Consider the following 124,088-nt stretch of genomic DNA (forward strand, 5'->3'; position numbering starts at 1 on the left):
AAAATCCTCTGTAAATTTACCTGCTGTACTCACCATACCTCAAGTCTGCTAAAAATCATGCAAACATTAAATAAACCCAATAGAACTGTTTTGCCACTAGTGAAGAGTGAATTTTTTTGCCAGGTGTGGATTCACTGAGAAATTCGTCATTGGCAATTCTTTTTGTGAAAATGACCCAAAAATTTGCTGAGTGAGGAAAAGTCGTGGTCACAACAAAACAGTTGCAGTCACGTCAAATAAGTAGCACGAAATAGGATGTGCCGCTTCAAAAACGTCATGGTCACATCAAAAAGGTTGCATATTTTTTTTAACTACCTCCTTTTTCTCTGAAATAATAAAAAAAGTTCCTTGCACTTGATCCCAACTAAGCTTCATAATCCATATTGGTGGCAAAACAATCCTATTGGATTTATATAATGTTTATAATTTTTTTTAGCAGACCAAGGGGGTTATGTAATAAAAGGCACTAAGTTTGCCCAGAAGCAGTAACCCATAGCAACCAATCAGCAGGCAGCATTTACTAGTCACCTGTTTAAAAGCAAACATCTTATTGGTTGTTATGGGTTACTCGTGGGCAAATTTAGTTCCTTTTATTACATATGGGGGTGAAGGTATGGAGATCCCAAATACAAAAAGACCCCTTATCTGGAAAACCCCGGGTCCAAATCTCCCAATAATAGATCCCATACCTGTACATGGTATTGTTTTAATTTTACAAAGAGGATAACTATTTTTAAAAATTACAATTATTTTCTAAAAGAGACAGTATACACCTAAAAACCCCTTTGCTGAAAACTAGCGCAATAGGACTTTTCATTCCAAAGTACTAATTTAAAAGTTGGGCTATTTTCACTGACCTTACCCTTCCCCCCTTTCATTAAAAACAGGGCCATCTGTTCAAAGCTATCTATTTAATATCCAGCCTTTGAGTAGCTTATTATCAGGGGCTTCTCATTGGACTGGTAATTAGTTTTATGAGCTCCTTAAGGCTCTGTAGGACAAAAAGTGACAGGATGTACTAAAGTGAAACTGGCTTTATATTCTTGTTTAGTGCCAGAAATAAAAGAATCTATAGATATGTCTTAATTAAAACAATAGCCAAAAGTATGTGCAACACATGCCTTATTCATTCAGCTCATGTTGAAAAGGGTTTTATACTGTCCCTCAAAAATGCACTTTATGGGAGATGGCTTCCACAATTCAGAGTTTTCTAGATAATTGCTTTCTGGATAAGAATAAGGATTACCATATCTGTATTCCCATTCATTTTACTATTCCTCATTCCTCAGGTAATACTTGGTATTTTCTGGATCACGGCTTATTCCTTCCTCCAAGGATCTATTACCATTTTTTTGTTTGTTTGTTTGTTTTATTTATTTTCTGGTATTTGTATAGCACCAACACATTTCTGCAGTTCTTCACAGAAATTATACATCAATCACATCAGTCCCTGCCCCAGTGGAGCTTACAGTCTAAAAACCATATTACATTAACACACAGTAGGCTAATTTAACAAACAACCCGTCTGTATTTTATTACTCTTTTACAAATAGAACTTATATTTTAATGTTAGAGCAGACCCTCTGGCGCTTTTTTATAATCTTCTTGCTATTAAAAACTGGCACCCAGTGCTTACCTAATGCAGAGAATGGCTATAACCCTCCAGTGAGAATGTTTTTAACCTCTCTTTTGTATGTTTCTATAACAGTGTGCTTAGGCAGTGACTGATAAAATTAAGTATTTTTTGTGACTAATAAAGCTATGGTTAATAACCCCATGTGACGTTAGACGTAAGTGCTTTTTGTGCATAATTAGTATTACGGAAACCCATGATCTGTACCCAGAAACCCCATGGTGCATTTATAAGTCTTGCCATTGTGTGCTTCAGGCAGAAGAGGCAGTACAGGAGTATTAACTGTATACAGTCACAATGAGCCAATGTAAACTCAAATTATTCATGATTATTCTTATTTATGCAGGTAGGCAAAGCTGTCTGTTACCTTTTAACTAAACTGAAATTTAATCAAGTCTAAGTTTGTGTTGTTCTCTCCTAGATCCCATACAAAGCGATTCAGTTGAACAACCTGCCTCACAAAAGAGAAAAGAAGGTCAAGAAATTATCCTTATGTGTACCTACAGTTCCAGCAGCTCCTACCCTTGTCTCTTCTGGTACAGACAGTACCCTAATAGTCCTCTGCAGTTTATTCTTCGGAGACCTGGCAAATCTGGAGCTTGTGGTGCATACCAAGCCCAGGGCTTTAACACATTTAAAGCGGTGGCTGACTCCTCCAGTACAAGGATGACCATAACAAGTCTGGAGCTGAGTGACACGGCTATGTATTATTGTGCTGTTGCTGATTCCCACATTGGTTAAATATGTTGTGCAGCTGTAAATAAACTTTCCTATCAGAGCAGGATGTGGGGTTTGATTTAGTCTTCTACAAAAACACAGCTGGTGAATAAATTATTGAGAGAGGTTTGCAATAGGAATACTCTAAAAGGTGTACAATAAAGTTTCAAGTGGAGGAAGGGTCAAACAGCTATGCACTTGGTTGTAAAACTGTTCATAGAGTAGGGGCTGTTTGACTGTAACTGCTTTTATAAATATATATTCCCACTTCATTTTCTTAATTGATATGGGACCTCACGAGCAACATGACTTAAAATTAACTCATTTTCCATTTACAGTATAGTGGAAGAGCTGAGTAGGACTGGCACAATTTCTAAAGAAAATAATATTTTCCTCCCTATTCCAGCTTTTACTCTTTCCTATTTCTAACAATGACACAAAGCATAATTATTACTGGCTGCTAAAATATGACGTGCTCAGCACACAAATCTAAGCAAATACAAAACCTTTGCCTAGAATGTGACTGTGCCTTATACTGTTCATAATGGTGTTTGCATCCAGCAGCACTAAATATAGATGTGGAAGATGGGAAGCCCTAGAACACCCTTAAGGTGCAGGAGCAGTTGGGGAGGCAAGTAGCTGGGGGGGTGGGCAGAATTTACAGGGAGAAGAGTGCAAAAGCAGCATCAGAATAACCAGGTGCAAGCCTTTACTGCTTAAAGCAAATCTATAGCCCTGAATGTTGAATGTTTGGTGTTGAGCGCCCAAGGCATAGGCACATATTGTCATATTTATTGGACCTTTATTGTAATTGGCTGCACTTAAATTAGAATGTACTGCTTTTCTTTTTCATATGTATAATGCATTATGTTGTATATTACTTATTGCAGTTGTGTAGCTTTTGGCCAGTCATGCAAATCTGTGCTATTCATAAAATGTACTTGTATCTACAGCTGCTTTCCTCACATGCACATTTTGTAACAAAGCACCAATGCACCCTGTCAGTTAATTTAGATAAATCATGCGCAGTGCTTCTATTGAAAGTGGTGTAACTCCAGAATTCCCACAGCAGCCTGTTTAAATAGATGCAGCAAATGTGTAGCTAAACGATAGAGTGCAGACGTCATTCATTTCAAATTGAAGCAGACACATATCACCTTGTTTTTTTTCCCAAAATTCCAGTGTCATTGTGCACCACAAGCTGCTAGCAGTGCATTTGCTACAAAATACAAATATTGTGCATGCACATTTTCACAAATTGTTTGCAAGTTGTGGCTAACATTTTTTAGACTGGAAATGGCATAATTTATGGCGTGCCAATCCACACAGCATCAATAATGACATTTATGGGGGAATGTAGGTTGCTAACAGAAGCAATGCCTGTAATAAATAGTATTCATTGTACATGTAATGAATGGCATTGATACAAGCACATATTTGCATTGTAAATAAGCCTTTAGTGTGCTACGCTTTTTATTAAAGGTTATGAACAAAAGGGGAGTTTTGTAGACAGCTGCCAAAGTTAAGAATTGTCATTTGATCACTAGATGGGGATGCTAGGTTAAAAAAACATGCAGAAAAATACTTGTGGGGAAAGATATTATGCCCTGCTGTACAGAAATTATTTAGAGCAATGCAAGCACTGGGGTTTTGGGATCATTTCCACTTAGTGCTTTCTACTCTGCTCTTAGTTCTTACTTCAACTGGACAGTAAAAACCTTGCAGCCCTATAAAAGAGAGCTACCAATGCTCTAATGGGCCTATTGATAATCCTGCAATGTTCATCTCACACCAGAAAATCACATTAACAAATATGGATAAAACTCAAATTTCTGCAAATGAACCCCAAGTTTCCCTTGTATTTTTTCAAGGCCTTGACTCCAGCAGGATCAAAAAGTAGGTTTTAGGGAGGAAGCTGGCACTGAGGAACAGGCAGAACAGAAAAGAAGTGTGTTTATTTTAAAGGTCCATCACATGAAAGGGTTTGTATGGAAATCAGTTGTGCTGCCTATTTCATGCTATTCCCACAGGCAATAAAATAAAATAAAGCCCCAATGTAAGGGGTGAAATGCGCGTTGGTGCTTTTTAGTTTCAAATCAGGCAGGGTCTCTCTCTTTTTTATTATTTACCTGATGGGGAGCTTTTCTTTGAAGGTACTAGGCACTGGGGAGTTGTTCATATGTGCATGAGGGGCAGGTTTGACTCATTTCTTGCCACTGAGACCCATTCCTGGTGAGCATGGTATTGGGTCACTGTATGGAATGTGTGTGGGTTTGATTTGGTGTGATTTCACACATTGATGGCAGGATCTTTTAGCCACTTTTTTAGATAGTGATATTTGAGTTATAGTGGTTCAGTAATCTACTATATAATCCAGCATTCCACGTGTGTTACAACCCAGTAGCGCAATTGTTTACTGAGTTTTTTTCTCTCTTGGGAGTTGTATCCCCCTTACCAGGCAACCCTGCGCTGGTTTGATAATTTTAACATATTTTATTTTTTAAATTTTTCTGTCCACATGTTGTGGATTTTATCTACACTGAATATATTTTAATGAGGAACTTTGTCTTAGACATCCAAGATGGGGAGGTGCATCTTTATGGTCATACTTTTTCTTTTCTTTTGTAAAATAATAGGTTCTTTTGCATAAGGCAGATTCCTCACCATCCAATTATCACTGTTGTTTCAACATGTCTTTGTCTCATTGTCCTTTTTAAGAAATAAAAATAACTGTCAGTTCAGTGTCTGTATCACTAAGACACAGCAAAAGTTATTTTATATTGTCAGCACATAACATAGCAACCACAATACTAGCAAAACTAGCAAACAGACATCTATCTGCAAGTGCAATATCACTTTTCTAAATGTCTTATATGTTACTGTATTTATAATACTGGCTAATGTATGGTTAAATATACCGATGTTCCTTGAGGATAAATAATTTATGAATACATACAGATATAAAACACTAATATCCATATGTTGACTTTTTTTAAAATGAAAAAAATTGTAAAAGACAAACAAAATATAGGATAGGCACATTTTGGCTTTGGTACAGGTACACCCACAACAGATAGTCCAGGTGAAAAAAAAAAGATTGATTGTTGTCATGATGATAATTATTAAAATGTGAGAGTGCTTGCTTATTGCAGTTGATGAATGTCTTTCTCCATTGAGCATACTACCACTTTCCTGTGCCCTTAGATCATTCTGTTTAAGCAATGAATATTTCTAGTGACTAATAATGTTATGTTTACTAACTGCTGTGTTATTAGGTGTGAGTGCTTTTTGTGCATAATCCCTGCGATGGAACCACGTGATCTGTACCCACAAACCAACAGTGCATTTATAAGTGTGAACACTGTATGCTTCAGTTGGAAAAGACAGACAGGTGTATTCACTGTATATTGTAGTAATGTGTCAGTATACAGTTGTGATGTTGTGCAAAATCACAATATTCATTGTTATCTGTATAAGGGCAGGTAGGTAAAGCTGTCTGTGATCTCTGTACTAGACTAAATTCTAAACAAATCTAAGTTTGTGTTGCTTTCTCTTAGAGCCAGTGAGGGGAGATTCAGTTGAACAACCTAATTCGCAAAGGGGAAAAGAAGGTCAAGAAAATATCCTTGTGTGTACCTACAGTTCCAGCAGCTCCTACCCTTGTCTCTACTGGTATAGACAGTACCCCAATAGTCCTCTGCAGTTTATTCTCCGGAGACCAGGCACATCTGCAGCCTGTACCCGCAAACAAGCCGAGGGCTTTGACAGATTTGATGCAGTAGTTGACACCTCCAGTACAAGGATGACCATAACAAGCTTGGAGCTGAGTGACATGGCTATGTATTATTGTGCTGTTACTGATTTCCACACTGGTTAAATATGTTGCACAGCTGTAAAGAAACATTCCTAGTAGAGCAGGATGTGGGGTTTCCTAATGTTTCGATTAGTCCTCTATGAACACAAAGCTGATGAACACAATATCACAAGATGTTTGTAAGAGGACTATACAAGATGGTGGTCAATAAAGTTGTAACTGCAAAAAGGGTCAAAATGCTATGCTGTAAATCTGTGGAGAAATCAGGTTGTGCAACTGTAACTGCTTTTGAAATTATACTTTCCATGCTAAATCTCTTCAATGATAAGGGACTTAACATGCCCATGACTTTTTTTTAGGCTACTGCCACACGGGGCAGTGCCACAGCCTGCATATAAGCACAGGCCCAAAAAACACCTTTCTGCACTGCAGAATGGTGTGTAGCAATGGATAGCATTGGCATATTTTCTAGAGAAAAGGTGCTATTCACTCAACCAATAGCTTGTTTATTCTATTGGCCCCAAACATTATTATTGCTGACTGGAAAATACTGGCCAACATAGTGACGTTGTGACATGGCGCAAACTTCATGACATCGGTGGGTTGCACTGAATGGCAAGTTTGGTATGGCCTAACACATGTCAATTCTGTATAAATTCATATGGCAGTGTGTAACATGGTGTTCCTTAACCTCTTGGCCTATTAGCACTCCAACCACCATCACACTCCAGGGAACTTGTAACACTTTAGTACTAAATAAACAGGAGTTTCACAAATTAACACTTTATTTACACTCTCCAGTATAACTTCTCAAGTAACCGTCACCACACAAATTCCCCAATAAACATTACAACCAGCATAAGGTGTCCCTGGCCACTGGGCCCCAGCCTGATGCCAACTCTCCTGCTCCTTTCTTCTCTTCAGGGGCCCTGTACCTTCTTACAGGCGTTCAGCACAGGAGTCAGCCTTGTGTTCAAGGCACACTAAGCACTACTTTGCCTAGTCCCTCTTCCACTGGGTCGCTAGCTGGGCGAGGTACCGCCAGGATGCTGGTCCCATCCGACCATCCAGCGAACTCCACAAATCTGACCTGTCACTCAATAACCTACTACTTCTTATTGGTACCTGGCTGATGTATCGGGCCTCAGGCTCCTTGGCTTCATTCACTTGTTCTCCTCCTCAGTTAAAGAGGAAGTGACTCACTGTACCAATGTTATATATATATCATATCCTGGGGTATCCCCCTTACCACAAGCGCCTCCTGGTGACTGAACCAAAAACTACAATAATTTGCACCAGAAAAAATCCAGAATTTCTTTATGTTTTTTTTTTTTAAATAGGAAGAACATGGGGAAAAGCCCATTGGCATTTACCACAATATAAATGCATATAAAAAAAGACTCACATGGACTCCAATGCATTTGACAAGAGAAAAAAACACAGACAAAAGCCCTTTGACTCCACTGCATTTTTCTAAAGTTTTGTAAATTTTTATGCAAAACAGGGCAGTTTCACTCATCACTGAAGCAATTTTCTGTTGCATTCATGTCCAAGCAGAATGACTACAGTGGCATTGGCCTCAAACTTCATTATCGCATTACATAAATTTGACTAAGGAACATTAAGAACCTATAGCCTTTAGATTGACTATGCTTTCCAACAATCTCCTGTCTCCCCTTCTTAGATAGTTCTTTGCTTTTCTTTCTTTTCTCCATGTTCAGTGTGGTGCACACAGATAATTCAGACAAATTCAGGTGAGTAACAAAGATTTCTAACAATTTCTAAAAGGTGATAGAAGGTGAAACAAGTTTACCACATGAATAAATAAGTGAGCATTTGCTATGTGAGTTTATTCAATATAGAGAAACAAACTCGAATTCACAAACTCAAAAATTGATAAATAAGCCCAGAAATTTGTCCAGTCCTGCTTGAAATAAGATTGGATTTATTATTTTTAACCAGCTTTTTTGTGTGTAATCGCAAACAAAAGAAATACATATATGAATACAATAAGTGAATATAATTGCATTGTTCTAGTAGAATAAGTACATTATTCAAAAAAAGAAAAGGTACCAAAATTTCTTCCCGTGCCTGCAAAAAAAATCTGATTTTGGGTGGAGTTGCCCTTTAATAACCATAGCAAACTAGTATAAAAGATATATTGGCTGCCTTGAAATTAGAATTTACTCATCTTCCTTTTCATATGTATCATTTATTATATTGCTCACCCAGTTTTTGTTGTTGTATGCTGACCCATGTTAAAGTAAATAAAAATCTTCCATACAGCACTATTTAGGAAAGATATAAAGAACTGTGGAAAATTATCTGTTAGTTATTGCCAGTTTTGTAGGCAGCTGCCAAAGTTAAAAGTTGAGTTGTCATTTGATCACTAGATGGGGATGTTAGGTTAAAAAACCTGCAGAGAAACGCTTGCGTGAAAATATAAGGCTTGCTGTACAGAAGTTATTCAGAGTAATATAAGAACAGGTCTTTTAGAATTATTCCCACTTGAAGCTATTGGTCCTTTGATCTAGTTTCAACCTCACCACTATAAACCTTTGCAGCCTTGGGGCTACCAATGCACTAAGAGGACTATTTTATACCAGAGGTCATTTTATACCAGAAAAAACTCATTCATCTGCATAAAATTAATTATATTTCTATAAAGATTAAGTCCAGTAGCATGGTAACAAATGGGAGTCTATGCTCATAATACATGGACAGGTCATGGCAGGTGTCGATCAAAATAAAAAGGAACCAGTAAACTGGAATATGGTAAGAACCAAAATCAGGCATTAAATAGCATCAGAAGTGCTTGCTTGCAACATAGTGACTTTGTGATATGGTGCAAGCCCGAAGACTAGTGGGTTGCCCTGAAAGGCAAGATTGGTATGACCTCCCACACAGGTCTGGATTTGTGGGAAGGCTATAAAGGCCCAGCCTAGGGTGGCAGAAAATTAGGGGTGGCATGCCTCCTAGCCACATTTGCTAGATGACTTGGAGCTGGAGAATTAGACAGCTCATTGATTCCCCACGCATCCTCAGTGGCAGATAGAAAAAAAAACTAAGGAGCAGATGGGCACATATGAGCGGTAGCGGAGGTACAATTGCTGGTCAGGTGGTGTCATTTGCTGCTGGCCTAGGGTGGCTGAGTTTAATCACATGCCAGTGCTTTATGTATTGGGTTGCTGGTCAGGTGGTGTCAGTTGTGGCTGGCATAGGGGGTCCGAATTTAAAAATCCAGCCCTGCATACACATATAGATTGAGGAACCAATAAATGTTTTATTGTTGTTGTAATGTAACAGAAATACAAATTAAAACCTTTAAATAAATATACTATTAGTAGAACCTACAGCTCTCTGTTGGTTAGTAGAAACGATATAAAGCTGTCTGTTACCTTTGTATTGGACTCCTGACTAGTTTTGTGGGAATAGTTCCACGCCTCTCTAAAAAACCACCATAACATGCATAAAACTGGTAGAAGGAGGATGTATCAAGTTACAGGTATCTCTATAGGATGCCAGGATTCCTACCTGTTTAAATTTCTCATCACTCTTAATATTTTTCCTGGCTGGAAACCAGAGAGCACTATTGAGTGTTTATTGTATTTGAGCAATGGCTTTTCCCAACAGAATGTACTCTATCTGCACCCTATTTTAGGCATCATAGTACAGTGTACTATTATTTACCATTTTTATAATTGTTTCTTTAAATGTACTGTGGCACATCTACTTCTATTTCAACTGAAGTTTGACAGCACTGTTATAGTTAACTCGAGCTGTGGAGGGTGTGCCCCTATGTTCTTCATATTACTGGCCAATAATGGAAGTGTTATCACATGATTCCTGTAACAATATTCAGCTCTTCTGATAGGATGAGCAATATAAATCTATTTTCAATCTGCAGTATATTATCTTCAGCAAAAGTAAGTGAAAATATTTGCACGCCTGTGTGGGGATTGGGGAAGATCACAATGAAAGTCATATCAGTTATCATGATTTGTTTATGGGAAGGTAGGTATTCTGATCACTCGGTCCATGTAAATGTGCAGACAAATTTGCAAACATTTTAATGTTTTTTTTTTTTTTATATAGGTTCAGTATGGGGGGATTCTCTTGAACAGCCTCAATCAGAGACAGGAAAACAAAATGAAGCCCAAACCATCACTTGTACCTACACAACCAGCATGTCTTATCCCTGTCTCTACTGGTACAGGCAATACCCTAATAGTAATTTGCAGTATATTCTTCGAAAATCATCATATTGTGATAACAGAGCTAAAGGCTTTGAGAGATTTAATGTAGTTACAGATTCCTCAAGTACCAGATTAACAATCAACAGCCTGAGGCCGACAGACACAGCTGTGTATTATTGTGCTATTGTTGATTTACACACTGATAACATTTATTGCAGACTTTAACATAAACTTAAGGATGTACGTTCTAAACCTGCTACTATTTCTCCAAGATCAAGAAGTAACATATAGGAAACCTTTTGTCAGCTATAACTATATATCAGTTGACTTCTATATAACCGAATTCAAGTTTTGAAATTAAGCAATTTCTAGGGGGGCAATTAAGAAAAGTTACAGGGACCAAAAGGACCAAAGCTGTCCCCCTCCTTGGGGTGACTGCAGCTTATGTATTTTATATATGTCCAGTGATGGCTCTCTGCAAGCCAAAAATAAGCACTATAGGTTCTGATGTAAATCTGTGAGAATATCTCTAAAGTAGTAGAGATCTTCCATTCAATGAATGAATGTTACAGTCACACAGCTGCTCTGTACATTGCTGAGTGAGTAGTTGGGGTCAGGCCATTTCGGGCCAAGCAGTGGCGGTATGTAGTTGGCAAGCTTGAGAGGGAGTGAGCGAGCGGGGGGAGCAGGCAGGGCACAAATACTACTTGGCCAAGCTCTACATTGCTGCATGGTCCGTTATTGAGTAAAGCAGTTAAAGTAAGGCACAAATGCTGCATTAGACCTCTAATATTTTGAGTTTCAATATTCACTGTTGAATGGCTGCACTTTCACCTTGTAAATGTCTAAGATTAGTTATACATCATCTATTCTTATTATCATCACATATTTATAAAGCGCCAAAATAATCTGCAGCTCTGTACAATTAATTATCTCTGCTATTGCATGTGTTTGTATTGTTACATACTCATTCCAAATGAGTATTGTTTAACACTTGGAATGGAGTCATCCACTATGTGGTATGCATTAAGGCTGATGCCACATGGGGCTGATACTAGGCCTGCTGAAAAACACCAAGAATCAGCCCCAACGCTGGCACCTGTAACCATTGTGTCGGCCCAGGTGCAAGTATAGGTGGCATATATTGTTTCTGAAAAGCAAACTATTGCATTTATTTGCAGATATCCGCCACATGTGCCTGCTCCAGGGTGGACACAATGGTTCCAGGTGTAGGCAAAGTAGAAGGTTGATGCCAGCGCAAGGGCTGATTCTCAGCATGCATTTTTCCGCAGGCCAAGAATCAGTCCTATGTGTTATCAACCTAAACACACCGTAAATTCTAGGGATCTATGGAATACCTTTGCCAACATCTGTGTACTAGAATTGAAAAAATATAGAGGGTTGATCCTTTGTTAATGTTGTACTACTGTCTGTCTTTAGGCTTGTCCCTTCTGGATTGTAGTAAGGGTCATATGGGAGAAGGTAAAGCAGGTAGAGGTCAGGGAGAACAATTGAGTCTTACAGTATGTGAAGCTGAAAAGAGTCAGTAACACTGTAATGGAAAATAGAGGAGTATATTAATTATTCATTCCACTTAAAAGAACAGTTCAGTGTAAAAATAAACCTGGGTTAATAGATAGGCTGTGCATAAAAATGTTTCTAATGTAGTTAGTTAGCCAAAAATGTAATCTATAAAGGCTGGGGTGAGCAGATGTCTAACATAATAGCCAAAACACTATATCCTGTTTTCAGCCCTCTAAGCTCTTAGTCAGCCAGCGAAGGGGGGCCACATGGGACATAACTGTTCAGTTAGTTTGATTTTCTTCTTGACTTGTTATTTTGCATACTAACTAATCCCTTCCTTGTATTTTTTATGTTTTAGTTCACAACAAATGTAAAGCTTTATTATTAATATTTTAAAAATAGTTGTTAACAATAAGAAAAAGAAGAATATAATAAGCAGAAGAATAAGAAGAAGAATAAAGCATTACATTTGTTATGAACTTAAATATAAAAACATAAAAAGCATTGATTAGTTTGTATGCTAACAGATCTGGATTAAAAGCAAACTAACTGAATAACTATTATTGTTAAAAGCACCATCATTCCTTGCAACGCTTTGCAGAGTAAAGGAATACAAAAACAAGACCTAACTGTTTACATTTCACTGTCTGAAGGCTATCTCTCCTTTCATTACTTTCCTAATGTTATTATACTAAGCATCCCTTCTTGTTACTCTTTTCCATAACTCTAACTATGCATTACAAATTATATGCCTTGTCACACCAGCAACAAGTGATGGATGCGAAAATACAAAGCCATAAGGTACTGTTAGTTGCAGCAATTCCTATTTACTTTGATCAGCAGGGAGTTCTAGCATTTTGTCCCCATCTCACAAACTGAGAAAATGCTGGAGGTTGTCAAAACACTAGAAATCTCCTTTTGTGCCATTACCCCTAGCCTCCCCAAACATTAAAATCACTACCACCTAAGAACTAAGGTGCTGCATTAGGCCTCTAGAGGGTTAAATGACTAATGCAAGCATCATCTCCATACACTTGTCTGCACAGTTCTCTTGTCAGCTTTAAAATTGAAAAAAGTTGATGAGGAGGCAGAGAACTAAGTAGAGTAGTATTTGAAGACATCGCCTGCATTTGTCAATTGAATGGAGCAGTAATTCAGGAACGCTTTTTTCTAAAGATAAGTCACCAGGCATGGATTTGCGGCGAATTTCCACATCTCACCATTGGCGAACTGTTTTGCGAAAATTAGTGTGCAGCAAAAAAAAATGGGAGCAGTCGTGACAAAAAAGTCCCGTGACACCCGTGCTTTGCAAAGTTTTCACCCTTTCGCTAATTTTAATGGTACAGATTCGCTCATCACTACTGCTAATATCTGGAGAACTAGAAAAAAATAGCAAAAAACATTTTTTTTTTATTCACTTTTGGGGTGTTTAATTCCATTTTAATATTCCCATTAAAAATAAAAAGGGGAAATGACAACAATAGTATACAAATATAATTTACAGACAATTTTCTAGCATTAGAAATTACTTTAAATATGTTTCCAGTTTAAATTTCTCCCTTCACAGCTGTAGGAAACTGGTGAATTTTTAGTTCTGGGTGCTCCTCCGTAATGAAATGAACCTTTCCAAATATCCTTTTCTGTCCTGCCCCTAACCTACCCTCTTTCAAAGACATCAGAGTCTGCCATACCTTGTCCTCAGCTCTGTCCAGGATGTACCCAAAAATTGAGTTGTAAAGACTTAATTTGAAGTATTTTTCAGTCTGGACCCCATAATTATTACACAGAAAAGGGGACAACAACATTGCCCCAGCACTGGTAATCAAACAGCATTTTTCTATAATCCAAAAAGGAAAATACCACTTAAATGGTGTAACTATAGGTAGGTGCAGATCCTGCAACTGTTGGGAAGAACAGGGAACCCGATAAGGAGAGGTGGAGAAAACTGTGCATGACATTTACATTATATTGCTGTATGGGTTTTAGTTTCTCCTTTTATTATGTTGCTCTAAGGTTGTTCCCTAAGTAGAATTTACATTTATGCCATGTGGAATAGGATCTCTAGTTCTATATTGAAGAGTAATAAATGTTCCATTATAGTTGGGAAAATCACATCATTCCAATTGAATAAATCAAGCCCTAGACTTAAATGTAGGGGCAGATTTATTATGCAGTGTAAAAAACAGCAACAAAATTGGCCAAACATCACCGGACTTTACAGAGTAAAAAAAATGGCAGTATTTCTTAGAGCGACTTTCACCAGAAATAAAATCTAATGTTTGGACAGCGTAAAATAGTACACTTTGATGCATTTGCCTTCTATTTTACCCAGCTTTTCACATAGTTATTTTTTGTGAATTTTGTTTTACATACTGAAACCTACAACTGAACCTAACAAAAACTGAACTAATGATCTTTCCGCCTAAGCCTGGTCCTAACCCCCCCCTTTTCTATCTCTATTGATGGCACCCTCATCAACCCTGTCGATTCAGCGCGTTGTTTGGGGGTGATCTTTGACTCTAGTCTCTCCTTTTCTAACCACATTAACTCCACTGTCAAAACCTGTCACTTTTTCTTACGCAATATTGCTAAAATCCGTCCCTGTCTCTCTACTGCAACAGCCAGGCTGCTCATGCATGCTCTCATCCTATCCCGACTTGACTACTGCAACCTGCTATTAACCGGCCTCCCTAACTCCCATCTTTCCCCCCTACAGTCTATATTAAATACTGCTGCCAGAATTCTCCTCCTCTCATCCAGGAGAGTTCAGGCCTTTCCCCTGCTAAAGTCCCTATCGTGGCTTCCTATTAAACAAAGAATATCCTACAAAGTTCTTCTCTTAACCTTCAAAGCCCTCCATTCCTCTGCTCCCCACTACATCTCTTCCCTTGTGTCTCCGTACGTTCCTGGCCGACTCCTTCGTTCCTCGCAGAGCAACCGTTTGGTTGCGCCCCCCACTACTACTGCGGTTTCCCGCCTTAAACCCTTCTGCCTTGCTGCCCCTTACATTGGGAATGCCCTCCCTGATTTCCTCCAGAGAGAATCCTCCCCCAGTCTTTTTAAAACCAAACTAAAAGACTACCTTTTGGAGCACTCGCCCAGCACCTGATCTGGGAACTAGCACTTATATTGTAGTGTCACCCACTGTGACCTACAGCACTTATATTTGCCTATTTGTGTCTGTAAGTTACCCTCCCATATAGATTGTAAGCTCTACGGGGCAGGGACCTCCATCCTCTTATGTCTTTGACTCTTAACTTATTGCAACTGTAACTGTATCTTGTATTTATTGTTATACTTTGTATTTATCTTTTATCTTATTAAACCCCTGTTTGTATTAATGTATTCTACTGTACAGCGCTGCGTACATAAGTAGCGCTTTATAAATAAAATTATACATACATACATACATACATAGTAAATAGGCCCCTGATTCTTTTAATCAAATGTTATTACATTGAGAGCTAGGGCCAATGACATATAGTAAGCCCTGCTATGATTAATACAGGTATCGGACCCCTTATCCGGAAACCCATTATCCAGAAAGTTCTAAATTACGGAGAGGCCATCTCCCATAGGTTTCCTTTTTCTCTGTAATAATAAAACTGTACCTTGTACTTGATCCCAACTAAGATATAATTAACCCTTATTGGAGGAAAACAATCCTATTAGGTTAATTACTGTTTAAATACTTTTTTTAGTAGACTTAGGGGCACATTTACTAATCCACGAACGTCCAAAAAGCGTCCGAATGCGTTTTTTTCATAATGATCGGTACTTTGCGACTTTTTCGCAAATTGTTGCGACTTTTTCGAGCTCTCAATACGAAAGTTGCGACAATTCGCGAAAGTCGTAATAGCAATGAAAAAGTCGCGACAATTCTCCAAAGGCATAATGGCAATGAAAAAGTCGCGACAATTCTCCAAAGGCATAATGGCAATGAAAAAGTCGCAACAATTCTCCAAAGGCATAATGGCAATGAAAAAGTTGCGACAATTCCCGAAATTTGTTATGGTTATGAAAAAGTTGCGACAATTCGCGCAAGTCCTACCAGTTACGAAAAAGTCGCGACAATTTACGGGAAAGTCGTAACGGCGACGAAAAAAATCACAAAAAATACGAAAAAGTCGCAAAATGTTCGTTTTCCAATCCGAATTTTTCTCATTCGGATTCGTGGATTAGTAAATCAGCCCCTTAGGGTAGGAGGTCTGAATTATGGAAAGACCCCTTATCTGGAAAACCCCAGGTCTGAAGCATTCTGGATAACAGGTCCCATACCTGTATACCCAAGTATAAAAAGTCTAAAAATCATTCCATTAGATGTAGTTCAAAATACAGAATCACACACTATATGAATAAAGACCATCTCTTTGATGTTCTCTTAGAAAGCTGGCAGGATGTGGCTATATGACTGCAACAGTCAAACTGTTTTTGAGATATTGTATATCACTGTGGTGGGTACCACAGTGTGAGACTCCTACAGACATCCTGTAAAATACTAAAGAGCTGCATACTGTATTATTTTAATTTTTGGCAATACAAGTGTTTGTTTATAAAGTCTGGTATTGCTGAACCTGGCATTGGAAAAAAAATGAAAAACAGGGCCCTTGATTGGAATTTAAAGGTCCCGCCCACCTCTTATACCTGCAATTGTATAATAATTACCTTCCCATCAATTTCTGCCTACCAACTTTTAACAATAATTTTCCTCCCACCAATCCTAGTCATTTTAGCCATAAGGCAAGTCAACAAACTCCCCGCAGGCAGAACTTTACCAGGGATGGCAAAACATCTCCCTTAATCATGTTAAGGTTTGCTCACACTTAACTCACCCCAATTAAAATCCCCAGTCCAGATCCTTTCAAAGCATTTACTATCAACTGTAAAGCCTTTAGTTCATTTGGAAATACCTATGTCCTTCCACTCAGCCCTAATTCACTATAGCGTACTAGCTACCTTCATGGCTCTATTTCACTTGCCTGTAATCCCTGCCAATAATAGTTTACGGCAGTGCTGATGACTTTCTACCCACCCTTGGTTCTGTGCAGTATAATTCCTCTGTTGATTCCTAATTATGTGCAGGGTTTTTCCCCCTACACTCTGCTTACAACAATACATTAATCTGCATTTCTATTTTTTGCCTTCCCCCATTTGATTCACTGTAGCAGTGGTGAACCAAATGATCGAGTGACGAGTGGGGGGGTTGACACAGACAGGGGGCTGATCAGAGTGGGTCGGTATTGAAGAGTAGTAATGCAATGTGCACCAGCGATGAGCGGGAGTTTTCTTGGTCATTCCCATCATGCATTGCCTAGGAGTGGGAACTATAGAAAGCCCCCATTGTTGATTCCTAAGTACTTGCCTCTTCTGGCTACCCCCCTGGCCTTGATCTGAAGTGTATTTGCCCTCTCACCTACTCAAGTCACTTTAGCCAACTCAGATTCTTTAGGGCTCTGGCACACAGGGAGATTAGTCGCTCCCGCGGCAAAACTCCCTGTTCGCGGGCGACTAATCTCCCCGAGTTGCCTACCCCTGCCATCCCACCGGCGAACATGTAAGTCGCCGGCGGGATGGCAGACACGGCGGCGCGATTTCAGGAAATCGCCGAAAAAGATTTCGGGAAATCGCGCCGCCGCGTGTGCCATCCCGTTGGCGACTTACATGTTCGCCGGTGGGATGGCGGGTCATGGCAACTCGGGGAGATTAGTCGCCTGCGAACAGGGAGTTTTGTCGCGGGCGACTAATCTCCCCCGTGTGCCAGAGCCCTAAGTTCATAGGTTCTTCAGACTATGTGTATTTAGGCCTCCTTATCTGGTTCAACATTTGATTAGGACTTCCTTATCTCATAAGGTGGTTATAAATATATAAAAACTGTGTAATATTAGCCATTAGTCATTATATGACTATAAGTTTAGTCCAAGTCTCACCATGGTTAGTGAACAGCCTGGACATCCGGGAACATGTGGTATGGCAAATCATTATTATTACTAAATTAATTTATAAAGCACCAGCATTTTCCACAGAGCTGTCCATATTGGTACATGCATTCTAAACAAATTAATACATTAGCTAACGAGGTCCTGCCTGCCAGGAATTACAATCTAAAGGCTTTTAATGTTTTTTCATTAAAAACTTCACTAGAAAAGATTAACATAACTGAAACCGACATGCCGGCCAATAATTTCAACTTACAACCAAAATTCCACCCCCCCCAGTCCACTGGCCAAATGTCCTGATGAAGAACCTAACAGTTGAACAAAAGCAGTCTCAGTTCCATTACAATCTATAGGGGTGGGGATAGTTGGTACACAAGGTTTAAAAGTATAAAATTATGTGGCTGTGGCGGAAGTGTATGTTAGAAGAATGTGACATGCAGAAGCTGATGTGCTATGGGACATCCCATACCTGTTTGGTTAGCAGATAAGTGTAAAACAGAAATGGTGATTGTTAAGGGAACATTTCAATCTCTGTAGGTATGAGAGTGTATGATGCTGTGGGGTAATGAATGCAACAGGTAGGGAGCTGCTCTGTTGAAGCCACGTAGGCGTGCATGTGATGAGGTCACTAAGGCAGAAGAAAGCTTAAGATTATTAGACGAGCCAAGTGGTTGATTTGGAGTGTACCTGGAGATGCATCTCGAAATACAAGGTTGAGCATTGTTACTGAGAGCTTAGTAGGTGAGTGTGGGGAGTTGAATTTGATGTATGTATTGGTAGCCAGTGCTGGGAGCTGCAGAACAGCAGAAATGGTTTTGCAGGTGAGGTATGAGTCTTGCAGCTGTATTCTGGATGGACTTTAGAGAGGATAAGTGAGTAAGTGGTAGGCCAATATGGAGGAGGTTGCAATAGTCTAAGCAAGAGCTGATTAATAAGTGGACTAGTATTTTTGTTGTTTTCTGACTAAGAAAAGGACTTATTCTCAGAATATTTTAAGATGTAATCAGCAACATTTTGCAAGGGATTGAACAAGTGAAACAATGCAAGTACAGAATAACGTATTACTCTGAACAGTAAACCTGTATACTAGAATGGATAATAGCTTGTTTACTATAAAAGACAATATTGGGGTAGGGCATGTATGTGTGTGTGTGTGTGTGGGAATATAGATGGTATTGAAAGAAAAAAGTGCTAATGAGCTAACCAAGAGACGCAGTGTATAGGGAAATGAGTAGCGGTCTAAGGACAGAGCCTTGAAGGACAGTGACAACTCAGTGACAACTAAATAGCCCTAGGGGCATATTTATTATGCTGTGTAAAAAACAGTGGCAAAATTTGCCACACATTGCCAGGCTTCAGCGTGTAAACAATGGCATAAAATCAGACTAATGTTTTATGCATTCCACCGGGATTTACATAAGATATGCCCCTTGGTCTCCCCCTAAAGGGCCTTCACAGTGGAACCCCACATCTACTGCTTTTGGCACAGTTTGTGGGCTAGTCCCACAGTTATGGCAAAATTAGGCTTTCCTGCATTACGCATCAGTAAAATGCTATTCTGGATAATAATATCTGCACCTGAATTATAAGATTCATTTGCTTTTGCAGAAGTAAACTTTTTTTTTTAATCTGAGTAATAATGAGAACAGATCAAGTAATTCTTATTTCAACATCATCTGCATCCTGTGTTATCCAACCCATGTGCTCATCCACTTCCTTTCTCCATCAGACAAGTTTTTGCACTAGTATATTTTACCGTGTTTATTTGGGACGCACCATGGTACAAATGCAACTGGGACCTGTACAAAAATATTCAAGGCTATTTATAATGAGAGCCTCTTCTGGCTAATGGAGCACTGTTGCAGTGAATGAAGCTCAACTGAGACTTACATATACAGTATGTCCTACAAATTATATATATATAAAATGCATATATACTAAGAATTTTTTACAAGTTGGTGGAGATGGTAGTTGCTTATTTAAGACATGTTCCTTTGGAAAATGTACTAACTAATTCCTAATGGATTGTTTATTAGTTATATTATGCACTATTATGCAGTCTTATGATTAAGGAGAAAGAGCTGAACATAACTGCCAGTAAGTATCATATCACTTTTATTTTATTTATTTCTTTATTTTCTTGTGTCTTTTGTTTGCCTATTTCATACTAAAGACACTCTCAGTCTACTGAATGTATAGAAAACTATTTATGCCTTCATCTATACATCTTTTCTAAACAACTTGCCCACACATCTATTTGCTTGATGTGTATAAGCGATGGGGTATAATTAATTAAAGGGAAAATATATTACTGCATTTAGCACCAGATTTCCTCACAAGTGCTTTTAGGCAGAGCACTAAGGGACACTCTTTACTGTTCTAGCACGTGTCCAGGGTTGTAGTAAATGACCTCTTGAGAATTTATTAATTTAATACTGTCAACTTTTTCTATCTGCAAAAGATTACAATCTGAAACAATTCAGCACAATGCAGGGAACACATATCTGCACCTTGTTTGCCGCAAATTCAATTTATTTACAGTCCACTGATGCTAATGCCATTTTCCACAGGGCTTCTTCATACCCTGCTCCTTTTTGTTCACACTAATGGTTTCTTATTGGCCTTACCTGTGTCTAAACTTTGACCAAGAACTTTACGTAACAATTTGTTACCCAGTCTTGCAGTTTCAGGATCAGCAGCATTTGTCAAGCACAAGTCTGAAGTCAGTGCCAATACTGACTGCCTTGCCTGTCTGTCACCTGATTACATCATTTTGAAAGCCAAGCAGTAGCTGAATTTAGTAAGTACCAAGCCCTTTTCTATTACAGTGCAAACTTTCCATTTTGTTCCAGTGCCAGCTTCCCAGCTTTTGCACAGTGAGTTATTACTTTACTGCATTTGTTGTGAAATCAATGTACAGGTACAGGATGCATTATCGGAAATGCTTGGGATCTGGGGATCACCATACCAAGTCTACTGAAGATAATCTAAATATTAAAGCAGAACTAAAGGGTTAATCATTGGGGGCCCCAAAATGTTAGGAACCCCCCAGTGATTATACCCTGGGCCAGTGCTCCTGTTAGCAGAAAACTGCACTACCCAGGGATACTTCTGAAAAAGTTAATTTGTCCTGATATTATTCTCTCCTCATTTCTATTGGCCATGGCAAGTGCATAAAGTGAAAAAGCATTATTTTTTTGGCCAAGAAGTCCAAGAATCATATAAAAGGAAAGGAAATACCAAAAATAAATAATGTTCACATAAAAGTGTACATTGAAAATAATGGTTAGGTTTTCACAAATTGTGTGTTCTGTTCACACATTCAATAGCAGCTCAATAAGAAGCCAGTTCCAAGAGCTTCAGGCACAATGTGTCTATGTAACTCCAGTTCCAGAGCTTCAGACCAAGACCAACACATGCGCAGAAGTGATTTCTCAAGTTCAACGAAGTCCATCAGCATTGCCAAATAGAACTGTGATGTATGCATTACATGGGCAGCATTCGCATCATAAGAGACTGGGAGAAGGATGCGCATGAGCAAAACTAGATCAGTGACAATAGCAATGACATATACAGAAACAAAATGGCGGCCAGAAGCTTCTCTTTTCAAATGCCTAATTTATAAGAGGGGTATGATGCCAATGATTTTGCAAAGTAATCTTTAAGGGAGGTTTCCTTGTTCTATAAAAAGGAGATCTCTATCACTTCTTTTTGGAAATGCAGATTTCTAGGAACTCACCCTTAACTCTCTGAATACTGTAAAGCTCTGTAAAGCTATTCAATTCTGTCTCCAATTTTCTTTTCATCATTTCATCAGGCCTACATGATGGGCAAAAGTGAACACATGTAGCAAACAAAAAAAATTCTGACAAAATCCTGATGAAGGGAGCAATGCCCCTCCCCCCCGAAACATTGAGTTTTTTTGTGGTACATAATAAATGGGGTAAGCTCCCCAGCTGAAATTTTGCTTGAGTGCAGTCTCTATTTCTGATTTGTTCTATACAAAAATGAACACTCATTTTGCACATTTATGACATTCATTACTACATTCATTACAAGTTAAATTAAAACACACTCATTGAAAATGCTCATTGTTGTTGTCAGCACCAATGCATCTGTCCTGCCTCCTGTTGATATGAGAGTCTGCCTACTGATTCAGGATTCTTCAAGCTGCAGGTTGTATTAATATGAGTTACAAACAGATATCCAAAACTGTACAGGTATGGGAACTATTATGCAGAAAGCTCAGGGTCTGGAGTTTACCGGATAAGGGATCTTTCCATAATTTGGATCTCCATTACTTAAGTCTACTTTAAATAATTTAAATATTGGCTAAACCCAATAGGGTTGTTTAGCCTCCAATTAAGCTTAATTATATATTAGTTGGGATCAAGTACAAGGTACTCTTTTATAATTACAGAGAAAAAGGAAATCATTTTATAAAATTGAAATTATTTGCTTATAATGGAGTCTATGGGAGACGGCCTAATTCGGAACTTTCTGGATAATGGATTTCCGGATAAGGGATCCCATACATGTACCATGTTTCTGAATGTTTAGGGTTCACTGTTGCCATGTAGAAAACAAATTTCTAATAGTTTTTGTTTATATAGACCTGTTAAACATTCCATTTGCCTGCATAAACCTGTTATACAGGTTACAAAGTGAAACGAGACAGATTCGCTCATCACTAGATGTAAGGTATGGAGATTATCAAAAGACCCTTATCTGGCAAACCCCAGGTCCTGAGCATTCTGGATAACAGGTCCCATAATGGTATATATTTATATATATATATACATATGACTGTAATTATGGCATCTTATTACCCATTACATGAGATATTATAAAATGAAATCAAGTTTAAAGGGATTCTGTCATAGGAGAACATGTTCTTTCAAAACACAGTTAATAGAGCTCCTCCAAAGAATCCAAATTTTTCCCATTTGGGATTCGAACTTGTGTTTTAATGAATCGGCCGCTAAGAGTATTTCGTCCTCAGAATAAAAGAATTCTTGAAATCCCAAATCTAATTTATTGATGGACTGATCGTAAATATGTCTCCACTAAAACATTTCTTTTTATCAGCTGGCATCTACAGTGGCATAACAAGAAGTTACTGGGCACCACAGGAACATCATTTTAATCCCCCTTTAAACTATTTAAATACTTTATATGTATACTGTATATTAGTCATTGCCCCACTGGGCCATATACAGCTCCTGCAGGCCACATCATCAGAGGGTCAGCTTCCCCCCACCCCCACCCCTTTTCTCCACCCCTGGCCATTTACAATGAGTTGCTAATGAGTGTTAATTTTTTTTTTTAAAGCCCGTTAATGAGCATATGTTTAGAAAAAATAATGATTTAGAAATATCTCAATAATCCCTTTTTTCCAGCTCTGAGCAGTGAGAGAGTTAATATTCTTTCTGTGACGGGCATAAAGCTTCTCTTTGCAAAAACATTGGCTTTCAACTTGCTTCTAAGCATCATGTCAGGTCAGAGTCATCATCATTTTTATAGTACAGATATGGGATCTCTTATCCAAACTGCTCGGGACCTGGGGTTTTCTGGATAAGGAGTCTTTATGTCATTTAGATCTCCATACCTTAAGGGGCACATTTACTAAGCCACGAACGGGCCGAATGCGTCCGAATGCTTTTTTTTTGTAATGATCGGTATTTTGCGATTTTTTCGGAAAAATGTCGCGACTTTTTCGTTACTAATACGATTTGTGCGAAAAAACGCGAGTTTTTCGTAGCCATTCCGAAAGTTGCGCAAAATCTGGCGATTTTTCGTAGCGTTAAAACTTGCGCAAAAAGTTGCGCTTTTTTCGTAGCATTAAAACTTGCGCGAAACGTCGCACCTTTTAAGTTTTAACGCTACGAAAAAGGCGCAACTTTTCGCGCAAGTTTTAACGCTACGAAAAAATCGGCAGATTTTGCGCAACTTTCGGAATGGCTACGAAAAACTCGCGCTTTTTCGCGCAAATCGTATTGGTAACGAAAAAGTCATAAAGACGCCGAAAAAAACGCAAAAAATACGAAAAAGTCGCAAAATGTTCTTTTTCAAATCGGAATTTTTCCAATTCGGTTCAGATTCGTGTCTTAGTAAATGTGCCCCTAAGTCTACTAAAAATCATTTAAACATTAAATAAACCCAAGAAGATTGTTCTGCCTGCAATAAGGATTAATTATGCCTTAGTTAGGATCAGGTACAAGGTGCTGTTTTATTGTTACAGAGAAAATAAATTAATTATTAAAAATGTGAATTATTTGGTTATAAGTCAATGGAAGATGAGCTTCCCATTATTTAGAACTTTCTGGATAATGGGATATAAGACATAATACTTGTGGACAAGTAGGAAAATTGACTTGTGAACCAGATGGCAAGGTTCTAATGACCATATAAAATAAACATTACCAGTACATGTATGTTTACAGCTGCTGCAGAATTATATGAAGGACCATGCAAGATAGTTACATAGTTACATACGGTTGAAAAAATACCAGAGTCCATCAAGTTCAACCCCTCCAAGTAAACTCAGCACACACAACCTATACTTACCTATCTATACACTCACATACATAAACTATATACACAACCACTAGTACTAAATGTAGATATTAGTATCACAATAGCCTTGGATACTATGCTTGTTCAAGAACTCATGCAGGCCCCTCTTAAAGGCATATTTACGATATATCATAAATATTAAGTTATATTTAATATAAATATTGGGCCCCAGCATAACCAAGGCTTAAACAAAAGTAAAGGAGATATTCCCTAACCGCATCAGTGGGAGGCCCCCCGGAAAGGCCCCCTGCCCATAACAATCTTGAAAAGCGCAGTGTTGCCCAGCATGGTTAGCAGCCACCATGACAGTCCTCATGTCTTCCATTCCTTTGTTCTCTAATGGCTTAAAGAAAGCAAGTTGGATTTGAAGCATGTTGTGTGATAAATAAAGCTAATTATGCCATTTGATCTGCTTTAAGAGTGCTCCTTTTAACTTGTATATCTACACTACAAACTACACAGTAGGTAGAATATGGAACTTGTACTGTTACAGTAGGAGCTGCAAACACCTGAGGGGTATATTTATCATGCTGTGTAAAAAGTGGAGTGAAGCATTACCGGTGATGTTACCCAGGGCAACCAATCAGCAATTAGATTTAAACAGTTAGAAAACCAAAGCAAATCATCTGATTGGCTGCTATGAGCAATATCACTGTATTGGATAACGTTTTTATGCTGTGGATTACTTTGCATGTATGATTTGACAAGCCTTTTGTTATTTCATGTCAATTACTTCTTCTTAGGCACTGTATGTCAAATATATAAATATTATTAACAAGAAAAATCTTTCATACATGTTCTTGGATATATTTTAAACATGCAGAGGCAGATTTATCAAAATGTGAGGTTGGAGGTCACCACAGAAAAATTCACTCACTTTCTATTCATTCCTACGGGATTTTCGAACCATATTTATCAAATGGTGAACTCTTTCACCCATAGATAAATACACTTCTAAAAATCCCATAGGAATGAATATATAGTAAGTGAATTTTTCTGTGGTGACCTCCAACCTCACATTTTGATAAATCTGTCCCATAAATTCCTTTATTGTAAAATGTTTTGACCCTGTGAGCCAATAATTATGGCAGCATGAATTACAGACCCATGGAACAGCCATTTTTGTTCCCCTCTTCCAGGTTTTAATTTATATGCCTCCAAAGTGAATAAATATGCCCAATCACAAAACTGCAAGCCCCTTCTACTTTCAGTCGGTGTGTGACAAGCTCAGCTCCGTTGTCTATGTGTAATGAGGAGGGGGGAGGGAGAGCCCTTAGAAGCAGGCAGGCACAGGAAAGCTTAAGCTGGCTTGCTCCATATGGGAGTTTTAACCTTATACGCAAGCATGTTGCAGGTAAAATTTAGTCCCTTTGCTCAGTACTAATCTTAAATTACTTATATAGGTCAGTTAGGGTAGGACTGGCCAGAAGGGATGACTTTGACGTAGTTGGCCAGCTTGAAGTATATTGCAATGTACGGACAAACAATCCCTCTTTTTGAGGTGGGGAGGGAAGGCATTTCTTAGTAGCGAAATGCCCTAGTGTCCAATTTCTACATATTGATAATGGGTGAGTGCAGAGGATTTTTTGCGGTTGTTTATATGTATTTTATGGTCACAGCCTCATTGCACCCCCGCTTAATGGTTTACAATTTAGTGGTTGAGCACAACTTTCCCTTTTTGTGTTATTGCTATTTAATGCTCCGTGGGAAGAGCAGAGAGGGAGGGCAGCCCTTTGAAGTAGGCAGGCAATGGAAAGATCAAGCCTGCCTGCTATTTAGTTCACAACACCATGCGATGCTATGCGAGGAAGGGAGGGGGAACACCTTGAAGCAAACGGCAAGCTGAATCCTCCCAGTTTATGACGTAGTCCTTTTGACAGATTGAGAAGCTACAATCGGGTTGCCAGACAGTCGGGTTCAGGATCTTCAGTAGGATTTATGTAGAGAAACAGGACTTTTAGAAAAAAAAACAGTCAACATGACTAGGTAGGTTTAGAAGTAGGTTTAGAAGTAGGTTCATATTTTTATAAGTTTTTTTTTGGTGTCAGTATCACTTTAATGATAAGAAATAAGATTCTCGGCACCTCTAGCAGAGCAAAGATTAAAAAGATTAGAGCCATATGTTACATATCTAGCTATCTACTAAAAACTTTAGCAGTACTAGCAAGTAGAAGATGGTATATGTGGTCGGAAAACTGGGAATTACTGTAAAAAGGCAACTGAATTAATAGGTCTTATCATCGGAAGTTTCTGTTGACTGTAGGTTTAATCTGATTTTGTGGTTGTGATGTGCGGCTTGTGCCTGAGAAACTGCTTTTATATTGGTGCATCTTGATATGGTGTTTGTATTAGCATAGGGTAAAAACAGTGAAAAGGAAATTTCCACAAATTATCTAAAAAAAATATTCCAGAACCTTATAGAAGTCTAAAGTGTAGGTAGGAAACACATACACAATCACCACATTCCAACTAAAAAAGAGTTTCAGGAGTCACACACACTTCTCACATTATTCTTCCCTGAAGCCTCAGGGACCCCTGCCTCCTACAGTGTCCAAGCTTTATCCAGTGCACCTCTCTGGGTTTGTGGCCAAACTGATTTTACTCAGGGTTGTCTGGTTGTCTGCAGATCTTATCAGACCAAAAAGAGGAAATGCACACTAATCAACTGCCGTATGCAGGCTTCCAGGTGGACTTTATTATTATTAATTACACTTAATAATTTATTTTCACCCCTTTACACTCCAATCTGCTGAAAACCACTTGTGTACTTGTGTCTGCCAATTACCACCACTCATAAATCACACTCTCCAGCAGCAGCACATTCACTTAGTTATTAATTCTGCATTATTTTTCTCTATTCTCTATAACTGTTCATGTATCATCACTGCACTTTTCCTTTATTATCAAATTAGCAAAACATTCTAGTCTAACACAACACAATAGTTCACTAAATCAATGCCAGTCTCCCCTTAGACCTGCCATGGTACAATGGCTGCTCCAAAGAAATATCAGGTTAACACATCCTAACACTTTAGGGGGCAGATTTATCAAAATGTGAGTTTAGAGCTTAATACATAAAAATCCCATAGTAATGAATAGAATGTGGGTGAGTTTTTATGTGTTAAGCTCTAAACTCGCATTTTGAAAAATCTGCCCCTAACCTTTATCTACTTATAACCAAAACATTTTGCATTTCTTTACAACTGTTTCATATTACTTTTCACTCTCTCCACCATTAACTCAACAAACATCCCCTGCACACAGGGTGCACATTACCATAAACTTTGCAAACATTCAATAACACGTAAAACACATTTTACTTTGAACATATTTTTCTGAGTGGCCAGCCGGCCCACTCTGGTACAATGACTTACTGTGGAAGAAAACAACACCATTAGCCTTTAATCATCATCACATCATATAAACTTTAATCTTTAGTCTCCCACAGTACAATTGCAGTCATTGTCCCATGGGCACCCTCACTCTATCTGGTGGAAATAGTAGTCACTATAAGTTGCACTTACATGATGGTCCTGAACACCTGCTGATATGCTTCTCCATACAGAACCCAGAAGTCCTCCTAATCAGGCAGATAATTAAGTAGAGTAGTTTTTAAATGCATAGACATTTCATTTTCACAGGGTTTTTTCTATTTTTAAGAATTGTGGCAATATATGCAACTATAAATGGAATAAATGTACCCTTTAGTAATTTTGCTATTCCTATATATGGTTGCCACCTGGCTGGTATTTTTCCTGGACTGGCAAGTAAAAATGATGCTTGATGTCAATGTTATTAATAGGAAGGAAAGATTAAAATATAGAAAGGCCATTATTTTTTCCAGAAAAGGTGGCAACCTTATTTCTGTAGTTCAACTAAACCAGACTTATGACTTACAATAAAGAAGCGTAGACAAAACCATTGATTTGTGCTGCCCTCCAGTGTAAGTGACAAACAAGCAATTGTCTGAAAAGTTTCTTTGTGTTTCAGTTATACATTATAGGGTGTATTTAAATAGTTACCAGAACTATCTTTTCCAACTTCACAACCGGTTATATTATGATGATTTTATGTGTTTAAGAACCATGGGCCAACCCAGAGGTGAATACAGGACAACGAGATGAAAATATGAATGGGAAGTTACAAATTGTGCTAATGTAAACAAGAAACAATCACTTGTAAATCTGTTATTACTGAAATTATTTAATACAAATTATTATAGTTAATAAAAACAATGAGCTAATGGGCTTAATGTAAATAATAAAGCAAATATTGTATAGCCTCTATTTCCACCTATAGGGGAATCATTAATGACAAAATACATTCACATATGAACCAAGTCACATGTCAAATACAGGTTTCTCTAATGAGGTTTAGGTTATAAGGTGCAAATAAGGGCAATAAAAGAATATTATAAATAGAGAGTTTTTGAATTTCATTTAGTTATTTAACATCAGAAACAGCAGGTGTAACACTGAAAGGCAAGTCCTTCAGCTACATCAGGGTAGTGTCACTTCCACTCCAAATTGCTATTGGGTATCATATTAATGTTTAATCTGCTGTTAACTGTTTATGTTTAATGTGAGGGAAGGGGCACCATTTATCAGCTGTAGTGCTTAAAGTGATACTTAAACCTATTCAGGTTTCAGAATTCCGAACTGGGCTGCACCGTGGAAAATGAAAGGCAGATTTACAAAACAACTGAGTTATTCTCTTATAGTCAGGTTCTTACATCCTTACAGAGTATATGCATCAACCACCAATTACTATAGCCACATTCCACACATACAACAAGTCAAAGAATTAGCAGGGGGAGCACAGTAGAAGCAATTTTCTTGCAAAAAAAAGGGTGTGTAAGGGCCCAAACATGTTGTGTAAGGCACTATAATAAACAGTTTTTTGCTTCTTTTGTGTTCTCCCTGCTTACTAACTGACACACTTAACAAAGATGAATTTTCATTGTGTTTTTGATTCAGAGCAGCTTAACACTATACTGTTCAGTGGGGTGTTAGAGTTCAGCGGCAGCTCTAACACCCCTGTGAATCATTAAAGGAACAGTAACACCAAAAAATGAAAGAGCTTTAAAGTAATAAAAATATAATGCACTGTTGCCCTGCACTGGTAAAACTGGTGTGTTTGCTACAGTAACACTACTATAATCTATATAATAAGCTGCTGTGTAGCCACAGGGGCAGCCATTCAAGCTGGAAAAAAGGAGAAAAGGCACAGGTTAAATAGCAGATAACGGATAAGTTCTGTAGAATACAATAGTGTTTTATCTGTTTTCTGCTATGTGCCTGTGCCTTTTCTCCTTTGAATGGCTACCTCCATGGCTACATAGCAGCTTATTTATAAAAATTATAGTAGACTTTCTGAAGTAAACACACAAATTTTACCAGTGCAGGGCAGCAGCACATTATATTTTAGTTACTTTTATACACTTTTATTTTTTGTTGTTACTGTTCCTTTAATGTAAAATGCAAACTGTAGGGGGGGGTTAAATATTTCAAGCCTGGAAAAGAGATTGCAAAACCTGGAAAGATCTGTATTTTCCCCAAGTAATAAAAATTTTAATCCTGCATAAATCAGTCCCCTGCTGTCAAGTTCAGAACTGGAGAGGTATTAATCCTACCCAGTAGGAGCAGGCCATACATGCCCCTGCAGAAACACCACAAAAGGGGATAAAACAGGAGACAGGTTTTGTAAAGGTAGTTTATAGGAGGTGCTTTAGAGAGAAGTGGGCGGTCTTAGCATAAGTAAAAAGGAAGTGGTTTGTGGGCCAATAGCATTAAGGTTTTTATACTAAGTAGATGTTCTCTAGTAGAGCCAAAATCTAATAGCTGATAAATTAGGCTCTTAATTGTTTCTACTCTAGCAAAGTAAAAAGTGCACTAGGACCATAATTCTGCTGATGGGATCTCTTTTGTTCTTCTTGTTGGGCTTAAATATCAAGAAAGCCGTTATCTGTCTTTATTTTCTTTGGTTTGCAGAGGCAGCTAAAGAGCAGCTGATTCAGCCAAGCTCTCAGGCTTTAATTTTTGGAGAAAACGTCCAGCTGTCATGTAATGCCTCAGGATTTGTGCTCACTGACTATTGGCTTGCATGGCTTAAGCAAGTTCCTGGAGAGGGCCCTCTGTACCTAGGCAGGATACGTGTGGGTTCTGGCAACACTTGGTACTCTCCTGCATTCAGAAGAGAAAAAATGAAGCTAAAAGAAGAATCAGACACATTGGTGTATTTGATCATAGATAATGTTGATTTTGAAGACTCTGCTGTGTATTACTGTGCTAGGCACGCACAATGTGAGAATCAATCATTTGCTCATACACATATTTTGTTGTAGTCTGTCCTCATGTCAGCAAGTGGCAGTAGCTTAATTATCTGCCTCACAGGAAATACCAGTACCAGATAGCAACACAGATGTGCAGGGAGTATATGTCTTTCTCTCCCACATGATTCATTAGGGCTGATTCACTAAAGTGAACATCAGTTTGAAGAGAAATGGCACGCACTCCTTGGTCCACTAAAAACTTGTCTTTATTGTAAATATCTTTTATTGTAGAGATCTTTAAAACTTTTTTGTGTTAAAAAAGATGCGAAAATTAACACGTGATTCACTACAGTATTACTGCGTGCGTTAAGTCGCACATCACATGCGTTAATTTGCACGCCAAAATAACACTATCGCATGATTCACAAACACTTAGACGCGCTAAATATCGCATTTGTCTGTGCGAAAATTAACACCTACTTGGGGCAGGCGGTAATTATAGAAAAGTACAGTTAATGAGCTTTTGGCAACACAATATGGACTTTGCAGTGTGATTTATTCAAGTCTATGTTGGCCCTAGAGTGATGCAGCCTTCAGTTTGCAGGGAAATGGTCATTTTCAGTACAGTAATTTTCCGCATGTATGGCTAACATGGCGTGCGTTTATTCGCACAACTATTTATATGCGGCGACTATTTATATGCGGCTACTATTTATATGCAGCTACTGTTTATATGCGGCAACTATTTATACGCGGGGTGTTGATTAGCGCATGTACCATCAAATACCGCACGAAAATAGTCTTCGCGACTAAAATAGCGCATGCAGTATCGCGCGGAAATTAACGCAAGTATGCTTTTAGTGAATCGTGCGTTAAGTCGCGAAAAATTAGACGGGCTAAAAATTTTACAGCATGCTATAAATAGCGCACGTTTTAAGGCACTTTAGTGAATCGGCCCTATTGTGTGCAGGTGGGTGCACATTGTAAGAGAAAAGTCATTACTGTTGCTAATTGAATCCCATATATGCTTTTCCTGCCATCTCAAATTATGGTGCATTGACTTCAGAACAGGGTTTTGCATTAGGCAAACTTTACCTGTCATTTTTCTGTTGGTATAAGCATCTTCACTGAGCATTTCCATTTTAAATATTTGGATTATGACCTCATGATGACTCTTAATAAGCAATCAGAACCTTGCAGAGATTCAAATATTTGCACTTGGTGATCAACTCCATAGATTCTGTTTTTTAATCTTTTATTCTCCTGTTTATTGGAAGTCTTGTAAAGGATCCCAGTTCAATTTGATTAAATTGTCTTTTATGAAGTCATGCGTGTGTATGTTTATTTATTGCAAAGAGGGCTCCTGCCATAAATGAATGCCTTCACTACTAAAGGCTCATATAATACCATACAAACATGACATACCCTTGTTATCATTTGCAATAAAATAGTAAAGAACTGAAACACTATAAGGTAATAACAATCAAGACACCCCTTCTAATTATTTATATTATTGTTAATATTATTTAAGACAAAGTCATCACTGCTGACAGAGAAAGCACTGCCTTGTTGCTAAGTTAACTGGAACCCTAATAACCTGAAAGCAGATTATATCCCAAACTGAAGAGCTGCGAAACAAAATGTTGAAATATTTAGTTTGTCTTAGAATGCCGCTGTTTACATCATTAAAAAAAATTCATTCATTTAATAAATGATATAGGTCATTTTAGAATATGACACCTTAACATGCAAAATATACCCATCTAAACAGTCATATCGTTAGTTATAAACTATGCTTAGTACCTGTACCATCACTGCAATCACATGACTTGTTGAAACTTGTATATTATAACAAACGGGTTCAATGTGCATAACTGCATGACTGCAGCATATTTTATTCTTGTATCTTTATAGGAGTTAATGCAACTGCATTTTGTGCAATTATATGGTGTACTAAATGCATGATGCATTTAAAAATATCTAGAAGCTTAGTGAGACAAGCAGAAAAGGGTCTGTTAGAGAATACTTATTCTAAAGGTTGAATGGCTGCTGAATCATCCTCCGGCCTTGTGGCCACGGAAGTTCTATGTGTCATTTTATTTGTTGTAGTTGGGGGGTACAGTATATGTTTTATTCATTTTCACAAATCAAATACATTACTCTTTACATAAACATCAAAACTTAGCCCAGTACAGAAGTTTCCACACTCCAACAATAACAGGGTAATCATGGGCGTTTTTAAGACAATAAAAATAGATAATATAGATAATTCTTAACTACAATGTGAGTACTGGGCAGCTTGACAATTCTAATGTATGTATGTATGTAAAACTTTATTTATAAAGTGCTACAAGGATACGCAACGCTGTACAGTCTTACAATAGTGTTATAATAAATACAATAAATAAGTATAAATATACAGAGATTCCTACTGGTGTTATGAGACACAGTAGGAAGGAGCTTACACTCTAAATGGTCAGGTAACATACAGGCACAAACCGATGGGTAAGAGTGCACAAGGTATGAACATTTGCCAATACCTGAAAAAAGATTGTGTAAGAGTCAGTTAACTGTGTTGATTTGCACACAATTTATCTGCACACAATAGGTTTTAGGATGACAACTTTAGTTGAAAGTATGTGATCACGCCACATGGTGAGAGCCAGGTCTGAACCTGTGTGAATACAGCAAGTTCCTGTTAATAATAGAGAGGAAGTGGTCTGTGGGCAGAATAGAAATTGGGGTTTGGTGCTGGTTGACATAATTCCAGTTAGTAACAAATAGCTTAACAAATAATACCTGGAGTTCTGGCTTATTTACAGCACAGTAAATATTGTAGTGGGACTGTAATTACCATGATTGTGCTCATAGGATCCCTTCTGTTCTTCAGTTTGGGTAAGGATACAGACAGACTGGCCTCACATATCAGGACTGATTCAGCCAAATAACTCTATTTCTCTTCTTTGCTTTACAGAAGTCATGTCTGATGTAGAAATGGTTCAGCAAAAATCTAAAACTGCAAAATATGGAGAATATGTCAAACTATGGTGTGCAGCCTCTGGATACAAATTCACTGATTATAATCTTGCTTGGCTGAAACATGTTCCTGGAAAAGAGATTCTTTACATTGGATATATTAACCCACATTCCGGTGGCACTTGGTACCCTGTATCATTAAGGGGTGGGAAATTCACTATAACAGCAAATAATGCAGAGAGCACTTGGTACCTGTACATAGACAATGCTGATTTTGAAGACTCCGCTGTGTATTACTGCGCTAGAGAAGCACATTGTGAATATCAATCATCTGCTCATACACATATTTTTTCTGCACTATTCTCTCAGTGCAGTGGCAGTAGCTTACTTGCTCTTCAATATTTTTAATAGGAAAGAACAATACTTAAGCTGGTGCAAATGTATGTATGTATGTATGTATATCTTTATTTATAAAGTGCTACTTATGTACGCAGCGCTGTCCAGTAGAATACATTAATACAAACAGGGGATTATTAAGATAATAATAGATAAATACAAAGTATAACAATGAATACAAGATACAGTTGCAATAAGTTAAGAGTGAAAGACACAAGAGGATGGAGGCCCCTGCCCCGTAGAGCTTACAATCTATATGGGAGGGTAACTTACAGACACAAATAGGCAAATATAAGTGCTGTAGGTTACAGTGGGTGACACTACAATATAAGTGCTATGTGCTAAATGTGTAGAGAACAGCAAGTATTTTAGTTACACCATAATACAAAATGTCCCAAAAAAATAACTGTTTTGAGTACGTGTGGGATGATGTCATGTCATGTTATCTGCACTGGATTACAAAATAATAATTTTTATGGGACTAATATTAATGAAGCAGGTCCATAGAACATTACAGATATACAGCATATTACATTATGAGACTCTCCTGGCAGTGTCATGGAACATTCATGACAGAAAGCCCTTAGCGTTCCAGTTCTGTCCCTACCTCTCTCACAAAACATGAAAGTCAATTTACATCAATTATTTTTTTTTTTATAACAGCGTCTTCTTTCTATTTTGTCAGCTACTCTCAATTAGATTAGACCGAGATTCCTTAAACAATATTGATAATGCTATATACAATTAGCAATATAAGCAATGAACAGCATGACATTTTTAAAGTAGAGAAAAGGCAAGCAGCCCAAAATCAATTTCTCACACCAACATGATGCTTAATAAAGAGGTGCAATGCCTAAAAATGGTTAAGACTATTAAACTCTCAAATGAAGCAGCCTAAATCTCACTCATCAAAATGAAAATTAGGAATCTTGTGCCCAGTGAAATAACTGGAGAACCTCAGCCGCCCTGCTGCAGGCACTGGCATATCCTGCTGAAACATGGGACCCACTCTTACCTATCCTTCAACAGGGTCTGATCTCCCTATAGATAAACAACTGCTTGTGCCTTAATATGGTCACATAACTCCTCGATATTTTTTAATGTGCTTATATTTTATAATTCAGGGTGTCTTATAACATTTTGACAGTACTGATATTTCTAGCAGGGAGAAGGTGCGCAGCCTAAAAACTATTGCTTAAAGTATTTCACATCAATATGGCTGTCACCAAGTGGGACCAAGTATTTACAGGGCACTGCAACTGTGTAACTGTGTCGGTTTGCACACAACTTACCTGCAGCTATTAGGGTTAAGGGTAAACAATTTAAGGGGAAAAGGGGTAACACATACACTACAAAGCATGTCCATTTATAAAATGAGCTTCAAAGCTTGTAAATGTAGTTAATTCTCTGTTAATAAAGAGAAAATAGTCTGTAGGCAGAATATCCCTCTGATTTTGGTAATGAATGAGATCGTTTTAGGTAGGGACGGATCCTAGCAGTTGGTAGGTGGAGCTTCAGCTTATTTATAGCACAGCAAATATTGTAGTTGGACTGTAATCACCATGATTGTGCTCATAGGGTCCCTTCTGTTCTTCAGTTTGGGTAAGGATACAGACAGACTGGCCTCACATACCAGGACTGGTTTAGACAAATAACTCTCTTTTTCTCCTATGCTTTACAGAAGTCAAGTGTGATGTGCAACTGGTTCAGCAAAAATCTGAAACTGCAAAGTATGGGGGAAATATCAAGCTATGGTGTGTGACCTCTGGATACACATTCACTGATTATTATCTTGTTTGGTTAAAACATGTTCCTGGAAATAACATTCTGTATATCGGCAGGATTTACCCACGTTCCGATAGCACTTGGTTCACTCCTTCATTTAGGGGTGGAAAATTTACTATAACAACAGATAATGCAAAGAACATGGGGCACCTCCAAATAGATAATGTTGATTTTAAAGACTCTGCTGTGTATTACTGTGCTAGAGACGCACACTGTGAATATTTATCATCTGCTCATACACATATTTTATCTGCACTATCCCTTTATATCACTGAGTGGCAGTAGCTTACTGTTATGCAATTATATTATTAATATGAAAGAACAATACTGTACAATGAGCTGGAGCAGATGTGCAGAGAACAGGAAGTTATTTTTGTCTTTCCACCAAAAACTTAAATTATGGGGACCATTTACTAAACGTTGGATTTTTTTATTCAAAATTGTTAGCACTAAAAGTCACAAGGAAAAAAAGGTAACACTTTTTTGTGATTTTTGCTTCCAAACAACAAAAAATCTGAATCCGCCAATTTGCCAGCTAAAACTTGGCAAGATCATTTAGAAGTCAACGGTAGATGTCCCTTCCCTTCCTGAAAGATCCTTCTTTTACCTTGAAACCTTAGAGGTTTTGGATTTTTTTATGCTGGTTTTTGTGCGACAATTCAAAAAAGTCGCAGTTTCTGCGACTTTGTATGGCACAGATTTTTTTTCAGTTCGCAATTATTAGTAAATGTCAGACATTCGTGAAAAAGAGTTTTAGTAGATCTGCCCCTTTGTGTGTATTATGTGAATGTGAAGCTATTCTATTAATTCCTGCAGCCTTCAGTCATGTTCAAAGTCTCTAATTAGCATTCTCTGTGTAGTTCTACAATCATATGGTAAAAACACTGGGCAATGGAGTATTATACTGTTGATATGGTAACAAAACTGAACCGTGGTAAACAAAGCTAAATCATTTAATAATTAATTTCAGCATATACTGCCAGCAGGCTTGGACAGCAAGAGTGCTTATATATCCAAATAAAGATAGCCCAAAATATAGGCTAGATAGAGTACAGGCATGGCATGATGCATCTATTAAAAGACTAAATGAAGTGCTCCACCCTAATAGAGACACACAGCATTCCTTGTCTGCACAATATTACAAAACATAATCTCCACTGGACTTACATGAATGAAGCATATACAAACTTCTCCAAGCCATGACATTATTAAGAATTTCCAACCTTTAACTCCCTTTGCTAAAAATTATTCACAATAAATTTCCACTAAGCATTACTGAACTGTCAAATGTGCCCATTTTTCCTTTTCCAAAGTCCTCTAGATTTCCAGTTCTGCCTCCATATTCCACATGTGATGAGAGAAACATTTTCAATTTATATAATTTTTTTTATATAACTTAGTCAGAAGCTTCTTTCTTTGTCAGCTACTCTCGATTAGATTACATAACAGAATGGTCAATTACAGTTCCCATCAACACACAGTGAGAACAAGGGCTTTGTCATACTCCATCTTAGCAGGAAAGTCCATCTGCTTTCTCTAATCAAGAGGGCAACCTAAAAACAATGGTGCTTTCCCTGTTCCTCAAATGTTGGGAGGTCAGCCCCACATATTATTCTGTATATTGCACAGGGAAATCAATATATAAACAAGGTTCTTTGTCCTACAAATAATACAATTAATTCTCTGACGTTATATGTTACTATGTTCTGAATCCAAACTTCATCAGGAATTAATATCTGAAGGCGTATATTGCAAACTCCCCAAGGGAATATACTTTCAGACTTGTAAATGTATCTTTGAAGGATTAAAATGGCTATAAGTAATTATTGAGATACCTGGCTCTATAGGGTTTGCCCATGACTATAATATTAGCTACTTTAATTCACAGCATCCATGTTACTTAGCAGATGTTTATGATTAAATGCTCAGTGGCAATTTAGCATCTCAGCCCCTAGGATACTGCTCTATAAAAGGAATAATATAATAATACTATTTTGAATTATAACTTATAATTAAAGAACTTATTCTGCTGCCTCATGCCTTTTTCCTTTTTATAAAACTTCTATGTGACCACTAATATCTCTATAATTTACTGTAGCAGATTATCCTTTATTTAATGTGTATCCGGCTTAATACATAAATGATGTGAGCTGTAACACTCACCTTGAAGCCTTGTGTCTAATGGTGTAACTCAAGATCCACAGCGCTAACCACCACCCACATTCAGGTGCCCTCCTAACACCCACATCCATGGGTCCTGCTCCCTCCTGCAGGACTAGAAGTAGTCCTAGCACTTGGGGTGCCAAAATGTTAGGCACCCCCAGTGACTTTAATCACTTACCTTTTACCCCTGGCTGGTGGTTCTGTAAGGAGAAAACAGCACCAGCCTGGGGTACCTGCGAGCGAGCGTCTCCTCTTCCAAACTTCACTCTACTGCACATGCGCCGGCCCAGGGATTTTGACGACAGAAGAAATAAGAAAGAGGAAACACTCGCTGCAGCTACCCCGGGCTGGTGCTGTTCTCTCCTAACAGGGGCACTAGCCCGGGGTAAAAGGTAACTGATTAGGGTCACTGGGGGTGCCTAACATTTTGGCACCCTCAAGTGACTTAGCCTTGCCTTCTCCTTTAATGGCACTGCTTGCTTGAATATGTTCAACACATAGTGAGTTTACTGTATTAATAAAAATAATAATTGTAAAGTGCTATATAAGCAATAGACAAGATGACATTTCTACAATAGAAAGAATGTGTGTAGCCCAAAAAAAACCAAAATCCTAAAATATTTCACATAAATATGACATCTAATATCAAAGTGCAATGCTTCAAACAGGTTAAAACATTTATGGAGAAATGTAATAAATGGTGCAAAGTTTGCTACTGGTCTAATTGCATATGCCAATCAATCACCTTTTTCTATCTTATTGGTTACTATAGGTTTCGGCACCTAGACAAACGTAGAGCTTTTTATTACATATGGGGGCAAATCTCTGATCTGAAGCAGCATAAATCTCACTCACAATAGTGTAGTTAAGGAGCCACTAACTGGAACCAAGTATTTATAGGGCACTGTAACTGTGTAGTCGTGTTGGTTTGCATGCAACTTACCCGCACCTATTGAGTTCAAAGTGTAACGCACGTACTCTATAAAATATGTGTTCCACAGCTTTTAAATGCAGTTAGTTCCCTTTTAATAAAGAGGAGGTGGTCTGTTGGCAGAACAGAGCTTTGGTTTTGGTGCTGGATGAGAACATGTTTGGTATGGACAGATCTTAGCAGTTGATAGGTGGAGCATAAGCGTATTTATAGCACAGTAAATATGGTAGCAGGGCTGTAATCACCATGCTTGTGCTTATAATGTCCCTTCTGTTCTTCAGCTTGAGGAAGGATTAGGCAGACTGGGATCACATATCAGGATTGGTTCAGTCCAATAATTCTCTTTTTCTTCTTTTGCTTTACAAAGGTCATGTCTGATTTGTAATTGGTTCAGCAAAGATCGGGAACTGCAAAGTATGGGGGAAATGTCAAACCATGGTATAAATCCTCTCGATACACATTCACTGATTATAATCTTGCTTGGTTAAAACATGTTCCTGGAAAAGAGATTCTGTACATCAACAAGATTAACCCAGACTTTCAAAACACTTGGTTCTCTCTCTCATCCAAGGGTGGGAAATTCACTATAACAACAGATACTGCAAAGAGCACAGGATACATACAAATATACAACTTCTAAATACTTGGATGAAAGTCAAAACAAAGACAAACCCTTTACTTTTATTGAATAAACTAACCTCTCATGGGCTCATACACACAAGCTTTTGTTCCTGCGCTCCCCTGCGGGGATGTTGTTCTGCGTTCCACCACAGGAAGAAACATGTGTCATTCTTTCTAATGGGGCTGTACTAACACAGGCGCATGTAAGAGCTGACTACAGGTGGAACACAGCATCTGGGTCAAGAATTGATTGAAAACACATTATTATAGCCAAATGGCGACAGCAAAGTCCAAGTCTGCACAAAAAAAATAAAATAAGCCCAGGGCTTGTAAATACAGCAAATTCCATGTTAACAATATAGAGGAAGTGGTTTGTGGGAAGAGATCCGGTGTTGGTTCTGGATCACATAACTACACTTTGTGCATGACATATCAGTCAATAAGTACAGCTCATGCTTATTTATAGCACAGTAAATATTGTAGTGGAACTGTAATCACCATGATTGTGCTCATAGGGTCCCTTCTGTTCATTAGTTTGGGTAAGGATACAGACAGACTGGCCTCACATATCAGGACTGGTTCAGCCAAATAACTCTCTTTTTCTTCTATGCTTTACAGAAGTCATGTGTGATGTACAACTGGTTCAGCAAAAATCTGAAACTGCAAAGTATGGGGGAAATATCAAGCTATGGTGTATGACCTCTGGATACACATTTACTGGTTATCCTCTTGCTTGGCTGAAACATGTTCCTGGAAAAGAGATTCTGTACATCGGTAAGATTGACCCAGGTTCCAGTAGCACTTGGTACGCTCCCTCATTTAGGGGTGGGAAATTCACTATAACAGTTGATGCAAGGAGCACGGGGTACCTGCAAATAAACAATGTTAATTCTGAAGACTCTGCTGTGTATTACTGCGCTAGAGAAGCACATTGTGAATATTCATCATCTGCTCATACACATATTTTATCTGTACTATTCTCTCATATCCCCTCATGAGAGAGCAGGACTTTTTTTTTCTTTTTACCAAAAAAAGAGATTTATTGTATACACTTGAATTATAATAACATACTAATATACTTGACAATGGAATAATTTAAGCACTGCTGTATGAATTTACCTAATACCATAATGTCCTGAACTCCTGGAAGTGTTCTGGAATATAGAAATATAAAAAACAATAAGTAGGAGCCAAATAACTCTTTGTCTACTTTGCTTTACAGAAGTCATATCTGATGTGCAACTGGTTCAACAAAGTTCAGAATTTGCAAAATATGGGGGAAATCATTGATGTGTAGGATCTGGATACAAATGTATTAATTATTATCTTTCTTGGCTGAAACACGTTCCTGAAAAACACCTCATTTACACTGGCTATATTTATCCACATTCTGGTGCCACTTGGTACCCTTCCTCATTAAGAGTTGGGAAATTCACTATAACAACAGTGCAAAAAGAACAGGGTATCTGCAAATAAACAATGCGTCACTGCAGGGCTGTTATAGGCTACTAACCTCCTACTGTGCTTCTGGCAGGGACCATTAGGATACGCCGAACCCTCATTTGAAATACGGATAGGGACCTAAGAGGATCTTTAGGAGCTCCAATAAAGGGGCCATTACATAGTTTTCATGTCTCCCAAAACGAAACCAGCACCCTATATTATCCATAATTCCCTACAAGACTAGAGTTTTTTTTAATTTATCCCACACATTACAATCTGATTTGAAAGCAGCTACAGTCACGTTCCAAATAGAGTGGCACAGGTGCATGCCTAGCTTCCTTTAAGAACACAGACAATAGGAATTTTATAAATTAAAATGCACAGACAAAATTTCAAAGCATTTCCTGTATGAAATGATTAAGCAGAGTAGGTGTATAGATTCACATGTATTTTAAAAGAAAAGAAATAGAGGACATCAACCCTGCACCACCCACCTTACATTTGTCACATAATAAGGTATATAATTTGCGAACTACCAGTACGTATGTGTTAAGCTGAAGCTGCAACACACATACGGACACACATGGTAGCCTAAAGTTTGCATGCCGAATACTTACCAACTCCTATACTACTTATACTCCGCATTTATGCCAATCCAGACACTATGTAATGCCATTACCACACCACTACCAGCCTTGTTATATTCATGGGCAATGTCATATAACTGTATGTAAAGAGTAACATTTATATGGAAAGGAGGTCAGAGCAACAATTGTGGGGGACTATCATTGATACTTGACCCCACTATCTATCTCAGCCCATATTACCAGATACACAGTTTACTTTAATTGCTTTTAAAAATAATGTGGTAAATCTTTCTTTTTAATTATTTGTAAATAAAAGTTAATTATTAATTCTATACAGTGAGTGCGTCCGCTTTTGCCCCTGAAGGGCTTCCCAAACAATAGCTTAACAATGTACTTCCATTTGTATCTTTAGTTTTATTTAATGATTGTTATAACACTAGGGGGCTGATTTACTAAGACACGATTTCGAATCCGAATTGGAAAAATTCCGATTGGAAACGAACAGTTTGCGACTTTTTCGTATTTTTTGCGATTTTTTCGGCGTCTTTACGATTTTTGCGTAAAAACGCAATTTTTTCGGCGTCTTTACGTTTTTTGCGTAAAAACGCGAGTTTTTCGGCGTCTTTACGATTTTTGCGTAAAAACGCGAGTTTTTCGGCGTCTTTACGATTTTTGCGCAAAGTCGCGAGTTTTTCGTAGCGTTAACACTTGCGCGCAAAGTCGCGCCTTTTTCGTAGCGTTAAAACTTAAAAGAAGCGACGTTTCGCGCAAGTTTTAACGCTACGAAAAAATCGTGACTTTGCGCAACTTTCGTAATGGCTACGAAAAACTCGCGTTTTTACGCAAAAATCGTAAAGACGCCGAAAAACTCGCGTTTTTACGCAAAAATCGTAAAGACGCCGAAAAAAATCGCAAAATTACCGATCATTACGAAAAAAACGCAATCGGACGCATTCGGCCCGTTCGTGGGTTAGTAAATGTGCCCCTTGGTATCTGCAAATCATTCTCTCTGGCTCAGAAGTGAGTGACACTAAATAGAAGGAGGTGCCATATCTTCCTGTTTGCAGTCTGACTTTGACATCATTAATCATTGTTTTATAAAAAGCCTGAGACTGTAGGGATCCCTTAGAAGCATAGCAATCTTTTTAGCAGAATAGTGAATTGTTTAAATGTAGAAAATGTAAAAGTAGAGTTTTTCTATTAAGGGTTATAACTATTAATGGGATAAGATTTTGTACCATGCATCTTATTGCAAGGCTTGGACTCTGCTTTTTATTTTCTTGGGTCCCAGGTGGAAAGTCTGAGGTTCAGTTGAGTCAGGATAAAGAAATGCAGACTGTGAGGGCTGGGAAGGAGGTACATTTTCAGTGCAGGGTATTGGAAGGGGAAATGGAAAAGATGTGGATGTACTGGTACAAAAAGGACAGTAACAACAAGCTAATTTGGATTTATAGAGAAGGAGGAAAGTATGCGCCTGGGTTTGAATCTCTTGTTGAAGGAAGTGTAAAATCTTCCTTGTGCACTCTTCGTATAAAAAGAGCAAGAATCACAGACAGCGGAGTGTATTACTGTGTTAGCGGGGAGGCACAATGCTCAGAGCCTGCTGTGAGTAGTACAAGAACCTGATGGTTTCCTCCATGCGCTTCTAAATATGCTGACTGATATCAGCCATTATTACAGCCCTTAGAATTGGTTTTATTAAGGAAAACCCAGTATAAGTTATTTTGTTGATAGTAAGCTGTGATCTATGAACACCCCTTAAGTTAATGTTTTTGTAGTCTTTGATTTTTGTGACCCACGAAGTCTGGGTAAGGGAATAGTTATTCTGTTTTTAATCCTACATATTGTACTGGAATCATAAACCTCACTGTATATGGGCCCCTTTCCCTACATTCTCTGACGCCTATCCCCAGATGGAGGTTATCCGAATTACAAACCTTTACCATAGTATTATATACCAGTGAGGGATACATCATATACACATAATAGACAATGGATTTACATTTGCTCTCCCTCTAAACTATACCTCCTGGTTATCTTCCTATCTAAGTTATAGTGCAATACAGGATGGTAGACTTATTTAGATGCCCTTTACCCCATCACAGATATTACCACTCTGGGCTTCCCAGTTACAAGAATCCTTTAGAAAGGAAAATGTGCCTTGCAGGACATTGGTGTAATCCTAAATAGTGGAATACAGTGTAATAAACAGGGTAATGATGGTTATATGCAGGTAAAGTAATGATTTGTGTGGGGAGGAGAGCAGAGCTAGGCCTAAACAGATGGTGGTTATAGGGGATTCGATCATTAGGAAAGTGGACAGGGTAATCTGTCAAGCGGATCGCTTCAACCGGACAGTTTGCTGTCTTCCTGGTGCCAGGGTTCGGCATGTGGTTGATCGGGTTGACACATTATTGGGAGGGGCTGGGCATGACCCGGCTGTCTTGGTACATATCGGTACTAACGACAAAATGAACGGTAGGTGGGGGACTTTAAAGAGTGAGTTCAGGGATCTAGGCTCTAAGATTAGGCAAAGGTCCTCCAATGTCATTTTTTCGGAAATTTTGCCGGTGCCACGTGCAAGTTTAGGGAGACAGCGGGAGCTTAGGGAGCTAAATGCGTGGCTAAAGTCTTGGTGTAGGAAGGAAGGGTTTGGGTTCCTAGAGCACTGGGCTGACTTTTCCTTGGGGTACAATCTATACAGCCCTGACGGATTGCACCTCAATGGAAGGGGGTCTGCTGTGCTAGGGGAGAGAATGGTTAAGAGGTTGGAGGAGTGTTTAAACTAGACAAGGGGGGGGGTGGGTGAGCTAGAATTCCATGGGAAAATTAGTGTAGACGGGGTAGGGGGACTAGCAAAGGGTTGTGGGGGAGGAGTGAGGGGGGCATATAGTTTATCAGATAAGGAGCTTCCGTTACAAGGAAAGCAGTCTCATAATTGCCTTAGCTCTAATTCTCCCTTAGCTAATGTAAACATCAGAGGGAGAAGTAAAAATCTCCGCTGCATGCTGGCTAATGCGCGTAGCTTGTCGGGTAAATTAGGGGAGCTGCAAGCTATTGCATGTATTGAAAATTATGATTTAATAGGTATCACTGAGACCTGGTGGGATGATAAATGCGACTGGGCTGCGAATTTAAATGGTTATACACTTTTTAGGAGGGACAGAGAGATTAAAAAGGGTGGAGGGGTTTGTCTTTACGTAAAGTCAGACTTAAAGCCATGTAATAAAGACATTACCAATGAAAACGTCGAATCTCTTTGGGTAGAAATTTCTGTAGGGCTGAAGGTCACAAAGAAAATGATCATTGGTGTATGCTATAAACCACCCCGTATAGATGAGGGGGATGAGGCCCAGCTATTGTTGCAAATGGAGGAGGCTTCAAAACTAGGTCAAGTTGTTGTTATGGGGGACTTTAATTATCCGGACATTGACTGGAGTAATGGGGTGGCTAAGTCAGAAAAAGCTAGTAGGTTTGTAAATATGCTAAATGACAACTTTTTATTTCAGGCGGTTCAAGAACCCACTAGGAATGACTCTATTTTGGACCTGGTGATTTCTAATAATAATGAACTCATCTCTAACATTTGTGTGGGTGAGAATTTGGGGAACAGTGATCACAACATGGTCTCCTTTGAGATAATGCTGCAGAGACAGCGCTATAAGGGAGTAACTAATACGCTCAATTTTAGACGGGCAGACTTTGCCAGTATAAGGGCATCTCTGCAATGTGTCAACTGGGAAAGGCTTTTCATGGGGTTAGACACAGAAGGAAAATGGAACATCTTTAAAACATTGCTTTGTAGGTATACACAACAGTATATCCCCCCTTGTAAGCAAGGAGAGGCATCGCAAAGCAAAACCTTTATGGCTGAATAAAAGTGTTATTGTCGAGGTTGGTAAGAAAAAACGTGCTTTTAGGGCATTCAAGTTAGCTGGGACAGCAGAAACTTTCATCAGGTACAAGGAAGCAAATAAAGCATGCAAAAAAGCTATCAGGCAAGCTAAAATAGAAATGGAAAGGGATATTGCTGCTAGGAGTAAAAAGAATCCTAAATTATTTTTTAATTATGTGAATAGTAAAAAAATGAAGCAAGAAGGGGTGGGAACCTTATTATCGCGGGGGGGTAAGTTGGTTGATGAGAACGGGGAAAAAGCTGAAATTTTGAACTCTTATTTTTCATCTGTCTATACATCTGAGGAGCCAGATAATGAAGGCTTCCCTTGTAATATGCCCAGTTCTAGTAATTTAGCTATTGGCGCGTGGGTCACTCGGGAGGAAATTCAAAAGAGACTTGAACATGTAAAGGTAAACAAAGGTCCAGGGCCGGATGGGATTCATCCCAGGGTATTAAATGAGCTGAGCGCTGTAATTGCCAAACCTCTTCACTTAATTTTTCAGGATTCATTGAGGTCTGGCATGGTGCCAAGAGACTGGCGGATTGCTAATGTGGTGCCTTTATTTAAAAAGGGATCCCGTTCTCAGCCTGAAAACTATAGGCCTGTTAGTCTGACATCAGTAGTAGGAAAACTTTTGGAAGGGGTAATAAGGGATAGGGTACTTGAATACATTGCAGTTCACAATACTATTAGTTTGTGCCAGCATGGTTTTATGCGTAACAGATCTTGCCAGACTAATTTAGTCGCCTTTTATGAGGAGGTGAGCAGGAACCTTGATGCTGGAATGGCAGTTGATGTCATCTACTTGGACTTTGCTAAAGCGTTTGATACAGTACCTCACAGAAGGTTAATGATCAAATTAAGGAATATTGGCCTAGAACATAATATTTGTAATTGGATAGAGAACTGGCTGAAGGATAGAGTACAAAGAGTGGTTGTAAATGGAACATTTTCTAATTGGACCAGTGTGGTTAGTGGAGTACCGCAGGGGTCAGTCCTTGGGCCTTTGCTTTTTAACTTGTTTATTAATGACCTGGAGGTGGGCATAGACAGTACTGTTTCTATTTTTGCTGATGACACTAAATTGTGCAAAACTATAAGTTCCATGCAGGATGCTGCTGCTTTGCAGAGCGATTTGACAAAATTAGATAACTGGGCAGCAAACTGGAAAATGAGGTTCAATGTTGATAAGTGCAAAGTTATGCACTTTGGTAGAAATAATATAAACGCAAACTATCTACTGAATGGTAGTGTGTTGGGGGTTTCCTTAATGGAGAAGGATCTAGGGGTTTTTGTTAATAACAAGTTGTCTAATGCCAGGCAGTGTCATTCTGTGGCTACTAAAGCAAATAAAGTGCTGTCTTGTATAAAAAAGGGCATTGACTCAAGGGATGAGAACATAATTTTGCCCCTTTATAGGTACCTGGTAAGGCCTCATCTTGAGTATGCAGTGCAGTTTTGGGCTCCAGTCCTTAAGAAGGATATTAATGAGCTGGAGAAAGTGCAGAGACGTGCAACTAAACTGGTTAAGGGGATGGAAGATTTAAACTATGAGGTGAGACTGTCAAGGTTGGGGTTGTTTTCTCTGGAAAAGAGGCGCTTGCGAGGGGACATGATTACTCTGTACAAGTACATTAGAGGGGATTATAGGCAGTTGGGGGATGTTCTTTTTTCCCATAAAAACAATCAGCGCACCAGAGGTCACCCCTTTAGATTAGAGGAAAGGAGCTTCCATTTGAAGCAGCGTAGGTGGTTTTTCACGGTGAGGGCAGTGAGGTTGTGGAATGCCCTTCCTAGTGATGTGGTAATGGCAGATTCGGTTAATGCCTTTAAGAGGGGCCTGGATGAGTTCTTGATCAATCAGAATATCCAAGGCTATTGTGATACTAATATCTACAGTTAGTATTAGTGGTTGTATATATAGTTTATGTATGTGAGTGTATAGATTGGTAGGTGTGGGTTAAGTGTGCTGGGTTTACTTGGATGGGTTGAACTTGATGGACACTGGTCTTTTTTCAACCCTATGTAACTATGTAACTATGTAACTATGTAACTATATCACTAGAGTGGCTGGCCTTATAGGCAAAAAAGGATTCAAAGCCTATCATATGATCCTATAAACAACCTACTTCAGCATGTCACCCCTCCACGCTATTTACTATATATAACATCCTGCACTGCATGTTCAACCACATGGGTCCTGTGTCTCCCTTCTTACTTCATCTAGATTCTTATATTCAGAACAAACAGCCCTTGCCCCTACCCCACTGCAACTTCTACTGAGGTGAAATATGAATTAAAGGTATGGGATCTATTGTCCTGAATGCTCAGGAGTTGAGGTTTTACAGATAAGGGAACTTTCTGGAATTCTGGTCTGCTTAAAAATCATTTAAACATTTATTAAACCCAACAGGATTGTTTGCCTCCAATAAAGATTAATTATATCTTAGTTGGGATCAAGTACAAGGTACTGTCTTATTATTACAGAGAAAAAGGATTTTTTTGTAAACTTTTGAATTATTTGGTTATAATGGGAGATGGCCTTCCTGTTATTCGGAACTTTCTGGATAATGGGTGTCTGGATAGACACCTATAGCTGTATTTCAGTAGTAGTCATAATAAGTTCAGCAAGTAGGTAGGTATAAGTATAAGTAAGTAGGTATAAGGTTGACCAGTGGGAAAGTATTTCTTAGATAAGAAATATGTCATAAAGTTGGTTAAAACAAGAGGAATAAAGGGAAGATTAAGCAGAAGGAAAGTGCCATTCTGGCAGTGTTGGTGATAGGGAGAGAAGCTTTCTGCTGTAGGGGGAGAGTAGACCTGGGCTAAAAAGTGTTGCTGACCCAGAATGAGCTCATGAGTTGTGTGTGTAATTTGTTGAGAAATAAAGCAAGAACCTGGTTAAGACACTGAGCCTTTCATATATTTTTCTTGAACTTTACATTCTGGTGCTATGACCTCTTTCTGCTTATTTTTACTTGGCCAATGCTGCTTCCATGCCGTGCTCTCATATAATCAAATGGTGGGGATCTGATGGATTGAACTGCCTTAGCATGCAATCCAAAATTAAACCAGTCGGTGGTACGAGGTAAGCGATAAAAGTCACTTGGGGGAGCTTAACATTTTAGCACCCCCAAGTGACTTAGCCTTTCCTTCTCCTTTAAGACAACAGCATATAGGCCAGTGTGTGGCGCCCTCAAACAAGCTTGTCCGGCAAATCTGGCAAAAATTGTCCAGATGTGATTGGGCAGGTTTAGAAATCCCATCAGAGCGGTGAGCACATCGGCTCGTTGATGGGGGCCTTGCCAGACGACCTGCATTCTGTTAATGTGATCCAGTCATTCAGCCCTCAAGGTGGGCATATCATAGAAAGATCCACTACAAAAATTCACCCAGATAAATTTGCTCCAATCAAAAAATCTTATTAAATGAGCACATGTAAGCTACCCAGACACAAGGTATCCTCTGAATCCCCCTTAAACAGTTATGAGTTTCCTGAGGAAGTGGGCAGGACAGAATCAGTTTTTGGTGCAGATCACATGATTATTGGCAGGGATGTTCCCTTAATATTTTATAAATAGGTCTCAGTCTCAGATAAAACAGTAAATATTGTCTTGTGGCAGTAATCATGATTTTACTTACAGGGTCTCTTCTGCTTTTCTGCTTGGGTTCGAACTCAAATAATAGGAACGGTTCAGCAAAGCAACTTTATTACTTTTTATCTCTTCTTTGCTTTACAGAAGTTTTGTCTGAAATACAAATTGTTCAGGAAAAATCTGTAACTGCAGTCGTTAGAGGAAAAGTCAGATTAGGGTGTAAAGCCACTGGATTCACATTCATTTTTGATTATCTTGCTTGGCTTAAACACGTTCCTGGAAAAGACATTCTGTACATTGGCAAGATTGACCCAGAGTTCCAAAACACTTGGTTCTCACCCTCATTCACTGGTGGGAAATTTGCTATAACAACAGATAATGAAGAAAGCACGGGGTACCTGCAAATAAACAATGTTGATTTTGAAGACTCTGCTGTGTATTACTGCGCTAGAGAAGCACATTGTGAATATTTATCATCTGCTCATACACATATTTTATCTGCACTATCCCCTTATATCACTGAGTGGCAGTAGCTTACTTGTTATCTAGTCATATTATTAACAGGAAAGAGCAATACTGTACAATAAGCCAGAGCAGATGTGCAGAGAACAAGACATTTTTTATTTTCCCCAAAAATATGAAATGTTCTCGTATAATAAAAATACTGTGTTATAGATAAAGATATATAATTTCTTGCTGTTAGATGAATCAGCCCTTTACTAACTACATTATCAGGATCTGGCAACAGATTCCCTATCAAAACTGAATTATACCTTGACACTGACTGATTCTGTTCCTGATACCCAATTAGTTGTCACGTCTTTGCATAGAGATTTCTTAGGAGTTCAGTTTCCCATAAAGCCCTTTCCTTTGGAGTTTTGGGGTTTGGTTTTATAGATCGATACACTTCACTATACTACTAACTGCACAAACTAGCATGTATTTCCTCCAAAATTAGGAAGGTTTGTAAAACAAATGTACAATACAAATTTAAAAATTGCATTTACAATACAGGTTTTGGACCTGTTATCCATAATGCTTGGGACCTGGGGTTTTTCAGTTAAAGGAATAGTAACACCAAAAAATTAAAGAGCTTTAAAGTAATAAAAATATAATGCACTGTTGCTCTGCACTGGTAAAACTGGTGTGTTTGCTACAGTAACACTACTATAATTTATATAATAAGCTGTTGTGTAGCCACGGGGGCAGCCATTCAAGCTGGGAAAAAGGAGAAAAGGCACAGGTTACATAGCAGATAACAGATAAGCTCTGTAGAATACAATAGTGTTTTATCTGTTATCTGCTATGTGCCTGTGCCTTTTCTCCTTTGAATGGCTGCCCCCATGGCTACATAGCACCTTATTTATATAAATTATAGTAGACTTTCTGAAGTAAACACACAACTTTTACCAGTGCAGGGCAGCAGCACATTATATCTTAGTTACTTTTATACACTTTCATTTTTTGGTGTTACTGTTCCTTTAAGGGATCTTTCCGTAATTTGGATCTCCATACCTTAAGTCTACTAAAAAATCATTTAAACATTCATTAAACCTAATAGGATTTTTTTGCTTTCAAAAAGGATTAATTATATCTTAGTTGGGATCAAGTACAAGGTACTATTTTACTATTACTGAGAAAAATGAAATAATTTTTAAAAATTAGAATTATTTGCTTGTAATTCAGAACTCTCTGGATAACAGGTTTCCAAATAACATCCCATACTTGTAAAATAATGTTCCTTAGACAGTTTATTACATTGTAAATCTCTGTTGTGCTTTGTGAATGTTGGTGTGGGATGATGCCATGTTAAAAGACTAAATCAAGTGCTCAGTCCTTATAGAAAGGCAAAGCATCCCTGGTCTGCACAATATTACAAAACATAATTCCCTGTTGAACTAACAAGAATGAAAAATATACAAGATTCCATGTACACAGACCATTATTAAAGATATCCAGCATGTTGCGTTTTGAGACTCTCTGGCTAAAAAATATTCTCCAAGGATTTTCACTTGGAATTACGGAACTGTTCAAAGGTCACTCTTGTTCCGTTTGTGGGTATAAAAAGTCTCAGTACATAAAAGCTGGTGAGATGTAAATGAAGACTGGTCATAAGTAATTCAAGTGTCATGAACACTTCCAGAAAAGAAGTAAGAACTCACCACCCACTCCCATGCCCCCCCCCCCACACCCAGTCTTCCTCACTCCTGCATCAGAGCTATATGTAAAAAGCAGAGATCACAGAATGCAGACAGGGCCCCTCTGTATGCCCCCCTGTAGTCGTGGGGTCCCATTATAGTTACACAACTGCATGTGCCATAATATGGTCACATGTCTACTAACATGTTTATATTGTACAATTTAGGTGTAGAAAATGGGTGTTTTGTAAAGTCGTAACATGAACCTAATGCTGCTACTTGCATCAATACTTTCAGCAATGCCTAAAGGGTCACAGGCATTCCTTGTAAAAATACTGAAACATTTTGAGTACTATATAAGCAATGGACAGCATTACATTTTTAATGCAAAGTGAAGGAATGCAACCCAAAAAATAAAAGAATATTTCACATCAATATGACACATAACACCAAGATACAATGCCTCAAAGGTCTAAAGACTTTTAAGCTCTCAACTGTAGTAGCATGAATTTCACTCATTAAAGCAGCTAGTAGTAGTTACAGAGCCACCAAATGGGACTAAGAATTTAAAGGGCACTGTAACTGCATAGGTTTGCACACAACTTACCTGCAGCTATTAGGATGAACTATTAAGGTCAACAATTCACTGGATAAAATGGGGTAACACATGCACTACAATCTTGGGTCTAAATTTAAAAAAGTGTTCCACAGCTATGATTTTGGTGCAGGGTGAGATCATTTTTTGGTAGTGACGGACCTTACCAGTTGATAGGTGGAGCTTCAGCTTATTTATAGCACAGTTGATATTGTTGTGGGACTGTAAACACCATGATCGTGCTCATAGGGTCCCTTCTGTTCTTCAGTTTGGGTAAGGATACAGGCAGACTTGCCTCTTATCAGGACTGATTCATTCAAATAACTCTCTTTTTCTCCTATGCTTTACAGAAGTCATGTGTGATGTACAATTGGTTCAGCAAAAATCTGAAACTGCAAAGTATGGCGGAAGTATCAAGCTACAGTGTGAGACCTCTGGATACACATTCACTGGTTATCTTCTTGCTTGGTTAAAACATGTTCCTGGAAAAGAGATTCTGTACATTGGCTATATTAACCCAGATTCCGGTGGCACTTGGTACTCATTTAGGGGTGGGAAATTCATTATAACAGTTAATGCAAGGAGCACTGGGTACCTGCAAATAAACAATGTTGATTTTGAAGACTCTGCTGTGTATTACTGCGCTAGAGAAGCACACTGTGAATATTCATCATCTGCTCATACACATATTTTATCTGCACTATCCCCTCATATCACTGAGTGGCAGTAGCTTACTGTTATGCAGTCATATGATTAATAGATGATAGAAAGCAGGGTTTTTTTTTTTCTTTTTACCAAAAAATAGATTTATTGTATACTATCTAATTATGATAACATACTAATATACTTGATAAAGGGTAATAACTGCTGCATGAACATACCCAAAACCATAATGGAAGTGCCCTGGAATACAGAAATATGAATACAACAAATATGAGATAAATTGTTTTTACCTTGACATTAACAGTATATTTGTTGAGGTCTTGATCACCTTCGCCCTCTAGCACTTGTGCCCTGGGGATCAATAAATGGGGACAGCAGCAACCACACAGTGTAATTTATTTTAAATGATACACTTAAAAGTAAAAGTATTGTGGTTCCTTCTAGTAGTCAAGAATAGCTGGGTGCCCTTAATGGTATTACAGGTATGGGATCCCTTATCCAGAAACCCGTTATCCAGAAAGTTCCAAATTACGGAAAGGCCATCTCCCATATACTCCATTATAATCAAATCATTCTAATTTTTAAAAATTATTTCCTTTTTCTGTGTAATTATAAAGTAGAACCTTCTACGTGATCCTAGCTGAGATATAATTAATCCTTACTGGAGGCAAAACAAGCCTATTGGGTTTATTCAATATTTGAATGATTTTTAGCAGACTTAAGTTATGGAGATCCAAATTACGGAAAGATCTGTTATCCGAAAAACCCCAGGTCCCAAGCATTCTGGATAACAGGTCCCATACCTGTAATGGGAAATCCTGGGGGTATTGCTGCCAACTCTTTACAGTTCAGTGGCTTTTTACAGTGCAGTAAGTAGGAAAATATTGAGTACTTGATTAATTTTAAGCTAAGCACCCTTTGCTATAGACTTAATATCATTGCAGCCAACAACAATATTTGTGACTATAGTGGGTGAATTATTATGTAACAGTATTATATTAAAGGTAAACTCAGGGAATGACCCGGAAGTCATAGAAGGTAAATACATGTATTATGTGCTTCTATTACTCTGTCCTCTGTGACAATTTAGCTCTATTTAATGATTGTTATAGCATTGGGTTTTTGCAAACCCTTTTCTCTTGCTTTGGAGTCAGTGACACTAAATAGAAGGAGGTTCCAGCTATTCCTGTCAATGTTAGCAGTGTGACTTTATCCTCATTGCCCATTGGTTTATAAGCAGCTTGAACAGTGAATGAGTGAACTGCTTTAATGTAGAAGTAGAGTTTCTTTATTTAGGGTTACAACTAATAATGAGATAAGATTTTGTACCATGCATTTTATTGCAAGGCTTGGTCTCTGGTTTTTATTTTCTTGGGTCCCAGGTGGAAAGTGCAAGGTTCTGTTGAGCCAGGATAAAGAAATGCAGACTGTGAGGGCTGGGGAGGTGGTACATTTTCAGTGCAGGGTATTAGAAGGGAAAATGGAAGAGCTGTGGATGTACTGGTACAAAAAGGACAGTAACAACCAGCTAATTTGGATTTATAGAGAAGGAGAAAAGTATGCACCTGGGTTTGAATCCCTTGTTGAAGGAATTATTGAATCTTCCTTGTGCACTCTCCGTATAAAAAGAGCAAGAATCACAGACAGCGGAGTGTATTACTGTGCTAGCAGGGAGGCACAATGCTCAGAGCCTGCTGTGATTAGTACAAGAACCTGCTGGTCCTTCCTCTCTCCTCCACAGCTATGTATCCCCTTAATATATATATATCTCCACATTATTGTTTTATTATAGTCTTTATAATTGTTTTCAATAGAGAAGAACCCAGTACAAGTATACCTATATATTTATTTTATATTATTTTTGGTTATTCCTGTTTTTATGAATATGGGTATAGGATCCCTATTAGAAAACCTGTTATCCTGAAATCTCCGAATTACTGTAAATTCATCTGCCATAAAGTCCATTTTATTCAAAAAACACCATTTTTTTGTAATTATTTCCACTACAAACAGTACCTTGTACTTGATGGTAACTAAGCTGCATAAATCCATATTGGTGGCAAAACAATCCTATTGGGTTCATTTTAAGTTAAAATCATTTATGTATAATGTATGTACACCTTCTAAGATTTTTTGTATGTGGTCTTGGATTTTTGTGACCACTTTGTTTTTCTCCCATGCGTTGTTTGCACTTTAATCATGTACTTGAATCATAAACCTCTCTGTATAAGTAAGTTAGAGTGCACTACAATGGGGCAGAGTTAGTAGGAAATATATATATATTTTACCACATCACAGATATTACCACTCTGGGCTTTCTCAGCTCTGAGTAGTTACAAGAATCCTTTAGAAAGGAAAATGTGCCTTGCTGGGCTTTAATGCAATCCTTCTGTAATATACCTACCTGCTATTAGCAGGTGTTCACTAAACAGGCAAACAGGGTTACATATTTTCTGTATATATCTCTGGAGTAGCTGGACATATAGGCAAAAGATTGAGGATTCCAAGCATGGGCATCTGCAGAAAATTTCCTTTGATGCAAACATGCACCAATTAAAAATGTTATTTAATGAGCACATATTAGCTAACCAGACATAGGGGCACATTTACTAACCCACGAACGGGCCGAATGCGTCCGATTGTGTTTTTTTCGTAATGATCGGTATTTTGCGATTTTTTTCGGGAAATTATCGCGACTTTTTCGTTACTAATACGATTTGTGCGAAAAAACGCGAGTTTTTCGTAGCCATTCCGAAAGTTGAGCAAAATCTGGCAATTTTTCGTAGCGTTAAAACTTGCGCAAAAAGTTGAGATTTTTCCGTAGCGTTAAAACTTGCGCGAAACGTCGCACCTTTTAAGTTTTAACGCTACGAAAAAATCGCCAGATTTTGCGCAACTTTCGGAATGGCTATGAAAAACTCGCGTTTTTCGCGCAAATCGTATTGGTAACGAAAAAGTCGCGACAATTTCTGAAAAGTCGTAAAGACGCCGAAAAAATCGCAAAAAATACGAAAAAGTCGCAAAATGTTTGTTTTCAAATCGGAATTTTTCCAATTCGGTTCAGATTCGTGTCTTAGTAAATGTGCCCCATAGGGTTGTAATTCGTGCAGTGGCAGTATCATCTGTATTCACATAAACATGCCTATAAATAATTTCCTGAGGAAGTGTTCTGTGGGCGGAGAAGACTTGGTTGTTGGTGCTGGTGACATGATTTTTAGAAGGGTATGACTCTTAACATTTTATAAATGGGGCTCGGTCTCAGAAAAAAACAGAAAATGTTGTCTCGTGAGTGACTGTAATCACCATGATTGTGCTTACATGGTCTCTTCTGTTTTTCGGCTTGGGTAAGGATGTGCCCAGACTGAATGGTCGAGCCAAAGAACTTTATTTCTTTTTCTCTCTGCTTTGCTTTACAGAAGTTTTGTCTGAAATACAAATTGTTCAGGAAAAATCCTTAACTGCCATCTATGGAGAAAACATCAGATTAGGTTGCAAACCCACTGGATACGCGTTTACTCTTAGTTTTCTTGCTTGGCTGAAACATGTTCCTGGAAAATATATTCTATATGTTGGTTGGATTAACCCACAATCCAAAAACACTTGGTTCTCTCCCTCATTCGAAGGTGGTAAATTTACTATAATAACAGATAATGCAAGGAGCACGGGGTACCTGCAAATAAACAATGTTAATTCTGAAGACTCTGCTGTGTATTACTGCGCTAGAGACGCACACTGTGAATATTCATCATCTGCTCATACACATATTTTATCTGCACTATCCCCTCATATCACTGAGTGGCAGTAGCTTACTGTTATACAGCCAAAGCAATAAGTCAGTGCACATGTGCAGAGAAAAGGAAGTTTTCCTGTTCATGAAAGTAAGCATGTATTGATGCAATGTAAGAAAAACAGAATATCCAGAGCTCTATTGTATACAGGTATAGGATCTATTTTTCAGAATGCTTGGGACCTGGGGGTTTCCAGATAAGGGATCTTTCTGTAATTTGGATCTCCATACCTTTATTTTGCTAAAAATAAAAAGTCATTTAACATTAAATAAACCCAACAGGATTGTTTTGCCTCCAATAAGGATTAATTATATCTTAGTTTAAATCAAGTAGCAGGTACAGTTTTATTATCATAGACAAAAAAAATGAATTACTTTTACAATTTTTAATGATCTAATTAAAACTATAAAATGGGGTTAAGCAAAGGATGTGTGTTACGCAGCTATTTTGGGTAAAAAAATCATATTTATCTGCAGGGAGGTATTACAACCCACATTTGGGGTTATGCAATAAAAGACATTTGCCTAAGAGCAGTAACTTATAGTAATCCACAGAAAGCATTTGCTGGTTTAAAAAACAAACATCTTATTAGAATTATGGAACCCTTTTTAAAGAGATACTGACACCAGAAATTAAACCTTTTACATCTATTACAATATTGTCTTTGCATGCTATTTATAATTTTGCCATAAAAGTAAATGATTTTACATTCCCAATCTGATCCCCCATGTTCCTCTATGAGGGGGCGGCCATATTTGTCCAGCAGGAGGCTGTTAGCATTAGAAGCTATAACTAACAGGCTGAGAAGGGACAGTCAGGTTGGGAAAACAGTCAGGTTTAAGAACTTCAAGTGACAATTGCTAATAAAAGCAAACCTATCAACAAAAACTGATCAACATTACCTAAAGGTAAATTCTTATATAGATTCATATTTTAAAAAGTAGTTTTTTCATGTCAGTATCAACTGGATAGCTACAGGTAAGACAATACCACTTAAAATATCTATATACAGCAATAAACCATGGCATCATCACATAATAACATAACATATATTATTCCTTTAAAGAAACATTATCCAGATGCCAAGCCATCCCCTTACATTCTTAGAAAGCTGGCAGGATGTGGCCACATGACTTGCCTACAGAGAGCCAAACTGTTTTCGACACACTGTGTATCATTGTGCGTTATACGTACCACAGTGAAAAGATCTATTAGACTTCCTGCACAAAAACTCTACCAATGCTCCATATCCATATACATCTAATATAAAAATACTACTCATTATTTTAACACACAGAGATAAACAGCTTAGACTTTATTTTTCAATGAAAAGGGGTTGGTGGTTTTAGACCCGGGGATGGTTTTTATGTTGTTTACTGAAAATGTTACAAAATATAATTGACAGAGCCCGGGCTGACATACAAATATACCAATGGTACAAATGTTATGGAAATCACATTCCCCCCTCCAGATGTCATAATGAAGGACTGTAAATCTTGGCAAATACCATATCAGTATAATGTAGAGTCAAGGTGTTTGCTGTGGATGTCCTGAAGATGATGAAGAGAAAGCAGAACTATAAACAATTGAAGAAACTTCAATTACATGAAGCCAGATCTAATGTAAAAAACGTTTCCATGAATACCTAGTCCCAAGTGGGGATCATATCCAAAAACAAAGTTAAAAGACACAATAAATCTAAAAGAACCTTATAATACCTTGTGCGGGCCATTGCTAGCGAACTCACTAGAGTAAATGAAGAGCCAGCACAATATCCAAAAAACAGCAATATAATGCTGGCTAAAATACTGTCTATTTTCATGGAATGGAAAGTTTCCTCAGTTCATAAAGTAATGCCTTTACCATGTTATCAATAAAGTCATTACGCTGGCCAATAGTCTGCTTGCATCTGAACCACCCAAGAAAGTCCCTAAAAACTGATACAATAAGGTAAGGTGGTCAACGCTGTAAATATCAATGTTTAGCATTAACAACTTGCTTCAGAGAAACAAAATTCAACTTTAAGTTTCCTCAGCAGCACATCCCCAGGGGCACATCCAGTCCTGTCTAGAGAGGTGACAGCAATTACCTCGGACCTTCAGTTTCCCATGCAGAGAGAGCAAATGAACATTAAACAGTTTGGGAGGTAGCGTTTTGCTGGTCAGGGGGTGATGTGACTGTTCTGCGGGTCACCTATGCAGTCACTGAGCACAGGGAAAGCTACAAAATAATCTTTGATGATATCAATATCAAAGCTTTCCTGGGGACTGCCTCTAATATGTACTTGGACAGGACCCGCTTCCTTTTCCATACCAAAGTGGTAATGCCATAATAAGAGGGGAAGGTTTCATTCTCCTCTAAGGCTAATGGTACAGGAGAGTTTAGACCACAACTTCCATCAAATAGTAAATATGTAAAGCAGATCATACATAAGGGGGGTCAAAATCTGTGATGACTGAAGAAAAACTGTATTAATACTTCAGGTTTGATGCAGCCCTTTCTCTGGAATTACTGAATCCATCTTCTATATACACATATTATTTTGGAAAATGGCTAAGGTCTTGACCACTCAAAAAAAGTTTTTAAGTCTCATCACCATAGGATCAGGGCCGCCATCAGGGGGGCACAGGGGGAAAGTTGTCCCAGGCCCGGGCAATCTTCACTTTTAAAAGGGGGCCCAGCCGTGCTACAGTTCTCTGACTGGGCCCTGTCATCCGATTGGTCGAGCCATCAGTGATGTCAGTACACACGGGTCGCAACCTTATAAAAGGGCCTGTCTTGCGGAGGAGCCCGAAGTCGTCGGAGTCGCCGCTGGAGCCACTGCTGAAGAAGAAGCAGCAGAAGAAGACGCCGAAGAAGACACAGACTTCGGGAGGCACTGTCTTTGGGGCAATTGGGGGCACTGTCTATGGGGCAATGGGGGCACTGTCCATGGGGGGGCAACTTGGGCCACTGTCTATGGGGCAATTGGGGGCACTGTCTATGGGGGCAATTGGGGGAACTGTCTATGGGGGCAATTGGGGGCACTGTCTATGGGGGCAATTGGGGGCACTGTCTATGGGGCAATTGGGAGCACTGTCTCTGGAGGGCCCTGGCCAGTGTAGCGTTAGGGGGGCCCTGGTCAAAATAGCATTAGGGGGGCCCTGGCCTGCATAGCGTTAGGGGGCACTGTGTATGGGGGGCACTGTGGTAGGGGGGCCCTAATACTTTTTATGCCTGTGTGTCCTTTGTACTAATGGGAGGGGCCCTGGGGGAAGAGGGCCAAGAAAATTTTGTTGTGAGGGGCCCCTGTGATTTCTGATGGCGGCCCTGCATAGGATTATATGGTTATTTGCTTCATACATGCTGCTTGCTTCTTGAGCCAAAATGCAAGGTGCAAAGCAAGGGGCATAAAACCTTAAGGGAACTCTGGCATGTTATTTATAGGATTCCCTATGAGTTTCATGCCTACATGCACAACTTGCTCACTTATAAACACAAGTTAACATAGATGTTAAATTACACAAATGCAATTAGCAACCAGTCAGTAATTTGTTTTTATCAGTTTGCTACAAAAAATGAAAGCGAAGATCTGATAGGCAACTGCAATGTGGTAAGTTAGCCCCTATTTTAGTCACAAGAAAGTGACAATATAAGGGCAGTTACATATTTAAGTATTTATGCTTTTATGCTAATAAGCTTCACTCTAGCATAAAATGTAAAATCATGTGTGTCAATGTGTGGTTGCCAGGGCTATGGGTCCAAACAATCAGTAAGATTAGATTTTTCTTCTTATTGATATTTTTCATTTATTTTTCAGTCCAACATTCACACCACTGCCTGGGTGCTAGTAAAATGGGACCTACCAACCAAAATGCAGAGTTGCAAATTTCTACCTACATAACTGTTGCAAAACATTATCTACATAATACTAGATATTATTATCAAGGTAAAGTGCCTTTTTAATACAACCTCTATAAAACACACTGATGGAAATGAATACAAGTAAAGAATCTACGCAAATCCACATTTAACAGATGACAATTTCAAATTTACAATATATCTGAATTGAATAATGGCAGAGCAATTCACAGTTGTGGCGTCACATCAAGTTGCATGAATGCATTTGCTTGTCCATAGTTTCAGTAAGCCGGATGCAATGATCTGCCTAACCCCAAACACCGTGGCTTCCTGTATTATCCCACACCTGTGCTCATCCACTTTCTTTTTCCAGTGCTTAAAGTGCTAGTTTTTGAATGAGTATATTTTACAGTGTACGTGGGACACACCATGATACAAATGTAACTGGGACCTGTACAAAAACATTATGCAGTGGGAAGCCTTGTGTTATGGAAGTGAACCCCTGCTGCTCTACTCTACAGTTATATATCATATAAATGGATTTACCAATATGTAACTTGCCGTTTGATGTGGTTTCTTTGTAAGTTAATATAAAATTGTGTTTTGTATATGCCATATCATTGCGGTTGTTGCAGGCTTTGTTAAGCTGTTTGTGAAACTGTTGGATTTCATGTTAAGGGGCATTTATTTACCCTGGCCCTACCATGAAGGGAAGATTATCCATGAGAGGGGGTTTTACACAACAGGGTTTTACAGACACATCCTGACAAGTAAGTGAATGTTCTGTTTATTCTTGGCTTTATTCCAGTAATGTAATGTTACTTTAATGTCACTGTATTCAGTACACCTTTTACAGCTTCTACATACTATATGAAGGGACTGTCATTGGCGATGTCATGGTGTGTCATTGTGATGGGTTATAATGTTAATAAATGACATTGGAGTAGCTGCATTATTCTGGCACATTTTTTAATAAGAGTTGGAGAAAGTTAGTTGGCTTTTTGTGAACACCTACAGTATTCAGTGGCTATAGCTGACACCTCATAGATGTTACTTACACACAGTGTTGTAAATACTGAGTACAAACTGTAAATATAGTTAAAAAATGATTACAAGGTGTAATGTCTAACAGATGCCACACAGAAGAAGTTGTTCAAAAATGAATACATACAGTACATATGTCTATGAAGATTTTCATTCATCCAGGTCATGGTATATCTAGTATAAATAAATTTAAAGCAACTGGACTACAGTACATACAGTACATAGGTACATAAGTATAAAGGTATATGAGAACACATATATATATATATATATATATATATATATATATACACACACAACTATACAGTATATAAATATATGTTTAATTTTAAAAAGGTTCATGTCTACATGTGTAGATTTGGTTACTTATTTTATAGATACCAAGCACTAGGCACCCATCTTCATCTGGACATACAGTGGCTTGCAAAAGTATTCGGCCCCCTTGAACTTTTCCACATTTGTCACATTACAGCCACAAACATGAATCAATTTTATTGGAATTCCACGTGAAAGACCAATACAAAGTGGTGTACACGTGAGAAGTGGAATGAAAATCATACATGATTCCAAACATTTTTTACAAATAAATAACTGCAAAGTGGGGTGTGCATAATTATTCAGCCCCCTGAGTCAATACTTTGTAGAACCACCTTTTGCTGCAATTACAGCTGCCAGGCTTTTAGGGTATGTCTCTACCAGCTTTGCACATCTACAGACTGAAATCCTTGCCCATTCTTCTTTGCAAAACAGCTCCAGCTCAGTCAGATTAGATGGACAGCGTTTGTGAACAGCAGTTTTCAGATCTTGCCACAGATTCTCGATTGGATTTAGATCTGGATTTTGACTGGGCCATTCTAACACATGGATATGTTTTGTTTTAAACCATTCCATTGTTGCCCTGGCTTTATGTTTAGGGTCGTTGTCCTGCTGGAAGGTGAACCTCCGCCCCAGTCTCAAGTCTTTTGCAGACTCCAAGAGGTTTTCTTCCAAGATTGCCCTGTATTTGGCTCCATCCATCTTCCCATCAACTCTGACCAGCTTCCCTGTCCCTGCTGAAGAGAAGCACCCCCAGAGCATGATGCTGCCACCACCATATTTGACAGTGGGGATGGTGTGTTCAGAGTGATGTGCAGTGTTAGTTTTCCGCCACACATAGCGTTTTGCATTTTGGCCAAAAAGTTCCACTTTGGTCTCATCTGACCAGAGCACCTTCTTCCACATGTTTGCTGTGTCCCCCTACAACGGGACTTCTTATGGTTTTCTGTTAACAATGGTTTTTTTCTTGCCACTCTTCCATAAAGGCCAACTTTGTGCAGTGCATGACTAATAGTTGTCCTATGGACAGATTCCCCCACCTGAGCTGTAGATCTCTGCAGCTCCCCCAGAGTCACCATGGGCCTCTTGGCTGCATTTCTGATCAGCGCTCTCCTTGTTTGGCCTGTGAGTTTAGGGGGACGGCCTTGTCTTGGTAGGTTTACAGTTGTGCCATACTCCTTCCATTTCTGAATGATCGCTTGAACAGTGCTCCGTGGGATGTTCAAAGCTTTGGAAATCTTTTTGTAGCCTAAGCCTGCTTTAAATTTCTCAATAACTTTATCCCTGACCTGTCTGGTGTGTTCTTTGGACTTCATGGTGTTGTTGCTCCCAACAACTCTGAGGCCCTCACAGAGCAGCTGTATTTGTACTGACATTAGATTACACACAGGTGCACTCTATTTAGTCATTAGCACTCATCAGGCAATGTCTATGGGCAACTGACTGCACTCAGACCAAAGTGGGCTGAATAATTACGCACACCCCACTTTGCAGTTATTTATTTGTAAAAAATGTTTGGAATCATGTATGATTTTCGTTCCATTTCTCACGTGTACAACACTTTGTATTGGTCTTTCACATGGAATTCCAATAAAACTGATTCATGTTTGTGGCTGTAATGTGACAAAATGTGGAAAAGTTCAAGGGGGCCGAATACTTTTGCAAACCACTGTATATCAATAAAAAACATTTAGCAGTTCGAGGGTTAAGCCCCATATGCAGCCTTAGAACAGTTTAGTCACAGCTAGAAATATAATGTTATCTCGGACCACTTTAACTTACACCCCACTAAATTAATCCGCACAAATATATTAGGAAGGCAGAATAAGGCCCATGGGCATTACAAGGATTTGTGTGGTTCTGGAACCATTATGGTGTTCTGTAGCCAGCTGATCATATGAATCCCCATGCAAAATTAAAAGTTTTTTTGTATAACTAGTGTTCTAATTGTGCCTAATAAATCTTTTTTTACAAAGCTGTGTCTGTGATGTCAGCAAGGTCATTAGTATTTTAGGCAGATGCTAGTGTGATTTTAGGACCAGAAGAGTAGTGAAGATCTCAAAATGTGCATGCCATAAGAGGAATAAGAATAAGAAATAATGTTTTTTCAATGATAAATTAGTTCAGGAATGATCTTATATATACACCATTGCCTTTCACTTCAAAAAGCTGCTTCCGATTGGTTGTTTGTTGCTACTCCTGCACTCCCAATTCACAGGTATATGGTGCAACTGTTCTCTTGGTATCCATTATCCAGAAACCAGTTATCCAGACAGCTCAAATCAAATAATTCTAATTTTTAAAAATGATTTACTTTTTCTCTGTAATAATAAAACAGTACCTGTACTTGATCCTAAGATATAATTAACCCTTATTGGAGGCAAAACAATTCTACTGAGTTTAATTAATGTTTGAATGATTTTAGCAGATTAACAGAATGGTGGTCCAATTAACAGAGAGATCCCTTATCCAGAAAACCCTAGGTGCTGAGCATTCTCGCTAACAGGTCCCATACCTGTATTGTATATGTACAAGGATAATATGTGCTTGGCAAACACATTGATCAATATTTGACCATAGAACCAGGCCTAAGGATGTGGTCCCCAAGGCAACCCCAGCCCCTAACACCACCGCCCCCACGTGCGCCATGCTTGGACTTGGGGAGTGCTTCCCACCACATGCACACAAAGCCCCTGAAGTTACAGACAGGCCGAAACTAGAGAAGGTAGACAGAAGAAGTACATACCTCCCACCTTTGAGGCCTAAGCATGTGCTTGTTCTGCCTACCCCAAGTTCTGGCCCATGTGTGGTTTTTATTAAGAAGGGAGAAAGGTGATGTAAAATTAAAAATAAAAGGAAATTAACTCTTTAGGAAGGTAGAGGGCATTGGCAAGAACCATTGGAAAAGATCTGAAGATGAAACAGTAAAAACTGAAACATACCATGGCAAAGCATCATGCATTTTATCACACTATTCTAGTAGTGTGTGCATCAGGCTGCTTGCCAGTCTCCCAGGGCACCTGACAAAAATGTAAGATTTGTCCGAATTCTGCAAAAATTGCTAGGATTTGGTCGAACAGTAAACCAAATCCCGGAGTTCATGTTTCCCAAATCTTTTTCATGTTTTTCTACTTTATTCTTTTAACTTCGCAGCTCACTTACAGATGTCCCTACCAACCCTAAATGTCAATTTGTACGAACATGTCACTCATTATAATGTGCAACTGAACAATAGCCCAAATAGTGGCCAATGTGAGGTACAAAATTAGGTGAGAGTGGTTTATTTTAAATTGATTGTGCTTATTGCTTTATATAGTGACTGTCAACAGGGGAATAAGATAGAGATACCAGACCTAGGCACTACTGAGGGGCATATATGTATACGAATAAATTGCAAAAGTTTTCAGTGGAATAAAAACAACAACATTTATTGGCTCAAATAAACATAAACATAACTCATAACAAAAGCATACTATACCAAAACATGACCTCTGATGAAGCGCCACATGGTGCGAAACGCGTTAGGAGATTAGGATGCACCTGGTCATATTTTGGTATAGTATGCTTTTGTTATGAGTTATGTTTATGTTTATATTTATTTGAGCCAATAAATGTTGTTGTTTTTATTCCACTGAAAACTGTTATTCTTATATTTGATTCAGGACTTATCAGTGGGATATTACTGATAGATTCCCTTTCTGAAACCTATTTATTATTTATTGCATATATGTATACACAGCCTTTGGAGTAATTTCCATATATGCATCCAGATCATCTTCTCAAATGTTTAGATGATAGAGCACCCTCATGCAAACAGCATTTTGTCAATTAAAAATTGGGTAATGAATGGGTTTTCTGTACAGGGCTGCTGGCAAGTCTTCTTTGGACTTACTAGCAGTTCATTGCTCTACCTAACCTATTCAGGAACAGAATTGAGGGTCTTAAATAGACTTGTGTTACATCACTATAAAGAGACAGGGCTCTGTCCCTTGACAGAAGGTCTAAAATGTGGACCAATAAAGCCCCTGCTATGCCACTGTCTAGCATTGACTTTCTGTTAATGCTACTTGTTATTTAGCAAAGGCTAAAGATACGCATATATTATTTCCGTATTTTATACCAACATTAATGTTTTAGGGGGAGGGTGAATGGCCAATTTATCACAATTCTAAAATTCTTCTCAAACACTTTTGGCTAGTGTAAAATGCCCCCCAAAAAATTTCAAAAGGTTTCCGTAGACTTTGGTAAAGTAAAGCAACTTAAGGGCCGTGACAGACGGGGCAATTAGTCGCCGCACAACAAATCTCCCTTGTCGCGGGCAACTAATCTCCCCGAAATGCCATCCCACCGGCTAGAATGTAAATCACCGGTGGGATGGCATACACGGTATCGGCTCCGGCTGCCATGGCCCTAAGGGTGAATACTCGCTGAGTTAGGGCTCTGGCACACGGGGGAGATTAGTCGCCCGCGATTAACTCCCTGTTCGCGGGCGACTAATCTCCCCCGTGTGCCAGAGCCCTTACTGGTAGCAGCTACTTGTAGTGGCTACTAAAATAGACAATGCTGATCATTTACTGATAATTGTCTCTACGTGTGTTTTATCAGAGGCAATTATCAGTATTGTCTATGGCAGGGTATTTTATGGCATTTAGTAGCCGTGAAAAAGTAGCTGCTACTAGTAGCTCTGTGTGTCTTCACCCTAAGGGTCTTGAGCAAGTAGAGTGGTGGAAAGATACACAGGCGGATCAAAGTAGGAGTTAACTAAAATGTTTGCACAAACACTGTCTAGGTGATCAAACATTACCCAGTGAACTTTAGAATGAACAGTCAATACTAGTGTACATGTTATAAAACATTATATAACTGTAATCCCTAAATAATGCTACCATATATTGAACAGTAAGCTATTCTTCTAATGTATATCAGTGATATAGGATAGGATTCATATCATAAGCTGTGTTATGTCTAGGGAGAAGAGTTCCTTGCTATGCTTTATTATTCAGACACATTTGGGGATGGAACAAAACTGTCAGAGGAACCCACTGAGTAAATTTCCCATAGTATATATACTGACACTGGATATCTGGCCTCTTTTTTATGTAAAGGTTTGGGGTCTTTCTGAGTGTTATTTGTTTTATGAGTTAGATTTCTGTTAGAACACAAACCCACATGTTTCACAGGTTTCCCCTGTCATGCAAGCTCTAGAGTATATAAATATATATTATTAGCAAAGTCCATTGGGTTTTATCAATTCACTGGGTCAGTTGAAATGCTGAAGTTCCTTGTTGTTATAATTGCTGGCAAGTGCAGAAAGGGTTCAAATATGATGAAATACTTTAAGTTTTTTACTAATATAAGAGTGCTAGCAGAAACAACAAGGGATTCCAGATCTAGTTTTCTTCATTGATTTCAACATCTATAGTTGATGAGACTAGAGATGAACATCTATAGTTACTACAGTTATCTATAGTTGTAGCTAAAATTTGTTAACCCTACTAGCTACAAATATTGGATGAAGAACATACAATAGACAGTTGGGCATTTTTATTTGGAGAAGGAATATAATAAAGAGTTAATGAGTTTAGCAAATGCTGCTTTCAATAACAATTATATTTTCAAATAACTTTTAACCCACTAATAATTTTTAGTAAATTCATATTGAATAATAGGCATACTGCTGTTAGAAAAGTAGCATTTGAACATTCTGCCTCAGAGACTGGGAGATGTGGATGGTTTTGGTTAGGTGGTTCCATGGTGTGATTTGAGACAACTGCCCTGGTGTTTGGAAATGGAACAAAACTCATAGTGGAACCAGGTGAGTAAATGTGCAGAAAAACTATACAAACACCAATTCTTATTTCTGTATTTATGAGTAAAATTCATTTAATCTTGGTTAAAAAAACATCTTGATGGTATAGTTTCACCGATTGGTTTTCTTATTTGCACTATCAATCCTGTTTAGCTCAGAATTCTCTGCTTAAAGAGTTGTATAACTTGTATATAAAAGTGATGGAGTAACTAAATAGTAACTAAATAGATTATGAAACATTCAAACATATTCCAGAGTGACGGGTAAGACTAGACCAACAAATGGAAGATTACACAAAAATTAAAGAACTAAAGTTATTTTCAAACAAATACATTCAAATGTGAGCAAACTATTCTAAATATGGCCCTATATTCAATATGAAAAGTAGCTGTTGATATTTCTAACTTGCAGACTGGCAGATGTGGGTAGTTTGGGTAGGGTGGTTTCATGGTGTGTTGAGAGAGAAGCACTAACATTTGGAACTGGAACAAAGCTCATAGTGGAACCAGGTGAGTAAATGTGCAGAAAAACTATACAAACACCAATTCTTATTTCTGTATATATGAGTAAAATTCATTTAATCTTGGTTAAAAAAACATCTTGATGGTATAGTTCCCCGATTGGTTTTCTTATTTGCACTATCAATCATGTTTAGCTCAGAATTCTCTGCTTAAAGAGTTGTATAACTTTTATATAAAAGTGATGGAGTAACTAAATAGTAACTAAATAGATTATGAAACATTCAAACATATTCCAGAGTGACGGGTAAGATTAGACCAACAAATGGAAGATTACACAAAAATTAAAGAACTAAAGTTATTTTCAAACAAATACATTCAAATGTGAGCAAACTATTCTAAATATGGCCCTATATTCAATATGAAAAGTAGCTGTTGATATTTCTAACTCGCAGACTGGCAGATGTGGGTAGTTTGGGTAGGGTGGTTTCATGGTGTGTTGAGAGCGATGCACTTACGTTTGGAACTGGAACAAAGCTCATAGTGGAACCAGGTGAGTAAATATGCAGAAAAATTATACAAGCACCAATTTTTATTTCTGTATTTATGAGAAAAAGAAAATTAACCCTTAATTGTTTCTTGGTAAAAAAGAAAAAAAATAATAATCCTGAAACTATAGGTTTCCCGGCTTGGTTTTCCTATCCTCTTACTTGCACTTATAATCCTTACATGTTTAGTTCAGAATTCTTTGCTTAAAGAGATATATATTAACTTGCATATAAAGGAGAAAAGTGATGGAGTCAGTAAGAAATTAATATACTATACATTTCTGTCTAGTGTGTGCTGGTGAATGAAAGTGATTATTATCGAGGTCAAAGCAAGTGTAACAAAGTTATTTTGTGTTGGTATATAGTCATTGTTCATTAAAGGAATACTGGGGGTTATTTTTAAAATTTGCGCAACACAGTGCATATTTGCCCAGTCCGTGTTTATATTTATAAAGCTGGACAAGACTGGTGCATTTAATGTGCAAACATAATTGGGAATTCTTTATTCACAGTGCGAAAGCTTTTTAAATATGGTATATAAGCAAACTGTGAACATTTATGCACACACTCTGTGTCCCAATTACCCCATAACTTTGGTGGCCGAAAAAATGTTTGCTAAACTGATTTTGCAAATTGCAAAATTATATTCGCAAATTGACAATTGCCACTTTATTTGCACACAATAAATTTATAAACAATAAAAGAGGGCATACTCACGCAAACTGCCCGGGCACAGCCGGGCAAAATGTAACCATTAAGAGGAAAACATGCATAAAGCAACCACTGACACTAATACTACCCTATTTCAGTAGTGCCATGCCCAGGTCCTGGTGATGGCACTTTTTTAGGGCAACATGCAGCATGTAAATACTGACTGCCTTAGGAACAAATTAGGCAGCTAGGATACTGTAAACTCCCTTAGAGAAGAGGCAGGGAAAACTTGACTTTTGATGTTTATAAGGCACTGGGGGTTGACTTACCTACAAGTTTGAAATGCTGTTTTATTTAAAATATAGCCCTTTGAAAATGTGTCATCCCCAGTATATTGGGTTGTAGGGATCCCACTGCTGCTATTTTAATATAGATTGGCATTATAGTCAGCATTCCTTTAATTTCAAAGATAATCCAGAGAGGAGTGTAATACTGCACCAACAAAATAAAACATTGCACAACAATGAAAGCAAATTATTCTAAAGCTGGTCCTAGGTCCACACAATTGCTTTGCTGATCCAACTGAACAGCCAGATTTTTTTCTTTTATCATAACACAGATTTGAAACTCACACATTGCAGTTGATAGATGACCTTTTAAATGTGCTAATGGTTGGGGGGGCACCTGTTGTCCGAGTTTTCCGTTTGGTCAATCGAATCTGGTGTCACTGAATGGTTTAAATAACCAAGTTTATATATGGATTACATGCAAGCAGCTATTATTTGAGGAAACGTGATAGAGGTACACAAAAATTGTCATATATCTTCCCAGTTTTGTTGTGTAAGTAACACAGAAACAAATAACATAAATTGAAAAGTAAATGTAACGGAAAATCTTACACTAGGAGCATATGTAGGAGGTTTGGGGATATATATATATATATATATATATATAAATTTGGGATAAACAAAAATGTGAATTTTGAGTACTTTATTCTTTACAGCACAGAAAGTCTATATAAGTTACAGTAGCAGAACATGTTGCATGATAGAATAATTATATTTAACTCCATGCCATGATTTGGAGGAAAACACTAAATGAGTTTAATAAAGACACATACTATTATGGAAGCATTAAGCTTTGATGAATAGCTTTTGTAATTTGTGACTGGTTTTGGTGATGTTTACTGGCTGATATAGAAAGGTCTGGATCAAGAACAAGATGTGTAATAGTATATATTTTTGTAAATATATACACATGCACATATACAAATATTACATTTATGGATCAGCTGTACTTGCAAGGTGTAAGCATATCTTACTTAAAGACACAAGAAAGTAGACTATAAGTTCTTTTTAGCATGACCCTATTTTTATTATGTGACCCTTGGTTTTTATAGGTTTAAACCATGTCAGTATTACTTTCATCTCTGAATTATACTGAGAAGCTGAATGAGGCAATGTTATATCAAATACTTAAGGAGGGGGGTTATATGACTTAAAGGTGGGGTTTTGGTTGGGTTGTTTCTGGCTGTGATTACACTAATGTTCTAACATTCGGAACTGGAACAAAACTCGTTGTAGAACCAAGTAAGTAATATGTGCTATATAAGTTATGCACGCAATCCCTGAATATTTCCTATTCAAACTAATACTGTTGCTGTATTTGCAGCTCCTGGAAAGGCAGATATAATTCATAACAAATATAAAATTTGCAGGACTCACCTAAAAAGATAAAAGTGCTAACACCCTTAAAGTGTTACTTGATAAGACTGCATAATACTTATATCTAGGTTCTACTTATTGCTTTTTCTGAGAAGATATAAGCTATAAATGTATGTATATTGTATTTACTTTGGCATGTTTGCTCTAATCTATAAAGAACACTGTCAGATATACCTAGATAGGGCTCCTGTAAATGTCCTATTTCTAATCTATGGAATATGGATGTATTATGTCTATTTTGTACAGGAATGGGCTGCGTTACCTGGAAATCCGTTATCCAGTAAGCTCTTAATTACGCGAAGGCCATCCCCCATAGGCTCAATTTTAATCAAATAATAATTATTTTAAAAATGATACAGTACCTTGTACATGATCCTAAATAAGATATAATTAATCCTTATTGGAGGCAAAACAACCCTTCTGGGTTTAATTAAAGTTCAAATTACTTTTTAGTAGACTTAAAGTATGGTGATCCAAATTACAGAAAGTCAGCTTATCCAGAAAACCCAAGGTCCCGAGTATTCTAGATAACAAGTCCCATACCTGTACAAAATCTAGTAACAACAGAACAATAAATGAATGGAGACAAAACGAAGGTGTTAACATTACAAGACCCTACTATAGTATTAATCTTATAAAATAAGCAATGTGCATTCATATACACAGCTCCTGTTTTTAAATTTGCATTACATACTTAGAGTTTGCTTAGGAGACAAAGGAATACAATGGAATGGATAACATCTCTATTATTATACAACCAAGGACAGAATTATGATCTATTTATGTTCATTTACAACAAAATGAGTGTAGATAGAAATATAAATAAACCTCGGTATGTGCAATCAATCAATCACTGACATAGCACAGTGATTGCAAATACATTACTTGGGCATATATTTATGACAGAATTAAAATATATTGCGTCTGTATCACTCAACATATACATATATACTCTTCTTTTGAAGCTGTTGGTACCCCAGTTGCCCCATCGGTGTTTGTATTAAAGCCTCAGAAAGGTGACTCTCCCACTGCCTGTCTGGTGAAAGATTTCACCCCTAAGGAAGATGTTGAGATCTACATGAATTCCACCCAGAGCAATTCTGGTATTATAAGTGCCTCCCCAGTTGTCTCCCTGAATGGAACGTACAGCGCTGTACATGTGGACAGACTGGGGACAGAGGGGCTGCACTGCCAAGCCAAGCACAAAGGAAAATGGTTCAGAGACCTAGATACGCCTTTAGAAGCTAAAGAGATCAGTCCTGATCCAACAGGTACAATGACTTTTTAAAGTAAAGTGGCTGTGTCTGTATTTGAAACATTGTGTAAAATATTATTACGCTGTTTTGTGAGTAATCACCATTCAAATACATCACACCATTTCTCTTGCATTCAAGTTTATATTTGAAAACAAAAAAAAGATTAAAAATCTGCCTACTATTTTCTGTCCTTGATTCACGTATTTACTTTGCAATGATGCACTATATTTCTAACTTATTCAGACTCCTAATAGGGGAATGTATTATAAGTGGTGAATGGAAAAAAAATGTGCACAAATAAGAATAAAAATTCGCATTTTGCAGTGTAATATTGTTCATTAGACTGTTATTGCATTGTAAATTTTAATTGCACATTGGTAACTGTTTAAGGAATGATTGAAGGTGGCGTAATCTTTGGGACCAAACGTAACAACTCCACGTTAGCAAAGCCCATATTAAATTCACGCAAAACAAATTTGTTCGCACAGAGGCAAACATTTTCACACTGCAAATAATTTTTCTATTACCGACTTTTATTACATTCTCCCCTGTGTTCTAATTACTGACACAAAAAATGGTTTACAGGAATGTGATATAATCATATTGTTATTTATGTCAAACAGAAGCGAGCGCTATTGCAGACCCAGATCAAAAGTGTGAGCAACCTGCAGCAAAACCCGCAACACCTGGTTAGTATAAGCTGCACTACACTCTATAATCTTTAACATTTACAATAACATTTATAACAACATTAAAGCCTAATTCGAAGGCAGAAGATGGGGAGCTTACAGTATAATTTGTATGGCTGTACCTCTTGTGACTTGAGATGTTTTATAAATCAAAACTCTAGCCATTAACAGAACTGCGATTTCTTAGCTTTTTATGTTATTCCCTTTCCCCGCAATGGGAAGAGATGTATTTTAACTGAGGAAATAATACAGTAGTCAGAATGTCACATTTTGTATCAGTCTAAGGTAGTGGTTCCCAAACTGTGTGACTTTTAGCAAGGTGCAGAGTGAGATTTGACATGAATATGTATTTGCGGTACTCTTGGAACTATGGCTGAAGGCTGAATATTCCACGGGTACCCCAATATATTTATATATATCTGCACCCTTGTTAGGAACAAAGACGGGTGTCCTGGTTAAAGGTTGACCTGCAACTCACCACTAGTGCCATTGAAGAAAGGCAGCTTTGTAAAATGATGATGCTGTTTGAGACCAAAAGCAGTTATGTATGGCTTTATGTTGTTAAAAAAAAAGAATAATAATTTATAAACACTGGGCAAATTAGCACCTGGGCAATAACTCATAGCAACCAATCAGTCATTAGGTTTTTTTTTTAGCTAGTTGCAGGTTGAACATTGAAAGAACATTGCCATAGGGATAACTGCCTTGGTGCAAATTTTGCCTGGGTTTATAAATGACCCCTGTGTTTATGACAGTTCAGCTTCACATTGGGCTTTCATAGACAATCACAATTCAAGTAAATATTTGGCTTGGACAAATATAGGGCCATGTAAGAAGCAGTAGTTTAAAATGATGTGCACAGTCTGTAACATGAAAAGTCCACAACGCTGCTGTTTTGATTAAATCCAAAATTATCAGCAAAATAAAGTGGATTTCTTTCTTGCCCAGCTCTGAGCAACGAGAGGATAAACATTCTGTCCGTGACAGTGCTGGGAATGAGGCTGCTTTTTGCCAAAACATTGGCTTTCAACCTACTTCTAACCGCCAAATTCTTTTTACTGTAAGGTGAGAGCTTTCATATATTATTATGATCTCCAAAGTTTGAGCATGTGATTAACACAAATGTAATGGATCCCTCAAACACACATTGGTGGTTAATGTGTCTCAGTGAATAACCATTTTCCACAATAGTAGCCATACACCCCTCCAGTATTTTTTAGCTGTTACTGCTGCCTGGTACTTCCATGTCCATCATGCCAGAGTTTTCTGCCCGCTTATATAGCAATGTGGGCATCAACCTCCCTTTCTAAGCATTTTAGAATAGCATTCCGTTAAATCAGACATTTTTTGGTGTTGCGTTCTCTTATGAGTCCTGGGCAAAAGGCACTCCAGTCAAAGTAAATATAAGAGAGCCTGGGTGCAGTATTAAACAATAGTATAAAGCATGATGGAATAAATGCCTCACTCACAGGTCTTAGTGGAAAAAAAGTCAAAGAACAATTGACATATACTTTCATAGATATTTTGCATTGTTTTACACTAAAGTAGTATGCTCACAGGATCCACACAATATTCTCACTTTCAGTCACTGGGAATCTTTAACCTTTCTCTATTTCTTTGTAGTTTAGATACACAGAATGTATTGAACAGTCAACTGAGAAAAATAACCAGATTTCCTGACTGACTGAAATCAACTTCTGCGTATTGGTGACTCCCATAGAAGTTGCTTCGCTTAATCTTCATGTGAATCACTGAATTCATTACTACTATATAGCTCTATAATTCAGAGTACAATAAGTTTGCATGCAGTATATTTCTATTTAAAAGATTTATATAGTTTCTTAACATTTTTTTTTATTTACTAACACAGTTCTAGAGATTGTGGGGCAGCTGCCTTAAAATGGTATGTAATACATAGAAGTGATTGGTGCAATACAATTCCTTAGAGCAATAGTTCCTAAAATCTGCATCTGGCCCCTCTTTGGGACCCTGAAGCAATGACTGAAGCATGAAGGCCAGTTAGGGTGCAATCTGGGTAAAATGTGTATTAGATATTCTAGATATTCCTAGAAGCCCGGTTTGGGTGAAATTTGAGGTGAAGACATATGTACTGTCCTATGTACTATCTTAGATATTTAGCTTCATGAATAGAATAGTGATTTCATATATTTGTAATGTGGTTGCAGTTTAACCTCTGTCTTGAAGGGTCACACCGTTACCCACACCCCTGCTGTCAGACAGTCAACTGAGACGTTAGTCCAAACACAATCAAATATGATCTTTCAAATGAAACCTGTATGCATCATAACAGTAGATAGCGTTAAGCCATAATCATTGTCACAGGGTGGGCACTGAGTTTGTCCGTGATATCAACTCCCGCTAGTCAGCGGGCTTTTCTTCCACAATGACCCACAGGAACCACACTGCCACGTGTATCGGTTGTACAATATTCTAAATTAAAAATGAAAGATTCTGTGTAACTGTGTTTTTGCAACTTGCAGATAAATAAACTAAAACAATAAACTGTGCAGTTCTGTTTTTATTTAAATTTGTGAGGTTCAGTTCATTTAGGTTTGCCTGTATAAATCTTGGGATACTAATTACTGTTCATGCCTAGACTAGAATTTAGTCTTACTTTGTTTTTTCACCATTGCTTTCCAAAGTTCATACTATTCACAATTTTTGTAGAATGTTTAATCATGTATATTATTGATTAACAGGATAAACAAGTTAACAATTTAAGTATTTAATTTACTTTAAAAAGACACACATATTTTAGTTTCATATAGTTTTAAGTACACTCCTAAATATAGTTTTCATGTAACCTAGGCAATAGGTGGCAAATTACAAGCACAGCACCTAGATTTCTCTTATCTGTTTTGCCTTGGCAAAGATTCATATGGGGCAATTTGCTCAAAGTTATTGCAAGAAGTTTATAACATAACATTGGTGATGAACAGCAGTTGCACAATGCCAATAAATACCTCATTATAAATAACTTGATTACAGCTTAGTGCATGGAACACATATCCCACAATGTTTTCAGGCTTCACATGGCTCGTTAGGTACTTTATAAAAAAGGGAGTTGAAACATTTTACAAGAGGGCCGCTGTTAATAGAAGGCTTTTCTGCTAATAATTCACACACTCCGTGCTCCTTCTAATAAGAGAATAAATTATTGTATAAAAAAGAGCAAAAAGCTGTACAAAACCTGGACACAGTTTAAAAAGGGTTTGTGTAAAAGTATCTCACTTTTTGGAAACATCCTATGAGGGCTTGAATGTTGGATACAATAAAAGATATACACTGCTTTCACTGTACTTGAGAGTTTGATTTAAATTTTGACATATATATATATATATATATATATATATATATATATATATATATATATTTATAAAATATACATTTATATGTCACTGGTGAAATACAGGTCTCTGCATTAGCCCATATCAGTATACACATCAAAATGCCTGTAGTTTTCAAACAGGAAATATAAAATGGCATCTGTCAGTGGTTTGAAAACCATAATGTAATTTAGATTCTAGATGATCTTATCATGAGTCGTTTACATTAATGGTATGTTTATTTGTGGTTGCAGCACTGGTGGGTGGGAGTTTTTTTTTCAGAGATGGCAGTTTGCATATTTAATAGGGTGCCTTAATACAGTACTTATAACAATGTATAAACATTATAACATTATAAACAGAGGTGCGCCAAGGATCTTTTGGGACCTTAGGTTGAATTTTATGTGAGGCCCAGTAACATCTAGTTACACCACTGCCTGTACAGACTTTTTTGGAACTAGTATTCTTTAGCTGGAAAATGACATAAACATATATTTAAGCTATGTAAAACTCTCTTGTGTATGATGTGTTTAATCCCTTGGAAACTGCCCAGCACCTAGCCAATGAGGTATAGGGGGTAGAAATGAAATATCAAATACTGAACTGGGGAATGTTAAACAATTCCCATTTAAGTCGGAGAAAAAGAGCCATGTACCATGAGCCTAAAATGTATATACAGTAGATACATACTAGGGCTCTTTTACATTTTCAAACACAGGGCAACTAGCAGACGTAAATGAGCCCTAGTATGCCTCCATATAAGCAGTTCAGTTGCACCAACAGAATAGGGCACAGACACCAGGCAGACTATATTACTGAAATATTCAGTATTTGGCGCAATTGCCAATTTAAAACAAAATGCATGCACAACTGCATTTATTTTGGCAAATCAGCCTCAGCTGCAGTAGGTGCAGCCTCTACAGAATTGCGCCTTTGCAACCATAATAATGCCAGAATTCTGGGGGGCAAAATATGGTGATTGTGGCATATATTTGCACTTTGCACACTGCTTCTAGGTAAGTGAATATGCCCTACTGTCTGATAGAGGCTGATTAGAGGATTAGAAGCAGATAATTAAAGTCATCATTATATGCGGTTATGTAAAAAAAGTGAAATCAAAGATAAGAACAAGTTAATCAACATACAGGCTCCCATTTTCATGTTTCTTTGCATACATTATGGGGGAGATTCACTAAGACACGAACGCTCCGAGCGTATTCTTGACGATTTTTTCGCGAAACTTGGAAAGGCTCTGCCGTTGTTTACAATGGTCAGTACGAAAATTTTGTGACTTTAGGATCGCCAATATGATATTATCGTGAGTAATAAGATTTTTCCTTAAGCATTTTCAGGATATTTGCAATCTTCAGAAATTTTAGTTTCCAATCCAAATTTTTCCCATTCGTGATTCGAATTCGTGGATTAGTAAATCTGCCCTTGTGTCTGCCATACAGTGGCTTGCAAAAGTATTCGGCCCCCTTGAACTTTTCCACATTTTGTTACATTACAGCCACAAACATGAATCAATTTTATTGGAATTCCACGTGAAAGACCAATACAAAGTGGTTTACACGTGAGAAGTGGAACGAAAATCATACATGATTCCAAACATTTTTTACAAATAAATAACTGCAAAGTGGGGTGTGCGTAATTATTCAGCCCCCTTTGGTCTGAGTGCAGTCAGTTGCCCATAGACATTGCCTGATGAGTGCTAATGACTAAATAGAGTGCACCTGTGTGTAATCTAATGTCAGTACAAATACAGCTGCTCTGTGACGGCCTCAGAGGTTGTCTAAGAAAATATTGGGAGCAACAACACCATGAAGTCCAAAGAACACACCAGACAGGTCAGGGATAAATTTAAAGCAGGCTTAGGCTACAAAAAGATTTCCAAAGCCTTGAACATCCCACGGAGCACTGTTCAAGCGATCATTCAGAAATGGAAGGAGTATGGCACAACTGTAAACCTACCAAGACAAGGCCGTCCACCTAAACTCACAGGCCGAACAAGGAGAGCGCTGATCAGAAATGCAGCCAAGAGGCCCATGGTGACTCTGGACGAGCTGCAGAGATCTACAGCTCAGGTGGGGAATCTGTCCATAGGACAACTATTAGTCATGCACTGCACAAAGTTGGCCTTTATGGAAGAGTGGCAAGAAGAAAGCCATTGTTAACAGAAAACCATAAGAAGTCCCATTTGCAGTTTGCCACAAGCCATGTGGGGGACACAGCAAACATGTGGAAGAAGGTGCTCTGGTCAGATGAGACCAAAATGGAACTTTTTGGCCAAAATGCAAAACGCTATGTGTGGCGGAAAACTAACACTGCACATCACTATGAACACACCATCCCCACTGTCAAATATGGTGGTGGCAGCATCATGCTCTGGGGGTGCTTCTCTTCAGCAGGGACAGGGAAGCTGGTCAGAGTTGATGGGAAGATGGATGGAGCCAAATACAGGGCAATCTTGGAAGAAAACCTCTTGGAGTCTGCAAAAGACTTGAGACTGGGGCGGAGGTTCACCTTCCAGCAGGACAACGACCCTAAACATAAAGCCAGGGCAACAATGGAATGGTTTAAAACAAAACATATCCATGTGTTAGAATGGCCCAGTCAAAATCCAGATCTAAATCCAATCGAGGATCTGTGGCAAGATCTGAAAACTGCAAAGCTGTTTTGCAAAGAAGAATGGGCAAGGATTTCAGTCTCTAGATGTGCAAAGCTGGTAGAGACATACTCTAAAAGCCTGGCAGCTGTAATTGCAGCAAAAGGTGGTTCTACAAAGTATTGACTCAGGGGGCTGAATAATTACGCACACCCCACTTTGCAGTTATTTATTTGTAAAAAAGGTTTGGAATCATGTATGATTTTCCTTCCACTTCTCACGTGTACACCACTTTGTATTGGTCTTTCACGTAGAAATTCCAATAAAATTGATTCATGTTTGTGGCTGTAATGTGACAAAATGTGGAAAAGTTCAAGGGGGCCGAATACTTTTGCAAGCCACTGTAGATGCCTTTGTATACTTTCAATTATTTTTTGTTGAATTTAATATTATTGTTTTATGCCTCTGACTAACTTGCATTTACTCTTACTTGTTTTACTTGTTAATTGTCTATGTATTAAATAAGCACTTGTTTCTTATTCACTGAACACAATCTCCCTCTACTGGTACAATGCAATAATTTTTACATGGGTTTATGACCTATATAGGTTATTGTCATTGAGAACTAGGTCAATCTTCTGCACCAGGACCACTGTACCTGGGTATGTATTTCCAGATGTTCTAAACACTGCTTATTTTAGTAGATCTAGGTTTTTGGACGAGTCTGTAACACCGTGAGCTACTGAAAGTGAAGTTAGCTTCAAGACCCATGGTAATGAAATAATCGTATTAGCAGGTAAGATTTCTGCCACCATTCAGTAGGGTTTAGACCAGCAGTTTAAGAGTAATCTGGATTTAAGATGTAATACAAAGCCATCATATTACAAAATCAAGGATTTATCTCCTATTAATGTAGCTCTGTCAGCACACTGTAATCAGCTTTTTTATCTGCTATTTATAACTCACCAACACATTTATCAGCACTGTACAGAGATCATATGTAATTCACATCAGTTGCTAATATACATGTATGCATAGGGTTGCAACCTCACCTCTTTAATACCAGTCACACATTGAATCCTGCATGGATAATTAGCATTTCATTTAGCTGTGTACTTAGTTTCCAGAAATAACAGGTACACACCGTTCTTTCCTATAAGACAATACATGTTAGAAATGTTACATTTAACCAAATATGTTACATTTAATCAAACTATAATAATATAACTTTCAAGTAATACAACTGTGTCAGTTGCCTTTCTGTCTTAACTAGAATATCTCTTAGGAAAAACAATTTAAGCAACTTGGAACCAATTGGCAATTCAACCCCCTTGGTGCCACACAATCAAGTTTATGGATCCAAAAGGCCTCTCTTTTAAGTCAAGCTTTCTGAAAATCTCCACTTCTTGCTCGGATGGGGACATGTTATTTTGGCATACCCTAAACATGGCAGGGCTATATATTGCCTCTGTCAAATGCTTGGCCACCAGTTGTTGAGTTGATTATTTTTATCTTCTCTGTCTGGATCCAATGCTGCCCTGACACTGACCCTGTGCATCCCAATCCACTCCTTTAACTGTGTCACTGTTTTGCCACAATAGATTAATGGACATGTTGATAATATATATGGGCATGGATGCAGACTGTCATCCTTTGCTTTATGGTGTATGCAGGCCTGTATTTTGGCCCAGTGCTGCCCTGGGCACCAGACCTTTGTGTATCCATCGGCAGTGTGCATTGCATGTCACATCACTTCCAGTCGCGGCACAAAAGTAACCCCTGTCCCTCACCTCTGCCATTGGATTTCATATGAAAGTATCCAGCAGCAGTGGAAAGGTGTTTTTCTATTTTTAGGAAAATCTTTTATTTACCATATAGGCATTCAAGAACTGCCCCCTAATGCTTTGGCCTATGATTAGGTGCTGGGTAAGCGTGAAACGCATTGGTCTATGTCTGTAGGGGGTTGCTGGTGTTTTTGATGGATTGAAATAAAGTTGTAATATTTTTAAAGGAGAAGGAAAGGCTAGTAAAGAGTTAATCTCAAGCTGCAGGCATACCTTCAGTTGTCTCAATAGTGCCCTTAAGTCTCCCCATATTTCACCTGTTCAGAAGATCTGAAGCCGAACAGGAAGAAAAATTTTGAGCTGTGTAAAGAAAGTTCCCATAATGCCTCACTCCTGCACAGACATGCAGACCAAGTGAACATGCTCAGTGAGTAAGACTATGAGTCATCTTCCTGCTAATTGGCTCAGATCACATTCCTAAGGGGGGGGTGAGTTCTTAGCTTTCTCCTTCTCTTAGCTCCTTTTTGAGGGAGGGGGGAGCAGGAGAGAGCAGAGAACAGAAAGCTGTGTGTCTCTGGCACAGGAATTACAGACACAACAAATCTTTTTTCAGAGAAGTCAGTGCAGCGTTTCTGTGAGTGTTTATGGCTGTATTTATATAGACCTTTCTGATAAAGCTTACTTAGTTTTTACCTTTCTTTCTCCTTTAAGTGGTTTTTTTGAGACTTTTTACTTAGTTGCTATATCCCTCAATTGTCACTAGATGGCATTCTCTATATGCCACATCAGGATTGTTTATCCTTTTGAGTACTTTTTCTCCATTTAATTCCTTTTTTTTTGAAGTTTTTAACAGGCCCTCAAGTGCCTATATGGTGAATATGCTATTGCCTGTGTGGGGGTGCATAAAATAAGAACCCAAATTTAATTGCTACACATGACACAACCACTGCATTTCTAGACCCCTGGACTTTGTATTAAAAATGATGTGCCTTTTGATACTTAGTAAATAACATTTAGACTCACCTTTAGATTTATCCCCCTCCTATAGCTAAATTTTGGTTTGTGGGGAAGATACAGTTGCACTGGATACTATAGACCAATGTTTCATGACACATTGCAGCAGGTATTGTGTGCTTAGCCCATATTGGCTAGCATAGTAAAATGTCTTCAAATACATTTTTAATTTTAATTTTGACTTCCTTCCTTAAGCATGAAGTCAAAATATAAAAAAAAATAAAAGTGAAGTCATTACTATGTTAGCCTATAAGGAGTAAGCACTTGATACATGCAACACTGTGTCATGAAGCTTTACTTAGAAGAGAGGCCTTTTGGATCCATGAACTTGACTGTGTGGCACCAAAGGTGTTAATTGGCCAGTTGATTCTAGATTGCTTTTTGACTTGAGCTGTTTTTCCCCAGAGATATTCTAGATAACCAATAGTTACTAATCAGCAGCTAAAATGTACTGGTCACCTGTTCAATACATCTTATTGGTTGCTATGGGTTACTGCTACTGGGCAAATTTAGTGTTTTTTTATTACATATGGGGTTAAATATTTAATGCAGCTGTACTTTGTAAGTATTATTGTAATGATCCCTGTTTGTTCCATTAATGTATTGTTTTTCTTTACAGTGCTTCGTACATAAGTAGTGCTATATAAATAAAGATATACTGCACATACTAGAAAGTTGCAGTTTCATTAAATGTAACACATTTGGTAACATTTGTAACATATGTTATATAGGGAAGAATATTGTGTATCTGATATTTCTGGAAACTAAGTATGCAAACTGTATGGACTTATAGATTTGTTTTAAATAGATTTATTCACTTTAAACAGTAACCTTACTTGCTCTACAGTGACTCCAAGTGGTGAGAGAAAAATTTCCCTTTTAGGTTTATGTAAATGTTGATTTTGTTTAGCTAACTTAACTATGGCTCATTTTCTGAAAAGCAGTAGCTAATATATACAAAAAAGTTACACATTCACTTGTATATTGTCCTTGATAAAGTCCTTAATGTGGGTGAAAAGTTGAAAACAGTGATGCTTAATAAACACTATAATTTACACAAAATGGAGTGCTGATTCTTCTGAAAGTTTTGTATTGCATGGCCTTGACCATTCACCTGAAATTACAGAAACTGGACTGAGTGTGAACACTTTGGACTGATTATATACAGTATATCTAGAGATAGAGAGGGGGAGAGAGACAAAGGGAAAGGTTCTGATTTGGTAACTGGATGTGTCTTTATCAACCTCACTACTGTATTACTATGTTAACTCATGAATGGCTACTACACTTCCATGAATAACCAGATTACTGGTATATAACATCTTTGGAGACATGTAATAAAAGTCATTAATATAAAACATATTTCCAGTGTAAAAATGTATGCCTTTGTGTGAACAAATTTTTTTGCACATATTGAATTCAGCTTTTGCAAACACAGAAACTGTTTAGCTTCCACTCCCATGAGTGGAAAATTTGCAATTTTTATAGTTTGCACCAGTGCGCAGTGTATTTAATAAAACTCATTTTATTATGTTTGCTCCAAATGATTACACCACCTTCAAATATGCCTCAAAAGTGGGCTATCTTTGCCAAAGATCAAATATTGCATCTATCAGAATTAGTTTGAGAAAAAGCTTGCAGTACCTTCATTAATTACTGTACTGTATTTGTGAAAGCGGCTGTGCTCTTTATTCGGGTTTCTTTCTGGCACGCAAGCCCAGAAAGAACCACATTTTCTGTCTGAAATAACATTTTCCAACCACTGACCAATATAACCTCTAAAGGCTGAAAATGTGTATAGGCAGCAGGTGTTGTAACAACCCAGTCTATTTTTAAAACAGCAGCTAATAAATATACAAATACAGTAGATGCGAGCTTTGAAGCCTTTACTAATGTGTTAACCACACTGAGTAAATAGTTACAAAGATACATTTACTTAAACTGGATGTAAACCCAAAATTAAAATTTTCCTAATGAAAGCAAAGGGAATTCTAAGAAACCTTCCTACATGCACTAATTATAAACTTAATTACTAATTATAAACTTAAAACTTCCATTAAAAGCAGTATTTTTCTGTTCCTTTTTTGACAGCTAGCTGATTCTGTAGCAGGTCAGCCCGGCATCCTTCTTCATAGGTATGGCAATCAGCTAGCGGGCTTCTGCTACATCGTTTAAAGGGCTTATTTAGCAATTTTCAAGTTTGTGAATTTAAGTTTGTTTCTCTAAATCGATTAAACGCACATGTCAATTGCTCGCTTATTTATTAATTTGGTAAACTCGTTCAAATAAAAACATAATACCTCAAATTTTCAAGTCTTCAACTCAAATATCTTGCATTGAAAATATGGCTTGACTTTGCCTACGACAACTCCGATTGACTTTTATAATAACTCGCAAGCTTTTAGGTGTTTAGATGGGTTTTCGGTTTTTTTTGCACCTAATAAATACCAGAAATTTGAGTTTATGAAGCATAGTTCAAATTTGGGTTTTTTTAGCACATAAAAAAAGCATGAATCGTGAAAAAAAATCAAACACGGACATTGATAAATCTCCCCCATAGTGTCAGAATCACAAGTATAATAAAACCAATACGTGGAAAGTTATTTGGAAATACAGTTGCCTTCATTAGGAAAAATATATATTTTTTTGTTTTATATACCTTTAAAAAACACTTTCAAAATTATGTCAGTGTTGGTATTTCCCTAGGTGTTCATTTGATTTTTTGAGGAATACATGTTATATAGATAACATATTTCTATTTCCAAATCATTATGCAATGGTTGAAATGCATAACATATAGTTAAATTCAACATAACTTTAGAGACATGGGAAACCATATCTTCAATGGGACATAGATATAATATAGAGGACTGACTAATATAGGTCTGCCCTTTTTACATACACTACATACAGAAGTGACTCTAGACCTTTCTTATCCTTATAAATTTGTGTATCCAAAAAGAACCAAAACGGTAAACCAAAACCGCCTGCCCTAAGGGCTAGTACTTGTATGCTCCTGCACCCCCATGTGGTGGCGTTCTTCTTCGTTCCAGCACAGGGCAGCACAGGAAGAAACACACCCCATTCTTCCTGATGGGGCTGTACTAACACAGGTGCATCTAAGTGCCAAATGCAGGTGGAATTCAGCATGTTGTGTTCCACTACGTTTGGCACAAACAAAAAGATTGCTAGTACAAGCCCTAGGCAGGTGATAAGGACAGGGCTAACTGGCCTCCTCACTGCACGATGCAGGGCACAGTGGGCTGCAAGTTCCTGGAATTAGCACAATGGGGTGCAATCTAGCACCCCTTAGTACTCTTGCACTTTTGCTCCCCAGGGGCATGAATGACCCCTTTAATCTTTATATGTATTTCAAGGCCACAACTTGTATATATGGGTAATGTTCTCCCCAGACAATTACATGACTAATCCATACATACAATCTGTCTATTTGTATATAACACATTCTACAGTAAATGAAATATGTTATGTAATAAAAGACACTGCTCGGGCACAGCTACCCATAGCAACCACTCAGCAGGTAGCATTTATTGGTCACTTGTTGAAAAACAAACATCTTATTGGTTGTATTGGGTTACTGCACCTGGACAAACAGTGCTTTTTATTACACATGGGACAAAGTAATCTGTGACCTGTGTCCCCCATAAAAAAAACAACACAAACCAGGAGATGGCACTGCAATTTATTTTTAATATACGTAAAATGTATTCTTTTGCCTTCTTTACAGGTTGTCATGCTGGTTATCATATGAAAGGAATTGTGAGAATTGAAGACCTAGCTGCAGAGAGCTGTTTTCTGCTACAATATTGTTTCAATGGTACCTGCAGTCAGAACGAGCATTGCAAAGAATAGCAAATATTGAATACCAAATACTTAAGTAAAAAAAATGTCCCCAATAACATACAAAAACCTCATGTGAAAAAAAATTGCCACCTTTGTCTGTAGTTCTGCAATTTGTAACCAGTTATGATTGGTTGATCCTTAGGGTGAAGACACACAGAGCTACTAGTAGCAGCTACTTGTCATGGCTACAAAATAAACAATGGTGATTGTATACTGATCATTGTCCCTACATGTAATAAATAAATAAAATATAATAAAAATATAAAATATGCAAATTGTCTTAAAATATCACTGTCTACATTAAAAGTTAAATTTAAGGTGAACTACCCCATAGGACTAAACTCCCCAATCAATTTTCACAAATGGCAAACTGCATGTAGTCATGTGCAACAAAAAATAATGAGTCTGATACAAAAATCGGATGTGTAAACTACATGTAATTGTTTCCATCCGATGTGACTGTCAAATGTGAATGAGGCATTCTGCGTCCGCGTCCAACACGATATTGTCGCATCCAGTCAAAGCAACTTTTTTCCTAATTAAAATATATTGATGCAAAACACTCCATCTGACTTTATTTGATCTTATTTTACATTACAGCCTATGGTGATCAGATTTTGTGATTTTGTAAAAAATCTCGACTGTTGCATGGTGTTGCGAGCTGTTGCATGGAGGATCAGATTAAATCTGTCCCACAAAATCTGATGAAAAATGCTTGTGGAGTTTAGCCATTAAGGGTAGGATCCTACAAAAGCTTATCTCTATAGGCTGTAACGTAAAGTTGGATTGCGTGTTTTGTTCCTACGTCTACACAGTTGCTCCGACTGACTGCGACAATATCATGTCAGACACAAAAATTATATGTAGTTTATGCATCTGACTTTTGTATCAGTCCCATTATATTTTGATGCGCACAACTACATTTGATTTGTCACAAGCATTTTGTCGATCTGACGCCATCCACAAAAAATACTCGTGGAGTTTAGCCCTTAAAGAGATTACGTCACCAGAAATTAAACCCTTTTTTACATTTGTCATAACTTTGTATTTGCATGATAATTTTGCCATAAAAGTATCTGCCCAATGCGTTTACATTACCTCATATTCATATTTTGTATTGAGTCAGTATCACTTTACGTTGAGAAAAGCAGAGGTCTAAAGTAATTCATGGCTCTCTAAAGAAGTTTAGGATAACAACTTTTCTCTAACAGAAATAGAATAGTTGCTGCTAAGAAACATTTTGTTATTTCTAGTCAAACAGATATTAATGTTAAATTACTTTTAATTATTATTACATTCCGGTGTTACTGGGCCTTTAATAACAGCTGCAAAGCTGGAAACAGGTGCATAATGGTAGAAAGAATAGCCTGTATATTGCAAAACCAGTTAATAATCTCTGTGGTTAATGAGTAATTAAAAAGGCTTCCATCTCACAGTTCATGGGGCTTCCTGTTTACTGTAAGCTTGGCAGGAAGTGACTGTGGTGACTAGTTTGGTAACTATCTCATGTACAGAACCAAATATCTTTTGCAAAACAGGCTGCAAGCCTATGTCTGCTTGTAATATCATCAACAAATAATCCAACAGTTTTAAGTATGGACAAAATGAGTATGTATTCAATTTATATATGGAATAGGGTAAGACCTATTGTAAGAAAAAAGGTAGGATATCTCAAGCCACTAAGGGGCACATTCAGTAATAGAAGAGCAAGTAAACCTGCTCTTGGCCCAGGGTAGCAGCAAAGTATCCCTGGGAGAGAACATGAGATGGCAGTACAGCACTCAGTGGCATAGTACCAATGCAATGTTCAGGATACAAGCACGACTGAGTTGGTATGCTCATGATGATGCTCAGGGATGATTTTTGAATTCCTGGCTTGGAGGCAAGTTTTGGTTGCATAAAAACCAGGTATTATGACAAATAGAACCTCCTTTGGGCTGCCACTCCACATAGGGGTTACCAAACAGCTGTTCATAATCCTTATTAGGCACCCCAGGAACAATTGTAATACTTGCGTTGCTCTATGACATCATACCCCCGTGACCTTAAATTACACTCCTATAGAGGGGACTGCTGTCTGTTAAAATTTATCAGCAAATGCTGAGTCTTCTGGGTTTCTCAGTTTTCACTTATCAATAATGTGTTTTTTAGGATTAAAATTTTTAAATGATCCTAGACCCTTCCACAATGTTATTGGGGAAACCATTCCCCAAAATGCGTAAGTGTGGCCAAGCATTAATCAACCAGATACTTACCGCAACCAGATTGGCCATCGCAGCCAAATGGAAATCACCAATTGCACCCTCCATGACTGAAATAATCAACCGAGTGAACTCCAACAGGAAATCTGAATACGGAATTGCCACTCTACACAACAACACCCCTCAACACCTCAAAATCTGGGACATTTGGGAACTAAATGGCCTGGCCACCTAGCTTCATCAAGCTTCACAAGGGACACCCGCCTATATCCCCCCCCAGTAGCAGACCTACTGTCAATATAGATTACCCAATGACTAATAACCTAACAGCCATCCCAGGCTTATAACATGCATCCTTCAGTCATCTGTACCCTTAACCTTAACTTTTTTCTTTCTACCCTCCCTTTTGAATCTATCTTATTGTTGGTTATCCTTTTGCAGAAAAAGCAGACACAGCAATTAAGACTTATCACTGGTACAATAACTCCATTAGTTCATTGCTTCATGATAACTAATGTGCCTCTGTATCATATAACCTTGTATTTCTCTGTCCTTGCTTTTGTTATTGGAAAAAAAATAAATAAAAATATAAGTTACAAAAAAAAAAAAAAATTTTAAATGATATTTGTTACTGAACCTTGTTATGGTTACAGACTCCCCATCACTTCTGCTTATGCTCCTATTACTGCATTGAAACCCTGTGCTCTGGTCTTTGATTCCATGGACTCAAGATTTTTGCCTTTATCATGAAAAAGAGAAGGAACAACTGTGTTAGGTTTAGGCCAGTTATATACAGAGCTACTTGCAGCCAGCTACTTCACAGCTACAAAATAGATAATACTGATAATTGTTCCTGTGTGTGTTTTAGCAGAGGCAATTCACAGTAATGTCTATGGCAGAGTATTTTCTGGCATTTTGTAGCCCCGACAACTTAATACAAGTAGCTCAGTATTGCATTGCCCTTAAGGTCAGGTACACATCAAAGAGAAATTCATATTTAAAAAAAAAACCCTATTATCAATTCTTGCCTGTTTAATTAGATAAGTTATATCACACAAGTGTAACTTTGGAACTCAGGAGCAAATCATTCCAGGACATAGTACAGAGAAGAACCTGTGTTTGTTTGTTGCGAAACAGAAGGGTTAAATATTGTAGACCAGAATTTAATAGCAGTGGTGTGTACCATGAATGCTGAAAAAAGAATAGATATTACCTTATATAGAAACAGAAAAGGGAAAAGAAAGCTACAGCAAACTGGAAAATGAGGTTCAGTGTTGATAAGTGCAAAGTTATGCATTTTGGTAGAAATAATATAAACGCGAACTATCTACTGAATGGTAGTGTGTTGGGGGTATCCTTAATGGAGAAGGATCTAGGGGTTTTTGTAGATAACAAGTTGTCTAATTCCAGGCAGTGTCATTCTGTGGCTACTAAAGCAAATAAAGTGCTGTCTTGTATAAAAAAAGGCATTGACTCAAGGCATGAAAACATAATTTTGCCCCTTTATAGGGTCCCTGGTAAGGCCTCACCTTGAGTATGCAGTGCAGTTTTGGGCTCCAGTCCTTAAGAAGGATATTAATGAGCTGGAGAAAGTGCAGAGACGTGCAACTAAACTGGTAAAGGGGATGGAAGATTTAAGCTATGAGGTGAGACTATCGAGGTTGAGGTTGTTTTCTCTGGAAAAGAGGCGCTTGCGAGGGGACATGATTACTCTGTACAAGTACATTAGAGGGGATTATAGGCAGATGGGGGATGTTCTTTTTTCCCATAAAAACAATCAACGCACCAGAGGTCACCCATTTAGATTAGAGGAATGGAGCTTCCATTTGAAGCAGCGTAGGTGGTTTTTCACAGTGAGGGCAGTGAGGTTGTGGAATGCCCTTCCTAGTGATTCCTAGCAGATTCTGTTAATGCCTTTAAGAGGGGCCTAGATGAGTTCTTGAACAATCAGAATATCCAAGGTTATTGTGATACTAATATCTACAGTTAGTACTAGTGGTTGTATTTATAGTTTATGTATGTGAGTGTATAGATTGGTAGGTGTGGGTTAGGTGTGCTGGGTTTACTTGGATGGGTTGAACTTGATGGACACTGGTCTTTTTTCAACCCTATGTAACTATGTAACTATGTAACATAAAAAAGTCCCAAGGCCTGAACACACAGTCAATCTAAATGATGAATGCTAAAGTTGGATACCAAATGTTTGGACTGAGAAAGAGTCTCAGAAAGGCAAGTATGTCCAGGGTTTGCAGATGGGGGGCCTAGACCACGGGTTCTGCTTCCTCTATAGAAAAAAAGTACCCCCTTCCCAGCCCTCCTCTGACCTGTGGCAGATGTGAGTGAGTGGGTGGACAGGGGCAGGGAGTGGGCAGGCAGCAGATCAGGTTTGGCCCCTCCAAAGATTTATTTGCAGGGCGGCCTTGGTGCACACTAGTTATGCTGCTGACAGAAACTACTGCTTCCTATAGCCACTCCATTTCCATCAGGGCTGTAAAACATGTCAGCCTTTTTTCAGTACAAACAAGAAAGCCCATGAAGACATTTAGGGGGCATTTAGTAACATTCCTATTTCTGTTTTGTGCTAAAACTTTTCACAGGAGAAAAACATAGTTGTTCCACCATTTATTATGCACAAAAACTGCAACAAATCCAAAAGTAAAAATATGCCATCTAAAAGCTGCAGTCAATGGCAGCTGCACTTTTTTAATTGGCTAATCTTTCTTTGCCTTGTGGTTTGAGGTTTTCAGGAGGTTTAATAAAGGCTTTTATTTGTGCAACAAAACAAAAAAGTTGTTTTATTAAATCACTTGGCATTCATGGTTTAGGGTGAAAACACACGGAGCTACATAGTAGCAGCTACTTGTTACGGCTATTAAATGCCAGAAAATACCCTGCCATAGACAATACTGAGAATTGCCTCTGCTAAAACACACACAGAGACAATTATCAGTAAATGATCAGCATTGTCTATTTTTGTAGCCATGACAAGTAGCTGCTACTAGTAGATCTGTGTGTCTTCACCCTTAGAGAAAGTGAGTTTGATTGTGGGTTTAAAAACCACTAAAACCATGAAAATGAGAATATTGACCTCTAAAGGGGGATATAATAAAATGCACAAAGTTTGCCCAAGTGTAGTGACTTGTCACCTCCATAGTTTTCCTTTTCTACTGCCTGTTAGATATGGAATTACTATACTGCTACAAAAGGAGGAAAATAAACCAACTATAAACCAGTATCTTATTAAATCCTTCTCTTTATCATTTTTCTGCCTGTAATACCCCCAGATTCTTTGTGGTTTTTGGAAGGTGTTTCAATGCCAAATTTCTGCTATTTGCAATTTAAAGTAAGAAGATGTGACCCAATGCTGCCCCCTGCTGACAAATAAATACAATGAAACAATACTGACATCTTTTCATTACAAATTTATACCCTTTGTATCTGATTTACCAAAATGGATGCAACTGTAAGTGCACTTCGTCACAAATTGAAGAGCACTTGTGCTGAATAATTTTGCAGTGTGTGTGGCTTCATTTCTGGTGTTCGCTCTCGTCCATTCCAGTGTCTGGTGTGTAGCTGTGCCCAATTCTTTAGACCAAAGTGTGCTGCTTCTATTGATGCAGGGCACTGAGGGAACCCTGGAACTACTGCCTGTTTAGGTAGTGACATAGCTCCAGGGTTGGCATGGTGCTGTGCATCAATAGTCGCAGCAGCACTAAATTCGGATGGTTGAAAGGACTGATTAGCGCTGAGCGTGTTGTGTTTGGGCACAAGTAACAGAAGTGGTTTAAGACCAACTTAATATGGGGAAAAGCGCAAACTTCACACTGAGCCAGGATAAGTAAATGAGCCCTTAAAAGTTACGTTAAGGTGAACTAAACCTTTGAAATATTTTTCAAATAAAATAGCTATAATAATATAATAGCTGCAGCTCTAGTTGTAGAACACAGGTAAAACACAGGCCCTGCTCCTAGCACTGGAGATTTATGCATAAATGGAACTGTGGACATTTAACAGTCAAGTTTATCTACGGGTCAGTGTCACGTCAAAAAACTATTATATTAATACTTATTTTTAATTGTACAAGATAGAACTAGGTGCAAACACAAGTGCAGAATGGCACCAGCTAAAACATCATTTAATATAACAAAAAAGGTACAACACAAAAACTATATATACATACAAGACAAGTGCCAGTATGGCAATAGGTATAACTGCAAGGTACAACACACTTTGCTGCATACTACTGCTGCAACTATTCTTAGATATAACAAATGGAGAAAAAATGCACACAGGACCGGGACTATCCCAAGCCAATAGGTGACAGAAACTAGGAATCCTGAAGTTAAAGTTTAAACAAAAAATAGGATTTATTTTACATTGTGAATGAAAGAAAAAGCCTTACGCTTTTCGTGATACCATGGGACACTTAATCATAGGCAAGCTTTCATTAACAAAGACACAATATTTAAAGGAAAAGGAGCCAATGGAATCAAAATGGGAGGTGCTTACAAAAAACACTACACAGCAGTTTTGACACAACAATTCTGAATGGCTCAGGTGTGCATAAACACATGCAAAACTATACCCCACACATCACAATTCTGGAACTTTAGAAGGCCCTAAAGCAATTTTGCTGTGTGGCCCATTCATATCTAGTTAGTGCAATGTAGATACACAGAAAAGTGAAATAGGCATCAGAATTATAAGATGTTACTAGAATTGTATCATTTTGTGGCTGTTCATTAATATTGTACTATTAGAAAGTCAAAAAGTTTTCATAATCAGATTTAAAAAAGTGTTTTAAAATGTTACTTTTTTTGTTATTTTTCATTTTAAAAGTCATATTCTGCCCCTTTTTACATTTAAAGGAAGCAGGGGCATCGCCTCTTCAAAAAGATACCAAGAGTCATATATAGGTATACAGTTATAAGCTCTTTCTAGCAATATATTGGTAGCCACCCCAGTCACAAATTTAACCCTCCTTCCCTGGGACTGATTTCTAATGATGTCATACAAAAAAAAAGATGACAGGGCTCTCTAAAAATGTCTTTGAGGGCTACATACAGCCCATGAGTGGATGGGCCTCCATAACATTTTTTTTAACATATGCTCAAAACCACATTGGCCTTGCTGCCACTAGATGGCAGTAAAGGCATTAATACATTTCAATACATTAATATTTTGCTAACTTCCAAAGCATGGGTAAATGGAAATATTTCTGATATTTATATTTCTGATATTTATATATATATACAAAGAAGTACAAAGAAACCGTACTAACAGCAAAAAAAATGGTGTTTAATTCAATGATTCGACTTAGACTCAAGCCGTCTTCAGGACACACAATTAAAAATATTTATTGTTCCGCACTCATATCCAAACTATATCTGACGATGATCCCTGGTGGATCGAAACACGCAGATTTGAGTGTGGAACAATAAATATTTTTTTACTTTTTTTTGGACATACCCTAGTTGTGAGTGCTTTTAACTTTGCATATAAATAATTTATGGGGAGCACTCAGCTTCTGACATTGGAATGGTGAATGCCGTCGACGGAGGATGTATGTATATATATATATATATATATATATATATATATAGTGTGGTGACACATTTTTACACAACACTTTACAGAACGAATTCATCATTAAGTGGAGTTTTCAATAAAAATCCATCTTACATTCACAAGCAGGACCCCGTTTATCATGAATCAATTAACCTGCCTGTATGTCTTTGGGGTGTGGGAGGAAACGGAATAACACGGTGGAAACCCACACAGATACAGGGAGAACATACAAACTCCTTGCAGATTATTCCCTGGCTGGAATTGAACTCAGGAACCCAATGCTGCCCACTAAGCCACCATGGCGCAACCCATAAATGCATTTGGAGCTAAACTGCTAAATTGTTTCTTTGGAACTGGAACAATCATGGTGACTGTATGGTCACATGGGTATCCACAGGCAATTTTTACTGATCAACCTAATGCAACCTGTTTTGCTAGACTAAAGGCGAATATATACTAGCCGTATATACTGGCCGATCAGGTATGGTGTATGACCAATCAATTGACAGGCCAAAGGAATGGAAAGTATAGTGATATACATAGTGATATGCAAGTGATACATAATATGGCCACCTTTCTTTTTTTTTTTATAACATATTTTTTTATAAAGTCAGCAAAAATTAAGTTTGTAGCAGTCAGAACAGAGAACAGAATATCACTGCATACATAGCTTTTACTCACACTGTTGTATTGGAGAAAGAAGGAGGGGGGAGGACTGGATCAGTAAAGCCTAACTGTGATCCAGCCCCTCCGTAGACTGCAACAATATAACACAATCTAAAGAAGGAACCATTTAGAGTTGTTTTATGAAAAAAGGAAGATAAAAATGAGAAAACAGACAGAAAGAACAGGGGAAGACACAGCTAAGTATAATAGAGGATGGGATAATTGGGATCAAGGGTCAGCTTATACCAAACTTTCTATAGTTCCGATCCTTAGGACTTTTGGAACAGCTGGAAGTGAACGGGGGCTGTCAAGTTATTTTCACACAGGGGAACCTGAGGAAAAGGGTTGTTCCCCCATAAACTTTGTAGGGAATCTTGCAAACAAATGCTGCTGTTCTGAGTCTGATCTTTATAAAGTGAAGTGAAAGTTAAGTTTATATGTGTGCAGTGAGTTCCATGATTGTGTATATAGACTGAGCAAACAGTGGCTTGCAAAAGTGGATGCATAGCACTACAATACTGAATACAGTGGGTGTTGCCAACCACTCTTAAACACTGGAAAGTTCCAATGTGATAGCCACCCCCAAGTGATTATAACTGTAAACCTTAGACCAGAGATCCCCAACCAGTGACTCGTGAGCAACATGTTGCTTGCCAACCCTTTGGATGTCACTTCCAGTGGCCTCAAAGCCAGTGTAATTGCCAAACAGAGCCTTCTGTTGGCTGAGAATGTGACTCATGGGTATAAAAGGTTGGGGATCCCTGCCTTAGACCATGGGTGGCATTCCTGTCTGTTGAAAAGTGTACAGGCCCAGGAGAACCATACCTTTTTACTTTATTGCACATGTGTGGTATCCAGGTTGCCAATGGTGGGGCATTGACAATGATGGTAGCACCGAGCTCAAGGAATAGCACCACTGGCCAGTGCACTTTTCAGTGGACAAGGGTCTAACATTAGCATATATTTACAGTGCGTGTATAACACATTGGCATCCCTAATGAATATCACTTGCCTTGTCCTTTAACCAGAAGCAAACATTTATATGGGTAACCTAGCTGGAACTTATATAGAGTTCAGAAAAAACGCTAACTGGGTTATATAAAAAAAAGTCTATATAGGAGACTGGCCAACCACTGTCTTATCTATATGTGATGATTTATAAATAATTTATAATGGGGGGGTCTGAGTGGGTCTTGGGGCCCCTGGGGCAGCAGTCCCATTGGGCATTGGACACAGTCCGACGCTGCCTTCTTCTCCGCACTGAAACAGAAGTAAGCAGTGGCTCAGGAGTCTCTGGATGATAAAGAAACAGAGAGCAGAGAGTAACAAGTATGCGGTTGGTGTAACTGCCAAAGCAGACCTCTCTCTCAGGAGAGAGAATCAGCTCTTGCAGACCTTACACACCATTATGCAGTCCCTTGCTATTGCCCTGCTTGAGGGTGAAACTCTAGGAGGGGGTGCCTCTGAAAGCCACAGTAAACCCAACTCACAATTACAGCTACTGTACGTACTTGCATTTTGTTTGCAGTTAATTGAAAGTGACCTGGAGCATTCTTTGCAAAAGTTTTTCTGAGGAAATACAGCAGGAATCACCCCTCTACATTTGCTGTTAGTGATGATATTATACATAAGCGAGATCATTTTTGGTTCTGAATTCTAAAGAAAAACCCATGAAAAAGATCCACCATGACTGGCTTAACTGCAACCCTAAAACCTTCATGTTTCACAGATTTGAGCATAACCTAAATATAAAACACATGCAATAAAACATGCAGGGTTTATACTGCTGCAAAATCACTACAGGTATGGGATCCCTTATCCAGACATCCATTATCCAGAAATCTCCGAATTACGCGCACACCATCTCTCATAAGTCCATTTTCAGCAAATAATTCTAATTTTTAAAACGTATTTACTTATTAACTGAAATAATAAAATTGTACATTGTACATTGGACAGTAACTAAGCAATATGATTCTATATCGGTGGCAAACAATACTATTATTATATTAAATGGTTTAAGAATTTTTAGTAGACTTTACTGACTTACATGTGGCAATTTCAATAGGAAGGTATTTTGGGGGCTTTGTTATCTGCAGGGGACGAGATTATCTGCTATGGACAAAATGCCTGTGTATAATTGCCCTTAGTGAAATAAATCCAAAGGCCTGCAGGTTGGTTCTGAGGTTCAAATCCATTAGAGCAGGGCTGTCCAACTGGCGGCCCGCGGGCCGCATGCGGCCCGCGACCCCCCTCTGTGTGGCCCCCCCACCTGTCTGGCTGCTTTGATGGCTTACCTTTGTGTAAGCTTTAAATGGTATCAGTACTGAGATTAACTGCCCCCCTGCATTGCTCACACCTCAGATTCAGGCTGTAATCCCCCTGTATTGTTTAATCATGTAATCCCCTGTACTGTTCACACCTTTTAATGCCTTCATTGTTTTCCCCCTGCAGTGTTCACACCTCAGGCTCAGGCTGTAATCACCCACATTGTTCCCCTGTTCACACCTCAGACATTTCCTCTGACACATCCAGCATTGTGTCACTGTATGCTGCCTGTGTGTGCAATAGGGCAGGCATAGTATGGCACACATAGGCAGGGGTGGGCAGGAATAGTATGGCACACATAGACAGGGGAGGGCAAGCATAGTATGGCACATATAGGCAGGGGTGGGCAAGCATAATATGGCACACATAGACAGGGGAGGGCAAGCATAGTATGGCACATATAGGCAGGGGTGGGCAAGCATAATATGGCACACATAGGCAGGGGAGGGCAAGCATAGTATGGCACACATAGGCAGGGGAGGGCAGGAATAGTATGGCACACATAGGCAGGGGTGGGCAGGAATAGTATGGCACACATAGGCAGGGGGGCAGGCATAGTATGGCACACATAGGCAGGGGAGGGCAAGCATAGTATGGCACACATAGGAAGGGGAGGGCAAGCATAGTATGGCACACATAGGCAGGGGAGGGCAGGCAGTACTCTGCCTGCTCTATGCCTCCCCTATGCTGCATGTGTGTGCCATACTCTGCCTTCCCTATGCTGCCTGTGTGTGCCATACTCTGCCTTTCCTATGCTGCCTGTGTGTGCCATACTCTCCCTGCCCTATGCTGCCTGTGGAAGGTGAACCTGGCAGGGGTTTGTTCCTGGAGTTTGGCATTTGGAAATAGTCATTATATGGTTCCCAAGGGGTGTAATTATATGCTGGGGGGTTGCTGTGCTATCCACAGAAGAGGAGGAGGCATATCGATTTAAGTGTATGACATAATATAATTCTTTCATATATAAATGAAGGGTGATATCCCTTCAGTGAGCACCAACCATTGGGTTTTTGCTGTGTTGCCACCATTAATGTGGGGATGGTCTTAAAAGCTCTTGTGATAGCATGGGTGTAGTTTGAAGTGGGTGTGGTTTTAAAAAGGGGAGTGGCCAAAACTGGCTTCCATTATCGGCCCTCCACCATGTAGGCAAGAAAAATTCCGGCCCTCGGTACCACAGAAGTTGGACAGCACTGCATTAGAGGATTGACACCAATCTCAGGTTGCAATGATGGCAGTACAAATTATTATTGGACTCTTTAATTCTGTCACACACAAGTGCTGGGAATCACACGTTCTTAATAAATGATTAACACAGAGTGGAGACCTTATTCTTTCATGGGCTTTAGAGGCTGAATGCCTCATACACACTTGCATATTATAAGCAAGTATAGCAGTACTATAAGCAAGCAGCTCTAGGCTTTCCTAGAAAGCCATTTTTTATACTCAGCACGTGAGTGAGCTGCACCTCACTCACACCAGAATGAATGGGCTCCACTAAGGAGCCAACATCCCAAGAGGTGGCCAACATCCCAACAAGAATTCATCAGTACAGGGCCACACTCACAGTGACAGGGGTAGGGATAGTAAGCCCCCCAAACTACCCACACAGCCACTCATCACTGTGACTAGCAGTATTTGGCCTAAATAATCTATTACACATTTTTGACCTGTTTGTGCCTCCAGACCCAAAGACTTGGCAGGCCTGGGTGCAGTACAGCGGTGCCCTTGCCCCAACAGAGGTAATGCCACTAATCACTGCCTCATGTGACAATAACCCAAAGGCCATGGGGAAACACTACTGGGGAATACTATCATAATGCTTTAAAAATGACAGGGTAACAATCAGAAATGCTGGAATAAAAGAAAGGCACTAAAACAGTAATGGCCAACTTCTTGAAAAGAAAGTACATAAGTATCCAGCAGATTGTCAGCAAAAAGACTTCTTTTTTACCTTTTATATCCTTAGGAAATGCTAAAATCCTATTCACTCAGGGTTAATATTGATACTCTGCCTGTGTTCTAATGGCTGGGTATTATGAAGTGAAAGATGGGTGAGCTGTGGGGGTTGGGGTGTGGTGGAATTCAGTGTCATGTTAATGAGGTTGTTATTCAATAGAGACAATGTGTGTGTTACTGAATAAGGCCTAGCAACAAGTGTCCCCTCTGTTAACCTGTCGATGTCCATTGCAATGCTGAAAAGGGCTTAAATCAGGAGGGTTAATCTCCACTGTTCTCTATTTCTGCTTTTGAAAGGAAGAAATATATACTTTTTAACATTAGTTATCTGAAGACCCTTGTGATGGCTGAATATTTTTAAACTGAAAAAAGTGTGTAATTTATATAATTTTTCTGTTTGTCACCAGTAAAGCACTAATTAGAAATAATTACACAACATATTCATATAATTATTTACATAATTACACAGCAAGCAACATATAACATCACAGATTTACAGAATGTAAACAGATTGTTATAACCATTAGGCCAAAAAACAACATCTTTAAATTGTGGATTAAAAGGCAACTGTATGTTACTGCATGTACTCTACACTGTTCTTGTTGCATTATAATAAAGTACAAACACAAGTCTGAAATCTAAATTCCTTTAGCCCAGTGTCACTAAGATACCTAGATGCACCCTACCACCAGCTACAGTAGTATATGAGCAGAGCACTCTAATTAAGGCTGATTTGATTATATGGCATAAGGGGCATTTGCTCACAGTCCACCAGCATAATATCTGCAATTTTTTTAACTTTTGAATCACCCCTTTCCATTAGTTTTTACTATTTTACTTTTAAAATTCATGAGGTAATTCCTTATTACATTTAGACTTTCTAGCAGACAGGTCAAAAACAAGCAGCTTTCTGTAGTATTATCATTACACATTAATATGCATATTAAGGGCATTGCAGCCCTGTATCAGAGTTACATGACATGGCACTTCATTGTTTACTAGGTAGGGTGGCCACCTAGATTTTTGGCCTGGCAGGTAAAATTGATACTTGTTCACAATGTAATAGGGAAGATAAATATATTGGCAGGCTGGTATATTTTTTCAGCAAAGGTGACGACCTTACTTCTAGGATTGGGTTGCCCTTTAAGCAGTGCAGTAAGTACTGCCAACTTTGTCGGCAACACAATTCAATTAAATAAAGATTTTATATGCTAGTTGATTGCCAAGGTGATGATCAATTGTAACATGATCTGGGTCCCATTCTATGGTTTTAAGTTAAGCAGCAAGTTAAGTCTCTTACTGTAAAGCTTCTGCTTCTGTAATGCTGCCACTTAACACTATATTATTCACTTTAGCAGTTAACTAACTTAAGGAACAACGAGACTACTTTACAGTGAGACACTGGTATTGACCCTTTCAGTCCTGCACATTACAGAATCAGTGGAACGGAATGAAACTCAAATATCAGATGTCAGCACCGCTGATATTACATTTCTGACTTCTTGTTTTTCTGATGGGAAAAACTTGTAGACTAGCAACATGCAGTCTGAAATAGCTAGTGCTTAAAGGGTTACATCAATATATGAAAAGCCTAGCACTGAGACATGTAGGCATGATTAGCTAATGTTATAAAATTGGAAAGAGTGTTTTAAACATTTGTTTCATCTCACAGGGACTAAGTTTCTATCATCTTTTTTTATTCCGTAGATCAAAACAACTACTCTGCTTTGTTTAAATATTATTTAATATCTAATAGGACTGTCTTAGATTTAGACAATGTAACTGGGCAAAATAAAAGTTTCTTGTGATACAACTGCTGAGGTCCCTGTAACTGTCTTCCTATAAGACCTAACATTTCCTATATAACAGCCTTGAACACATTATCCTAATGCCCTGTTCTTTATATGCCAACCCTATGTACTCTACCTGACTTTCTGCACATGTTCAGAACAGTACAGGTTTTGTACGAAGACATCAATTCTTTGAAGTTACTTTTAGAATAAAGCACCAGGTAGTGTAAGACACAATCAGCATGCATAACCCACTCACAATTTATCTTCAGCCACTACATGATGGCAGTAATTTAGAGGCAGGTCATATTCATCCCCACATATTTTGATTACAATTGATAAAGTGAAAAGATAAATGCATAATGCAAAAATGCAAAAACAAGCAAATTGTAGCAGCTTTCTTTTTATTACTGCACAAATGTCTCTAACCTAGGATAAACCTTTCACTGCCAAGAATTATTTTGCCAAGACTCCCTCCTGCATGGAAAGAGTTAAGGCCACAAGACTCCCCAGGGAACTACAAATTGGTTGAGTATTTCACCCCCACAAGTCCTGTTGAGGATGTGTATGGAACAGCACACTCAGGTTACGCAGATCCAAAGATATCTGCTGTGCTACCACACAGGCACTTTCACTGCTGCCCTCAAGTCCCTCACCTCCTCCTACTGTCCTTTTCCCCTCTCCCCACTCTCATGCATCCCCTACAGAGTTTTTGTTTATGGCAAGAACTTTCTTAGAGGGGAAGCAAACACAGTCAAAGAGACAAAAAGAACATGAAGATATTTATTAGTGTGCACAAAACTCACAGTTACTGTTAAAGTCTTAGACATACCTCAAATGTGTTTCAGTTACACAGTAACTAGAGAAACAGTCTTATAATACATCCAAAAAGCACATTTTGCCTTATGCTTTAGTCTATCCATTCTCTACTAACATATTGATATATAATTATTTGAGTTGCTGTTCCTTTCGACAAATATATGACCACGCACCCATGATTAACTCAGTGCATATATATATATTTTAGTAAATTGTAAGCTCTTTTGGACAGGGCTCTCTTCACCTCTTGTATTGGTTATTGATTGCTTTATATGTTACTCTGTATGTCCAATGTATGAAACCCACTTATTGTACAGCGCTGCGGAATATGTTGGCGCTTTATAAATAAATGTTAATAATAATAATTAATATAATATATCCATACAACAACTCAATTAAAAAGGCTAGCAGATATAATAATATTTGCAGCTGCACTATAAAATATGTTTTAAAATATAGATATTCTATGTCATTTACAGTAATTAAATCAATTATTAGCTAATCTCTATTATATCTAAATGGACAGTTATATTTATAAAATAACATAATATCAAGCATTTAGTATGAGTTTTGCAAAACACTTTTCCTTTAAATCCCTTTTAAAACTAAAATCAAGACAACAATGGCAAAGGGGAGGGGGCTTCCATTTATGTATAGGGGCAATCAGTCAATTTCATGAATTTCTTCTGTTTTATCACAATAAGTGGGAGTTAGAAAAAGTAGGAGTGTCCATTTGGTAGCTGACCAACAGTGATGTGCCTGAGAGTTTGGGGCATGAGCTGGAGATAAAGCAAACAGTGCAGAGATTAAAGTAGCTACAGGGAGAGACAAAGAAACTTACAGCCTACAGGAGATGGAAAGAGGGACAGACAGATAGATAGATAGATAGATAGATAGATAGATAGATAGATTGTGGCAAAATTAAAAGGCAGCAAGGTAGAAAGGTAATACAAAAGAAGGGAGACAGCATATTGTGAGACCCAAGACATTTAACATCAGTTCGATATGAGCTCTTTAATGGAACTGAGGGAGGAAGGAGAGGGAACCGTAAACAAGTAGATTTAATCTCCAGGAGAAGAGATCAGGTTTTACCTTTGCTCACTGGAAAACAAAAGTTCTCATCCTGGAAGACAATTAGGAGTGGTGGAGATGTCGCGCAGGAAGCAGAGAAAACCTCAACAGCTCATTTCTGACTGTGATAACTCTACCTCTTCAGAGAATGGTAAGGAAAAAAATTCAAGCAGAATATAAGTTTAGGTCAGTTCTGGAGGATATGTGCTGTAACTAGACAAAGTAGTTCCAATATGCAGAAATATTGATGAACGATGACTTGCAATGTATTCTAATTTGATTTACATTTAAGAACACAGGTTACAAATGTATTTGCATTTATTTAATATTAGATACTGATCATCCTGTACTGACTGAAATGTAACTTGCCAAAAGCGCCTGTTTGGCTTTTGTATTCTCATTGGGAGGATTGTAACACAGTCAAAGTTTCCTATGCCTAACGGTGACTACTATAAGAAAAATAACACAAATCCAAAACAATTTTGTTGGCTTTTTCCAATTCGGTCTTAAAGTGACAGTCTATAACTAAACACTGAGCAAAACATAGTAGAGCTATTGGATCCTTTATGCAGTAACCTATTATCCAGAAAGCTTCAAATTATGGAAAGGCCATCTCCCACAGAGCCCATTTTAAGCAGAATTTTAACATTTTAAAAACGACTTCCTTCTCTGTAATAATAAAACAGTGTACTTAATGATAACTAAGCTGCATAAATCCATATTGGTGGCAAAACAATCCTATTGGGTTCATTTCATATTAAATGATTTTAAGAAGACTCAAGGTATAGAGATCCAAATTATAGAAGGATCCCTTATCTGAAATACCCCAGGTCCCAAGCATTCTGGATAACAGATCCTATGCCTGTACAGTAAAAGGAAGTGTGACATGTTTTCCCTTGTTCTTATGTTGCTATATGTTTATTTTTAACTACATCCATTTTTTAGTTATTAGCGGGGCTCATTACTATAATTCCTTATTTCTAGGTGCTAAATGTGCTTATTTTCAGTTAATTGTCTTGTTTTACTGCACTTTTTTGTTTACATAGGGATTTATTTCAGCTATTTCTCATTTGAAATAAGAAATGTACAAAATCTATTTCAAAGCAGAATAGTTTCTAAAATAGTTGTGAGCTAATTGTAACTGCTCTCACTTGAACTTTCAACTTAAAAAGTTTGTTTTATTAATAGTATATAAATACAATAAATAATGTTACAATGTCTTGTTATATAACATTAGAATCTTGCACCACTAGTATAGTATAAACAATGTGTGAAACGTGCATAACTACCTCGCTTTAAGCGTTATAACCTGTAAAATGGCATGAGATCACACTTCATGCCATTTTACAGGTCATAACACTTAAATCACTGAATACCTAGCCCATTAAAAATTGCAATTATGTTAAACTACCACTTTTTAAATACATATTATATTATATACAAAAAATAGTTAAGTATATACAGGCAGAAAAAATTTAGGCTCCTTCGGCATATGGCACATAAAAAACATGTTGACTTTTAATATCTTTATTATATTCAGCAGGGAGTACATTATTCTATAGATAATGTCTTGTGAATAATATTATCAAAATATGGGACTGGCTTTAGAAGGATTACAGGATACTACACAAGTTTCCAAAATGTTCCATTTCTAAACCCTATTTTGAGTTCCAACATTTGACCAAGGTACTTTTTAGCTCATGACAAGATAACAGATTTATGAAAACTTTGTTGTAAGCCATTTAACCATAGTCTTAAGCCTCATTTAGGCTAGCAAATAATTGTTCACCGATTTCCATCTGCCCTTCCAGGAGTATCTAGTAGATCAAACAAGCAGTCTCCCCAAGATACTGTACTTACTTCACACTGAGCCCAATGGGGGGGGGGGGGGGGGAGAGGAAAAGCCCATAGTTTTGAATTATTGTAATAAATCTAAAAAGCCACTCCCCCCAAAATGCACACTTATTTTGCATTTATAACCTTGACCCTGGTCATTTTCCATATTATGCCCCAATCTACAACTATTTGCAATCTCCAAATTCAGCAAATGGAACATACAATACAGAAGGGGTGATATAATTGATGGCATCTCACTAACCATAAATGCACATTTATAGTTCACAAAGTGCCCCATCTGTGTTGTCTAAAGTATGTTATATAGTCTATACATAATAGGCTCACTGTTTCTAATAACCCATAGTTTACCCGCTAAGGTCAAAACATTGCCTGCAAATTAACCCCCCCCAAAAAAACCCCCACTAAATTAAAGCACTTGCAGGTATGGGCCAAAAGATAGTTGATTTTATTGCAACAAGCAAGGTACAACAGGGGGCCCTGGATTTAACACTTTCCTGGAGAAGTTGTTACAAATGCAAATTTGCTTTTCATGCTGAGCTTGTGCCCCTTTATGTGTGTACTTTGTCCAAACCATATGGATATCATGTACACACTACTGAAATTTATATAGGGTATTGAATTAAATTCAATATTCTATTACATACACAACCTTTAATATAGTAAAATAAAATTACTTTTAACAACTTTGATATTTATTATATGATATTATGTTATGTCTGGAACAATATCATACATAAGGACTCATGTGTTAATGGTAGAGGTACAAGTGCTTGAGCAGAATTTTACCCCTGAGGGCTCATCCACAGAGCACTTACGCTTCTATCATCTTGGGTGTGGGTTGCGCTCTGCACCTTGTTCATTATTGCATACCATGTGAGACCCTGCATCTATATTAATAAGAAGCAAACCCAAAGCACTGCTGCCTATTTAGTGCAGGCTTAATGCAGAGCTCAATTACAAGACTTTTACATACTGCATATGGTATGTAAGACTGGGGTGCCTAGAGTTTACTTATGTGAGGGTCTACTTTAAGCAAAATTATGTTGCGTGACACTACATTGCCAGGTTGCTGTCACAGCTCCAATTACTTCACCCTGCAAAAAAATATATAAAATATACTTTATTTAGTTCAGTACTGTATTGTATACTGTATGTAGTACAGTATCCATATCTATTGCTTTCTGCACCGCTGGTTCCAACTGTTGAAACAATTTAGCAGAAACTCGGCCTTGCATCCTCCATTGGTATTTTATTCAGATAGATTCTGCTACATTGCTTCAGTAGTCTGAACCAGAAGTGCAGAGAGCAGCAAAGGACAGAAAGTTACTTTTTTCAATTGCAATTTCATAACTAGAAAGATTTTTTTCCCCTCTGAGACAAATTGGGGAGGCTTAAGCAGGGGATTATTTTTCAATTTTTCTGAATCAATTAGCAGTCAGGCAGGGTTTATAAAGACATAAATCCAAAGACATGTGTCTTTTTTCAACCTATGTTACTATTTACAACTAACATTAAAGTCATGGAACAATTATATGTATATTGGAAAGTGGCCTAGAATGTCATAGTGCAATACTTTTTAAGGTTTACATTCCCTGAACTACTTTAATTCTCTGCTTTTATCTACTGGTGGCCAGCTCGGGATTTACTGGTTAATCACTATCTATCTCGGGGTTCTATCTCGGGGTTCATCCAGGAAGTGGTTAAGCATGCTATACTCCAGTGGTGAAATCAAAGAATTCTGGGATCCAGAGCAACATAATGTTAGCCCCTCGAGACTTTGGGAATAATACACATTTCATTAGCATATACTGAAATATCAACTCCTTTATCAGCTCCTGGCACCACTGGCTCTCTATTCCTCCTGGACCCCCCAGCAGTCTCAGAGTCTGCTTCCTCTATAGTTTTGCACCTGCTGCACCTCTTAAATAAATGAACCCCATATTCCTATAATTGAATAATAATTATAATAACATTATTGCATGTATTGGTGGCCATCCCAGATGTGTGTTTAGGCGGCCACAAAAATATTGCCATCTTCAGTAAATCCTGATAGCTTTATTAAGATCAATACTGTAGTTAGTTAGCAACCAATGCTTTAAACATGTATTTTCTTTTTTTAGAAGTGACGTCCAATTAGGGGTGTTTTGACTCTCGGAGAATGTCGGGGGTCAAAATACAATGTGTGCCATATCTCTATGGGAAAAATGCACTAAATGGCAGAAGCTAATAAAAAGCTGTTGCAGTTGTATATTTTGCTGCACAGGCACCCACCACAAACAGAGAAAATGACATGTTGAAAAGAAGTTTAGTGACACTGGAAAACATTAAAACTGGTGAACTATCTCTTCTTGAAAAGTAACTGTACATTACTACATGATGTGCCCCCCAGTTCTTTTTAGAAACATACTATAAACACAGGAGACAGTACAGAGAGTGGCTATTAAAATGCTGCATAAACTTCTTACCAAGAATAAAAAGATTTAAAGACTTCAATAAAAAGGAAACTCAGGAGAGAAAAGCACAGTAAATAAAAACTGAGAAGCAACAGAAAACACTCATGTTGAAATTAAAGATAACCAAATAAATGTATCCATAGTTAGATTAGTGTTTAAAATGTATAAAAAGTGCAATGCGAAAAATGAACACAATGACTTCTTTGTGACTGTTGTCAGCTGGTCTGACCTGAGGCCATGCCAGATGCTAAAATATTATAAAGGCTCTACCTTTTTGAGTAGGTTCAAACCACCAAGCCATGCTCACTGAAATATCTGCCTACATAACACTTAAACAATTTCTGCACTATTTTCCCATAACCAATTTCTGCACTATTTTCCCATAACCAATTTCTGCACCTACACTGCATGAATGGTGAGGATGGGCAGACACAGGTTGACACATAGCTTGGCAAAACTTTACAGCAGTGTAGAGGTGGAGATAAGTTTTGCTAATATAGTTATGCATATTTTATAGCATTTCAACAATGAGAATGATAAGCAGGACCTGGGAAAGTCTATAGCAAAAAAGGAAAGTTGTCATCACTAAATTTTAAATCATTAGGCATAAGTGCAATCAGGCTGTTACCACAAAATTCATATAGACAGACACTGTCGGACTGGCCCACCAGGATACCAGGAAAACCCAACCATTTGCCTTGTATGCCTATACCATAGCCATTGCTCAATTCTATATGAAAAGAAACAGAAGAAATGGAGTAAAAAAATACATAATAGTATGTTTAAAGAAGTAATTAAGAGACTAAAGAAAGTGAGGGAGCAGAGAAGGAGAAAGTGGGCCTAACATTTAAGGTTTTCTGATGGGCCCTTGGCACCCCAGTCTGACACTGTAGACAGAAACAAGAAGTCCTCTGCACCCACCATTATAAATATATTTATAGGACATTCTATGCATTAAGATACTAAAAAATGCTCTCCTCTTAAAACAAAACATGTGTTTTTCCATATACTGCAATTTATTCAAGCTGGCCAACTAAAAACTTTATAGAAATACATTAGTACATAATAAAATAAAATAGGCTTATTCTATGGGTAAGAAGCACCGTAGAACTGTCCACACTGAACATTTTCAGCTATCCTGGATTGTGGGATAAGCTGGCACACTACAAAACATGCTATTATTGCAAGGCCACACACAGTGCAAGAGAGAAAAAACAGTGTTAGCCACTAAGAGTCAGAAACAGAGCTGGGATGGGAATTTAGGAGGCAGAGGCTGGCTCATTTCTCAGCTCATTGGGTTGGGACACTTTCTTTGCATTGTCACTATGATGAGAGGGGGCTTTTGTGACTCACAACCTTAGTTCAGCCAGCTGCAAAATCTTTTTCCCAGGACCTGAATAGGAAAAAAATGAGGGAAAGGGAGGGGGAAATGAGACCCCTAGAGGAGGGGGATCAGTAAAGAGTGTGGAATGTACATGGCAAAAGTTGATCAGTGTCATGCACACTCACACACATAAATATTGTGTTATCCAGTTTAGGCTATATTTGTGCACTAGCAGGTTTCCATGTTCCATATTAATGGCAGACACATCATACAGGGACTCTATATTTATTGCCAAAATATCAAAACTTTGTGTTCTTTAACTCTAATTGGTAGGTCTGTGTGGTTTATCTACAGATGTTTGGCTCTAAGGCACCATATTGGGTGTTCCTATAAGTCCTTTTATACAATGAATTTCTTTAGTTTACGTGAAAAAGTACAAAAAGTTCAAAAGTTTGAAAACAAAAGGGTTGAATTACAGATATATGGCACAGGTGTAGCTGAATCATTTGCAATTAGATTGCAACCCATAAAGAAATATTTTTTAATTCAGTTAATGATACACACACATATATATATATATAGTCCAACAGTTACAAGGAACACAAAAACATAGCACATGTAAGAGCAGATTTCAAGAAGCAGCTAGCTTGGTCCTGAATATGTTCTATTGTCAGGCTCTGTCTCAAAGGTTTGGTACCCCCAGCCAATTCAACAAGTTTAATTAAGCTCGAAGAACCTGGGAGTAAATTAGCCAGAACAAGGGACAGTTACCATGAAAGGATTACCATATCAATGCTTGGAAGTCGGTCCCCTCGGCTCTTGTGTGAATACAAATCAATTACCAGGAGCTGTGAAGCTGGGTTTTCTCTCCAGAGTATTAATGCTTGACAAAAGATGGGATACAAAGAAAGCCCTGTTAAAAAGAAGAGAGAGTGTGTGTGTTTGTGTAGGAGGGAAGCAGATAAAATGGGGGGCTTCCCAGGAAAATCATAGACAGAGTCTGATGTGCCAAGTGTGGGTGTTTTCATCATGCTTTTGTCTTCAGTAATACTTTTTTTCATACATTTTTTGAATAATTCTAAATCTTGCCTTTACAAAATATGTTAAATATAAGCTAGCAAATTTTTACAAGTTATGAGTTTAAAGAATAGCATTTGCAATATACCGCAGCTGAGCTTTTTGGGGGCTACAATGTTTTGATGGTGTCCCGCACACTAAATAATTTGGCTGGTGGTGCTGATGTTTCCTGGATACCTAGTGTGGTATTACTGTAGAATAGTTGCGTAATAGAAACTGCAGACACAGCTTATGATCAACAAAAATGTGTTACCAAAGTTTTATTTGGCCACAGAAAGCACAACAAAAATATAATTTTACAAGTATCCTTTTTGGAGGTGGCAGCATCATTAAATAAATAAATAAGCAAATGCACCTGAGCTATAACTGTTATTCCCTTGCCTACTGTGAATTTATAATGCCTTATAATGTGATTTTCTGAGATTAACATAAAGAATACTTTTTCTACTCTTTCCTGCAGGAGACACAGCTGGTGAAGAAGTTCAAGTCTGTAGGAAATGTTGTGCACAGTTTGATGAACCCTCTGACTTTGCCAGACACAAAGAATATTGCACTCTTGACAGCCAGGTTGTGGTGATAGTTGATAACCAAGAAGAACCTTTAAAGAATCAACAGACTATCATCAGTGAGGGAGTCAATTCAACACCATCGAGCCCTGATTGCAGAAGGACTGTACACAAAACACTGGTGACAGAACATGACAGAGATCCAAGTACAGGCATAATTGGTGCTACAAGACAGGATCTGGGCAAGAAAGCAGTTGGTCTGTCTCAAGGTTTCCTTATTCCCAATGGGAGCTTGATCATGGATGGGCTGTCTGGACCAAAATTTGGACTGGCTCCAATGAATCAGGAAACTCTTTCTGGAGGCCAGGCAGCTGCAGCTCCTATAAACATCCCTATGATACTGGAAGAGCTTAGAGTTCTTCAACAGAGACAGATTCATCAGATGCAAATAACAGAGCAAATTTGTCAACAGGTGCTCATGTTGGGATCACTTACTATGCCCTCACTGATTCAGAATACATCTCCAGCGGAAGGAACCATAGGAAACAAGTCTCCATCTGCCTTTAATCCTCCCAAGCAATCACATTTGGCGGAGTCAGCCAAAACATTTTGTGGAGATGATGCCTCCAAGCAGGCTCTTCTTCATCTCTATAATCCTATGGGACAATCACTCAGTACCAGGACTATTGCAAATGGGAAGGACAAGTTGTTGGGTGGGTTCCCTGAGAAGCCTTCACCAGGACAAAATTCTCTTCCAACCTCACCCCAGAACCAACTATTATCACCCCATGCAATATTCCCTCCAAGTTTACCTACTTTGCAGACTGGTTTATTTTTAGGAGCACGTGTACTGGAGACTGCCCCAAGCTTACTTAAACAAAAGAACAGTGATTCTTTACGTGGAGAAAGCCAGCAAGAAAGAGCATCAGGAAGGCACAAATGTCGTTTTTGTGCAAAGGTCTTTGGTAGCGATAGTGCCCTCCAGATTCATCTACGTTCTCACACTGGAGAAAGACCATATAAGTGTAATATCTGTGGAAACCGTTTTACTACTAGGGGCAATCTGAAAGTGCATTTTCACCGTCATCGAGAGAAGTACCCTCACATCCAAATGAACCCACATCCTGTGCCTGAACATTTGGACTATGTATTGACCAGCACTGGTCTACCTTACGGCATGTCAGTGCCTCCAGAGAAGGCAGATGAAGAGACAGTAGACAAAAAGCCACTAGTATCGCCAGTGTTGGCAACAGACAGTTTAAGTCTTTTCTCCACTTCAAGTATCCAAGGACTCCCTTCACTTAACAGAATGGTACTAATGAAAACTGGTGATGGTGTGCCTGCATTAAAAGGTCCAAGTGGCTCTCCTAAGACAAAGATAGATGAAAACACTCCTCCTGGAGAAAGGTCAGATAATGGAGGAACTGGTGTTGGCAGCAGAGTGCAGCTGAGCAAGCTGGTCACATCTCTTCCAAGTTGGGCGTTGCTAGCTAGCCATTTTAAATCTGGAGCATTGCCTTTTCCTTACACTGTTGAGCCCTTAGGCTACTCAGAGACTTCAAAACTTCAACAGCTTGTAGAAAAAATTGATAAGCAAGCTACTGTACCCAATCAGTGTGTAATTTGTCTAAGGGTTCTTAGCTGTCCCAGGGCTTTAAGACTTCATTACAATCAACATGGTGGAGAAAGACCCTTTAAGTGTAAAGTGTGTGGTCGAGCATTTTCAACCAAGGGAAATTTAAAGGCCCACTTTGTAGGGCATAAAACCAGCTTATCTTCAAAACCTCAGAACTCATGTCCAATATGCCAGAAGAAATTCACAAATGCGGTGACACTCCAACAACATATAAGAATGCATTTAGGGGGTCAGATACCTAATGGGGAACTTACAGAAGTAGGAGAGGGCAAGACAGAAGTACAGCCTGCAAAACATAATGCAGATTTCTCAGATGAAGTTAGCACTGATGTTGATTCATTAGAAGGCACTGAGTCAGAAAGTGAAAAGACAGCCCTTGTTGACACAGAAATATCCAGCTTGGATGATGATGCTGCTGCAGGCTCAACAGACAAGAAAAATGATGAAAATAATATATCTTCTTTTGCCAGCATTCATCCTATACCATCTATAGCTAAAGACACATCATCCCCAGAACCAATTTCACCAACTGAGACCGTTCCACTACAAACAACTAATCAACAAATGAATAATGAAAAAGAAGACAAAATGGAGACAGAGTCAAGTATGTATGAACAAAACATAAATACAAAAGATTCAGTAGATGAAAATAAAACAGGAAAAAAAGAAGATCTAGAAGCAAAGGTGACCAATATATCTGAGGAAAGTCCACAAGAGATGGAAGCCCACATCTGCAACCTCTGTTCTGACAAGTTCTCAACTTATGAGTCTCTAGAGGATCATGCTAAGTCACATACCAAAGATGGACTCTTCCACTGTCTCATTTGCCAGCAGAGCTTCCTGGAGGTATCCATTCTGAAGAAACATGTCCTGCATGTACACCAGGTGAGCCAAAACTTCCCTTCTCAGCCGGTCAGCAGTCCCAAATGCCCAGCTGGTGATTTGCCAACTCTAACCCAAACATTTCTTCTGAGCTCTGTGAAGAGTGAAGTGGTAAGCCCATCACAGAATTTGGCACTGGTTCAGTTTCCTCGGCTGCAGGTGCCCTCACATGTCTCCCCTCCTTTGAGACGCAGCCCTAAACAGCACCTGTGCATGGTATGTAAGAAGACATTCTCTTCAGCCAGTGCTTTACAGATTCACGAGCGGATACACACAGGAGAGAAGCCTTTTATCTGCAATATGTGTGGAAGGGCATTCACCACACGGGGGAATTTAAAGGTAGGTGGCTTCATTGACTACAGTGAACAGGAAACAAATTCTGTCTCAACAGGTAAAGCACTCAGTTGTGTAAAATGTTCAGTCACGATTTACAGTGTAAATAAATAATATTTTCATTGTTTGTTATGTGTGTATGTAAATATGTTTGATAATGTGTAAAACCAGGGAAGAGTGACTATTAAAAGAAAAAAAAAATGACTATTAAAAAAAAACAGGGAAGAGAAGTTTTCAACTAAATGTTGGTACATTGTTGGTGGATTTCTGTCCCTCAACCATAAGAGTATAAGTGAGGTTTGGTGCTGAAGTTGCATGATTAAGATTAGGCCTGCAGTTGACATTTGAGGTGTTCAGCTGGCTTAGGGGTCAGGATCTGGTGCAAACCAGTCAAATTCTTCTATCTCTGCAAATGAATTTTACAGACCTTGCTTTATGCAAAGAAGCATAAGACAGATGTGTGTGTTAAATGTAATATTTTAATTTGAATTTAAACAATCAAAAAACTGCTTTAACAGGAATATGACTGGATCTTTAAATACATGTTAACTAAAATGTTTTGTATCTTTTTGCTTTCATGGCACTGCATTCACTGGAAAATTCTTAAAACTCAGTTGTTACATGCCCTATTTTATTTGCTGAGCAATATTCTGAATCTGCTAAAACAAAACATATTTTTTTCCATACAGGTCCATATGAGCACACATGTGTGGAATAGCACATCATCCAGAAGGGGAAGACGTCTTTCTTTGGATAACATTAGTCCTCTCCTGTCAGGAACTCCAGTAAAGCTGCAGGAATTCTTAGCTAGAGATATACCTGCCCAGTTGGTTGGTGTTAGCCCAATTTCATTTTGGAACCAATATACTGCATACCTTACTAGTGCCCCCCTCCCAGCAAATGGTGGAACTGCAGCTGTCATTTCATCACCTGCTTTGATTGGCTTGAGGACATCCAAAGTAGGAAATATTCCTGTTGGAGGGTTATTGGAAATCCAGGAACCAGCAGTAGGCACTGTTGAAACTCTTCATGAGAGTCCGATTAAGGAAGAGAAGTAGAATGTGGTAGACGAGAAACTATTTTAAAAATATATATAGTTGTTCCTTACAATGGTTTTCACACCCTTGGCCAAGTCTCTTAATAACAAATCCTACGCTATTTTTTTACATTGATATTGTTTAAAAAAGTCTAAAGAAAAATAAAAAGGAATAAAAGAAATATGTTATTAACATAAGCACCACACCTATATTGTAAAGCTAAGTTTTTAGACAGTTAAGTCTTAAAAGTCTTAAGGGATTATGTAATAAAAAAGCACTAAGTTTGTCCAGGAGTACTCATAGCAACAAATAAGCAGGTAGCATTTGCTGGTCACCTGTTTAAAAGCAAGAATCTTATTGGTTGATATGGGTTACTGCTCCTGGGCAAAATGAGTCTTTTATTAAGTCTATGCAATAAGTTGGAAATAAATCTAAGACAGTGGGAATAAATCTAACATGGTGCACAACACAAAACACCACATCCATGGTATAGTGCAGATCTAGACTGGGTTTCAAAATAGGCCCTGGCATTTCAAGTACCCAAACAGCCCCCATCGACTCAATAAATAGTGCCTATATATGGAATTTTACAGTAGCATTTGCCAGAATGCACAGATTACAGTGTGGACCTGGTAAACTGTTATCTACCATCACTATACTTATAAATATTGTCATGAGGCTACTTTTCATTCAGAAGTGAATGGAAATATTTTATTACATTTATCTTACATTTATCAGTTTAGGATTTGTTATTTAGAAAATTGGTCTGGGGGTCTCAATACTTTTATGTTGACACAGCATTCCACTGGAGGGATTGAAGTATCTAATTTAGCTTGACTATTTTACTCCTTCTGTGAAGCTCCACATTCTCTTTTCTTTCCCCCAGTACACAGAGCAGATCTGTACTATTGCCTAAACACTCTAATAATTATTAATAAAAATATGTTCGGCAAATGCCAATGTAAAATACTTCTAATTTCGGAAATTCAGTCACTTGAGCCACATGAACTTACTGCTTTTTGAGAATTATTAACTGCAAAGAAATTAATGGAAAAACACATGGCAGACAATGGATTTTGTGAAAGACAATTGAAGGAGAGACAATAAATAGGAATCAGCAACAACATTCTTTATTGTTAAAAGAAGATTTGGCCCTGCAGACAACTTGGGTTTGTTATGGTACTGTGGTGCTCATTTCATAATGGAAAGGATCTTGTAATGAATACTCAGTTTGTATAATTATTTTTGCTTTCAAATCAGCCATTTAAGTTTATAAAATAAATGCAACTACATGTCTTGTGTTAGGTATAAAGCTGTTTTAATTTTAATTATCTTCCTCCTTATTGTAATATTACTCTCTGTGTCATTGCTATAGTTGTTCTCCCATATTAACAACCTTATGCACTGTATCACTTTCATTTTTTTCCATTCCTTTATACTTCAATGTATATTATAGCAATTTAGAAACCCAACAGAAAGCACAGTATTCACCCACCAGTGACAGAATATGATCTAACCTTGTATGCAGTATAATAGGGACACATGCCTCCAAGATGATCCAACTGAAACAATTCATTTCTTGTAAAACCACTACATGTTTTGACCTGCAAGGACCTTTTATCAATGGGTTGTGGTCCTGTGCATTAGGCTGTGGTAGAGTAAAACAAAACTTTAAAACTGTAGCCTTTTGCTAAAATATTTGTTTTAAATAAATGTGAGGTAAACCAATTCCATGTTTCTGTATCTCATAATCAATTCTTTGTCTTTTGTTGTGAACAAGTGGCTAGTTTTGTGGCAACCCCTTTACTTACAAAGTATAAAATGGCAAGTTTTTGACTATACATTACAAACAAATGTGAACCAAGACATGCGCTCACCTTCTCACTATTATAGCATGGCATTCCACCAGATACAGTATGGACAAATCACTTAATAGGCATTGTAACAAATGGTCTTACCTTTGTTACTTGTGTAGAAACCCACAGCAACCAATCAACAAGTAGCATTTACTGCTTAGTTACAATTTACTGGTTTCTCTGGATTACTAGAGTATTACATGCATGCTTTATTCAGAAATTAATCACAAGGCATTTGGGAAACAACAAGGGCTCACTTAGATGGTATTCACATAAAGAGAATTTTTCAGTATGAGGGAAGTGCATCTGTTACAGAGAAGCATTACAGCAGAAGCATATACCCTGTGCTGGGATCTTTTGAAATATTTCAGTTACATTGGGCCCACTCTTCTCTAAGCAACTGCAAGTCTCTCTCATGAAATTACAACGTGGTAAAAAGTGTGGAGCCTATAATGGCTGCATATTTAATGGCAGTGTGTTGCCATGGAACCTGTCATTTTCATTTTCAAGCATCAGTGCAACTGAGCTTAGGGCCCACGTTCATCCTTTTCACATACTGGGAGAGGGGATCAAGGGTTCCTGGTTACAGATAATATTATTTAAGTGATTATGTTTGACTTGCTTAGCTCAGAGCGCAAATATCTCCTAGTGTTAGACCAGCTGGCCTCCACTCTTCTATTCAGCCAAACTTCCTGCCAACTGAGCCCAGATTTAATCCCTTTAAAGCAATTGGGTGAACATTTCCTCTTTGTCTCTCTTTTTTATTTTACACCCTTTCTTCTTTCATACACAGTATTGCCAGACTTTCGTTTCTTTGTTCCCCTGTGCTATATCTTTCAGTTTTGTTGCATAGATTTATGCTTGTGTTTATCAGTTGGCGGTTTCAGAACTAATATCTTATTTGTGAAATTCAGACTACTAGCAAAGCAGAGCTAAACTTTGGGCTTCACTGACAAAATTTAGGTTATTGGTTACCCCTTTTGTTCTGTCTCCTGTGTCTGAACTCAGATTTTAACCATTAAATTGAACAAGAGATAACCCACATAAACATGTAGAAGGTAGAGCTCTTGATTTTCTTTGACGTACATTTATGAGCCAAAATACGATTTTCTTGCAAAAAAAAGCCATTTTTCTATGATTTATTGTGCACAAAACTACAACAATTCCAAAAGAAGAAATATGCCATCCAAAAGCTGTTGAGATCATGTAAAAGTCAATAGCAGGTGTCCTTTTTACAACTGGAAGATCCTTCTTTGTTTCTTGGTTTTAGAGGTTTCCACGGATTTTTTGACACTTACATTTATGCATCAATATGAAAAAATGTTTAGCCTTTTTTTTCTGCATCTTTTTTTTTGTGCTTTTTCAGTTTGGATCTTTAACAAATGACTAGACATTTTTGTTTTTTGTGGAAATGAGTTTAGTTGTGGTTTCAAAAAACTCTAAAACCACTAAAATCATAATATTAATATATAATATATAATATGTTTTTTAATTTTAAACACTTAGCCCTATACCTAAATATTATATACATACAAAATATCATATATATATATATATATATATGTATTGCAAATGTTTACAGATTTCTGTTAATTTACAGGATGATCTCTATATATATTTGATATAAAGGTAGCATTTGCTTTTGTTGGTGATTTTGACCGACCAGAACCTTATTACACAACAAGACCCTGAGACAAGGTTCTCAGTATATCAAATTATTTATTTAATCAAATACAGAGTCTTGTGGAAGCTTTCAACAACACAGAACAGCAACTTAAATGTGTCACAAACAGCTTCAAGTGAGACCCTGAAAGTTTATTTTATAAAAGATATCATACTTTATGTCAAAAGTATAACAACTTTTTGTGTGCTCTGTGGTTACAGCTGTGCAAATAACAAAGTGCATGTGGGGTCTTAGCTAGTCAGCATTATTTTGTCAGGCCCTTGTGATTTTATAAGATGGCATATTAGACTTTTATTTTTAATTTTATACTTATGCATATATATATATTTATATACCTTTATCTCCTACCTCATCTGACTTGGGTTGTCTTTATAGTGGACACTGGGGGATTTTATGTGCCCCTTTATACGGAACTTTTCCGTCATAAGTGAGTGTCTCAACACTTTGAACAAAATGCTTAAAGTTTTTGCACCAAAAGATCTAACAGAAGGAGTTTGAAAACATTTTATGTTCTTATTTTTCAACTCAGAGTTTCGTTTACTGTTTTTTCCTTATCAATGTCAAAGCCAGCATGGCATAAAGATACCACAATGTACAATGTAGACAAAAAGGAACTAAGTCATATGCTGTGTCTGAGGTTTCACTTGGCAAACAGCAAACAATAGCATTTATCCATAGATGCATGAAACTTGGTTAAAAAAACCTTGTTAACAAAGAGAACTTCTTACTTATCTGAACAGTCTTCTCAGTTGTAAGAAATACCAAGAGACCTGGCGAGATACACTCAGTACAGTGTTCTGACAAAACACATTGAACTAATATATCAAGGGCATAAAAAATAAGAGGTAAAACTGGATAAGATCACCCTCTAGGAAACAAGAATCTAGTGCATTCTATCCCCCTGGGCTCCCCTGGCCACTAAGCAATCCGAGATTAATAGAGAGGGTGTAGACATTAGCAGACCGGGGGGGATCTGGGGGAATTAGTCGAGTAGAAACAGAGAGACAAAGAAAAAAAGGAAAAACATGCAAAGAAAGAAAATCCTTGGGGGTTTGAACAATATGAGAATCTTGAGTGACCAAGAAATGAATGCAAATTTTTGTGTAAAGCTCTCCAAAGGAATTCGTGGGAATAGAAATGGGAACATTGTGAACTAGAGGAAAGCAGGTCACCTGTTTGAAATAAAGTGCCTGGTTGCAAAAAAGGAGAATTGCTAGATTCGAGAGCAGCAAAGAAATGATAAGGACAGTAATTTGAATGTGACCTGAAACTGAGCAAAGTTCTAACTTAGCTGGGGGTAATAAACAGATGTATAATGCAGTGTTTAGCTGAAGAATGTTGGATGTAGCTGGATATAACTTTTGGTAAAAAAATTAAGTAGTTCTTCAAACTCATTGGAAGTTTAAATGACATCATGAGCTTTTGTGAAGAATATAACTTATGAGGACTGACTTCTAATAATAGTTAAAGTACAAACAGACACATCACTAATAATTTGTAGAGTTTCATCTACTAACTAGGTGTACAGAAGATCAGCATTTGTCTGCCTGGCTGTGCTAATGCAGTGTTCTCCAACCAAGTCATCTCCATCTCTCAGTAGACTCTAAGTACAGGTAGGGGACCTGTTATCCAGAATGCTGGGGACTTGGGGTTTACCAGATAAGAAGGGATCTTTCCACAATTTGGCTCTCCATACCTTTAATCTACCAAAAAGTATTTTAAAGATTAAATAAACCAAACAGGATTGTTTTGCCTCCAGTAAAGATTATATTATACCTTAGTTGGGGTCAAGTACAAGGTATTATTTTATTATTACACAGAAAAAGGTAATAATTTTTAAAAATTTGAATTATTTGATTATGCTGGAGTCTATGGGAGATGGCCTTTCCGTATTTCCTAACTTTCTGGATAACGCATCCCATACCTGTAATTGCTTATTCTTTTATTTCTCCTTTGGAGACAAGCAAAGACTTTTACATTAGAATGTCGCTCACAAATAACTGAATTGATCACCATGAAGAAATCACAGGATCTACATACAGGTATACTGTGGGGGCCAATGTTCCCACTAATTTCTTCTTGGCTGTGTGCTGAAAACATTCCTTTTGTGCACACTTTCAAAAGTGTGCACAGTACAAAATTATGTATTTTCACACAAAATTCTTTGTGCGTACCGCAATTTATTATGTGTGCTGGTCTCAAAATTTGTGTGGTATATGTTGGTACATATTCCAACAGGGGATAGACAGGTCCTGACTTTCTACCTATAAAATGCCTACTCAAATGTTTTATGGCAACAGAACCTTCACTCTCTTTTTTTCTATATCCTTCTATATACCTTAGTACAGCAAGAATAAGCTAGAAGGAGAAAAATATAGTCCACTTGCAAGGCCAGAATGATAGGCAATGTAATAAAGCCCTTGCCCAAATTAAACAGAAAGCTAAAATCAGAAATACATTTTATTTTTTATTTATTTTATTTTTCAAGGGACATCTATTATCAAGAACAGGTTTTGCCATTGCATTATAAACTTCAAAAATATAAGAATTGTGCCACCTAATTCTACTAGATACTGTGCCATTCAAAAGTCTGAAAATGTCCCCAAACACCCAGCTGGTCTCAGGCAGTTACATTCCTAGCTAGCTGAATCTTTAGGTTGTGCAGGTGACCTGGTCTTACTCAGAAATGTGCACTATAGGATTCCATTCTATTCCCATCTGGTGGGCGAGCAGCCAGCCAGCAAATAGGTGAACCTGACATGAGACTGCGGCTCATCTTTCCCATAGTAAGCAGGTTACCAAAGCACATTGTTTTAGAATTGGGAATTCAGTGTACTTGCAGCTGTGATTGCATAAAGGGGTGCATGCTACAGCAAAATTTTCACTACAGTTACCCCACTGGAAGTACTATTCATTGTTCAGCAAGGATTGAAGAGGGGCTTTAATCTAAGGCCATGAAGTTACGCCCATCCCTGTGTGATATCGTAACTAACATGGTCTTACAGTGCAATTCTAAATATTAACTGGGAAGCACAATTGCTCAGTGGTAACCCCTGCTGCCTTGCAGCTCTAGGGTCCACCTTTGATTAATGCACATTTGTATATGCAAGCATTGGTTTTTTTTAAAAGACAAGAAGCTTGTAATGTTGAAACTAGGGACGCACCGAATCCAGGATCGCAAAGATTCTGCCTGTTTCGGCAGGATTCGGCCAAATCCATGCCTCTGGCCGAAAGAATCCAAATCCTAAAAATCACGTGACCTTTTGTCATTGCAAACACTGAAGTTGAAAATTTTTCCCAGATTTAACCCTTCAAAAAACTAATTAACACATGCTAATTAGGGTTCGGTTCGGTATTTGGCCGAATCCTTTACGAAGGGTTCAGAGGTTCGGCCAAATCTAAAAAAGTGGGTTCAGTGCATCCCTAGTTGAAACAGTACGACAATTGCATTATATCTACCATTTTTCACACATTTATTATAATAGTGTAACATGATTGATCAGGTCAAACATTTACAGGAAGGGCATAAAAAAACAGTCAGAAAAATAATAATAAACTAAGTAAGCACTTCAGCAATTTACTCTAGAGGTTTCTTGAATCCACAGAAATATTTCTGCATAGGCCACTTACTGTGCTGATGGTTTATTAGCTGTGCTGGGATGTAAAGGATAAGACCACCACCCCCACCACCCCACAGACACAGCAAGTTATCTGGTACATTCGACACTGACCCACTGATCCTAGTAAAAGAGACTTTGACAACAGCACTTTTTTCAGTCACAGCTCAGCTACAGAAAAATAGGGCTTGCAGCACAAATCTGATCAGAGAAGTTCCCAGTTTAGGAAATGACCCACTTGCTGGTGGCACTGTTGTGATCCTTGATCATGCCAGCAACTAGTGTAAGAGACATTTAGAAAGTTAAAAAATTGCAAAACCCCTCACTTTGTGCATGTATACATTCATATTCATCTATACATTCATGTGGCTATGGTTTATATCGCTTTATATAAACTCTCACAAAAGAGATTATTTATTGACTGTATTTTGACTTATTCCTACAGTAAAAGCATGTTAAACATGTAAGAAACTTAAGAAATATTGAACAGTTTTAAAAATAAACAGGCACTGGAAGGTATGAAGATTTGTGAGTGCCTAATTTACCTGCTTCAGACAGTTGCTGTAGCAATTATAGTTATACCAGGAAATGTTTGTTTACATCAGGGATGCTTGCATAAATGGGAAAAAGCATTTGCCAAGGCTCTTTGATCTGCAATAACTTCTGAATGAAGGATCCCCCCAAAATAGCAGATCCTTGATTTTAGTCACAATGTAAATGAAAAAAAATAAGAAAAAATTGGATCCAGGAGCAACCTGCAGGGATAACCAGCAGGGATAGTGGGCATTCTTGAAGTAATAAATAAGACTGGTATTTTAATCAGCAGCTCTACATAACCATTTTAAAGTCCATTTTATGTTTTATGCCACTTTATAAAAAATGTTCCTTAGCAAATTTTCTTTCCAGCACTGAGCACAAGTTAAAGGGGTCTGTGTGTATTTGTGAGGAGCAGCTAGAGTTTGGTAGTGTTATTTTGAGCTAAAATCTTTCAGGGCTTGCAGGAACACTAACACATGGCACAAACTATAAACTGAAATCCATGACTGAGCTGGGGCCCCCTGCAGGCCAGGTTGAGTTGACGCATTCTTAGTCCTAAAAGATTCACACACAAGACGCTGGATGGATGGATCAAATGAAATGTGTTTTCTAGACTCATGCCAAGTGTTAAGGTAAAATAGTATTGAAAGAAATCAAGCAAGATATTAATGACCTGGAACAAAGTGGTCCCTAAAAGGCTTCAGCCCTGGTAGTTTACCTCCAAGTTAAGAGGTGAATAAGTAAAAAAATAGTCCAATCTCATCCTATGTCCAGATGTCCCTTCGGCACCATGGCAGATGGTGAGGGATATAAGTGAGATATGTGGTGGTGTTTTGAAATTTACTTTAATAATGTGTTGTGCCCATATAATGGCGGTGCACTGTAAGAAAGAATAAGGAGACTGCTAGAGATATGTTCCTCACGTTGTATGTTTTTGATAAAATAATCTTTTAACTTTTGTATTCCAGTATATTTGTGCTATTTAAAAGGTACTGAGATGTCTTAGTTTATGGGTGTTTAACACCTCTTTAGGGTATTCTTTTATTTGCAGTACTTAATATTCCCCTTAAGCGTCTCACCAACAGGGTTTATGCAGCAGGGTAAGTATGTATTAATTAATCAGTATAGATCCAACAGACAAATTTAAATTAAGCATGCTCGGGGGAGGGGATTGGACGGGTTGTGGGGCCCCTGATGTTGAGGCCACAGCCTTGGAGGTTCAGGGGCCCAGAGACAGCATGCCTGGAGGGCTCTGCACCCCCTCCCCAAGCATTTCATGACAAACAGGCCAGCAGCAGCCCACCTCAAGGCAGCTGTGCTTTATGAAATGTAGGGAGTAGCATCAGTCTCAAAACCTCCGAACTCTCCTACTTTTTAGGACAGCTGAATGGCCGTTCTCATGGCTACATTTTTTTTTATATATTCTTTATTTATTTCAATTATACATGAGGTACAGAAAAGAGAAAGGGTAGGGTAATTATTTGCAATGTTGTATAAATAAATGTACAAGTGAAAAGCAAGTGATGGCGACAAGTTACTTCTGTTACAGTAGTCAAATAACTATTTTACATTTCTCAGCACTATTGCATTCTCCATTATATTGGAGCATTATGTCAACAGACATTATGGGGGGTGTACGTTGTTGGTATTACTACATTTATTTATGTAAACTACAGTAGTGGGTTTTTTTCCTATTTTACTTTCCCTTTTTTTTTTTTCTCACTTTACTTTACCCCTTTTTTTTCTCTCTTTTACTTTCCCTTTTTTCTTTTTTTCCTCACTTGCCCTTTTTTTCTTTCTTTCTTTCTCCTGTAGAGAACAAATAATGTAACTTAAAGATAACACTAAGGTGGATAGAAAAAATGAGATTTGTGTAATTCATTGGTTCTTATTGTTTTTATAATACAAAGAAACTTTATTAAAATCAGGAAAATAGGAAGTGACATCAGGAGTGATGTCATCTCCACATGCTTTTTTAAACTTGTATCAGTTCACAACTGACTTTGTAACTATGAATACGTGTGGTAACACACGAAACACGTCAGGTCTGGATCCTTGAATAAAGCCTTTTTGAAGTTTTACAACCGCTGTCCTGGAGTACGTTGAGTGCATGCTGGTGATGTTTTTACACAACAAACACAACTTTTACCAGGGTACAGCGGCAATATATTTTGTTACTACTTTTTGTAACCCTCCTTTTTCAGCTTTTTAAAGGTTGGTTGGTACATTCAGTCAACTTTACCCAGTCACTTTCAAAATGAGTCCTTGTTTTGTCTACATTGTAAAACATGGAACTGAAAAAAATAAAGCTTACTTCTCGCTCTATTTTGCACTAAAAAAGTACTTTTTTGGCAAATTTGTACGAGAGGGTCAAGTATTAGCATGCCTTAGTAACCCGAAGAAATGTCTTTTTTTGGTTTCCTGGCTGGAATGTAAGAACTCTAAGCAAATGCTGGAAAAAGCGGTACTGGTGCCATTACTGACACAACATCTAGGGGCTGATTTACTAACCCACGAATGCGAATTGGAAAAATTCGGATTGGAAAACTAACATTTTGCGACTTTTTCGTATTTTTTGCGTTTTATTCGTAACCATTACGACTTGCGCGACTTTTTCGTATTGAGCGCTCGTAAGCGGCAGAAGAAACTTTCAGACTTTGCATGATTTTGGAAGCCTCCCATAGGACTTCAATGGCACTCTGCAGCTCCAACCTGGCCCAAGGAAAGTCTCCCATAGGGCTCAATGGCACTCTGCAGCTCCAACCTGGCCCAAGGAAAGTCTCCCATAGGGCTCAATGGCACTCTGCAGCTCCAACCTGGCCCAAGGAAAGTCTCCCATAGGGCTCAATGGCACTCTGCAGCTCCAACCTGGCCCAAGGAAAGTCTCCCATAGGGCTCAATGGCACTCTGCAGCTCCAACCTGGCCCAAGGAAAGTCTCCCATAGGACTCAATGGCACTCCGCAGCTCCAACCCGGCCCAAGGAAAGTCTCCCATAGGGCTCAATGGCACTCTGCAGCTCCAACCCGGCCCAAGGAAAGTCTCCCATAGGGCTCAATGGCACTCTGCAGCTCCAACCTGGCCCAAGGAAAGTCTCCCATAGGGCTCAATGGCACTCTGCAGCTCCAACCTGGCCCAAGGAAAGTCTCCCATAGGGCTCAATGGCACTCTGCAGCTCCAACCTGGCCCAAGGAAAGTCACCATACTGAAGCTTGAATGAATCCGAAATTTTCGTACTTGGCGCGAAAGCTGCGAAAAAGTCGCAACTTTTCGCGCAAGTCGTAGCGCTACGAAAAAGTCGCAACATTTTGCGAAACATTCGTAACGGCTACGAAAAAGTCGCGACAATTTTCCGAAAAATCGCAAAATACCGATCATTACAAAAAAAACGCATTCGGACTCATTTGGCCAGTTTGTGCATTAGTAAATTTTCTTTCCAGCACTGAGCACAAGTTAAAGGGGTCTGTGTGTATTTGTGAGGAGCAGCTAGAGTTTGGTAGTGTTATTTTGAGCTAAAATCTTTCAGGGCTTGCAGGAACACTAACACATGGCACAAACTATAAACTGAAATCCATGACTGAGCTGGGGCCCCCTGCAGGCCAGGTTGAGTTGACGCATTCTTAGTCCTAAAAGATTCACACACAAGACGCTGGATGGATGGATCAAATGAAATGTGTTTTCTAGACTCATGCCAAG

At 38.1% G+C, this 124,088-nt stretch overlaps 2 protein-coding genes across 3 annotated transcripts; both read left to right on the forward strand.

The window, feature by feature from the left end:
* The first annotated feature begins 1,921 nt into the window (after positions 1-1,921).
* On the forward strand, positions 1,922-75,105 carry LOC100486694 (immunoglobulin kappa light chain). The gene is made up of 8 exons (XM_031891382.1): positions 1,922-1,979; positions 2,055-2,369; positions 13,458-13,464; positions 68,197-68,267; positions 71,603-71,908; positions 72,517-72,582; positions 73,531-73,647; positions 74,206-75,105. Exons 1-7 carry the CDS (start codon positions 1,931-1,933, stop codon positions 73,644-73,646), a joined length of 930 nt encoding a protein of 309 aa, XP_031747242.1. The 5' UTR covers positions 1,922-1,930; the 3' UTR covers position 73,647; positions 74,206-75,105.
* A 26,145-nt stretch (positions 75,106-101,250) lies between these two features.
* On the forward strand, positions 101,251-114,428 carry sall2 (spalt-like transcription factor 2). 2 transcript variants are annotated; one of them, XM_004910746.4, is made up of 3 exons: positions 101,251-101,746; positions 108,767-111,669; positions 112,353-114,428. In XM_004910746.4, the coding sequence occupies exons 1-3, from the start codon at positions 101,674-101,676 to the stop codon at positions 112,719-112,721; spliced, it is 3,345 nt and encodes a 1,114-aa protein (XP_004910803.1). In that variant the 5' UTR covers positions 101,251-101,673; the 3' UTR covers positions 112,722-114,428. The 2 variants fall into 2 exon arrangements, with proteins under 2 accessions (XP_004910803.1, XP_004910807.1); XM_004910750.4 differs by having other exon boundaries at positions 101,252-101,746; positions 108,767-111,333.
* Positions 114,429-124,088: the final 9,660 nt, after the last annotated feature.

This window comes from Xenopus tropicalis, chromosome 1 (genome assembly GCF_000004195.4).
Source record: "Xenopus tropicalis strain Nigerian chromosome 1, UCB_Xtro_10.0, whole genome shotgun sequence".
Taxonomy (NCBI): Eukaryota; Metazoa; Chordata; class Amphibia; order Anura; family Pipidae; genus Xenopus; species Xenopus tropicalis.

Excerpts from the sequence above, each read along its gene's own strand:
- LOC100486694 (XM_031891382.1), top strand. The coding sequence starts at position 1,931 with ATGAGCCAATGTAAACTCAAATTATTCATGATTATTCTTATTTATGCA. Across the intron at positions 1,980-2,054 it reads GATTATTCTTATTTATGCAG|ATCCCATACAAAGCGATTCA; the intron begins GTAGGCAAAGCT and ends GTTCTCTCCTAG. Across the intron at positions 72,583-73,530 it reads AGCAAAACCCGCAACACCTG|CTCTGAGCAACGAGAGGATA; the intron begins GTTAGTATAAGC and ends TTTCTTGCCCAG.
- sall2 (XM_004910746.4), top strand. The coding sequence starts at position 101,674 with ATGTCGCGCAGGAAGCAGAGAAAACCTCAACAGCTCATTTCTGACTGT. Across the intron at positions 101,747-108,766 it reads CTCTACCTCTTCAGAGAATG|GAGACACAGCTGGTGAAGAA; the intron begins GTAAGGAAAAAA and ends TCTTTCCTGCAG. Across the intron at positions 111,670-112,352 it reads CCACACGGGGGAATTTAAAG|GTCCATATGAGCACACATGT; the intron begins GTAGGTGGCTTC and ends TTTTCCATACAG.